The 110,584-nt window shown below is 30.3% G+C and overlaps 6 protein-coding genes across 8 annotated transcripts; 2 read left to right on the top strand and 4 right to left on the bottom strand.

Moving 5' to 3' along the window:
• Positions 1-942: 942 nt before the first annotated feature.
• Positions 943-56,982, bottom strand: LOC125065140. Its single transcript, XM_047672604.1, has 7 exons — positions 56,729-56,982; positions 33,160-33,434; positions 30,169-30,201; positions 19,749-19,900; positions 18,347-18,402; positions 15,843-16,816; positions 943-1,029 (listed from the first exon to the last, which is right to left on the bottom strand). Exons 2-7 carry the CDS (start codon positions 33,253-33,255, stop codon positions 988-990), a joined length of 1,353 nt encoding a protein of 450 aa, XP_047528560.1. The 5' UTR covers positions 33,256-33,434; positions 56,729-56,982; the 3' UTR covers positions 943-987.
• A 2,537-nt stretch (positions 56,983-59,519) lies between these two features.
• LOC125065197 (ras-related protein Rab-27A) lies at positions 59,520-64,380 on the bottom strand. The gene is made up of 5 exons (XM_047672697.1): positions 63,992-64,380; positions 63,697-63,764; positions 63,040-63,154; positions 62,717-62,913; positions 59,520-61,703 (listed from the first exon to the last, which is right to left on the bottom strand). Exons 1-5 carry the CDS (start codon positions 64,145-64,147, stop codon positions 61,598-61,600), a joined length of 642 nt encoding a protein of 213 aa, XP_047528653.1. The 5' UTR covers positions 64,148-64,380; the 3' UTR covers positions 59,520-61,597.
• A 666-nt stretch (positions 64,381-65,046) lies between these two features.
• LOC125065273 (migration and invasion enhancer 1) lies at positions 65,047-66,500 on the top strand. The gene is made up of 3 exons (XM_047672799.1): positions 65,047-65,276; positions 65,352-65,449; positions 65,566-66,500. Exons 1-3 carry the CDS (start codon positions 65,224-65,226, stop codon positions 65,727-65,729), a joined length of 315 nt encoding a protein of 104 aa, XP_047528755.1. The 5' UTR covers positions 65,047-65,223; the 3' UTR covers positions 65,730-66,500.
• Positions 66,501-66,707: 207 nt separating this feature from the next.
• LOC125065318 (molybdenum cofactor sulfurase) lies at positions 66,708-70,740 on the bottom strand. Of its 3 annotated transcripts, none has more exons than XM_047672857.1 (6): positions 70,249-70,740; positions 69,279-70,098; positions 68,832-69,126; positions 68,058-68,697; positions 67,552-67,979; positions 66,708-67,012 (listed from the first exon to the last, which is right to left on the bottom strand). In XM_047672857.1, the coding sequence occupies exons 1-6, from the start codon at positions 70,319-70,321 to the stop codon at positions 66,818-66,820; spliced, it is 2,451 nt and encodes an 816-aa protein (XP_047528813.1). In that variant the 5' UTR covers positions 70,322-70,740; the 3' UTR covers positions 66,708-66,817. The 3 variants fall into 3 exon arrangements, with proteins under 3 accessions (XP_047528813.1, XP_047528812.1, XP_047528811.1); XM_047672856.1 differs by having other exon boundaries at positions 67,552-68,697; positions 70,249-70,467; positions 70,559-70,740; XM_047672855.1 differs by having other exon boundaries at positions 67,552-68,697.
• A 6,072-nt stretch (positions 70,741-76,812) lies between these two features.
• On the top strand, positions 76,813-78,481 carry LOC125065427 (lipase 1-like). Its single transcript, XM_047673008.1, has 2 exons — positions 76,813-76,835; positions 77,032-78,481. Exons 1-2 carry the CDS (start codon positions 76,813-76,815, stop codon positions 78,200-78,202), a joined length of 1,194 nt encoding a protein of 397 aa, XP_047528964.1. The 3' UTR covers positions 78,203-78,481.
• Positions 78,482-101,526: 23,045 nt separating this feature from the next.
• LOC125065426 (odorant receptor 4-like) lies at positions 101,527-108,048 on the bottom strand. Its single transcript, XM_047673006.1, has 8 exons — positions 107,906-108,048; positions 107,573-107,821; positions 104,828-105,093; positions 104,473-104,659; positions 103,716-103,815; positions 103,510-103,614; positions 102,253-102,408; positions 101,527-101,665 (listed from the first exon to the last, which is right to left on the bottom strand). Exons 1-8 carry the CDS (start codon positions 108,046-108,048, stop codon positions 101,612-101,614), a joined length of 1,260 nt encoding a protein of 419 aa, XP_047528962.1. The 3' UTR covers positions 101,527-101,611.
• Between the last annotated feature and the right edge of the window lie 2,536 nt (positions 108,049-110,584).

The raw sequence follows: 110,584 nt of genomic DNA, 5'->3' as shown, positions 1-110,584 counted from the left end.
ATATAATTCGTATTCAGAATCTGTTTGTAATAATGTCTTTTAGGTTACTATTTCATAAGTTTAGAACGATTTTATATTTCGAATAGATTGACAAATAGTATATAACACAGCTATAACTCAAAACAAAAAATATACGACACATTATATAACGTATAACATACTGAATTTTATTATCTTTAGCTTTAAACTGCTTAACGACGCATTAAAAATACATAAACTCTTTAAAAAAACCAAATGTAACTAATTAATAGTTTATTTTGTTTCTCCGCAGACTTGCGTCCGTGCTGTTTTATCTCCCGATGCAAAAAGAGGAGTGTTGTGTGTCTGTGCATCGTAGCGAATAACAAATGTACCGACCGATATTCGTTTGAAAGATCGATCTAGAGTGTTCGCAACTGTACATAGAAGATTTGTTTAGCTGTTTGAAGATAATCAGATATTTCCTATTTGTTGAAGAAATCTGAGCACCCTCTACTGTTTTATTTCTAATGTAGTATTCCCTGCCCATATATTACAAATACATATAATGACAATGCCCTCGATACCTTATTGGAGTTCATTAGACTGTTCTGATTATTTCAGCCGGGAACTTTTTTTTTTTTATTTATGATTTGTTAATTTTTTTTTTGAGCTCTACTGCATTACATTTTAATGCCACATTAATTTGTACATCAACAAAATTATATCACTAAATTCCTATTTATTCATAGTTAATTAACTTAATCACTAATACTCGCTTCCGTCTCTGTGATTGGTTCATATAAATAATTTTCATCCGATTAATAAAAGCAAATATAATTAAAACGGAAATAATTATGATATTTTCGAATAAATCACAAATTTATTATAACAACAATGTTTCGAAACTGAAATAATACGTTTTCAATACACAGACCAGTATAATGTATATGACGGTTTACGAAACATTTAATTTTCACTTACGTTTATTTGTTGGTGTTGTGGCTTGGGAAGGTGTGCTCGGAGACTTCACGGGCGGTCTTGACAGCAACACATCGTCTGATAGGTTATCTGTATGAATTAAAAAGGAAATTGAATAAACTATTGTTTCACTTAAGTAACTCACTTTTTTTATTAACGGAATATATTTTAGTGTGAAGTGAAATGAACAAACATCCAAGCCGATGCACATTAAAGGTTTTTGTTAATTTTACTATTTATACCGACAATTAACGCTTGGACAAAAATGTATATAAAATTTGCTTAGTAATAATAAGATCCGATACGATAAAAGTACTGGCTGCTCTTACCCTTTATATGTTTTTTTATGATTTCCTACACATAAATTAAACTATAGCCATAATTTCCTATTTAATGTAAGAGTAAGTAAAAGGTACCATGGAAAGACATACAATGACGCTGTTTTTGGTAATTCTGGCACTTACCCAAGAGTTTTTCATACAGAGGAATCCATAATACAATTTAATACTGAAGAAAAAAGCAAAAAAATCCTAACTTTATAGCATATCGATTGTTTGAGGAAATGGTGTGACGGACAGGCATACATTTTCCATTTAATAAAATGTTATTAAATGGAAAATGTATGCCTGTCCGTTTGGGCTTAGGAAGGCGGAAGTTTGGGATTATTTGTAGAGTTTACATTTGAAAACTAAGTAATGACTTAGTTTTCAAATGTAAACTCTACAAATAATCCCAAACTTCCGCCTTCCTAAGCCCAAACAAGTCTAGAAAGCGATTTAATTTTAATAATATTTCAGGTTTATTTTCGGCTTAAGCAAAATAAAGACTACTAAGATGCGTTTCGGGTTTTTAGTAGTGTAGTTCCTGTTGTCGATAAAACGTTCACTCTAGCCTTTCAATAATTGAGATCAAATCAAATTTTAGTTTATTCATAATATACAAATGAATATTCCATTAATATTACTATTTATACTAAATTATGCTTAAACTATCACTGAGTTTTCATATCATTCCTATCCAACACTGTTCGACATCAAATATTAAATTTACACATTTATCATTTATTAAAATTAACTATTTATTTATTTAATAATGAAGTCTTGGTGGCTTTGTGTAAGCCCTTCGTGTAAGTCTAGGTAGGCACCAGCCACTCATATATTCTCTCGCCTAGCAGAAATACTTAATACTGTTGTGTTCTGGTTTGAAGGGTGAGTGAGGCACTGTAACCGCCTGTGCCTAAGGTATAATGGAAGTAATATAGTTAGTTCCCAGACTGATTGTGCATTGGCTATGTAAATTATCATACGGCGCTAAAGTCGATGAACAGTGGTGACCACTTACCATCAGGTGGCGTATTTGCCATATATGTATAAAAAAATACGAACATCAAAAAAGTACTTTCACAAAAAAGGATTCAGTGTTTAAATGTATCTCTAATTACTGAAGAACACAGCGCAAATATTATGTATGCTGTGTCATGGTCGATAACATTTATTGTATACCTAAAATGAACGAATATCATAACTAATTTAAACTAATTATTGTGTCACATTGAGGTAATCACATTACTAATAAATTTCATACATTTCAACAAATAAACTACAGTAAATTATAATCTCACTGTATACAGTCTAAGTATGCATAGAAGACAAAAATAATTTATACCAAATTACGAGAGATTTATGGGAGAAATCTATTCACGTAATTGAACCATAAATATATATTGAATGATGGAATATATTTGGCACATTCTGATAAACAACTCAAAACTATGAAAGGAAATACTACCGCTAAATGTAAATGAAAGCTAAAACAATCGGTATCCTAATTTTGCAATGCAGCTGAAAGCTGATCGATACACAGCTGCGCGTTAATTTAGAACATAATTACTGTTCTGATAAATTGAAATATAGCTGATTTCTCTGAAAGTGAGCTTACAGGATGTTGATTACGTCTTTTTTTATGTAGGAATCCAGACTGGCGAAAGGGCCACCTGGTATGTTGCCATCACGCCCTATATACATTGACACTGTTAGAAATATTATTGTCCATTACAATGCGCAACCAAGATTGGTCACAAATATCTTATGTTCCTTGTAGCTGTAGTACACTGATTCACTCGTCCTTTAAACCGGAACACAGCAATACAAAATATTGGTGTTTGGCCATAGAATATATGATGAATAGGTAGTACTACTGGCTGACACAAAACCCTATCATACAGTTAACATATTTGTATCTCTTTTATAAAGTATTGTACAAACTATTAAAAAAGGATACAGGTAATCCATTATCATTCGAAAATTCGTAAACTGTCAAGTGCCACCTGTGTCTGCCAATTGCTGAGCTGTCACATATTCTCGATCACGTATAGTGTGAATGAAATAAAACATTTCCTCAGGCCAAAATTGGAAATGTTTACCGGTAAACATATAAAAGAATTCCAACTTGAAAGTTTTATAAAGTTACGATCGTGCTTAGAATCGATAATAGTTCAGTCGAAAATCAGTAGAAACTGTGATCGACATTATTTTCGATCGGCATAAGAGTTTTTATTGTACAGTCTATTTTATATGAAAATGTTTAATTATCAAATCGAATAACCGAAAATAATCGCATATTTTTCAATATTAATATTATATATAAAATGAATGGAATAAAACGAATATAATTCGAATGTTGCCTGTTCAATATACACAATAATACTGACAAATTAAATGTTATATTTAAAATATAAAATGTTTAAAGGTTATATATACAAAAAACATAAACGTATAAATTGATTAAAACATCAAACATTTTTAAGGGTGGTGCTTCTCATCTTAAGTTTGTTTTATCGGCTCAATTAGTATCTCACCTAAATGATGGAATTTCGATGGAAGTCGATAATTTAAGGGAAAGTGGATAGCTCTCGAATAAGCAATATAATTTCAGCAGATACGATTGATAGTATCGAATTGGCTTGTTGTTCGCACCAGATCATTGGGCGAAATTAATCCGTTACACCTCCATTACCCAATATCGAATATTTTCGAATAAGCCTTCATAACGATCGAGGGGAAATATTCGTTTCAATTTAATGTTTACGGAAATCCTTAAGCGCTTAATGGAAAGTCAATATAGTACAAATTATAATTTACAAACAATACATATTTGTTATATTTATAATATTTGTGATTTGTTATTATATTTAAATGAAAGGGTATCGTATAGATAAATAGATGAAGGATAAAAGTACATGTAAACGAAAAATCTTTTAAACTGATTAATAATTTATATGTTATATTTATGTAGTTACTCAAAATGAGAATAACTTATATTCTCAGTTGACCCTACTTTGCGATTCGGTTGTAGGATTACGTTCAACGTATGATAGTCGTGTACAATTACTTAATTATTATTGTTTACTGCAAATATAGAAGCCAAATCAATAAAATCATTATTTATATGTGAAAGAACGTAACTATTGCTCAAATTTAATTGAAAGGTGGTCCGTTAAATATTGTGTATAAAATTTTTCATTACAGCTATAAATGTTGACGTGAACAAAGTCGCTAACACTGAACCTACTTAATTAGTCACCGTTTGATATACAAGAAAATACATTTATTTTACTTTCATTCATAAATACAAGAAAAAAAACAAAATCTATAACTTAAAAAAATTTAAAACACGACATTACTCACCAAAATAACTCGATTATTCGTCGCTAGCGTAACATAACATATCCGTCAAAATGTCATTTCACGTGTTAGACCGCGCGTCGGATTCCGCGCACACCGGTCCACTGTCACAGGGCAAGCCCACAGTGACACTTTCTGTATGTAAATCACAATAAAATACCCGCTTTGTTCGCTGATTACGACACGCTGTACTAAGCACCGGTCATACCATCCTAAACTCGATCAATGTTGACATAAAAAAGGCGAATGTAAGCTCGAATTCCCTGCCCCATATCAGTTACACACAGCTTCGTACGATATATGCCACAATGTTTATTAGGTACTCATACTTATATCTTATTGGTACTTTAAGGTAGAACGATTGAGCTATTTCGTATTGAAAAATAAATTGTAATAAGATTATTATAGAAATCGTTAAGGTTGAGGTTCAGAAAAAATATTCCATTGAAAGTTTAAGGGTTGAAATTAGGTTTTCAATAACAAAAGTCATAAATAATTTAGTTTAATATGTTGGGTATTACATATATAAAAAATATAAATTTCTTCAAGTCAAAGATCTTTAAAGTTATTTGATGTTCAGATTAATATACATTTTTACAATTATATTACGAATAAGAATTTTCTACGACAAAATCGTTAAAAAAGAGCTAAAAATAATATTAATAAAATAATCAGTTTAACGTGTCGCGTGTAACTTTATTGTTTATTCTTATTATCAACAAACACTATGAGGCTTATAAATCAGTGCGTTATATTTAATGATTCTATTTAAACCATGTTCGAATACAAAACAAACGAAAATTACGGTAATGCACACTTCCGTGCGTGTCGTCAGTGATTGACATACAATATATTGTCCAAAGGCGAGGTGCGGCGATTGTCAGTTTAACTGTACAAGACCAAATAGGTAAATTCTGTTCTGACCACTCTGACCATCCATCACTCGACTACGTGTCATGGTCTGTTCCATTCAACTTCATTTTATTAAGCGATCAGAAATAGGTCACGTAAAGTAAGCCTAGTGTAATTTATCACTGAAGTCAAACTTCCTAATTACAATGAAACGGGTATCGATTTTTTTGTCACTTTGTTTTTGTTTTAATTTTCGATTACAGTTATCGTATTTTTTTTTTTCGATTACCAATTTAATCGAAAAAAAAATACGTTTGTTTTTTTACATATTTTTTTGTTTAATTTTGCGTAAAGGTTGTGAAGGTAAAAAGTTTTTCATTAATGTATAAAAATACTTTAATTTCTGCAATTAAATGACTATATAACAATTAATTATAATGTTTTGTTTTTTCTTTAAATGTAAACACCAATTTGTCTTAATTACTACAAATAAAGCTAAACAAATTGAAAGATCCCTACAGACTAATTTCTTTGATCCCATTAAGTGTAATCTTCAAGAAGAGAAAACCGATACTCTATCTTAACATTAAAGATAATCAAACACTCCACATCACGAATTTAACATTTTTACTACAGTATTTAGTACAATTTAGAATACATTTTCAATAGGAATATGTGGATTTGTAACTAAATTAATATCGAAATACAAATTAAACTTTAACAAATGAATGTAAACAGCTGTTGGCGTGTTCGGCAAAGTCAAGACATCTGTCTCTTTATTCAATGAACTAAATTACATAACAACAATTCGATTCTCGTGGGAAGGCAACACAGATTGCTTTGTCGTCATATTAATAGGAAATAAATTAATTATTACTATTGACCATTGCAATAACAACAGGAATAAATGAAGATTTGTTTTTGAGAAACCATTACATTTGATTAAGTAAGCAACGTTGATAATATTTAATTTTATTATATTATTAGTATAATTATATTCAAAGATATAACATTATAGAATTATAATATCTAGAATTTATGATGATGATGATGTCTCGCCCGACTGATTTTGACCACGACGGTTATTCTTAGTCAGTAACCATCCACTCGGACATAGTACACTTGCGTTTTCTCTATTCCCTCACTCTTAAATTTTGACTGACGACAATTCGCTTAAGATGTTATCAGAGGAATGAGAGTGTGCACATTTCTTAATAGGTCCAGCCCGGGGCTTGAATCGAGAGCCTTGGGGGTATGCGGCCTTATTAGCTAGCCACTACACCAACGAGAAGTATAATGCTTATAGTATTCAAACAATAAATAGTAAAGTAAAGTAACCTGTAAAACTCCCACAGCTAAGGCCTCCTCTCCTTTATGAGGAGAAGGTGTGGAGCTCACTCTACCAAGCTGCAAGCTGCTCCAATACTATTTGTTGGATACACATGTGGCAGAATTTCATAGAAATTAGACACTTGCAGGTTGCTTCACGATGTTTTCCAGTGATACAAGCCTGGGTTTGTTTTTTTTATAACCACTAAGCCATAGCGGCTTGGTCGTCATAAAAATATATTTATGGATCTTTTGCACATTTAGTCTTTCAAAAATACACATTTATTCTGTGTTGTGAACCGAAAAAATTATATTCACCAAGAAGAATATTATTCGAATGAAGCACAGGTTTTGTACATTTAGATTCTGAACATAAGAAATACAATAGGTGTTCTGATATTATATTCTTATCACGTTGACGTCACGCCCTTAAGCTACTGTCTTGTATCACAAAGTTAGGTGTAAGTTCTGGATGATGTTGCAACCATGCGATAGCTCGGTTAAACGTGGAAGGAATCAACAAATTAAAATGATTCGTGATATAAAACGAAGAAATTTTTTACCTTAAAATATTTTTCTTTTATATTTTGCCCTCATATTTTGGGTAAGTACGTACGTATAATAACAATCGGCCAATGCTCACGATAAGTATATTTCTGTAGGAACGTCATATATTTTTTTACGGATTTTATTCTTAATTATGATTATTATTAATATTATCAATACGAAAATATCTTTTTAGTTGTTTTCTCTTTCATGGATTAACAACAACACTTTTTTTTTTTAATTTAGTATGCATCCAAATAGTTTCCACGGGAAAATCGTGAATATTGAATCAGTTGTGCAAGACATCGATTGTCAGAAATGGAACACACGTTGTATAGTATCAGTGGAGCGAGGAAAGCACTGAACCAATCAAAGGGCGGAACTGTGCTTGTCACGTTAACGCGATGCGTAGGCGCACCCTTTGCGTTTTATTGTGCAAATGCCGCGTATTTTATTAGTCATTATATATTTATATGGTATAGATTAATGTCAGAGTTGAAAAGATAAATATCAGTTGAGCAAACATGAATATGGCTAAATTGTATCCTAATATAATGTTAAAGAGACAGCTAGAATAATAATATTAAGAATAAATGGCTAATACCACGGACAACGAGCTAATACCATGCATACATAATTTCTAAAATTTAGATTATGAATCTAAATAGTATTAAAAACGTACAGATACATTAAAAATATACCTATATAAAATAATTAAACATGATTTATAGTATAAAAACTGATATTGTTTATTATGAATGAAATGTATTTTATATAAATTTTTGAAAAGAAATAAATCGTTTTTAATTCCGCTATTACTACTACTTTGTTTTATAGAATCGGATTAAAAACATAGCCCAGACAAACTCAACAAAGTGAGGGTGCATTGACTTAGCAAATAAATAGCTTTATTACGCAAGTAACGTTCATTTGCTAGAGATCATTCAATATAACGCGATTATATTTAACTAATAAAAGAAATTTCCAAATAACAGACTCCTGTATGTATATATTCGTAAACACGGAGAAAAAACAGGTTTTTTTTTTAAATAACTAATGTTATTTACCTATAGATTCATAATATAATGTCTAAACATTTTTAAGTATAATATAATTTGTTAGTTATTCATGAAATAAATATATGTTTTCTTGGTAATATGCAAGTAATAATTACAAAATTTATTCCAATACGTATAATATTCGGGCTGGTACCCTTTGACGTCATTCCAAAAAGCCAAGCTCACATTTTCAATACGTCAAGGACGATGAAGGGTCTCTTTATCATATTTTTTGCACATAAAAGACGGGAAGGAATAGTACGAAAGTTGCACACTCAGCAAGGATATTCAAAGTGCCTAGAGTCCGGAAAGTAATTGTATTCAGAATCGTCAACATGTGTCTGAATAATATATTTTATTTTTAATATATTTTGACTGAATATATTTGTATATATGTATATAAAGAAACGACTTCTAAATATTACTTGACAGCACTATACTTTTTAAGGAGAAGTAAGAAGCTAATTCAAGCTCACTATTCCAGAGTGACTTGTAAGAAATACATGTGACAGAATATGTTTCGAGGCTTGCATCACCTCACAACATATTTCTTTCAAATGTACACGATAAGTAATAATTATAGGAATAAATAAGCCAAAAAAACTCAGCAGCGGTTACCCGAATTTAAATCCAGTAGTTTAGCGCGTTTAATCAAATTTAAACCAGTTCCCGTGATTTTTTATAAAACAAGTGAAAATATATTTGCGATTTATCTTTATTGAGTGATTTTGTTATGAAACTAAACAGAATATAATTATTTTAATTTGATTTCAGAAATGTTAATATTCAATGTCACGACTTATCATCGTGTTGATCCTTATCAAAATCCGTATAATATTTTATACGTAATTGTACAAAAGTAGTGTGACAGAGATATACGGATATCATTTTTAAGTCAACATTCTTACCTTCTAATAACAATGTCGATTCTCACATATTTCTTAAAAGATTTTTAAGTAAATATTAATAATCATTAGAATTTAGTAAATTATATAATAATATAAAGGATTAAGAATTAAAAATTTATAATAGAAATCACTGTTGAATTCACACCCTTATCTACTTTAATTGACACTTCAGAACATATCCTTTTCTAATTGGTTTTCCCTTGTCAGTAATTTGTTTTTACATGGTCAGACATGTGTTCCCCGGAACTTGTATTTAAGTTATAATGCTTCAAGGGTATTATATATACGGACGCGCCCTGAATTAAGTAAATATTAATCATACATATTAAGTAGTACTTATTATTAAAGGCAAGCTAAGTTGATATAGCATTAAACGCCTAGAATGCGTAACCTAAATTCATATGAATTTCTATGGTTTATTAACAATGTGTATGCATATGATGTGGGCTTTAGTAAGATTATTTAAATATTAATACCAAAATATTCTATATCCTTGTCTTATACTACCTTTATGTCAAATTACATGGTCAGTTTATAATATGTGTTTATGGAATGTGTATATTAGCAAATGTTAGTTCGTGAATGATTTAAATAATATTTACAAATTATTGTATACTTTATTTTTATGTGACTTTACAATGAAACATAAATAAACTTTAATAGTACTTTTTTGTTTCTGATATATTGAAACATTCCTCGTTATTGAGATAACGTATTGAACGTTCTTACGTAAGCAACTATTGAAAAATGATAATAAGGTTATTAAAAATGTGCACAGAATAATTGAAAAACAAAGAAAATGTATTTTATAATATATATTATAATTTATCGACCATAGCAACAATTTTTTATCCTTTACTTTCACGAGAAATATATTAGATAAGTTCATTTTGAACAGCTATGATCCGGTTAAGATGAAAAGTATGTTTCTTTATTATTCATTGCAAAGAACCCTTGTACGGTGGTAAATGATAATTGAGTATGTGTATGTACTACATATTTGTACAACTTATTAATCCATAAATATTATATCGATAAAAACCTCAATATATCTTTCAATAATTGCACTGAAATTACTCATATTCGAAAAAATATATGGAAAAACATAATGTATCATTCCAGTAAAATTATTTATTTTGTAGTATACTACTAAAAAACGTAACTCTATACTCTAATATCAAAACATCAAAATAATCTCGTATTCCACCTACAGCTTTTTGTTAATATCAAAAAAATGTATAGCGTTGGACTGTTTGACATATATATATATAATTATTTTACATAAACTTTCAGTAGCTAGGCAATGTCAATTTATTTTGATTTATTCATTTATTAATTTGTAAAAACGTATCAAACGAACAAACAGACACTTTTGCATTTATATTATTTGATTATTAATTTTTCTTTGCAAGCATCAGTGTGTACTTCAATGTTCACTGAATTGAAATAAAGTCATATGAATTTATTTAATTTTAAGTATCAAAATATAATTAATTCAAGTACATAAGCCCGAAAAGAACTAGCTCTTTATTTCACTGTGAATCGCAATTATTTTCACTCAATCGCCAATTCTGAATGTCAATTAAAATAAATATACAGAAAATAGACAAATAAACCGACTCTTAATTTACGACCTTTCAGACTCAATTCGGTACGTACACTTTATTTAGGTAATATAATTGATAGGTCATTTTAATTTTTATATTTTGAAATAATTAAAGTTTTATGTAAACTAAGTATTTTTAATAAAAGTTGCGAATCTACAGTTATTTAATTAAAATAATATATGAATCAAAATAATATCTACCAAGTTGTAAATTTAAAAGTAATTAAAAGATAAGTATAACCTAACGATTATTTATTTAAGTGATATTTTGAAAAAAAAAAAAAACGAAAAGGATGGCAGACTTGTTTAATGTGTAACTGAACTTTGTTATGTTCGAAGTTCAAATTCGACATTCGAGAAGACATAAAAGTATTGAGACAGTTACGACAACAAGAACAGACTTTTGTGACTTCTTATTCGATAAATAATTAATAATGTCAGAATCATTCAACAGAAACTATTCATTTTATTACAATTGGCACGACAAATATATTTTTATCATTTACCAATAAAACCTGTATATTCAAGCACATAAAGCTGCGAAGATTTGACCTTTGGTGGTCGCAATAAATAACATTTCATTCGGTTACTTAAACTCAATGAGGTCTTGATCAAATATGTCTAATTATAGTATGAGGAACTTGATATTATGATATTTCCTTATAAAAATTAATTGTAATAATTATTTTACTTTATTCGGGTATTTATTTTATAATTTATAATAAGGATGTTACGCCGGTTTGTTTAGAAGTAAATTAAAATGTTGCCTTTTTTTTAGGTAAAATAAAGTAACAGACTGTATTTAATATATATATATATAATAAATTAAAGTAATTTCCCACTGCTGGGTTGAGGCTTCCTCTTCCTTTGAGGAGAAAGTTTGGAGCTTATTCCACCACGCTGCTCCAATGCGGATTTGGAGAATATACAGATTGACAGAATTCGTTGTAATTAGACACATGCAGGTGTCCTTACGATGTTTTCCTTCACCGAGATTAATTATAAAAACAATTAAGCGCATAAAATTGGTGCTTGCATGGGTATGAACCGCAATCGTCGATTAAAATGCACGCATTCTAACCACTGGGCCATCTCGGCTCCATATATAAGTGGACAATGTCAATCTGCCGCCAATCACAGGCTTAGAAAAGTTAATACTACACTAGAGTGGTATTTTTATGCCCTGGCCAAACTTTTTAGTACGATTAAGGGATAAACATTTCTAAAAATAGTAAAAATTCTATGTAACCGCTTCCGCATAGACAAACTGTATTTGATTATTTGAAGCGTGTTACATATATTATGTAACACATGTTATGTATTATATATGTTGCAATATTTTTTTATCCATTTATCCTTTATCATCTCCTTACCTAGAAACCTAAGGAGATGATACGCTCTATGATGATCTAACTTTCACATTTAGAAAGTTCATTAATCAAAATTTAAGAAAATATCAAGTTTTAGTGTTTATTTTAATATGTGAAAATACTTTGTACTTTAATATTAAGTTATAAAGTGCATTGCTTTTGATACTAACCTCGACGTTCATTTTTCTTTCCATTTGCTCTCGCGTTCTTTGTCTTTGAGTACCGCTTTATATTACACGTTAGACGCTCAATTACTTTCAGAATTTTTTTACTAACTTTGTTAATTGTTCGACGCTTTGGATCGCTATATTTCGTTCGTATATCGCTCCCGACAGTTTTCTCACACCCCGAGTCGGTACTGTCATCTGTTTCGGTCGCGGAGGAATCAGAGGGTGGATGAAAAACATAAGGTGTGTTCGCAAAACAAGGCGAATTCATCTTTAAAACCCGAATATCACATTTATACAACACTGATTTTTAGCTTATTATTTTTTTAAATGAAGATGAGAATAATAGAAACGACTATTCAGATCGATGTCAGAAAAACGTTGTGCTAAGTCGGCAGTAGTAATACTTAAGTATTTCGGGTGCGTGCCCAGGTCGCCATCAGAGTGTGACACCGCACCCAGGCTGGCCCAAGACCTTGGTTTGTCTTGTTGTATTTAGAGCATAAACGATAGTTATTTGTTATTAGATCATCAGTGATCTATTTACTACGATATGAGATGCATAAGATTGTACTGTTAGTTTATCTACTGGTTTGATAAGATTTGACTTATTCTTCGTTTATAGGGAATATTCAACTGTGACCTAATTATCGCTAATGCCATTATTTAAGATTCTTTGATTTATTAAACATTTCTGCCCTAAATATTTTAATATTAATAATAAGTATAAAGTCCATATTTATTTTATAATTTATAGAGTATTTCGTGTTAAGTTTTATCAATCTCTATTTTCAGATTTACGCTTAATTGGAGGGGAAAATAGGTTGATTAGTTTTACTTGCAAAAATACCTTAGAAGGTTAAGTCAAATAACCATAAAATCAATAGTTTTTGAGACACGCATTAAACTGACTTGGTACCGTAATATCCAATAATTCGAGTAAAATAAAAACGAAAACTGCTTTAATGTTTAAAATTCTCGATTAAAACAAAACCAATGAACGCTATCATTTAATCAAACGTCACAATATTCATAATGCGAAAAAATACCGTAGTCAACAGTGATTTGATAAAAATATTGGAACTAACATTTGAAATTTGATAAGAAATAAATAAGCGTAAAGAAGTGTACTAAACTATTTTAGCCCTTAAACAAAGCGTACGAAATACAACACTGGTAATTCCATTACCTACGAATTTATCGGGAAGTTGACTCGGAGGCTCGGATTTCTATCATCATACTTACGTTCAGTTTGAAAATCTGCCAAAGCTTAGCGGGTGAAAGGGTATCAGTGAAATTAATGAGGCCGTAGAAATTCGATCTCATTTAAATTCTTTGTTAAAAATAACAAGGGTTTCGGTGGGACCCATCACGAGGAAATAGGTACTGGTTAAATTAAAAGCAAAGTTAGAAGTAATATTACTTCAGATATATTATAAATTAAATTTACTCCTCGAACAACTAGTTGGTTACGTTGATTGTAATATTCAAACAAATATATTTTTATTCTTCAGATTTTTAGACTTAGTAGAAGATATGTAATTTAGCTGTGATTATGATTATGATAGCGTGATTATAATATACGTAAGTATTAATGTTAAAATTACAAATATGTCAAAAGTTCTGCTTGAAATTAATAATTAAACTTTTCAAATGATTCCAAAACGTAATTTTGATTTCTTTGTAAAATATAATAGTAATACAAAGCGTGTACATGAAAAAATTAAAACTGCATGTACCTAACATACTTTATGTTTAACTTTCATGTACACATTTTGGAGATTACCCATTTCTCACAATGTTTTCGTTTTATCTATAATAATGTTAGCAGTTTTCTGTTAAAATATTCTGCCTGAATAATATTAGGATTGCCATGCCAAGCGACCTCTCTAAAAATACGGAGAAAAATCTCGGGAACTCTCGGTAATATTTATTTGTCACTCACTAACAATAAGACCAATAGAAAAAGGTAGACGAAGTATGTAAAGAAACGCTTTCCATGAAGTGAAGCATAATTTACAAAGTTATGATCTCGTGTCGCAAAATATTAAGCGAATTAAATAAACTAGTTCTTTTTGCTCAATTCTTTTCAAAGAAACGAAGTTTTTTTCATGCATTTAATTATAAGTCAGCCTTATTAAAACCGCCCGTCAAAAAAAAATTAAAATTGCTTTTATAGTTAATAATAATCTAATAAAAAGAGCATGGCTCAATACTATTTATTGGATTTAAATTTAAAGTACTATTTTTATAAAAAACCTCACCTTAGTTCATATTTAAATTAGGCATTGTGAATTATTAAACGAAACTGAATATTTTTATCACCAAGCATTGAAAGTACTTACTATTATACACAATCCTGGGACGCAAATAATTTACACTTGTAAGAGATCCTTTTAAGAATTATTTATTAAAATTACCATATACTTGGAAGCCAGTTAAATTATCTTTTGTGTATAATCATTGTAGTTGTTGATATCCATTGGTATTTTATTATTATGTAAATTTCTTCACATTATACAACACTTTTTTCCATATTCATTATTGTCATTAAAAAAAATTCACACCTAACTGATACGAAAGATAATTTCGTAAATAAAGCAATATTCCAATTATAGGTACAGTGAATCTCACATGCCATAAGTATTTTTTATTTATACCATAAACTTGTGTCTATACATGAATTTTATTTCTAAAATGCACGTTGGTTTTATATTTTTGAGGTATGTAACTGATTATTTTTACAATATTTTAATGGTTTCAATTGAAAACAATGAACAATTTTGATGTAGTAATGTGTAGTGTCTAGATATTACATATCGTATTAATTTACCTTATCTGTAATCTGAGATCATACGATACTAATTCTATATCAGAATAAATTACAAAGTTACACTTTAAGTATTTCCCGTAAAGGAAAATCATATTTGACTAGAAACTTTTACAGACTTTTTTTGTTAAGAAATTGATTTTGAAAACACAATGAATAAGTACGTTAACATTTATTTGCGAAATATATCGCTTGCGGCGACACTAATAGTGTAATGTTACAATTTGAAACATGCAAAATTTAAGGTGCAATTAATAAATAATAAAAAGCAAGACTGTAAATCTAACTGAAAAAGAAAAATATGCAAAATATAATTATTTGCTAACTCATTGAGAAGCTTTTCTATATATATATATATATATATATATATATATATATATATATATATATATATATATATATTATAATATCATCATACATTTAAAAAGCGAACGTTATAGTTCGAACGGTTCAGGGTTATAAATGTGCAGTGTAAAAAATAATGGGCTACACCAGACAATAGTCGTTTACTTCATAAGCTAGTATATATTTACAAAAATAAAGTACTTACCTACATTATATTCCTCACAAGCCGATTGAAAAGTCGGCGTACGAATACATCCATGACTGTTATCGTCTTGTTCGACTTTACTTCTATATGAATCTTCGTTTTGAATTGTCGTAGGAATTATCCTTTCATTCGTGCTATTATGCAGCGATGATCTCTCTTTTGACACACCATTTATTTGATTATGTTCGCTGCCAACTGAGCCATTAAGCGTTATTTTCTTTATCGTTTTTATTTCTTCAATTTCATTAATTTTTTGCTCGGTAATCGATGACTGTTTTATTACTTCTTCATTTACTCGAAAATCACCATCACTTTTTGAATAATAAAGTTGTTTTGATCCGATACTAGAAGTCCCATTAATTTTATCACTGGATTTGTATTTGTCGCTGAAATTATTTTTGAGTGATTCGAAAGGATTTTTCATATTGTCCTTATCTAAATCACTGTTTTTCCTAAACTCTTTTGACTTCATCTGATCGGAGAGTGAATTATGTTTTTCGTTTGTAAATCCTTTTGGTGAAGTTTGTTCAAAACAATTATCAACTTGTATGTCATGTATAGTCATATTGGGTATACTACTTGGTCCAGAGTCAAATTTCTTAGAAAAAAATGAGGATAACTTTAAGTCATGATCGTTGTTTTTAGTATAGGAATCAGACGATCTATTTATTGGTCTATTGTGTAATGAAGATTGAGCGTTTGTGGTTTTTCCGTTCGGGATTGGAAGTTTAGAAGTACTTGTGTAATTTGGTAACGTGGAGTAGAAAGGATTAGTCGGATGAAACTTGATAGGTTCCTCCGGAGGAACGATGGACTTTACAAGCGGTGTTGAGTTTAGAGTTGACAATGGCGAGTTAAGCGATCGTATCGGAGACGAAAGTTTATTGTGCGGGGACTGTGGCGGCCGGATTGTAGCGTAGACAGGCGCTTGTGGCGTCGCTCTTCCGCTGTTTATCTCCGAAATTAGTTGTGAAGGTCCTGAAACAGAACAGTTTGTTGTAGTATAAATAAATAATTATATTAACTAAAATAGAGAAATGTGATATATCTTGTTTCATATAATAATAATAGTATTATATATTTTTATCTGCAAGAATACTAACGTAATTATATTACGTTTAACAAAGTTGTCTTTCATAAATATAGAGCTTAAAATTCAATTTAAATTTCTTTAAAGTTGGGGCGTATTGCTTCGCTTTAAATTAGATTTCTTCGTGGATATTAAATTTCCTTCCCCGCACGTCACGTGTTTCCGGAACGCATCGCATGCATCTGATTACATTAGGCTATTTGCTGCTAAAAAGCGAGAAAAGACCCGTTTTATATTTAATCTTATTCCATCTATAAATGTTCTTAAGTAAAATATTCGAATACACAAATACCGTAGCGTAAAGGTTTAATAAAATTTTACTTATAAAAATTAATTTACGAAAATGACAATTGCTATATCTATCATGAATAAAAATAATTAGCTTATTTTTATTTAACAAAGTTAATTTAAGACTACTGAGGATATATTTTTTTGTAAGCCACGGTATTTTCACTCCTATAATTAGATTTTTTATTTAATATCCAGCTTATATTCGTTATCAAAATAACGATGACACCGAAAATCGCTACTATTTCGAAAATGAATTAGACTTTATGCATTTATTATATCTTTTCGTCTGATGAGTCTTTTTTGCCCACAATCGATTATTGTTCGATGGTTTGATGATTGCATTTGATAAACGTGCATATACGTGATATTGGCGAAATAATCTGTGCCCTATTTGCACAAATAAAAAAAAAGTGCAATGACATTTAACTGTAATAACCTCAAAATTTATATATATAACAAAATAACTACTAACTTATATACATAAAACATGGGATATTTATTTGGAAAAAATATATGTGCAATTCAATAAATTAATACATATAAATTTAAGTGATAATAAATTGGTCATTTTAAAGAAAAATCTATTTTAGCTGTGTGCTATAGTGATTATTTAATCAATTTATTATTATGTTGCTTATTTATGTCAAAGTCAATTATTTTAAATCTTATTATCTAAAACAAATGAGCGTAATCAAAATAAAAAGATTAGAACTCGTAAAATATATCCCTGTGTATAAAAGGATGTAAGTGTTGTGAATTTATACAGACGTAGTGGGTCATCGCCCTTCAGCGGTTAGGATTTCAATGGGGTGCTACTCATTACGATTAAAAGGGGAATATATGTATAACTAAAGAAAGGTAATATTCTAATTAGTATAAAAAAATATGCAACAGCCAAAACTAATGAAATTAGAAATATTAAATTTGGAACAAGGATTTATTAATTTATTTAAATATAAAAAATACCGTACTTTGGGACGGACACCTATTACACGACAAAAAAAGATTGTGTCCTCTATAAGTTAATTCAATTAAAAGGAAAGGTGACTCTATCTTCCAGCCTGCAAAGTTATTATTAAATACTAATTAAAGTAGTTTTACATTCCAGAAAATTCCTCAAAACTTACTTTTTAACTCGGTAGCTTTTCCAATAGATCTTCTTCGCGGTGACAACTCTCTGTCTCTGGCGAGGAGAAAACTTAGATTAAAACATGGGAGTAAGTTAATTTCATGAGGTTGTATTTTCTCTATGTAATACAATTATTAAACAGAATAATAAATTTATAAAAATATCGGTACAATATGCAACGAATTACATATAGATCTTTTGAATTATAAGTTAGAAGTTAGAATAACGCGTTAATTATGAATAAAAAATAAATGCTCTTGGAACTTTGTTTTCCAAAATTTATATCAATTGATGACATTATAGCTCGTCAATAAATACGAAACTAAAGGAAAAAACGAAAATCAGATTAACAAAAACTAGCGAGCTGTTTGTTTTGCTTACTTTGGTATGTATAGGTAATATATATTATTCTAGTACGTTTGTGCAAATTGTACATTTTAATAATTTATTTCTTGATAATTTTTCATTTTAATTCAATTGAATTTAGGAATGTTTGATTTTTTTTTATGTTTATTCGTTGAAAATGTTCGGTATATTTATCATTATAAGTAAGAGAAACAGATATCGAATCATCTACAAAGCATAGATAATTCGATCCCGACCACACCATTTACCCATTTCCAGTCATACGAGACAGAGCGACATTCATTAAAGCTTTGGGTTCAATCATTTCCCATCTCCAAAACAGTTCGAGTTCAAATATCGCGTGAAACGAACGGGGATTAACTAGATTAAAACGAGCCTCTGATACAGTCGCTCGCAAAATGTCGAGTTCAAAGCTTGGAAATAAGAGTAACTCTCATTTAAAAATGTTGCTGTATTCCACGATACTTTATTGTCTACGTCACTTTGCATCCCTCTGTCTCGGTGTTCACTACTTTTGCACTTGACTGTACTGTTATGCAAATCTAGAGCGCAAATGTTTGCATTTGTATCTCTTGATTTTACGTAAACTTGTCGCTTTTAAAAGAGTTTATATTTTTATAATTTAAATAAAACTTTGTATTTATCTTAAACGTACAATAATAATATTAAACTAAATTATATAATTTCGTAAGTTTCAATTACTCGATTGATTTTGTCACATTAATTGATGATTGAATTTACGGAATATTTACTGCAAATACGCTAGAGATCTGGGCGTCGATGTTCGCTTCTAACTAATATTTGTGCATACGGGTGCTTTTCGTGTTTCGAATATTCGCTCACGTATGTTTCCGAATGCTGAACATACCCTATTACTTTTGTTTTTAGTGTAAGCGAAACTATATCTGTTCATATAGGCAATTATTTTTTAAGGGATAGTTCATGTAAACTAAATCCCGTGCATAAGATCTCATGAAAAATAAATTCGACAGTAACCGTGACAAGTAAAACGTGAGATTGTATTAATCACTCACTCGTTCAAGCCGAGTTTTAGTACGGGTCCAGCGGAGCGCAGCATTGCATGAGCATCAGCGTTACTCATGTCTTTAGTCTGCTTGCCGTTGATCGAGGTGATGACATTACCCTCGCGAATCCCACTCAATGAAGCTTTCCGACCGGGGTTCACCTGAAACATAGACCATATAAAATAAGTCATACTTTTAATGGTGAAATAAATGTTACAAGATACATGCGGAATCTAGCTCCTATTCTTCACTCATATGAAGCTTCACTTGACTCGTCGTAAAATGTTTTATTTCGCAACGGTTAAATTAAAACTACTTCCACTTATGCATATTTTCATACTTTAGTACTAATGTACTCGGATCTTTGAAACTCTTTAAACTTTATTTTTTGCGTTCAAAATCCTAGCACATTTATCATGTCGGGTCTGATAAACATGTTTTATGTCATAATTAACCATAAAGGAATTATTTTATTTTATTTTTGTATATTCTTTGACCTGTGTATGTGTTTCGACCTACCCTACCTCGTGCCCATGTTTCAACTTATAACCATTTTACTTTATGTGGAATTTGAACTAAAAATTCAATATAAAATCGTGTTATTCATTGTTTTGTATGTGATAGGTTGTCAGAATAATTAAATCAGCGTGTGTAAAAGAGTAAAAATCCTTTGTAATATTTACTGTTGTTTTTATTTCGTTAGTATAGTTATTTAATGTTGGTTAAACTTTGTCTCCTTTCGTAGTATGTCTTATCAATGATGTCAGGATGGGAAGTCAGCGTTTAACTGATTACCCGCAAAACAAAGTTTATAAGTACGGCCGTAAATTCTAAGCATTGTTCTACAGTTGTTAGTACTGGCTTTAAGGTTTTTGACCTCTTTGTAGTTTCCGTAAACCTAGTAGGTAGACCTTCAAGTTATAATAGGTGATAATTTTTAAAGATTTGTAATAAGTTGCAAAACGGATTAGGGCTGCAATGATTCGTTTTTTATTATAGTATCAGGGACTATGTGCAAAAATGAGTTCCTTACCGTCTAATCGCTATTAGATGGTAAGAAACTCATTTTTCGCTAATTTTCTAATATTTTGTAAAATAAGTAGATGGATATGCAAATGAGCCACTTGACGGTAAGTTGTCATCACCACCAGCCTTACATCACCAGTGCGCCACAAACACAGATTTACTCAACAATCAAACCGGATTATAACAATACTTAGTATTGCTGTTTGGCGGTAGAATACATGGTTGGTACCTACCCAGACGTACTTGCACATAATCCTACCGCAAAGATACCGTCTTCTTCGATGAAATATCAATATAAAAAATTAAGAATAGGTCTGAGTATAATTAACTTTATCTACACTGTTCCTTTAACGACTCAGAATCATACAACCCTTTTTTATTATAAAAAGAAACAGATACAAAGAATTCAATACATATTTTTGATATACATTTTTAAAGTCCTATAATTTTGCTTTAAAAGATTTGTGACATTCTATTGTTTGTAAATCATACTTGGTTAACTTTTAATGTTCTTAGAAAAAACGTGTTTTTGACGTTATACCAACAAAGCATTTTTACTGATACAGAGAGTAACTACTGAGTTTCATGCCGATTCTTCTCGATCTACATTCCGAACCGGTGATAGCTTTACTTTAAATCGTTTGTTAAATGACGATTCAAAAGTACTTGTAAAAGCCTACTTGAATAAAGTATATTTTGATTTTGATTTTTTGAAGTTGGTTTTAATCCAATAATTTAGTTTTGAAAGCTACTAAAATAGAATGTATACATTTTACCATAACTAATATAAATAACAACGTCTCAAGTTAACGTTGAATAATAGATGTCTTAGTGTAACGGATAACACCGTTTTTTAGCAATCACTTTAGATTCAAAGCTCTAGCGCAATTCTAATTTGGCACAATTTGGAGATTCCGTTCTCAGTTCCGCTGCATAAGCAGTTCGCATAAATAAACAGCAAACGAATATCGATACCAATTGATTAGAATATCTTTAAGTATATAAAGCAGTAAAATTTGTTTGTTTATATTTAGAGTGTAATCTAATAATCTGTAATATTTAGAGTGTAATGATTTAATTCTAAAAATGTTTTTCACTGGTAGAAAACTTAATTATTCCAGAATGCTATAGGGTATAACTTGTATTTATATCATATAATTTTCGTGGAATGATTTTGTGGAAATAACTAGTCTAGTGTTCAGCGTTATCCCAAAATTGTTTAATATTTTGGGATAACGCTGAACATAGAAACTACATTGAATCAACAAAGATCGATTATTTACAATCTCTGAACTCGAGCGTTTAGAATCGAAGGCATCTCGACTCCCTTCGAAATGTCTTCAACAAAACTGGAACACCTATAGTGTTATATAAAAATGTTAAGTATATCCACATTAATATTGGTTAAGTTGATAGAAAAACTGACAAATATAGAATAAATACGAGAAGTAAAGAAAACCTTGTAAGCCCAAGTTTTCAGCTCCGCAAAGTCGATTCATCCTTCTTTTTGCAAAAGTTCGCTTCTATACTAAAATTCCGCATAGACTTTTAGCTCAACGCATTAATAAGTTTAAGTCGCATGCTAAAAAACATTAATAAATATGACTTACACGCTACACACTTAAAGATTTTTCAGATGATAAAAAAGTTGCATTTACTGTTTTTTTTACATTAACAGCCTTCAGCTGGGCTAAGGCCTCCTCTCCCTTTGAGGAGAAGGCTTGGAGCATATTCCACCACGCTACTCCAATGCGGGTTGGTGGATACACATGTGGTAGAATTTCGTTGAAATTAGACACATGCAGGTTTCCTCACGATGTTTCCTTCACCGCCGACACGATAGAATTATAAACACAAATTAAGCACATTAAAATTCAGTGGTGCTTGAATACGCGATCATCGGTTAAGATGCACGCGTTCTAACCACTGGGCTATGTCGGCTCGTGCATTTACTTAATGTGTTAATAAACTTATTTTAATAGGTGGAATTCTTAGTAGAATTATTTATATTACGAACCATTCGTTACTTTATTTGATCTTCTCAGGTCAGGAAAATCATTAAAAGGAAGAGAAAAGTTTGCCTTTTTTACTAAGTTCTCTTTGACATATTTTTTAAATATGTTTTTTTTCGTACGAATAATCAATTGTTATATAAATAATATTAATGCTACTTTATGCAATAGAGGATTTTCATTTGATTTGTTTCAATTTATTCTTCAGTAAAATATAACTGATAGTGTATTTTTTTCTTAGCACTACTAATTTAGTTTTGCATAACAAAAAGCACATGTCCGAATAGGACATAGTACACGAAGAAACCTTACTACATATATGTGTATATGAAACCTGTAAGAGACTTGGTGGCATACAACCCAAAACGTTTTCTTTAAGAATAGTCCTTTACCCTATATAGAGTCGTGCGAGCTATTATTACTTTTCCTCTTTAAAGGAGTGAGAGCGTTTATTAGTATTATGAAACACGTAACGCATTACACGTATTACACGTTTGAGCAGTTCGCGAAATTTTGATAAGGAAGATCATTTCAATACAAGTTATATTATTTAATCGATAAGACTTTAATTCCTTTAATATCTTTACTTTTTTGGAATAATATTTTAAAAAAAAAGACATGGAAAACAAATGATGCCATTATCGACTGCAATAACTTCTACCGATAATGCAATCCAATGTGAATGTTACCCATAAAAATAATATCATTATACGGATGCAAGCGGACCATAATTATGTAGAGCTCGCTTCCCCGCAGCGTTTCATATTTTACATGAAAACAAACAAAACGCTGACGTAGTAATTTAAAACACAACAAATAATTCTCGAAAATAATTTGTTGTACAAAAATTAACCTGACTTTAGATAAATTGACCTACAAACTCGGACGCTAAATGAACGACAAATTCATTCACTAATTATTTCAAGTTAATCACTAAACTATATTCAATAAACATTTGATCCAGAAATCCTTTTAATGTTTGTGTTTCAACATCAATAAATTTATTGAACGTTAAACTCTATCAAATTAACACTGAGTGTATATACCTATATGCAATAATGAGCGATGTTTTGACGAATCAATCAAATGTTTGATCAGATTATGTTTATCACAAAATCCTCCATTTTTTAAATATTTAAAACTATATTGTGTAAAGTACTACCATTTAATATGGTAAGAATGAGAAAAACTCATTAAGTCATACTGCGTATAATAGGGCACTTAAACTATTGCGGCACGTTGAAAATTCAGTAGTTACAAACCGCGCTAGGTTCACGCCGCCTCGCCGCCGGTGAACAAAACTTTAACATGTTTCCTTCCGGAGTGCACTCAGAGAATCCTTGCTCTTTCCACACCAGCCTTAATAATCACGCACACAGAGACACAGTCATTACAAAACACTTACACCGACGACGACCGACGACGATTATATAATATGATACGTTACATGATAAAACACACAGTTGTTAGACAATGTATTTATTTATAATAATAATTAAAAAAAAGAATCGTAACAAAAATCAAGACAAAGATTTTAATATGACTATCGTCCGGTCGCCCCGAGAAAGTCAAAGTAGACACTAAGCTTAGGAGGCACGCGACGATAGAGCCAATTTCATCGAAACATTATATGGGCATTATTCGAATATGCATGCGCCGTGAGGACGTAGCTATTGTTGTATCGGGGATCGTCACTCGTTTCGAATATTAATCCTGTAGAAGGCAAACTCACGAGCTGATTCCATGACTACGTGCAGAACCTCTGTGTATTTTTAATAGGCCAACGAACTCACATTGTATGTAAATAATTTGAGATATTATAAGTAACATTTAAATATAATTTTCATGAGAGAGCGTTAAGTTATTATCTCGACGTGTTGGGGTTAACGTGTTACTTGAATGTTCATTGCTGTGACAGTCCTAGTGAATGCCACAAGCGCTGCCGCTGAGCTTTTTAACTCGCTATGGAATTACTCTTATCTAACATATGCATTTTATATTTGTATTAATAAAACATGAAGAGAAATGCAATTAAAATAAAACTTTAATGAATCTTTGTAAACTACAAATAAGTATTTAAAGACTACCTGTTTGTAGGTAGTTATATCAAGGACTTAAGAAAGAACTTCGAGTAAGTAGAACTTGAATTACATTAAGTAAATCTTCTATCCTTAATATATTAAAATCTTGAGGAGTTGTGTATTTAAGAGCTTGGTAGAAACCAGTCTCTAACCATCTTATATACCGTGAATAACCAACAGAGTTTTTTTAATACAAATAAAGAAACATCTCCTCACCGTGTAATTAGTTAAAAATTGTTTAAATAATAAAAACAAAAATTTGAACCAGTTATAAAGGAAATTTAAAAATATAATAGCATACTATTTATTGGATCCCATGGGTTTGAGCATTAATGATTTCTATAATTTTTCGTTATAAATCTTTAAATTTGTAACTTTAAGTTTATTGGTTAACTAGCTGTTACGAGTCTGCTTTGCTAGGCATTAAATTAAAAAGGTGTGAAGGGCCAAGCAAATTCATAACAAAAAACCTATCTATGGACTGGATCATTGTCATTGTCTCATAATGACTCATCTCATACTTTCAACACTTTTCACGCGATGGACGTATAAAGAAAAGTAATGGATATATAGTTATGATGAAAACTGCATTCAAATCCGTTGCGTAGTTTTAAAAAAATCCAAGCGTACAGACCGTGGGAAGTGACTTCGTTTTATATTATGGAGAGATAACAAGCCAAATCGAAATAGCATTTTCGGTATGATTGTCTCTTTTAAAATAATTAATAAATAAAAAAAAACAGTGATTGTTTATCAAATTAATAATATTAGGCTAATTTATACGACGTGCCTAATGGTGTAAAACTCGTAGTTCCTGACCGTTGAGCTTCGGTCGTCCTAGCCGGAGTTGTACGCTAACTGGAGGAGGGGGGAATAGAAATATTACTAATTCTTCAGAAACTGGTAGTGTGAAGATCCTTTAAATATATATTATCAATATATAATTCCTTAAATACTTCAAAATCATTGTAAGTGATGATTTACGTGGTTGTCATCTCACTTAATATTATATGGGAAAGATTGGACGTTTGTTACTCAATCACGCAGAACGACTGAACGGATCAATGAGTTTGGCTGAAAAAGATAGATTATAGTCTTAAATAACAAATGGGTTACTTTTTATCCAGGAAAATGTACCTTATAGCTCCACACATACGGCCACAAAATTAGTAACATTTAAGTTAATAATTTAGAATTTAAATATAGAGCATAAAAAATCAACTCTTGCAATACGACCGAAATCGAATCGTCTTTTTTTACTAGAATTAAATCAAGTTATGTTACATGTGTCTGTATGTGTTTAAATTGTACTCACACAAATGTCTAAAAAGCTGCGTTCCATTATTATTATTATTTTATAAATATGTTACAATTTATTACCATTCCAAGTCCATAGACTTGTATTAATTAAAAACTAGAAAATGTATTCATAATTATTGCTTTTACTCTCTATCCTTTAAGATAAATAATACAAATTTGCAAAACAAACGGATATCATGTTTACGAAAGTTCATTCCGACAAAACCTCTTCGTACATAAAGTTTTGAAGTTTTATCGTTGAAATTCTAAGAAAGTATGTAGTCTGGCAGTTAGTTTAATTAAAAGTATAAGTTTCACAATCTGTAATCAACCTCCCGGTTGATGCCGCAATACGCAGAAATATTACACTTTAGAATTTATAGACGCACTTATAATAATAAGATTGTCTTTTTCATATCATATGTGTAGGTGGACTGACAAATGGGCCATTTGATGGTAAGTGGTCACCATCGTCCATAGACAATGGCGTAAGAATGAACCATTATTGAAATCGCTATTGTGCCACCAACTTTGGGGATATGTCCCTTGTACCTGTAGTTACACTGGCTCACTCATCGTAAAAACCGGAACACAACAATAATAGATTTAACTGATTGGCGGTAGAATATCTGATGAGTGGGAGGTACTTGCTTAGACGGGTTTGCACTAAGTCCTACTACCAAGTCCAATATGTTTTGCCCAACTAATCAGCTGTTTTATAAGTTGGTGTTGTGGTACTCCATTTCTTAACATTGTTTTTGTTTTTTTTTTTTTTTAAATCTTAATACTTAATTAGTATTATTACTGGGGATTGAAACGCTTCTATACAACACGGCCCAATTAACTTTAACAGATCAGTTATTTAAATAAAGAATCCGATACTATTTTAAGTGACAAACATTTAAAATTCAAATTTAATTTGATTTTATTAAAATATATATTTTCAAGTATATAATTACTTATATGTGGCTTAGTACGTCTATACAGTTGGTACTTTTTAAATTGAACGAGTAGAATTTTTTATTTTTCAAATAATACAAAAAAATGGTAAAAAACCTTGCGAATTTAATAGAATATGTTGTCACATATCCCGACGAAAATAGTCCAGTTTAGAAAGAACTGTACTTTCATTACCGACTTATATAATAAGAGTAGTGAGATTCTGGATAACCGCAGTTCTTTTACCATTGGTCAGACGGAAGTACGATATTGGTATTTGACGCACGTACGCATGACTTTACGTGCACGTGTTTTGCTTACGCGATCCCGTCTATCGGCCTCCTTGAACACCATACCTAATTTACCCTATTTATAACTAGCAGTACTCTTATTAATATTCGGTACCAAAAAGAAATGGAGGCACATTATTATCAGAATTAAAATTATCATTTTATAATTTCCTGAAGATTTCACTATAATGAAATACCAAATGTGTTACTAAATTAAAAATAAATCTACGATGTCTAATGTAAAGCAAAGCACAAAAGATATTATAATTATAAATTTCATTTTTCATAAAAAAAAACAGGAGAAGAATAAACGGCCACAAAAACTATCTTGAAACTTTATTACATACATCACTGTTTAAATTTACCATCGGAATTGAAAACGTCAATAGTTAAATGTATATTTAAATATTCGTTAACGCATGAAAGCGTACCAATGTCGCTACATTACAGAATTTGCTATGTGATGGACGCAGCCTTTTCCCGTGCTAAAAGCGTATGGATTTCTACGCTTTGTGCCGTTTCCAATAACTAGGCCGTCGGCATAAAACCACTATCAGAGCCACATCAGTATATATTGTAGATACAAAACGGTTTTTTTTTATTTACATATGTTTTATTTGTGTTATGTCGATATTCATAAAAGAGAATTACTTTAATTTTAAACTTCCAGATAAATATGAAATTATAGAATAAATATATTCGAAGCATAATATTCTGTAATTTGTTGAAGTATCGCTCAAAAATCTCTGATTGAATTCTAAAGCATTTCAATGTAGTTTGTGTGTATTTAGAGCTATGAAATGTAGATGTATGAAATGGCTGAACTTAGACATAATTTTATACAATAAACTATTTTCGTATGCTTGTCTAACGATCGCTAAACCTTACGAGGTACATGATAACAATGTACTAAAAGTTTTAAAATTTTGTTCAAAGGTAGTGTACCTTATTAACTATTTTTATCTATTTCAAATTAGTAAAAAAACTATAAATTATTAACAGACATTGTCTACAATTCATTAATTATCTCGGTTCAGATAAAAATATCAGCTATCTTGAGTATTTAATATAAATTAAAAAATTCTTCTACACCTTACAATTCCAATGAATATTTAAGAAGATTCCAAATTACGTACAATCAAAAAAAACGTTCGCTTGGAGACGGTCGGTCGTATCAACTGGATGAAACAATACTATTTGACCTTGGCAACTAAAATTACATAAAACTGAATCTATGAGAAGTGGTCAAAACTTAATCAATGTTAGACTTAATGTTTCACAATGAAATTACTACTCAAAACAGATTTAAAATCATTCAAATATCTCACACATGACTTGCTTAGATATATTAATGAATAATAATAATGAATGAATAAAAATAAATATAAGAACTAACTTATTCTTACTTAGCGCACTTCTCATTTTCTTTAATAATAAATTGCATTCGTGCGAAGCTGGGACGGGTCGCTAATCCTTGAATAAAAGTAAATGCATTGTATCCGCACAATCTATATATTGCTACATAAAAAATACTATCCTGAAACTCTGGTGTAAAACAATATGCACATACATTTTAAAATATATTTTTTGTGTCTACATATATACGTTAGGTACCTAAATTTACGAGTAATATCAAATATTCATGAATATTTTTTCCGTCTCGTTTCTCTTGAGCATTCGTAATCAATTAAAAAATATTTGTTATTTTCATATTATATGTCGTGACAGCAGAATTTTACAATAAGCCATATAAAAATAAAAAAATATATTTTAAATGTGCGCAGAAGAAATCACTATTATTTATTTAAGAATCATGATGGTTTAGTGTAAGACGTCAATAATTTGTAATCTGCTTACTTTTTTGGCTTTTAATATCGTTGTTATTATAAATTAAGTGATTAAAATCATTAGTTATAACATCCTTTATTATGTAATATGTTTTTTGGATAAATATACGATAGTGGAAAATCATCATTGTAAAAACCAACATCCAATTAAGTATTTAAGTATTTTAGATTTAAACCTCATAAAAACAATACAAAGAATTAATTCGTTTTTAGGCAATTTTAAATAGTTATAATTTTATTAAAATTAGTGTGTTACAAATATAAAGCGTGAAAAAAATTGAAGGTATTTCATAAGAAATAAAACGCGGCAACAAATTTCACGAACAAAAAAATTGTTAGGTAATAGCGTTCTGATTCTAGGAAAAAGGGGAAATGCTGAAAGCCTCCGATAAGACCTACGTATGGAACGAGGATGTGGAAATAACGCAGACTTTTACGCCTTCCTTCAAGTGCTCTAGAAATAAAGACTTACTTGAGAATTCTGTCTCTCAGTAAAAGGTAAGAAGCAAACTGAACAACGCCTTTGACCGCCCAAACTCTTTTAATTACTGGCAACTGGCGTTATTTAATATCACCATGAAATAGTAATTTTCATTGAAATAAAAAAAAAGGCGAAGAACTTTTTGTTCGGGATTTCAAGAGGCCTTGTTATTTTTTAGTACTAATAATAATACACACAACTTTAATTCGAAATAAACTCACGTGTTATTTTTGCATTATAACAATAAATCGTTGAGATAACTGTTAATCAATTAATAGTTTCCATAAATGAAATCGTAGTAGCAAAAACATATATAACATAAAATCAATTAGTTGTAACAGAACACAAGTACGAAATGTTTTACTGAAATATTTAGTAAATAAAGATGAGCGAACACTCGTTACTAAGATTGATTGTTGTTTGTTAAGGAAACAATTCGGCAAACTTTACTCACATCCAATGTTCGTTCGAGCGTATCGCTGAAGCACTGTTGAAATAAAATGAAGATATTATTGTAAGGATATACGTAGCCTAGTTGCTTTATAAATATTTTACTACATATGACCGCTATATTAATTTAATATACTTGCAAATTTCAGTGCATATATCGCTTTAGATAAAAAAACGCCTGTCTTGTCTTCTTTTTATTTGTTAACTTTACATATATTAAGATATTTAGGTAATCAATTCTTTACCACAAGTTCCGTATACTTTGTGTTTTTTTTTCTCTTATCTAATAGTATATAATCTAACAAATATAAGCATTGATTGGAAAGTCACTCGTCTCTAAGATACGGGGTCTCCTAGTTTAGGGGTTACAGGGCCTCGTTGATATATTATGTAACGTAGGTATTGTGAATCAATAAAAACACTTATATATAAAGTGTGATAACTTATTTATTTTGCTAACGGATTCTTTTTATGTGCGTTCTACACAGTCCCGCGCAAAACCGAGATTAAATGGTAGTTGTCACTATAAAAATATACATAACATTTTCCAGCGACGATTTTTATGCCAACAACTTGGAAATAAAAATTCAAGAAAGTTTTTACTTGTGATTTTAAAAGTCTCAATAAAATAATTTTTAATGGTTGTATTTCGACTGACTTTATAAAAGAGAAATTTATTAAATTTTAAACGTTTAATCGATATTTTTACTTAAATAAAATCTTCGCTAAACGAAATGAAATTCGTTTTTTTTTATATTTATCAGCTTCTCGAGTTTAGGCAATGCTTTACCAACAATAAAAGTACCGTTCTACGGACGGATATGATGACGTATACAATTATATATAAAATAACCACATGATTTAGAATAAAATTATTGCTAAATTCAAATGGTAAGAAAAGATTAGCTGCCTTTGCGCCAGATAGATAATTTATGTCCTATTAAGTTTTTAAGGGCAGTAAAGTTTGAATGATGCACGGACGATAATAGAACGAGGCAACAAAAATATTCACTACAAACCTAAAATAGAATGCAGATATTGCCTGATCTGCCATATGATACTCGTAAAATATATTCTAAAACCAATATCGTTTACGTCTGTTTGTATTGTATCTTAAAAATATTAAAAACTAACCATTTTGTTTACAGCATAAAAATCTAGTTGAAATTATAACATCCAATAAAATAAACTTAACACTCTTGTTTTTATAGTCTAAAACCTATTAATCGAAGCGTTTTGTAATCGAGATGAGCATAGTAACATTGTCTTTGTTATAATTATATTTAGCAAAACACGTAAAAATAAATATGCTTTTGCTTAGATATGCAAGGAGTGTTATTGTGACGCGCCTAGAATTTTTAATATACGAGTAATGATCCATCCAGCAGGAAAAAAAGAATAACATTTCAGCAATGATCATTCAGAATAAAAGATTTTTCGCAATATTCTCTCAAAACATTAAAGAAATATTTTTAATAGCGTAATTTGAGACTAAGCGTTTATTCAAAAGTACCTAATTTAGGACGCCCGAGTTGAATGTTTTTATCGAGTTTCCGAAAATTAATAACTAGGGTTCACGAGTAAAACTCTTGAAACATAAATATGAATATCGAAGCGGTCTTTATCAAAAATAATGTAACAATATATTTTTTTATACAAAAGGAACTTTGAAAGATAATTATATAAGTGATGTCAGGTGAATGTCCCTTGGTAAAAGACGACGATCCACTGTCAAATTGCAGAAAAAATAATGTAAATATTTTTCAAAATGACTAACGATGTATTTTTTTTTACTATATACTTATTTAGAGCCTATGTGAGCTTATGTGAGCCTATAAAAACACTAAACTAAGAGTTTATTTAATAGGAAAAAAAATCGAGTTCATTAAAAAAATTTCGTGTTCTCTCAAATTCAAAAGGATAATTTGGCAAAAAACCTACATCATAATCCAAAATTTGCTAAATCTGATATATTTTTATAACTCTCGTCTATTACTTTATTTTTATTACGAATACTTAAACATTTTATTCTTATTATTGAAGTTACTGCAAGTAACCCGTTTCATATTATTTCCAACCCCTAAATGATTTTTGTGTCGGTTAGGAAATATTTACTGAAATGTAGTTTTGTTACGAAAATGTATACCATTGCCAACACATTGGCACTTCAACTTGCAAATTCAGTAAGCAATTTCAATACATTCACTCGTCACTACGGGATTCGCAGAGAAACGCTGAAAATCATTTCCTCTAAAGCTCTCGAGTCTTAGAGCTAACGTAGAATACTGACTTTTGATCGGCCGTTAGTTTAATCGATTGTTTAATTACCACACAGGGAATGAGTGCGCATGCTCAGCGATTTAAATTATTATGACAAAAAATACTCGGTCCAGTTTAGTAGCATCTGCACGAGGCGTAGTTGCCCAATCCAACTTCACTAGCGGCTGATTGTTTAGTCGGTAACCTATTAAATAAGGGTTTAAGCTACAATCAATTACGGCTTTAATTATAATTGTTGTTGAGGGGGTGATTAGTTAAACCTTAACCTCCTTTCGAATATCAAATCAATGTTAACAGAAAGATATTTTTTAAATTAACTGCAACGTCAACATTAATAATATTGATTCCATGCTAAGACAAGGAATATTATCTGCGTATAAATTGAGCTAATGAATTAAGCAATACGTATCATTTTCCTTTGTGAGTAAAAACTGTTGGAAAAATAAAACAACTTAATATGAGTTTTTTATAACAATTTGTATTAAATTTTGTTAAATATTTGTTTTTTTTTTTTTGTTGATATTATATATTAAAAATAAAAAATATATTGAGTCAACAAATATTTTGTAGATAAAAAATATAAAAGACGATGATTTTTTGTAGAAACGAAACAAAAATAGCGTCTTCAGACTAAATACCAACAACATTCCTTTATGAAGATCGAGTGAAATATTCATACGCATTTGTTCGTGTGAAATATTACTTCTGTACTTACTCTCGATATTCGTAGTGGTTGATTTTGATCAGCGCCGCCGTGCATTCGGAAGCCCCACGGCGCGCCGCCAGTCAATTCTACTTCCCGAGCAGACATTTCCAGCTTCTCACTTCATTGCAGCAAAACTTCGCGTCTCAAAATGACACTTCAACTAAATTCCAACCGCCTTCTTCAAAGAGCCCTTCATTATCTAAATTTCTGAGGTAGTTGGTGGAAGACGATTTTTTTTATTCACATTATTTACTGGAGGTAGGTCGGTTTGATGCAGTGTATATCTGAAACAAGAACATTTACAGTTTATTAATATCGGTACAAAAATAGCAGCATCTAAATGTCGTTGGATCTTTTTCCTTCATGAGGATAAAGTATGAAATACTATTTAAATTGATGTGAAACTAGTTGTCGCTCGCGGTTTCGCTCTCGTTTTGGGAATGCCGTCAGGTGATAGGTATAAAAAGCAGCATATATCCTTTTTTGGGGTTCAAGCTTGCTTCATAATAAATTTCATAACATTTGAGTAATAGACAGACAGACAAACAGAGTTACTTTCGCATTTATAATATTACCAAAGATTATATGAGTAAAGTAAATTATTAACATAATTCGATATAGAAAGTAACAAAATAAAGTAAATCCAAACTCATTAAGTACCTACATCAGGTTTCTGACTCCGCGAAGTCAATGCATATTTCCTGGCTAGGCGTTCGATTCTATATTAAACTTTTCCAGACATTTTGACTTACTTCAAAGTAATAGGTTATTTAAATTTCTGGTCACATATAAAGCCAATAATAACCAACGTGTATAAGCAACTACTAATTACATTCGGTAATATTCACACGAAAAGTGTTAAAATTAAATGAGATTTTCGCAAAAAGTTTCGAAATTAAATCGGTACAGTGTGAACTGTACAGATTTTATTGCACTAAATAATAAAAAAAAATCGGGTCTTATTTAAAATTGTGTTAGTAATAAAGAATGATCGGATATATTTAAATGTCTGAACATCGGACAGTAAGTTCCTAAAATATAAATAAAACATACTTTTGTATGGTTTCAACTAGAGTCAGATCAACTCTATTTACTGAAAATAACTCAAACCTTTAGTTAATGTAAATTTTTCACATATGCAAAAAACCGATGTACCGGTTAATCAAAGTAGTCAAACATCACTTTTTTCAAGTCTACCATCAACAATTATACACATCACTAGTCGGAATTTCTCTTTCATCCAATAAAATATAAACCGACAAATCATAAATACAAACACAGAGTCCAGAAATACTGTTATTAATACTGAAATATTGTTTGGGAGCATTTAGAACTTTATAAACATTTTTTTTTTCTCTGACGAAGTAAATAAATGCTTCATTAACAGTAATACTACCTATATAGTTTTACTTTTTTTTTTATATAGTTAATTAGGATTAACTATGTGTTGTATGTAACATTGGTTACTCGGGTAATGTTTACAAATAAATAGGTAATACAAAAGTTCTAAAAACGTACTTTTATTTTAATATTCATCTGTCTCCTATTGAATATTTCGAGCCGCCATCAAGGGTTTTCCAACTAGTAACGAGTTGTGCAGCCGACAATTAGGCGGCGACACTATAGCCACCGACTCGTTTTGTCGGGTCAGTGGTTTTGGCGAGTAGAACCTTAAGGTATTCATTAAACAGAGATGATTCTTAACATCTAATGAATTGAAAATAGTTATGATATTTCAAAATTTACAGTTTTAAATTTTAAGCTATTTTTTTAATGCTAATTCCACATTAATAACATGTAGGAGAGATGAATAACTAAGTTATTTGAAGCTGTCGAACTTGGAATATTATTTTATAGAATCAAATAAAATACGACCTCATTTATGTAATAGGTAGAGATGTTTCTCACAAGATTACAAATGAACATTTGAAACGTAACACATGTTCGATTCTGGTATTCGGTCAAAAATAAAATATACCTAATACTCAGATTGATAGCTCACTGACGCAAACTCCTACAACATATTTCGTCGATATTTCTGTTACTTTAGCACTTTGTTGTTTTCAATGTAAAAACCTTTAAGACTGTATAAATACGCATATAAAAACCAAGATTATATTAGACTATGGAATTCATATAATTTTTATAGTTATAATAGTATGTCAATTGAAATCGAAAACGAACATTAACATGCATTTCGCTCAATATACGTGATATTTCAATCTTTAAGAAACTTGCTGATTTCCTCTGGAAATAAGTTATAATTACAACCAGATTAATTTAGCTGCGCTCTTTAGATAAATTTATATTTATTCAATGAGAAAATCATGACCTCATTATTTCAGTGTGTAGAATTTTATGAAAAAATTTAAAAAAATATTTCAATGTTAAAAATGTTTCTATATAAATTAAATACTTTTTTTAAAGGTGTTTGTTTATTATATGAGCCGTTTGGTAGGTATTATTCTCTCATCATATTCTAGCGACAAACATCAATGTTGCTGTTCTAGTTCGGAGGATGAGTAAGCCAATGTAATTACTGATACGAGAGACATCTTTCATCCTGTGGTTGGCAGCGTATTGACTGGGTAATGAATGGTGAATACTTTGTACAGTGCAAACATCTATGAGTATAGGTAACCATTTATCATCAGGTGACCCATTAGCTTAGTCTAGCCTTTGTTTGTTGGAATAAAACTAATACTAATAGTTACGACTTATAAACTTGGTGGTACGGCCATGTACAAGCCCGTCTGAGTAAAGACCACCTGCTCCTTGTTATGATCTCCATTGAAGGGTGAGTTAACCACTGATACTATAGGCACAAGGGATATGACAACTTTGTTTCCAGAGTTGGTGGCGCTTTGAAGATACTTGGAATGGTCAAATTTTCTTTCGGCGCAAAATAAAATGGGTAGCCGCCTAACTACTATATATATATATATATATATATACTCCTTTGTAAGGTATTCTACAAGTTTTTTCTTGAAATTAATTGAAATTAAATTTTCTATAACTCGATACAGAAGCCATTATACAATTGATTAATAGAGAGCCGTTTCCAAGTTACATAAGGTATTATCTGTGCTTTGTGTGAGAGAGCTCTTATGATTATATCCTCTTGTATTGACCGAACTGATTTGTCTAAGGCTTGTGTCATACAATTTTTATTTTATCATTAAATTTTCGTTTTCCTTTATAATATTGTCCTAGTTTCATTTAAATATTCGTTAAATTATAAAATATTATATATCATTGAATTTTTTATTACTCTCGGAATTGAAATAAAACAGAGCTCTCACTACTTCAGAATAAAATAATGTTACATATGTACGTACATATATTTAGTCGTAATTATACAATTTCGTCGGTTTATTTAAGTTCAAATTACTGTATTGTAATGATTTCAATATAAAAGCATTATGATGATTTATAAATAGAATTTAAATAATAATTTCCATCAATTCAGACAACAAAATACACGGACTGTGATGAAACGCCGAAAGAAACTTAGGATTTTTGTGAAATTTTGTAATTGTGTAAAAATGTTTTTCGTTTAATTTCCAAGGTTTGATATAATCTATGAACTCGCTTAATTTTAATAACCTTTTGCACTTACAAAGTTACCTATCACTTTTATCTATCAACAGAGACATTTTGGACGCTTTCTTGAATGTTTTTGTAAAGTGTACAACAGAGTTGCTGAATACGCAGTCTTTATATATATATTAAATATCTTTCTGTATATAGTATTTAGTAACAATAATACATCAAACAATTGGAGAAACAAGGCTGATTTAAGTTCATTAGTCTTAGTCGTAATCACCTATATAGATCATAGTCCAGTCTTAACAAGCATCTGCACCTAATACTAGTAATAACAAGTGGAAATGAGGTCATTCCCGTCAAATTATTTCAGTCTATGATGTGAACTAACTGCCAAAGCGAAGGCTAAAGTGATTGTAAAATATTTCGAATAACATTCATACAAGCACACTAAGTGGAACTATAATAATCGAATTCAATTCAAAATACATAATTGCAAAATACTTCAATCGAGTATACTTTTATTGCATGATAATATTTTACTTACAATGTCACTGTAAAATATTGCAACTATATTTTAAAACAATTAATTTTCCACAAACTTTGAGTGCCGGTGACAATAGTTATAACCTGTAAATATTCCATTCCTGGGTCGCCTATCTACTTGAGATGAAGGTTTTTGAAACCGATTAGCCCACGATCTCCTTTCTTTGAGTTATATTTTTATTAATTTACTAATCTGACGTATAACATTCAAATGAATTATACTGTCTATCAAACTCATATGATTAGCTAACAACATATTTTAATAGTCTTTAATTATCTGGCTAGTTTGATTTAATAATATTGTCAAATCAAAATAGACACATCTAGTATATTGCACTTATTTTAATAAAATATTACTCAAATACCAAAATGTATTTTGTAGGTACTAATTCAATTCAAGAAGGACTAGCAAAATCTGTGATATTATAAACCAACCTTAATGTACTCGTAGTAATTTTCAGCGTGATTTACGTATGTAATGTTATATATATTGTTGTGAGAATAGTATAAAATTAAAATTAATAAAGTAGTGTATAATTTTTGAATGACTAATTATTTAAATATACTTTAGCACTTTATAAACACGTCACGAAAATTACATTAAAATATAAAATTAAAGCAATGAAATACTGCTTTAAAAAACACATAGCTTATGTGTAAAGATTTGCGTCGCCCGCAGGTAAATAGCCATTCATCCCTATCTGCATTATAAAGCATTGTCCACAGTTTAATTACAGAACATTTTATTGGTGTATTGTATTTATTATTTGTACCTCCATACGCAGGATATATGCTTCGTATAGATCGCTGAATTATTTGTTAATTTTAAATTATTTTTAAAGTAAATTCAATAATCTATATCTTTGTCTGTATTTTTATTTGTATTTCAAAGCTAAATAATAAACAAATTAACGATAAATTTCAACTTATCTCTACAGACATTTATACATACGATATTGTAACATAATTTCAACTGTTTCTATTTATTATTTTTTGTAAAATATCCGAGTTAAGGGACCACCTAATAATCAGTGCTAGCTTACGAATATTGAACTGAATTTTTTCACCTCAAAATATTATACGTGTAATTTAAATTGTCATTATTTGTTTAGGTTTGTAGGGTGGGGCAATAAAAAGTATTTGGTTCTTTTCTTTGATTCTATTATATAAATATAAGTCGATCGAAGACCTTCACTCATAACGAAACATACCCAATACAATCCAAGGAGCGAATTTCGTTTTGCAGCATTCTAGTTTTGAAATCGACGCTGTATTTTCTAAGGTATCGAGAAAAACGTATAAAATTTATAGACCCGGATGTGGCGTCGAAGATAAAATATATGCGAAAATACTTATATATTTCATTGTAGAAATAGAAAAGTTATTTCCTTTCCTTTATCATAAACTTTTATTATCTACTGCAATAACAATTTGTATTTAATATATTGATATGTATAAACATTTTTACCAGTATGGAAGTAACAAAATATAATTAATTAACTTGTTCATAGTTTAAAACGCAAAGATATATTAAAACACTTAAAATAATGTTTATTTATGTATGAATAATGAAACAAAGTATCAAGGTACGATTATTTTAAATATATGTTTATTAAAAATGATAATGATATATTTATTAATAATAAAAAATAACATTAGGTATATATTGTATTTAATTAAATTAATTAAGGTTCTTCAATATGCGAATATTTATTTTTGTGGTAGATTGGCGGTAAACGAGCAAACTTCAATGTAGCGGAAACATGAGATTGACGTTTGAATTGGACCCTCGCTGTCTTTCAGAAACAGATGTGTCATACACAGTGACCCTCGCCAACCTTATCAAACGCATATTTTTGGCTTTAGAGATTAAAAAATAATAAATGTGTGAAAGAATTCAACTCTTAACATTAATCATTTTATATTCTATATACATTTTATAAATTATTCATCTCAAATTATGAAGTAATATCTGTTTTCCTTTCACAGAACTGACAAGAAAATTTTCATAAATATTTTGTTTGGAATTAGAAAAACATTTACTAGACACATCGATCGAGTATATCACTCTTTACGTATCACTGTAATATTCCAAACAAATGAATATATACTTGACCTAGATGTATGTTTACTCACGTAAATAATAAAACGAAAATAGTTCTATATCTATCACGATCGAGTGGTGCACGTCTAATAATAAAGTACTAATCACACTGAAATTTCAATTACATAAAACAGCTCACTGGAAATGTACGTGGAACACCTCGAATACCAGATTTAAGACTTGTTATTGGTTACATAAATATTTGATCGGAAACATATTACCTGAAAGCCGTCCAATGATTGACAGGCGAACAATTTAAGTCGACCTGCGTCAAGACGTGACGGTCGTACAGACGCTCTTTCTACTTCTGGCTTTTAATAGAGTACATGGGCTGACTCACATTTCGTTAATCGAAGGTTAAATATAACTACATTACATTACGTAGCTTTACGAGTCCGGGCGTTTGGTATGACTTAATGACGTACGTTCGGTTATATTTTCCGTCCGAGAAGAATCGTTTTAATGTTTGCTATTAACCCTGAATGGCATTTCACAAATAGTAAAACTTAACAAACTAAACGTTGTTTATTTATTGTAACTTTTTTCTTTGTTTTGTAATATATTAATAATTTTTTTAAATTGAGCCCGATTTTTTTATTATGTTATTGAAATTTATAAAGGTTTCGTACAAAAAAGTGCCGTCGGACACTTATAATCTCATTACCTGGACCATTAAGAAGCAACTCTAAATGTTTTAATTAAAAAAAAGAAGTAACTAGTAAATTAAGCAAGTATTTTGTAATCCATCTAAATTGACAAATGACGTTGCACGTTTGCGTAATAACTCTTTAAGTTGTTTAGAAAAATTATACATACGAGTAGATACGGAGATTTTACAATTAGAGATTTGCAACAAAACAAAATGGAATACATTTCCGTGAACACTCGAGATGGCCCAGTGGTTAGAATGCTTCCATCTTAAACGAAAATTGTAGGTTCAAGCCCAGGCAAGCATCACTGAATTTTCAATTTTAATTTACGATTATAATTATTTATAACATTCTGAAATTTCACACTCGTGATTTGCGGTGAGGTTTGCGTTTCTTATTAAGTACGGCTTTCTAATAGGCCGGATGGTAAAATCTTTGATTGAATTGGCTATAGATATATAGCAAAAAGAGAGATATAGAGTGTTAGATTTAAATAAAGTTAAATGGATTTTTTTTATATAAAAATATATATACCGTACCGTAATTCAGTCATCCATAAAATAGTAAAAACAAGTTTGCGGCAGGTGCCGTTGATATAGTTATTTAATCAGCTGTTTACTTGAAGTCAACCGGTCTTCAAAGAGTTTGTGAGTAAATAAAATTAAGTGAATATATTTTAATAAAAATGTTTCATTTACAATCATTCAAAATCGAGCCGAGATGGCCCAGTGGTTGGAACGCGTTCATCTTAACCGATGATTTCGGGTTCAAACCCAGGCAAGCACCACTGAATTTCATGTGCTTAATTTGTGTTTATAATTCATCTCGTGCTCAGCGGTGAAGAAAAACATCGTGGAAACCTGCATGTGTTTAATTTTAACGAATCTCTGCCATATGTGTATTCCACCAACCCGCACCCGCAACCGAACAGCGTGGTGGAATATGCTCCAAATCTTCTTCTCAAAGGGAGAGAAGGCCTTAGCCCAGCAGTGGGAAATTTACAGGCTGCTAATCATTAGTTTTACCGCTGTAAGACAATCAATCACACAATTATAGGTTCATGAAAACACTATGATGTTATCATACTAATAATAGAAGTAGTAAATTTTGTTTGCTCGTGTTTTTGCTATAGTTTGTTTAAATTATATATGTTCTATATATGGATATCTTATTGTAATGTAGACATATATAATATAGTAGGTAGTTTTTAATTGATACTCCAAAACTCTTAATAAGAGATTCGGAGAGAGAAAGAGATTTAAAATAATCTCCAAAATTTCTTATTATAAGTTCTCCAAAGTAGATAGTCGGCTAAAGTCAAAGTCAAGTCTAATATCTTTATTCAATATAGAAGTGTTGCACTTGCTCACGAAACTTCGTTTATTCGGAAATAAACATCTCGGACCTGAGAAGAACCGGCTAAAGTAACTCAGCGGACTTCTTTGTTATTTTTATTTCATATTTTACAATTATTGTTTCCATACCATGAATACAATAAATATATTTTTGTTGTGAAATAAATGTTTCAATAATACGTGTCTCTTTTTAACAGAACTATCTCATCAGTATTATGAGCTTCATAATTAATCAATAGATTTTTCATTTGGAACGCATAGCATTTTTTAAACATATTTGTGAATGTAATTTAAAACTGATCCCAATTTTAATTCGAACTAACCCGAAATGGATCAATTGAAATGGCATTACAAACAAATAAAAAATTGTAATTTTGTTTAAATTTTTTAGCTATTAATATATTTGAAACACCTTTTCTAAGGATTGCAAGCTTTTAAACGGAACCCTGATAATATTGTATAAGTCAATTATAAAATACACAGCTTCCAATAAATACTTCAAAGTAAAATACAACATGTATGAAAATGTTACACTTTTTAATTGAGTACAAGGTTCGGGTAATATCGTGGTTTTTATATAGGTAAAGTTCGGAAACACCGACACAAATTGTCCGCCTAATGAGCACAGGGTAATTACCAAAGGGATGTATCGTATTTTGTGGGAAGTTAATACGTTGAAGAAATCGGGTCACACTGAACCGGAATTAGCATTTAAGTATAAATTTACCCGAATAACACTAGGACTTAGTCTTATTTACGTTATTTGAAAGACAAACATCTCTAAATATTTTCTTTGTATGTGGATGATTAAAAAAGTATGCAGTATTCAAATATTCGATTCAAATAAATCATTACGAATGTGTGAATATATTGAATATTTTTATTTATTTACATAATACTTGCAATTGTATAAAATAGAAAAAAGTATGTTTTAAAATAATTGCAATACTATTAAAAATATACTTACATTATTAAAAGCTAAAGCTAAAATGAATAAAAAGAGATAACAAATATATATATCACGAAAATAATTTTAATATATAGGTATTTTTAATAGTGGCGTAGCGATTGGGGAGGTAAACCACCACAAACACCCCCCCACTATGAAGATAGCAGTTGCACGTCAGCCCTTTGATTCATCGACGCTGTTATATCAACTGTGCATCACCAATTTTACAATAACAATTTTAGTTTTAGTTAGTCGCTTTTGAACGTATATAGGTATCATCCTTATATTTTATACATATATTACTTTTAATTGTATATTTTGCCCTAACATCTTATTGCCACTCATCTCTTGTCTTTGTTATACCAAATATATATAACAAAAAAACCGTCAAAAAATACTTTTCGTCAATAGTATTATCGGACAATATATTTAGTATTAAGATACTTTCTAAGGAAAGCATGTGCGTGAAATGTTTTCCTTATATTTTTGTATTGCTTATATTCAAGCAGTCATGAATTCAATTTTATTATTTCCCCGGTATTTGTAAATACTAATAACAAATTTATGTACTTAAATATAAATATTAAACTTTTAAACATTTTAATTTATATCAATAATAAATATGAGAAATTTAAAATAACTTTTGTATCATTTATCCGCCAAATTCGTTTTAAATATTATAGATGAAACGAAAATCAATATATTTTTGTATCTAGACTTTAGTAAATAAAGTAATTCTAATTTAATAAATATCTTCTTCAACTGTTTAATGTTATCATAACTTTGAATATTTATCGTACTGACCACTTTGATCTGAAATATGGTCTGAAATATGATTATAAATTTGAATCCAAATTCAAATTTATAAATTCATTTAGCTGGTAAATTTGTGTTTTGAAAACAGTCATTCATTTGTTTTTTCTGCCAACTGCCAATTTATATGTTTCTATGTAAGCAACAAATAAATACAACTAAAAATACATAAGTACTAATAAATATCCTAAGTTCAATCAGCTTTGGTTTTTCGTACATTAAAATTATAATAATGGTATTTTTAGTGCTAGTTAAATGTATTAAACATGACAAAGTTTTTGTCAAAAGTTGAAAACATATAATTTTTCGTGTTTACTATCCGAAATATGCGCGAACTTCAATATACGTGCACAAATTAATTGTTATTTAACAAAATACTTAGCAATTATATATTTAGCATACATACTCATAGAAACTAAATAAACTCTTGATCTTTTTCGACTTTGCGAAAGTAGAGGAATACTTGTACTAATACGCTTTTAATGAAATAAACAGGGAATAATCATGAACTTATTTCCCGGACGCGCACTTCGTTAAATAACATGTTTTATTTTCTAAAACCGCCAGCGACTTCAAATTACATGTCTTTGTCACCAAAATAATAATATAATGAAATAAGATAATAAGGGTTGAGTTTCCATTTAGACGTGTTTGTTCTGGTCTTAAGCAAAAATATCTATTAATATATTTTTAATTCCAATTATTAGAACGGAATTGTATTAAATGTTTCGTATCTAAGACCACAATTTCATAAAATCTATTTTAGCTAGTAACTATATCTAAGCAAAACAACTCTATAGTACTACACGTTCAATTATTTTATACACTGTACATGAAATAATACTAACATAATATCCTTATCATATTTTGCCTCAAAAACAGGTATAATATTAATTAATCTTATAAAAAGAGATATTCCTCAGTCGACAAGGTATGTTGTTTAATGAACGTCTGATATAGATTTGGTATTAATTATACGTTATAACAACGTTTACGATGATGTTATCTTGGTCGATTTCAGCTACAGTAGCTAATCAAGGGAAACATAACAGGATATTGTATTACATAGGTATAGACAATAACATAGTTGCATTCTTTTTTTTTCACAGTGACGAGAAATCTGATATCACTGGAAAGAGTTTAGAACAACGACAATTGTACTTGTTTTCCTAGGCGCGGCGTATTGTTAGCTCTCAATACGATTAAGACGTTTCGTTACTACTCAATGTTTTATTGCTGATGCTATAGAAATATTGAACTGGTTTCCCATGTACTTTGCATTCGCAGTCCATGCTATCATGCTGGGTGGACTGTAAGGTGACGACGAGTATAACTTCAAAAGACTTTTCCTCCGCGACTCGAGTGTGATCATAGGCATACGTTGTCATCTCGGTGAAATTACGTTAGTAAAAACTTGTTTAACTTTTTTAAGATAATTTAATCTAGGCGGACGGGCATATGGACCATCTGATAGCGCTGCCGGAAATATTAAAACCAACCTTGGGAATTGAGATGGTATGTCCCTTGTGCCTGTAGTTATACTGGTTCACACATCCTTCAAACCGTAACACAATAGTACTGAGTACTGCTGCTTGGCGGTAGAATATTTGATGAAAGGTCCACGAAGCCCTACCACCAAGTACTAATAACTCCCAATGCAACAGTTGCAACAGTTACCCAAAGGCGTCAGTGGTTATAGGTTAATTAGAAAGTTATTGGATTACATTGATCTAATTGCTCTTAATACCAAATCTGATACAACCGCAATCCTGTTTAGTGCATTACAATCACATAGAACCTACATATATAAGTAGGTAATACATTATGATCATCTATGCTACAGTATCTCTACTTATATACTATATCAATAAAAATACTTTAATGGGATACATAAGACCGATAGATATTATCCGGATGACTGTCTATCTGTCGGTACACGCATCGTAGATCAACAACTGCGTGAATTTTATTAGAACTGGGTTTCTCAGAATAATCGAGAACTATTTCTTGGGAGCATTGTTTAATATATGTGTGCGTCTGTAAATTAAATTAGTATCCTCTGCTTTTTTTTATTTAAAAATGTGTGTGCATAAACTACTATAATATCTTTTATATAAATATTCACCTGATCGAAATCTATCCACAATTATAAATCGTTAAAAAATAATGTTTTTTTCATATACCCACATGTTGTTGACTAAAAAATTATATTTTGTTTTTTTCCGAAATTCCTATAATCGAGATACTTCGATATGAAATCTATAAAATTCAATGACAAAATGATAGTTCAACGGGCGGCCATGTCTGGTCTCACGTTTACGCGTGATGTTAGAGTTGTTTCATAATGACTATGTTTATGAAAAAGTAATTTATTTTATCCGAGTAAACCCGGGATTTCATTTAGTTTACTATTTTATAGTGTTACAGCGAATGATACATTTCTGTCTGGATAGGTGAATACTTGGTATTTTTGTATTATGCTTTGAAGGGCATAGAGTCAGGATAACTATTCATACGGTAAGTAAAGTTAAGCACAAGAGAAAAAACATCGTTGTCAAAGTTGGAGCCGCGTGTACGATGTAAATAAAGGTTAATGTTTCCTATAGTGTCAATGACAGTGATAACCATTTACCATCAGATAACTCATTTGGCAATCTGCCTACCTATTTTAAATAATAGAAAAATTAATAAAATGTAAATAATACATGTTTTTTTGAAAATAGAAATTAAAATACGATTGCATCAAACGATCTATGGTTCGATATAGTCTCGAATGCGAATATTCGATTAATGTGTAATGTGTAATTAATTATTCATATCTATCGATCTCATATAATTCCGAGCAGACCGGTAGCCATTCCACGCATTCAAAGTATTTCAGTAACGGAACGCATGAAACTATAAATTAGGTCAGTTTGGTTGGATTAGACAACCGTAACGTGTAAACATCAAATGCGTCCGATTTATCCAACAGACTGATTTAAAACCGAAACTTTTCTTGCAGACGTACGTAAATAAGTGTCGAGCAACAAAGGAGCAATCAATAAGCCAACAAAAGTTTGTATAACGAACTTAACATTGTTTGTTAAGGTTCATTATGGTTTGTGGAAGAGTCTTTATTGAAACTTACCTTCGAAGAGAAAATTTATTTGCATTAATGTAAACAGAATTCGCTGAGAATAAAATATTGTTTTTCAAACTAATCTAAGATTTTAAAATAACAATAGTTATAAAAATCTATTCCATTAAAAACATTTGAAAAAAAGATATCAGTGATTTATTAGCTTGGCCATATTGAGGAGGCTCAATGCCTATCAGATTTCGATAGCATTTTAAAAAGTCAAATCATAAGTACTGAGAAATATAAACTGAGAAATCATAAACTGTTCATTGTACATTCAGCAGCTGTCCCATCAAGTTGCATCGACATCGATCAGATACACGCTCACAAAACGTTACGCCGGCTAGGTGCTTTGTCAGTGCTTTCTCAATTTACATTTGACAACCTTTAAAGCTAATAATATAAGTATATGTTAAATCAAGAAGTTTTTCAGTTAAGTAGCATTGCTTAAATATTCCACCGCTGGGCTTCCTCTCCGCGACAAGGAGGAGACAGTAAGAAGCATGAAATGAAATGAAGCATTTTTAATATAAATATTAAAAATATAGATTATAATTTAGAGGTGCTAGGATAGAGTTGAACCAGGAGCGGATTTGATACATATACCTGCTCTTCACTTATGGCAGATTGACGACAACCCCCTCCCCAACTCCCTGTAAATTACGAAGAGTTGAAAGATGTGAATATTTCAATTAGATAATATTTTTTTAGATGGGCTTGGAAGAAGTTTTTGAATTTTTAGACATTAACGTTTGGGTTCACTGTTGGACCGACTACTAGTTTCGCCGACCCCTAAATTTTCCGCCCTACTGTAGGGAAATCCGCCCCACGGCTTAAAAGCACAATCTTTGGTTACGACACTCGTATTCCAACCACCCAGTGGTTACTCATCTTAGCTTACGGATATTTGAAATCAATATTGGGTGCATTTTTACGGAATTGAATATTCAAAGGAATGACTTTTATGCGAGGAACAATTAAACTAGTTGTAAAATTGTATAAAATAATATTCGTTATTATAAAACACAGTTTTTGATTATAGCAACCCTACATATTTATCGGTCCAGTACATTCTACGAATCGAAAGAACCAACAAACGAATACGTCATATTAATTATACATATGACCACTTTCCAACTTACTTATAAATATTTTATACCGCTAAGTAATGTATAGTTAAATACGGATGTCGGTATTTAGTAATTTTACATTCGAAAAAAGACAGCGATGTTTTCCTAACACCAGCTAAACAAAATTTATAATGAAGGCCGTACGTGTTTAATACCGATAATTTACAAAATTAAGTTTCAAATTATTGCCTTTACCAGATCACTTTTAGTAAAAGACTTAGACAACACTTAAAATTCACCGTCTAGAAAACGCCCAAGACCCTCAAATACTCTTTTGTTTAGTCTTCTTCGGGCAAATTACATTAAAGAATAGTCCGCTTAAGTCTATCTTAGACTGACCTACTTTTTTCAAAATATTTTCTAAATAATATATTTCAAATTTTAATTATTGTTGTATTAGTGAACATATGTTTCACTTTTTAATCTTAGCTCGTTCTCTCCTTTTTCATCCAGTGCAAAATAATACATGAGGAAACTTTACCAGGGGTTTGAGAATTTAACACGTGTATCCACCAACCTACATTTAAGCAGCGCGCTGGAGTAAGCTGTATACAAGCTGCTCCTCAAAGGGGGACCTTGCCCAGCAGTGGGACGTAAACAGGTTGATACTATACTTATACGGCTTTTAATTTAAAGTTTATCATTTGTTTCTCGATATCATTCAGAATCATTTTGTCGATCCACATATTTATTTTTTCTACCAATATACATATAACAGCAAACTCAGTGATCATTAATTAACTTTAGTTGCCCTTCGGTGCATCTCACGAATATCTTAAACGTATTTTGGTGGAAAAAATAATTTCAAATTATAATATAAGTATTTATTAGTAGTAGTACCAGATGATCCGATGAAAAGAAAATACTAACAAGTTTCACTTTAAAAAAAATCGTCATATTATTATAATTATGTTTTAATTAAATGCATTTATTGCTTCTTTAGTATTACTAGCCGTGTACAAGGTTTCTTGGTAATCTCCATCGCCCTAATTTTACCTCGGCACGCTGTCTGTGTAACTTTGCCAATGTATTTAATGAAATAAATATAATATGATGCGATTCCTCATTCTGTGTTTACTGATATATCCTATATTTGTAATATCAAAAATAACGAATTTAAGCCCCTTAGGAGACGAACTTTGAAAAACTCCTTCTTAGCAATCACCAACTGTCTTAGGCTGCAGGAAACATTAAACGCTCAGTAATTTAAAAAAAAATTAAGCAGTTTAAAATATACAACTCCGCATTTGATAAAATTAATTTGTAAAAGGAGCAATGATTTATTTAATATATTTTTTATGGTATAGGTAGGCGGACGAGCAAATGGGCAACTTGATGGTAAGTGGTCTCCACAGCCTATGGGCTGTGGACTATGGCGCTATGTGTCTATGGACAATGGCGCTGTAAGAAATATTAACCATTCCTTATATCTCCAATGCGCCACTAACCTTGGGAACTAAAATGTTATGTCCCTTGTGCCTGTAGTTGCGCTGGCTCCCTGATTTTGGTCTTCAATCTATAAATTTCCTTTTATAATAAAGTAATGAATCGGAACTCTTTATAATTTAAAATGTACTAAGATTTAGTTATGCATAAAAAGTCGGTCATAATTCGCCCAAAACAAAGAACTCGAACAGCCACGAAACTGGTTATTTTAAATTCATTTAAATTTTACGTCAATGCATATTCTTACATAAGAATTTTGACTGCTACAGACGCAAAGTATAAACGCAAGCATTGTGTTAACGTCGTAATGATTTCGTTGTTCTCGACCAACAAAGAGTTGCATATAAGTTTGTTCACCATAAAATATTATCGTTGGATTTAACAAAAGGCTCCTTTGAAGCATGCAACTAAGAGTTGAGAGGAGACCTCAAAACGAAATTGTGGCATCTGTTAGCAATTATGATTGTAATTGCTGGCAATATAGCCCATGCTCGCACGTAGTTTAATTACTGCGGTCTATGCGATAGCATTGTATATGTCGGAATATAAAGGGGGCGTACATTAAACCCATATCAGTATAAGCTTCGTTAATATATACGTCATGCCCTATATTGCCTAGTTCAATACTTACTCTACAAGTTGCATTCTATATAGGTACGTAATCACTACATAGCATAAAACAAAGTCGCTTCCTGCTATCTGTCTGTGTATACTTAGATCTTTAAAAGTAAGCATCGGATATTGTTGCGGTTTTTTTAATAGATAGATTCAAAAGGAGGCTTTATAGGTTATGGTAAATAAAAACATTTTTTTGCGCTTACATTGCAATTGCTGGCTGCAACCTACGAGATAGATCAAAATAATCTACTAAAGTATTGTACACCTTAAAAAGGTCTACAAAAAAGTCCAGGATCGTTCGTATATATGCCTATCTCTTTGGGATAATCCACAATAACCATTTTTATTCCTTTACTTTTTTGAGAAATAATGGTTTATTTAGGAAGCGATTTTAAGCAATACAGCATTAATCCTTATCCAATTGAGTATCTTAAATACATTGTGCATTTAATATAGAGTAATATAGTCACTTACATCTTATAATTTAAATGAATATTTTAGAAGATATTACAGATTTAAAATGCAGGGGACATAGCGGTTTGTATTGTCTAATGACAAAAAATTGTGAAAGTTGTATATAAAGACATTCTGTAGTATATTTAGTATCAGCATTGCACCCCTGCGAAGCCGGGGCGGGTTGATAGTAAGTACATATACGGAAAAAGAAATTTCTAGAACATTTGTGTAGCATCGAAATCCGAAGCGAAATATATGTACAATAGTTGTTTGTTTTCCATTTAGTTGGCTACAAATAGTATGTTACAGTGTATAGTATATTAATATATATTAAGCAAATTAATCTTAAATAAAAGATAAATATAACAAAAACATTATGAGTTATTGTTACAAGCGACTGACATACTGTCATACATTTAAAAATAGTTTATGCCAAAAGCGTAAATTTTCGTAACGTAACAGCAATGTAGTTGTCCTTTTTTACATCGAAACCAAAACATAAAGTTTGATAACAAAATATATCGATTAAAGGGCGTGGAGTGCAAGCGTCATGGGAGCTGAGAGGGTGCCATGTGCGGCCGAGGGTGTTAAACTGGACAGCTGATAAAACTTTTTGGGGATATTGCTCGTGAATACCGTAATATTTTTCAAGTAAATCCATATGGACATACTCTTAAGTAGTTTTTTTTGTAAAAAAATACAAAACTAAGCGAGTTTTAATTTGACAGATACATTTTTTTTAATTCTTATCATCTAAGCTTATGTTGTAAACGTAAAATTTTAAATTTCATTGCTAAACATTTTCTACATTATGTGTTATATGTATGATGTTTTTTTGACATCATACACATATATTGAAAACTCAGTTTGCACAGATAAAGAGTTTAACATTTCGTTTGCGGTATTTTTTATTTTCATTTTTTTATAATAAATTAATCAGATAATTTCCTAATCGTAATATTTGCAGAGCACACATCGTTCAGTTGAAATAGAACAGAGAAAAGGGTTAGGTCAGCCGTAGATAACGTCGGACAGTTACCGACATCTTTGCCGGATCGTAAAACTATTCTACCGGACCTTACTTATCAGAGTATCTTCGTAAATTTCAATTTGAAATGACTCTGTTTAAATCCCTAGCGAGATTATATCATTCATTAAATGATAGAAGCTAGCAATAAAGATCCACCAACCCACATACCCACTACATAATCATGTTGAAATAAGTTTCATAATTCTGCCTAACATTAAATCTTTTGTCCACCAGTGGGAAATTTGTGGGCTGTTACTTTCTAACAATAATTATTATCACTATCAAAAGAAATATAAAATGATCAAATTGCAAACTAAAATATTCTAAAATTAAATAATTATCTCATACAATTCTATGAAAGAAATTAATTTCCGTTAAATTTTAAATATTTATATAATTTTTGGGTTACTTATGGATACTACTTTTTAACGGCTGTGATTTATTTTAACAATATCCTTATCAGTATTGAATAAAAATAAGAATTAACGCTTGAATTGTCTAATACAGCGATTGTTTTCAGATTCAGAGATGCCAACGAACAACAAAACTTTACATTAGAAAACTAAATAACTATTTTCCAATATCATTATATTTGAATAGGTATTAATGAAAATTAAATGTTCATATTAAGTAGTTATTAAGTATTCATATGAATCAAAAATGTATGTAATGAAGTGCTACACCTGAATATTACTTAGAAATAGCTTCCTTATGTTACTCGTTCAACAAATTATAATTAATACAAGCATAAGATGATCTAATATGCAAGTTCTGCTTGGAATCAAATTGAGCAACTTAGAGGGAAGCGAACGATGAAACTGATATTGAAACGCAGAATCTTCATTATCATAGCAAGGTTGAATGTTTAAAATATAACATAATTAATGTAATGATCAATAAATATTTAAATAGAAAAAAAAATCGTATATTAAAAATAAGGTGTAATATCTATATGATATTTACAATTAAAAGAATATTAAAATCTATAACATGTGGTCCTTATTTCATGCTATTAATGACCGTAAAATATCAAACAACAAATTGTGAATACCGAGTAAATACTGGATTTGTGCCTCTTCTCCATTTGAGTAGAAGTTTTGAAGTTTATTCCATCGCGCAGCTTATATTGAGATTGGCTGATATATATAGCAGATTTTTATCCGACAGATGCAGGTTTCCTCAACATGTATTCCGTTAGCGCCGAGTCTGAGTTGAATTACAAACATTATATAAATTAAAATGCAGCGGTTCTGGCCTGGATTTGCACCCGCAATTTTCAGTAAAAAATCACGCATTCTAACCAATGGGCCATCTCGAAATATATTGAAACATATAAGAAAAAAATTTATAAATATCCTAACTATGTGTCCAGTTTCTATGTACTTGGGTCTATTGACGTTTCAACATTCGACATGAATAAAAAAAACACATTAAAACAACGTTTTAAGTTTTAAATTAAGGTACTAAGTCGAAAATATAAAAAAATACAGTGACGAAAAATGTTTACAAAGTCCGATTATAATTTTTATAGTCAATCCCAAAATTGAGATTATGATGCTTCCTAGAAATAATAACACTAAAGGCATGGCCAACGCGATTGCTGAGACGATTATTTAAAAAAAAAAATACAGGTAACAGATAACAGTTCACAAATCTTCATCCTTGCCCTATTTTTTAAAGTAAACTGTTTATATTATATCGCGAAACGGGAATATATTATAAACGTTGGTCGTATTTTTGCATCCATCGTGTGGGTGCCGATCTGTGTAAACTATTGAAAAAATACTTTTTTACTAACAAAACCAACTTGTTTGTTTCTTCAATGATGCTAAGAATATATATTTTTAGTACTTAACTGGTTATTATCTAATAGTTACCTAGAGTTGAAAAGAACTTTTTTTATATAATCTTCATCATATTGAACTATATTAAAGGTTAAATAAAAATAAATTATTTAAATGAAAAGATAGAATTAAAGAATATTACTTAAAACTTAATACAATCTATTTTAATATTATAAAGAGGGAACTAATGATCGCATTCATTGTTTTTACAATATAACTGAGCTCTATAGGGTATAAATTATATTAATATCACATAATTTTCTCTAATTTATAAACCCGTGCGAAACCTGGGCGGGATTGAAACATGAGTTTTATTATGAACCGAAGATAACGAATCAAATATAAAATGCCGATGTTACAGACGACTTCTACAATCTTAATCTGCATGAAATTAATAAACTTCTACGTGCTACTTCATAAAAAAGTACAAAGTAACACTGGAAAATTCTAAGAGGAAAAACTAAATAAAAGCTTTTAGTCAGAGCTTCGAAGTTTTAATGACATAATTGTAAACAAATGAAAGTGGGAAATAGTCTCAACTGTCTTTTCAAATTAAATATACGTTGTGTCTAATCGATAAACTCAATGAACGAACGCTGGTGCAGTCTTGTAAATAGATCTTAGAATTATTTAATTGTTACAGCTACAAAGCGACTAGAAACTCCAAAGCACTCTCGTGGAAACAAGAAATTAACAAGAGCACGTACTTAAGATTAATTAAAAATAATTGAGTGTAATGGAACTTGAACATTTCTAGAATAAGGACAACAAATGTAAACTTATTTGGCGCTTAAAGCATGTTTAACGAGAAGAAAAAAACACTGACCTGATTTTACATGGAACGGCGACAACGTGGCTTCTCTGCGTATTAATGATTTTTGTATGGAAATTATTTTAAATTATTTTAATTAAATATAACAGTCAAGTTATTAGACATCGACTTATTTTTTTAATCTATTTCCAATTGCAGTATTTTCGTTATTTAAATATAAGAATAATATTGATCCCGTTGGTCATGTTTAATGGTTGAGGGTTTTATTAAGTAAATTCAAGGAAAGCCGGAGCGTGTCTCTCGTCGTACAAAAAGCACGTACATTTAGTGGCAAAAAGCATTTAGTTACGACGTTTATTGCCAATCGCAATTATTAAAGTATTTTATGATGAAAAATAATAATACAAATGATTATGGTATATTAAAAATATTAATATAAGTTAAATAATACCTACAAACTGTAACTTTAATATATAATTTATTACAAATTTAAGCATGTCATAAACTAAGAATTCGATATAATTTTTTTATCCAGGATGTTTAAATTTTATTACTAAAGACAAAAATTATAGTTTAGACTCATCAGTATCAGTACAGTATATACCAGTGGGAGCTTGAACTGACATAATAAAACGAATTAGACGAAAATCAATAATATTTGTCTAGCCTCAAAATGAAATTATTGAATTTACCTTTCAATCTATATCTTTATCTTACTAACATTGTGGTGAAATAATGGCGGGTGTGAAATATAAGTCAGTTTTTTTTTTTTCAATCAATCATTTTATGAATCTCTAAAACAAATATTCTTTAATTATTCGTTGATAATTATGCTTGTTTATTTAAAAAAGCTCGTTTGGTTATTCTGCAAATGTAATTATTCTGATAATGCAAATCCTAATTGCCTTATGCCTTATATATAATATACCCTATATTTTCAATGTCCAAGAGATTATATAATACCCAAGGATTACTAAATCTAAGTTACGGAAGTTTAAAAGTTAGAAGTTTTTTAGTTGGGGTTAAATTAAAAAAGAATTTAGCATTTTTAATTCAAGAACAGATCACGAATTTTTGTGACTTTAAATTCTCAAGAAATTGATTCGAATTTTGGTGGGGTGAAATAAAACCAATTAAAATAATTATGGTTATTCTACTCTAATTACATTGCGGATTCAAAACATAAATTTCAAGCTTAATTTTTTTTTTTGTTAAATTTGGTTTAAAATGGTAGATGAAATCATATTTAAAACCACTCTCAACGGAAAATATCCAACTATACATAAGATATCAAAGTGCTCGAGTATCCGCAAACACAGGTGCTCTCTCTCTCTATTCAACTGCTGTAATAATTCGATGACATGGAAATTCGACATAAAATCGACCGAAGAGAGTTCAGGCACAAAACCAACAGCTTCTTGCATTTTCCGAGGCACGATAGTGTAAACAGTGCCAGCTTCCAAGCTTCCAGCTGCTTGGATTTGCTTCGGATTTCTTGGCAGAAAAACTCAACTTTATTGGCCCGACCCGGCTATAAAACCTAAGATCACAAGATCTGCAGCCTTATGAGCTAATCACTAGACCAACTATAATCTGTATACATATTTGGTATAGCAATTTTCACTTTGAAAGTGCTAGTACTAGATTTACTTCACTTAACTCTTACAATTTACTTTTTCGTAATTCGTCTACGAATATATCTATGACATATTCAGACATAATTTGTTTTGGAGAGCTAATATCCTAAATAATTAAGCACATTTTTGTATCAGTAAGTTTAAGTGGCTCCATAGATTTAAATAACATGTAACATGCAATAGTAATTAGTATTGAACCAGCAGAAAAGATTTTAGAGCTATAATTATTTTAATTGGGTTCAGAATGCAGTTGCGTTAATCACTCTAATAGTAGGGACAATGATGATGATTGTAGAGACATCGACCTCATGACCAATTATGATTAAAACAAATGAGATCACATCAGCATGATTTTTTTACTTTCACTTTAATTCTCTTAAAGTTATGGTCATACAATTTTTTTTTTTTTTTGTAAAATAACTTCAATTACGAAATAAGTTATTTTGCAGATTGAATGTTTTTGTTTCCTTTATATATTTACAAGGTTAAAAAGATTATAATCACGGATTTTTTAAATTCTTTTGATCATACATCGAAAGATTTAAAAATATAAGAAACATTCGTCTATCTTTTGGATATCACTTGTTTGATTTCATTCGTACTTTCAATAATTTCAATTTCAATTTAGGAACTTAATTTTAAAACACGTCGTTGTTTCTTATTATTGTCTAATAAAACTTTTTAGTAACGTTTAATGCAGAACGATCGCATCGCCATACCCGCAACGTAATTGACCAATGCGCTTATCCGTCATACAGATTCTACACCATTTTTCGGCTTTCTTTATAATGGGTTTCTATTATAGTACTGCATTACTATAAAATACATGATATGAATATTTTAATAATTACTATACCATTTATAACAACCGGCTCTAATCGAAATTTTATCAAAATCAATGTGTACGTATACAATTGTACCAAAGCAAAGTTGATATTATTTACATAGAAAGCACAGAATTATATCTTTTTAACACGAAAAATAAAACTCAACCTCTTAAAGAGATAGAATAGAAGAAACTATATGTTCATTAAAAAATTAAATATTATAACAACTTGCATAGTATGTGAAGTTCAATTATATACTGTCTATATTCTTATTTAAATAATTTAAGCACTTATCCCTGACATTAAAAAAGATTACGAATAATTTGTCTTAACACAATATCGTTGTATTGTAATAATTGATAAAAAGATTTTATAAAAAGTAATGACAACCATTTTTTGTCATAATATACTCGTTACCTCATTTATAGACTCTAATAGAAACCATAAAATCAAAATAATTAATTTTCCAATAAGACTTAATTAACACAATTCTAAGACATTTGATCCCCACTTAATTAATTCCAACTATAATGATTACCCCATGCCAACAATAGACTCCAAAAAGATTTCATACATCAATTTATTTATAACTAAAGGATTTAGTATAGGTAATATTTTTTAATAAATATATATGAATATTTATCTTTAATAATACAATTTTCACTAAGTATAGAATAGAATTTTGGTTCAGTTTTGTGTAAAGTTGAATGTATACATTTTTTTTTGGTACGTACCTCGAAATGCGGATGTTATCCTTTTCTTTTAATTACGCCGCCTGTTACGTCTATATACGTCTATCAAGGAAGATAAAAAACCTTGTTAGAGTTAAAGACAGCACAACACAGCACAAAACGAGTTTTTATATCGTGTAATTTCAGCGAGTATATCGAGATAAAAACCGCGACTACATACGCTACTGCTCAATTCATGCCGCCGCGTCTTACAAAACACGAGTTAGCTATATGAAGCTCACGAAGCCGGCTGCACAATCTGTTGTCTTTCAATACATAAACAAACTGACTAGCACCCTGAAGCTAGCTTCGTGTGAAGTAGGGTTCGGAACGGCACCAACATCACAGTGCTGGTTTGAATTTCAGGGCGCACTTATTTTGGAACAGAAAAAGTTGATGGATTTTTAATATTAACATATTTTGTATACAGTTTTATATATATAAATAAAGGTTTTTCGTAATAAATAAAGATTAGAAACCAATACGATAGTTAAATGAAGATTGAGTGGATTTCAGAATATAAGCGCTAGTGTGACGTACGCGTAAACTCTGGCGGCTGCGCGTTGAGAGCGATGGGGGAACGATCCTTCGATTCTGGACCAATTTGTGCACTGCGGCCTTGCAACAAGGTCTATTTAAAATTGCATTGTATTGCCTAACAAGTTTATCACACTGCGCCATACTAATTTGAACTTTAACCGCGTAGTAAAAAGAGTTACAATAAAGTGTATGAATAAAATTAAATGCTGCAAGCGGATACATCACGTGTGCTTAGGGATTTAGAGATAGAGGTGATTGCAGTAAGGTGAACAACCAACCCCTGACTTTAAGCTAAATTCATGGGTAATCTAATCACGTTATGCAATACACGCGCCACATCACAACGTAACGTAGATAGTGTAAATATAACGCCTGACAATAAATTAATATCGAGCTTCACGGATTTCGGGTTATAACGATGAATGATTATTCTTAGTTGATATCTTGGTGATATGCAGATATATTAAATACATACGAGTTTAATGTGTATACTCTACGACTAAGTTAATAATTAAATGTAATTTTTAATAAAAGGTCTTTTTTTGTATTTTTATTATAAAAACAAATATGTAGTAATTATTGCGTTTATAATTCAGTTAATATAAGATCGTTTCGGACATATTCATACGCTAAGCTATATGAAATGCTTTTTATTAATGCTGTATTATTTAAGATACTTATTTTTATATATAGCGGGTACATTTACAAATGGGCTTCATCGTTTTATAGGTAAAAATTATGTAATAGTTCGAATAAAAGAAAATACATAATCTGGAAAAAATTAAGGAATACGCTAGTTTATTAAAATAACATGAAGTACAACAAAAAATATACACTTAGTTTATATTTTAAAAATGAAAAATATTGTCTATACTTACTAATATTATGAATGCGAAAGTAACTGTCTGTCCACTGAACCTAAATGAAATTTGAACTTGAGCTTGAACTTCAAGGAAGGACTACCTGACGACCAACCTTAAGGGTTATACGAGAGAAGCTACGGGCAACAGGTACCTAGATGTTATATTACATTTTTTTATGTCAGTGACCATTTAATGTTAAAAATTGGGATTACATCTAGGTATACTCGTATTTAGTTTGCCTCACAGTGTTATTATCGAAATGAATGACATAGGTACTCATTCTAATCGTTTATTGTACAACAAACTCATACATACAATTGAATACATACAAATTGTATATACTTACACAATTTGTAATTTCGGTATATGGTTTTAAAGATTACCTACTATATATTCGAATAAACGCGTAAAGGTAAGAGGTGGGGCAGAATAATACGGGCGATTAAATTTCCAGATTCGAATTATATTCGACACTAACAGTAGACCTTCTACCTATATTGTTTGTCTTAACTTTTTTTTTTATATATTATAAGGGTCAAGTTAAAATCGGAGGCAGAAAAAGTGTCAATAAATTTTGAATTCTTAAAAAAAAATGTGTTTAATTGACATCATATATAAGATCTACTAATGTGTGCAAATTTGTTCATGATATTAATTTTACTAATAAAATAGCTGTTCCTAGCGCCTCCGTCTACGGTAAATTTATTTTCCTAGCAAATCCTGTACCTATTTTATCGGGTTCCAGACTACCCGTCTTGTTTTATTCGTGATGACATATTAACGTTGGTTGTTTTATTGGCTGTCGAGGAATTGGGAATAGGTTTCAATTACATTTATTTATTTAAAAAATATGTTATATTACAAAAAAGGTCGGAGTTCATTATTAATGTCGACAATTGAAATACGTACTGGGGTACCATTATAATCCCTAACATTACCGAATACATTTATTTATTTATATGGCTGAGTGATAAACAGCAGCATCTAAGCAATTATTATTATTATAAGTTTAAACAACTTTACGGCGTCAATACGTCGCAACCCATCGCTCGTATATTGTAACTATAACATGTAATATGAAAACTTGTATGGTTTGTTAATTTAAGATAAAAATAAGCAGTTATATTATTTAATATGGTATTCTTTTCATAAATAAAATATATTTTTTTATGCCCAGAAAACCGCGCGAATAGATTGTACATATAAAATAATTTTACACGTACATCTTATTCACGCGGTTTTCTGTTAATCTCGATTAAAATAAAACAACAAATTATTTTTTTTACATTATAATTGAAATACATTTAAAACATTATTCGTATAGCTGATTGTACACAAAATTGACACACACTTAACTAGTGACTTGGTCAAATAGTAAAGTTAAGACAACACGAAAATCAAAGCATAATTTTAATTCTCTTTCAATTTTTGTAGAATTTATTAAAATTATTGTATTTTAAATTCTTAACATACATAAAATCTCAATTATTTTTAGTTAATCGGAGTTCATTTATTAATTTAGAAACAGATTTATGTTATACTTATATAAATCTTGGTTTTAAAACTTTAAATAAACATTCACATAAATATTAAGATACGTATACAGTTAAGTTTGGTTGATCTATACACCAGACCGTTATTTATGCAACGCTGCTTGGACTGCTTGGGGAAGAAGGGAAACAGGTGTAGCTCTAAGGGACCACATTACTAATAAAACAAAGAGGAATATTTTGTAGACATTTTAAGATCAACAAGTACAGCCAGGTACTGCCATAGCGTGGGTCATATCAATTTATTTATTGGTAAGACTCTAAGTGGCTTTAAAATGGTATTGAAACGAAATACGTCGAGAACCTGGCATGAATCTACTTAAGGGCTAGTAAGGGGATGATTAAAGTATATAAAAACAAACATTTATGTAGAATTCTTGTCGGAAATCCTAATAGATTTTTTTTTATTCTAATCATGGTGTGGTTGGTGTAAAAAATTAAAAATATTTTATTTTAACATTTATGTATTTACCTAATTTACTCCTTAAAATATATAAGTTTTGAAATTTATGTACTATTTAATTTAGTTTAATTTGTCAAATATAATTCTCCCATAAAATCAGTACATGTGAAACCACTTAAAAAAAACACCTATCTGTGTTTGCATCAACCAGTAATCACTGGATGGATGGCATAATTTATAATACTGTGTGGGAATAGCAGAATGAAGAAAGCCAACCTTGTCACATGTTATGGATGTCGTAAGAGTCAACTTAAATCCATCTCCATGCTTATGTTGAGGGGCTAATTCATCATTTAAAGCAAGGAGAGTTGGCGATAGGCAGATTACCTGACGTAATTCTGCCAATTCCTTATCATATAGTCACACGCTAAGGTACACACCTTAGCGTGTGACTATAAAAATATATAAAAAAGTATATATAAAAGGGGTTTAAAAGGTTATACATATATAACCTTAATAAATGAGATGAGGGAAAAAGCATGACGATAATTATACGACGATCTTAACTCTGTATATTGAATAAAAAATTGTCATTAAATGTAGTTCAGGAGGTAGACGAATGGCCAAGTCCAATCACAGTAGACATTCATCAAACTGTCAATATCCTGTGTCATGTAAAAATAGATACTAAGTTACAATTCTTCAAAAATTGAAATTTCATAAAATTCTAAATGTTTATTTGAACATTTGTATAATATAATATTAAGACAAATATTATACGATAGATAAATCTTGATAAAAGCTGTACGCTTTGTATATAATTTTATAAATTTCATACAACTATAAATATTACATAATAAATATTCACGTGTATAACTAACAATTTAATTATTAATAATATTAATTTAAATAATTATGGTAACATGTATAAGACTCATGATATGGTTTTTGTATTATTCGAATGAAAATTTACAAATATCAAGAATTCTTTATAATCTGTTGTAAACGGAAATTATATTTTCATAAAATTCAACTTCTTAAATATTATATAAATGCAAGTACTATTCTAATATAATAAATTTGTGCATATTAAAAACTCAAGTGCATGGCAAGAAATTATATTACACATTACATTATACAAGGTGAAACAAACAATAGTTATATCTTTTTAAGTAACTAGAACAATTTACCCTGCACTTTCAAAGAACACACTTACAAAAGTAGGCATTTAGTTCCAAATTAACACAACAATAAAATATAAAAAATTTAATGAAATAGGAAATCTGAAATCAATATTATTTGGCAATTAATCTCAATTTATTCATTAATGTGACGAAATGGAATGTTTCAATGACTTATATAAATAAAAATCAGTCTCAAAGCAGTTCAGCTCTTGTGGCATTAGTTCTCTTAATAGATAAATACAAGATATTCATAGAGACAATTTCAGATCAAAAATTTTTGAAGTTAATTCAAATGTAAAAAGGGATGTATCAAAATCACAGTTGACACTGTTCTAGCAGGAACATAGTTTTCTGTCCTGCTTCGCTTGGAGTCTTTGAAGCGACTGACGGCGTCGCCCTGAAGCGCAAAGCATTGCGTATTCCACTGATGTTTCCATTCTAAGAACAACACATTACATTGATGATTATACTAAAAATTAATCATACTTTTAAATCTATACTTATAAATTTGTAGCGTTTTAAATTACGACTTTTGATGTAACAAGTGTTAATTAAATAAATCCAATCCAAATCCAATTTCTCCAACATGATTTCTATTAATCTGCTTCATGATGATGGCAAATGTAGATTTCTTGAAATTTATGCAGGTATTCTAATCAGAACTTCTAATATCGAGTTCAGAAATATACAATTCTGTTGTTACGAACTAGTTAAACCGAATTTGCCAGTAAAATATTTTCACAATTATCTTAAAAATATAGCCTTAATATTTAATTTTCACCGATAAAAATAATGACAACTTTAGGCATTAAATTGACCTTACTTAATTGATTGAGATCTTGACTAACCTATGGTATACAAAATACAACACATTGGTTAATTTATGGAGTTGTAAAAAGATTGTGTTTTGGCAGTGAGGTTGTTATTTAAATTAAAGGTAGGTAACACATTACTTAGTAACTTAGCATCTGTAAATCCGATTTGAAAAAAAGCTTTTAATTATATAGAAAGATTATCGATACTAATATTACAGATGCAAAATTAACTTTTGTCTGTTTGTGGCTTTTTCACAGCAAAACCTATAAAGCGAATTTGATCAAATTTGGTATGAAGCAAGCGTGAACTCCAAGGACATAGTGTAATTTTTTATACCTAATGACTGACGACCTAAACTAGTAGACTTCATCACTCGACCCATGCAGACAAAATAGCAAAAATGTCTAAAAAGTTTAAAAAAAAAGCAAAAGCATGTTAAGATTATTTGGGGATGGCTTGGTCCATAATCCACCACACCACCCTAGTGTACTTGGTTGGTGAATAATTTTCTAAAGCATTTTATTGTAATTTAATTGTGCTCTTTAACCAAAATAATAATCATACAAATAAAACAATATCTATAAGGCATGAAGTTCTTAACTAACAATTTAAATTATATAGTGTAGTAAGCTCACCTGTACATAATTTTGTCAAGAAGAATCTCAATAGCACGGTCAATATTCTGACCAGTTTTGGCACTAGTTTCCAAGTATGGCAAATTGTAATTTTTGGCAAATTCTCTGGCACGATTTTGATTTACTAAGCGTTTCTCTTGCAGGTCACATTTATGACCACATAGTACAATGTCTGGATCATCACTGAGACTATGTGTCTAAAAAAAAGTTGAATAGCAATTATTAAAAAAAAAATACCAAAGGTAAATTATATTACACCAATATAATTAGGTTATTTACTGAATTGTTATTAAATTTAAAAAAAAAACAAATATTTATTATACCTTTAACTGTTCTATCCAATTCCGTACTTCCAAGAATGAGGCTTCATTCGTCAAATCAAAGAGCAGCAAAAATCCCATTGCATCACGATAAAAAGCTGTTGTCAAGCTTCGGAATCTGAAATATGTAAAATACTTCGTTTACTCTAGATATTTCAAAAACAAATTAAAATATTTGACAAATTTAAGCAAGACAAACATTATTGATTTTTTATTTAGGCTATTAGATGCCAGCCTGATTTTGTGTGGACAAAATTAGAATTTTATTTACTTATCAATCACAGCATATTACCGTTTCATATTATAATGTATGTACTGAGTACATTTTAAGATATCCTAACTACAAAAACACACAAAACAAAAACATCAAATTGGACTGTTAACAGTTCAATTACAAGGAATTTTCTTTTAAGCTTATATTTGTACATTTGCTTGATGAAGTATTAAAATGGTGCTATTACTTAGATAAATAATAATCTATGTACACAATTCCTAACAATTTTCTACTATATAAGCTTTATATACATTATACATATATTATGAACAAAGAATATAATTACTTAAAGTATATTCTACATAAGTAAAACTTTTGTATCAATATATTATATACAAATAAAAATAATTTTATCTATATTAGTAAACTTTAATAAATAATTATACCTTTCTTGTCCTGCAGTGTCCCATAGTTGTAAATGTACACGGTGTTGTCTTGTATTCTGCTGATATATCTGTAATTAAATAATACTTATGCTAAAATAAATAATTTCATGAGCTTTGTTTTATAAATGTATAAAACAAATATAAATGATAGGTACATGTATTATAAAAATATATAATACTAACACACAAAAATAACTTTACTAGTTTCATAAACGGGAATAACGGACTTCGTTAATATCAAAAATGTATCGGACTTTATAAGATTTAGTCGAATAATAGAATTGAAATTGCTTACCACAGTTTTTTCTCTGAAATCAATCCCAACTGTTGAAATAAACTGTGTGTGAAAAACTCCGTCAGTGTATTTATATAAAAAACTCGTCTTTCCAACTCCGGAATCTCCGACGCACAGAAGTTTTATTAGATAATCGTAGTCCATATTGGTGACCATTTAGATACCGAAAACTTTTTGTAGCATATTTTCGTATAGCCGGTTCAATATGTAGTTAACTACTTCATGGAAACATACAACACAATAGATATCTATATAAAAGTAATCATTTTAAACATCTACCTTATAATACATTTTGTTTTATTGATTACACATTACTATATTGTAATGTTTACAATTTGAAATACCAGAGATTCAGAGAAGTTTAAAACTTATTTTTAATGAACTCTTAAAATCGATAATTCTGAAGTTGACAATTAACATTAATGTCAATTTGTAGTGCTACAACATCTAAATAAATAAATTCCATAAAAGCCAACTGAAAATTGTTTATTATTATCCTAAGCATATGTAAAGTATTATTAAGATTCTTATTTACAAAAATGTTAAGTAATATAACTTCGTGCATCATGTACCTATATCCCAATTCCCAGGTTATAAAACAATGAGGATGCGTTTTTATTATTATTTTTGTATATTTTCATTGTGTAAGTTCAAATTCTATAAAAACGTTTTTTTTTTATTTTATTTTTTTATTCTTTCTAAAGAAAAATAAAAAAGACTATGTCCACTTTTTATGGCTCGACAAGAAAATATATTCATGTGAATATTATGGGAATTTAACAAAATTTAAATTACTTATATAATATTTAACAATTACGACTTCGAGCAACTCATAAAATATTATTTTTAAATTGACTTTCCTGTTTAGTTATTTTGCCTGGCATTATATAATTATATTCAGTTTTTTTTAAGATGTTGGAATAATTTTTGTGTTCGTTTAATTGTTGTACTTTTTTTTTACTTCCATTGCTAGAGTAAATATGATAAATTTTTGAGCTTGCAAGTTCCACTTTAGACTTGTTTACATGAGTCACTTGTCATAATCAGCTGTTAAATGTTAATAGCTAGAAATGACATTATTTATATAAATTATTAGGTCTTAGGAATCGTTATTCAATCACGTAACGTTGTGATTGCTATATTCTATGTATTTTAAATCCAGCTAAAATAATATATACTAATTATATTACATAGCATGTTTCAGTATTCTTTCATTCTTTTTATTTTATAGTATGATGTCAAATCCAAATAAAGTACAAAACACTAAAGTTGAAATTGAATTTTGGTGGGTTAATTTATTTTACATTACCTTGACGCAATTTTATGTTTAATATAAACATACTTAATTATACCATTTCAGTAAAGTTTGTGATTATGGGGGACATTGCTTAGCTTTGGCTAAACAAATTAAAAAAAGTAGTCCAGAAGCAGAAGTAGATTGCAAAAAAGGTCGACAAGGTAGAAATATTTTGTATTAATTATTTATATTACTACTAAATTTTTAATTTGCATTGGAAAAAAATTGTAATAAGTTACATACACTTTTAAATTGTCAAATTTTTAAATTGTTCAAGGTTCATTTGAAGTGCTAGTTAATAACAAGCTAGTTTATTCAAAATTGCAAACCATGGCATTACCAGATTATGAAGAGGTAGCTGAAGTTGTACATGAGGTGTGTAGAGGTGCAGAGCCAAGAGAAATAAAAGGACAACAAGAAGTAAACTGTGTAATATCATAACATTTAATATATATATCACAGCACCAAATTTCATAAAAAACAAAGGCAAGTTTCTAAGACCTTAACAACAATAGATAAAAAATACAGATTATAAAATATTTCATTAATAAAATATATGTGCAAACAAAGTCTGTTTAGATCTGTTTTGTAAAATTTTAGACTCCCTTAATATTTATATGGTACTTTATATAAATTGCCATCACATCAGTCTTATGTTATGTGATGTTACATAAATAAATAAAGTTTAACTAAATAAAAATAAAGGCATTACAAGCAAACCATAACAAGCATTATCACAAATTCAGTTATATTACAGTTAAATTTCAAGGCACAAAACAGTGGTTCAAATCACTAAGTTTTGCTTTGTGGTATGAACATACACCTAGCACAAACTCGATCTCTGCATAAATAATATCTTTAAAATGCACAATATTATATTTGTTTATAAAAAAGGAAAAGCTTTTGGATGTGATAATAATGATTATACATTTAAATAAACATTTCACATTTACATAATAAATCAAATCTTAGTACTAAATAGTGTTTATTACTAAGATTTGATTTATTATGTGTGTATTTTAGATTCTAATTATTAAGTAAGCTAATTCAATTTACATTTTATATTCAGCAATACTTGATTGGTCAACCAGTCTTCCCAATATTTATGAAAAATTCCCCAATACAAAAGATAGTCAAACCAGATTTGTTAATAAAGAAATTAATCTTTTTCAGTAGATACATTTAAAAGTCTGAGTAGCAGTAAAAACATTGAACCTCTAATCATAAATATTAGAGATAATATATTATTTTCAAATAAGAAAATAAAAAAACTTTTATATTAAAAATGCAGTTCTTAAATTAAGTGAACTTTTGATAAACAAACCTAATTCTTTTTTTTATAATTTAATTTCATCCTTTGCTTGGATTTATTGCATGTAAATATTTAGATACATTGTTTTCTAAAAGCCATTTTTTTATAAAAGTGTGCTCTTAGTAAGTAATATAAGTAATACTGCCTTTATTTAATTCATTGACAGGCAAAAACATTAACTTTTAAAATACTACAGTAATTACATAATTCCCAAAACTTAAGTATTAACTTCTGAATATGTTTTTAGCATGCGATCGTTACATTTATATATCGGTCCCATATAGCTTAAATATATACCAAAACGTAGCTTTCCACCAAATTCTTGCGATATTGTTCTCAACGGCTCAACAGTTTTCTCGCCTGTTCTTTGATCAATGCAGACCATTTGACAACGAGAACATTGCCCTTCTACCTAAACACCAAAAAAAAAAAATTGTTAGCAAAAAGAATAGTGTGCTGACCTTCAAATTTATCGGAATACAAGTGAAAAGGCATACACGCGTGTATTGGATCCTTTATTTAAATTCCTGAAGGATGGAATAAGAGTTGAATTAAATAGAATATTAGTATTTTTTTAGAAATCGGAAGTAATAAGAAAAAAATTATATTTAAAATTTTCAAATATTTTTTTAATTCGACTTTCATGATCTATTCTTAACCAAGTCCTTATTTCACTTCATCTTTTTTTTTTGATTTAGTCGATTAATTTGGTTACAATTACGAAATTGTTATTTTATTATTTATAAATTTTTCTACCTAATATTTTTTTAGTCAAGAACTACATGTGTTTTACCATCGGATGTTAGGAAGTATGTCCCACTGGCACAGGACCAATTTTATATTTTAAACTAATATCATGTTAACGCCTAATTAATTTCTCATTAATTTCAATTATAAAATAAGTTTCCTAATTCCGAACTATTTTGTTGTGTGAATATAAAAGTAAATTACCTTAAACTCATGTTTTCCAATTATTACTTTTTGCCAATCTCTTTCTATAAGTTCTTTTTTTGAATCAATTATCAGATTCCCTCGAAATCGATCAACTAATGAATTTATGTCATCTGAAAATGATTCGTCTGTTATTTTATCTCTCAACCATCTAACGGTTGCTTTATTAATTAGAAGAAATTGAGCTTGATTGCTCAGGGAGAGTAATTTTTGTTCTTCACTAGCTTTCTTTTTCAGCAATCTATCAGATGACTGCCTTATTAATCTTAAGAACGAAATGCCTAAAGCATTTGATATCCAATCAGCTACTTCATCTCCACAATCATACCCTTTTATGATGTCAGTACAAACTTTACTTTGACAAACTTGTGTTTCTGTATAAGTACTAGATACTGCAGGGTCTAAAGATATCGAAATGGGCTTTTGACCTGTAAATGAAATAAAAAAAAAAAACATTATTTTTAATATACCTAAAATAAGTGTATTTATTATAAATATATAAATACCATCAAAGTTCAATGTGAGACATCTATTCTTAAGGTCTATAATTGGTTGAATTTTACACATGAATGTGTTTTGTTTTTGTGTAAGACAAATGCCATTATCCCTTACAATCATCCATTCTCTATCAAATTCTAACCCTTTTGTACCAATTTTCCAGCCTGATTTTATTTTAAAAGCACCACATGATTTAATTGGAAATATGTCAATTTCAATTAAAGTCATTTTGTAATCATTGTTATAATGGTCTATTTCATTGCCATTGCTGAAATTTCTTTGTTTTAAAACCAAGGATTTCAGGATCTGTTCATTTGATGATATTCCATTAGTTATTTGTGTTACATTTTTGTTAAAATTCATCATTATGCGTTTTGGTTTTTGGATTTGTTTTCTAAGAAAACATTTGCTTATCATTAAGATTAACTTATCTACATCATCATATGTATTATAGTAACCAAATGAAACTCTTATTGCACCGGTTGGTTTTCCATCTATTAAATCTATTTCATCTCCACATTTGTGACCAGCTTTATGCATGGCCTTCATTTCTTTATTAGATATTATCAAATGTCTTTGACAAGATCCTGAATTGCAAAAGCATCCTGTTCTGATGCTAATGTTAAATAAATCTGCCATATGTTGAAACTGAAATATAAAACAATTGTCGAAGATTAACTTTTCATTACAATTTGTTATATTATTTAAAAAAGAAAATATAAAGTTGAATATTTATCTTAAAATGCTCTCTAATAGAAATCAGGATATATATATACATTTACCTCAACATATCCAATGTAGGATCCATTTTTCCTTAATAAATTAAATGTTACAATCCCTCCTTGTGTCTTTATGTCCGTAAAATCTGAATCCATATATAAAACAGCTGCATTAGTACCATTGTCATGTTTTAGATTCTTTAATTGTTCGTATAAATCTTTGGCTAAATAATATGTGTGGTAAGATATTGTGTCCATGATATTGTTATTAACAATTTTAGGTATCAGAAGAGAAATTACATCAAAGCAATGCTTTAAGGCAATTATGGACAAAAATGCCTGAGTTCCATCTTCAAATCTGTAACAAAATGTTTGATTAAATTGCTTAATATTATGTTTAACTTATTTGAATAATATAGTTTCAATTTAGTTTTTTATGGAAATGTTTCAAACCTGTTTAGACTTATTTGATAAATATGTAAAGTGCATTTTTGGCGCAACATAATTTACCTTTCATGAAGAGCATTTCTTTTCACATGGTAATCCTCACCACTCAAAACAATGTCCACTGTTCCTCCACCAAAATACTTTTTTTGATTAAGCACATCTGCACTATTATTTTTCACTAATAAAGCACCCAATCCAGTAGGAAAGCCAAATATTTTATAAAAAGATAAACATACAAAATCTGGTTGTGTGACGGACAAGTCTAGTTTATTTGTAGATGTCAAAGATGCAGCATCTAATAATATGTACCAATTACAATTAACATCACATAATTGTTTCTTCAGATAACCTCTTAGACATCCATTTTTTATGTTGGCCATACAATCTATAGGATACTTAAACCCATTAAAATTACTTTGTGCTGGATACACTAGCAAAGTATTGCTTTTATTCTTGTTTCTTTCTTGCAAATCATTTGAGGGTTGAGGTATTTTTAAAGATGATAGAAATTCTTCATGAGATATATGAACAACATCAACATTTTTATTTTCAGCTAATTCTCTTAGGCCAATAACAGAAGTATGGTTATCTCTAAGATAAATAAAAGACCCTATTGAGTTATCATCATTATTATTATGAAATTGAAAAGTTTCTAAAACAAGTTTTAGCGATTGTGTTGTACCAGATGTAAATACCACAGTGTAGTTTGAATTGTCTGTATTAAAATGTTGTAAAACCATACATCTTATTTGTTCTATACAGTCTCTGGTATATTTGTCAGAGTGAGGGTTCATATACACATTTTTAAGTAGATCATCATTTATTTTGTTTAATAGTTTTTGTGGGTATAGAGCTGTCCCTGCATTTTCTAAATAACATTTATCTAAAAAAAAGAAAATAATATTTGCAAATTTTATAGAATAATTAGATTTTTTTTCCACATCAGCACATTTTTTTTTAATAATTTAAAATATTATCTTAGCATTAGTAAACCATATTATTAAAGAGTATAATTTTATTTTATGTTACTTACCTTCAAGTCTAACAAATTCGTTTTTTATTATTTCCATCTGATGATCATCAATAACATTGCTTAAAACAGACATTGCTTCTGATTATGTTCCTATTTAAAATGTAAATATTGTTTTCACTTCCACCATTCATAATGTTTCTGACGAAATGGTAACGATTGTTACTTAAATTCAGCCTTGAACACAGTTGTTTATGAGAGATAACAACGGAAAGTCGATCGCTACGATGTAATCGTACATTTAACATAATTAAAAAAATATATATTAAAAATATGTACGCTGAAATGCCAAAAACAAATATCTACTACCAACCCAGATAGTTTTAATTTTATCAGTTTCTGAATTTCATATAAAAAAAAAATCATTCTTTGATGCTACATGACTCGAAAGTCGGAACTATTATTATTCAATTTATCATGTTTAATATTATTTGCTCAGTGGCTTATTTTTGTGCCAAGTGGGCATTTATTTTATTATATCAATAAGTATTACTGTCAAAATATGTCAGTGGAAACTGGACATATTACAATTCAGAACGTTAAATGCCAAGATGTCAATGTCAACTTATACCAGTGCTGCCATATGTGGTTTGCGTACGATGAGTAAATCGTATCCCTAAGTAGATTCATTTTTTCATTAGACAATTCAAATCACAATACCGAGTACCACACTGACCTCCTCCTACCTCACCGGAGAAAACTGAACTTAACATCTTCTACGTATTAGTTTTGCCATTAATTTACCAGTAGTACCAGCACCAGATTATATTTTATATGTATTCGAAATCCCTATATGATTGATGGTAGCCTTAATAAAGTGGTGTAGGATTGTTTTGATATTATCAGGTATCAAAGATTTTTTGCATACGTAAAAAGTCGTACGATTTTTGTATTTTTGAAAACGACCTAAGTCATACATCTTGCAACACTGACTTATACCGTGGCAAACCACCGAATGCAGTTGATATACATATCAACTTGATAGCTCTTAATTGAATTGAGGATTACCTGTCTGTGAATACGTGGTATATTATAAATAATAGTAGCTAACTTATGTTAGTAATAGAAATTTTCAGAATAATTGCATTTATCCGTAAGAAAAAGATATGTTTATCGTATTTGTAATATTTTATCCTTTTTTCATTTTATTTCTTGTACCTCAATTTTTTCGGCTTAAATACACAAATTTTCAAGCTTGTTTTTCTTTACTTATTGCCTCAAAATTCGAGGAGATTTTGTATCCAATGAACGCAGACGATCAGTCCGCTTACATTTAATTCCGTTCCGCTCACATTTAGATCCGCTTACATTAAATGTTTCTATATAACTGTAAAATTTATAATAATTATATTATACTCTTGGAAGTAAAACATATCATATTATATGTTCCGGCCACATTTCTAATAAGTTGAAAAAGCGTAAATATTATAAATGTCAGATCCATAATATATGTATTAAATATATTTAATGTGCGAGTAGTTCTTTAAACAGTCACTCAAGAAGTTTCTAAATGATTATCACCTCAAATCAATTCCTTGATGGTTGTCTGTTTACTTTTATTAGAACATACAAATAATTATATTTTTAGAATTGTGGACGTAATAGATATTTAAAAAAATGGATTTTTATAATGAAATGAGCTACATATAAATCTCCCAGAAATATTGACACATATTATGATGTAAAATAATACGTTTTACTCACTAAGTGATGCTGCACAGACATAGGTTCGCCATAGCACCTTCCACGGCTTCGCCTTACTAAATTGCTTTACGCCAATTTAATTATTGCTTTTATGGAGGGCTTTTAGTAGCTTTTAGTAGCAAGCGAGCGTGATCGACTCCTTTAAGTGAATTGACGTTCACGATAGAGGACATTCAATTTACTATTTCACTCTAGATAAATGTTTGTTCTAATAGGTTTATTTCAATTAAAGTTCATAAGTAAACTATTCCTTATTTTTTAAAATACTTGAACTGGTTAGCGATTACAATGTTAGATTGTAAGTTAAATTTGGAATACTAGCCTATGTCGTAGTCAATTTGGCCTCCATTAATCCGAATTAAGTGGCTCGTGTACCTATGTTTGGCTCGCTCCTCAAAAATTTAACTTAATCAGTTCTTTAAGGCACCACCGATTGTTGAAATAGAAGGTGTTCTACATGAATGCAACTATTTTTGGGATGTCTCATGCTTTGATAAGATATGATATAGATAAGATAAGAACCTAGTTATAATCGTAACAAATATATTTTTTTTCACAAATTATTAGAGGTTTGGGTACATGTATATTGAGAAGCTGGCAAGTTTTAAAAATCTAAAATTGTCTCTATCTTTCTATATATATAAAATAACTTGTCCTGACTGAATGATTTATCTCGCTGAGCGTAAACTATTAAAATTAGGGCTATAAAATTTGGTAAGTAAGATCGTTTCATTGAGTAGTCACCAACTAAGGAAGGAATTTTGGAAATTCTATCTCTAAGGGGGTGAATTAGGGGTTGAAAGTTTGTATGGAAGTTCGTTATTTTTTAAGTTAGAAACATGAAACTTTACATTTAGGATACTGATTAAAAATGAGTAGATACGTATTTAAGCTTTACTGGATATTGTAACCCTAAGGGGTACAATAGGGGTGGAAATTTCGTATATAGGTTTGTCTTGAAATCCGTATCTTTTTAAGGCGCGCCAATAATGTTACTGAGGAATTTAAGACCTCCAAAATTATGCAATGGCACTAGACTAATAGTAACTGCACTCCATCGTCATTTCATAAAGGCTACATTTATCACTTGATGTGCAAAAAGAGAAACAGTTTATTAAACAAAAATATCTTTGATACCATCAGAATACTCCTTTATGTTCAAGAGAGTACAGTTCCCACTTAAAGTCTGCTTCGCCATGACAATTAATAAAGCACAAGGTCAATTTTTTTAACTGGCCGTAGTAGACCTATGAGAAGACTTTTTTCGCATGGACAGTGATAAATAGCCTGTCTGTTTGTAGAGTGAGTTCTACGAGCAGTCTGGAGGATCTAGCCCACGAAAGTCGAACCACAAATGTGGTATATACCTAAAGAGATCTTAAATTAAAATAATACTTTATTCTGTAATATAATCAATTTCCACGCGAACAAATCCGCGGGTGACAGCTAGTGCAGAAGAAAAATAATGGAATATAATCATTAAGAACTTTCAAGATACTCAATATATGTAATAGCAACGGTTCGTTTAAAATTTTCAAAAATACACCTACCTGCAGCATTTTGTGCGTGAACTTCAGTGTAAAAACTGTAAACGTTGAATGGACGTTACTCACGTGTACAATCGTTTTAATAAAGACGGTATTCAATACCTCATTGATAATTGTTTGAATTTGTTTACAATAACGGTTCAAACAATGCCGTAAACTTGACAATAACATTACGCTAACCCTCGCTAGGTAACGAATGTAGGTTATCGTTCATCGAAATTTAATTTGCTTACAAACAAATGAAAATAATTGATTCATTGTTCATTACTTTATTCATTCATTACTAATTGCCTTGTTAAATCAAAATATTTAAATACCACAAATCCTCAATTTAAGAATATAGTTAGCTTTCTCTGTAGGTAACATTTTAGGCATATATAAAGACGCGCCTCCGACCAAAGACAGTCAGTTAGTAATAAAAAAATAAATAACTGCTTATTCATCATTATTAATTATTAATAATTCATTTTATTTTTACAAGGTTTTATTTAACTATATTTTTGTTTGTTAGGTAAAATCTTGAAGGTCAAATTAGTAATATTTCTTATTCTATGACATTTTACCTCTTGGTTCAGTTCCGATGATAATGCATTTTTATGGTAACCGGGGTATTTTTTTCACCGAGGTATGGTGGATAAAATTTTATATAAAATAGATTTTAAGTAATGAAGGCGTTTTTAATTAATTTATCGAAACTAATCATCTATAATTTTTAAGACTGTAATATGATTGACAGCCCATAAAAACAACAATGTAAAGATACTTCTGCGACGACCATTTTTACTATAACGATACATTTAATATCAAGTTTTATAACACCAGATGTCCATTGTCATCATGGACAAGGTAAAGAAAATGACATCGTAAATTATGAATTTAATATTAATAAATACCTAATGCTCATGTTTTAATGGCATATGTAACCTTTTTCCCTTTCTTTCATATTCCGAAACAGCCTTTACTTACATATAGTTTTGTTTAAATATTTTTTATTCTGTTAATTAAATTAAATAAATAATGATATAATATAAATCAACCAATTTATGTAACTTCATATTATTTTTATTAAAAGTAAGAGTTATTCACATTGGCCCTTTTAGAAACAGACCCCAGAATTAATTATCCTTGACAAAATAACTTTTATTAATATACGAACTTAGGATCTCATGCAATCTGCAACTTAACCACTAGATCATCGCGATAATTTTAAAGAAGACATACGTTAATACACGCGACAAGATAACAGTTATATTTCTAAAACTGCCTGGACTGATTAACCATGTCGCAATAAGCAATGTCCTTATCAGAGTCACTTTACACTTTTCCAACTTTCTAAAATATATATTTTCTACCACAACTCAAATTTATTCATAATTAAGATGTTTACTTTATTACTAATGTATGTCATCCACCTATTGAAATAGTAGAAATTTGTGGTTTGAACAAATTCCAAATTTTTTACCTGCAATTGAGCCTCTAGTCAATGCCTCTAGACAAGTCAAAAATGACCTAATGGATAATCCGGCATTGATATATTATATATGTATGTATACAAATTTGTTATGTCATTTAGACGTGATCGCGAAACTAAACGGCCAATAACTTCCTGATTTAGTAAATTTTCAAGATAAGGTCATTGAGCTACTATTTTTTATTCAGTTATTATCATTGTGCACTTGATTATGGAATTTGAGAATGTTTGCTTTTTTAATAAACTGTTAAATGGTTTCTGATCATATTTGCGTGATATCGAAGTCATTGTCAGATCATCATAATACATTGTTTTATAAGCAAGGTAATAATCAGATTAAAATCGTTTTTAGAGCCAGAGTATGCATGATGAATTTCCTAGTTTTGAGGTCAAATTTGCGTTTTTATAGGTAATTAACTGTTATATTAGGTGTTATTAATATTATATTTCCGTGGTCATCATTTCTGTCTTTGTATACTCGTATCTAATAATAGTCTAGAACAAAATAATATTATCCGATGCGAATAAACGCATATTTTAACTAGGTAATTAAATCAGTTAGTAACTAATTAAATTTTGTACTGCAACATAAATATATTCCGGCTCTGACCGTATCCCGAATATTCGGCGGAACTATTCAGCCTGATTATATTTATGCACGTTCTTCACAAATCGCAATCGTCTAATACTGTTAAAGCTAAAGTAAAGTTTGTCTGTCTATTACTCTTTCAAGGTCAAGTCATTGAAACAAATTTCGTATGAAGTATCTCTGGACCCCCAGATAGGACATAAATAATTTTTTTTCTAACACACGACGAGCAACTAGTAAAACGTGAGCGAAACCGTCAACTAGATAATATTAAAATAAAAATAGTAGTTCTATTTTCAAATATATATTTCTATAATTTAAATAAATAAAAAATAAAAAAAAATTGCTTCTTATAATACCCAAGTTTTAATTTGATTTTGTGAGTCGTTTATTTTGTCATAACTTAACAATATAGTAAATAAATATCTAGCTTAAATTTTATTAGTTAATAAAGATTAATAAAGAGAAAAATTAGCCTTTCTAGAAATTGTACGTTCAGTATTATTAAAAGCATCATAATTAATTTACTGTGATTTCGCTGTTTTTACTTGTGTGTTTCAGTATTCGATATTCGGCCGAATATAAATAATAATGGATATAAGTTGCAAATCTTCATTTTATTTATTTATACGCTTTCAAATATATTTTTGCAGTTTACTTATATTATTATTATTATAATAATAAAATGATAGCGTCGTTTTAATTAAAATAATCTTTGATCCTGGGTGGTGAAATTGTTTATTCTAATTTACTCGAGTTAATTTACTAAAATCAATTTGCAATTTTATATTGTCAAATATGTTAAAAAGTAAAATAAAGTTACTGCCTAGAAATATCCCACTGCTGGGCTATGGGCTCTCTTTCATTTTTGATGAGAAGGATTAGAACTAATACTAACACGCTGTTCCAATGCGGGTTGGTGGTTAGACGTAACAGATTTTCGTTCAACGCATGCTAGATTCCCCACATTGTTTTTCTTTATCGTTGAGCACGAGATGAATTATAAAAACAAATACAAGCGTTTGACCGGGTTTGAACTCAAAATTTTAGGTAAGAATAGAACCATTTAAAATAAAAAAAAATCCGGTTACGGTACAGTCTCCGTAGCTATATAGAACATTACACATAATAAGGTCGTACTTATAAATAACCATCTTCTTTAAAATCGGTTATTAATAGAAATGTTTATGAGAATAACTCCACCGTTTTAACGTAATGCAATATTTTCATTGACAAACTTCGAATATTATTAACAGATGATCATCGACTCCATTGCCAAGTTCGATATCAAGATCAACCAGTTTTTTTTTTCATGCATTTAATTATTATCAACATACTAACATTGACTTTGGCCATTCGGTGTCATTACCTTAAGATTCGTGATTCCGGTTACTTGTATTATTACGGCTCGTTATTAAAATGAATATTCTTTACGAAAAAAAATTGTGGTATGTGTTGTTTTTTTTAAACATTAGTGGTGGTACTTGTTTCTTCAGTTACAATAATACAAGAAAAGCGAATAAAGGAAGTAATCAAAGTTCCGACGCGTTTCTTAATTCGTTGCAACTGTTACAAAAATATAATTATCCTACAGAGGAGCATGTCATAGTCACCAAAGATGGATATAAATTAAGAAGTTTCCGTATACCAAGGAATGGACCACCGGTGTTGCTGGTTCATGGAATTGGTGACAGTTCGGATTGTTGGTTGGTGCTTGGACCAAAACACTCTCTAGCATTTTTATTAGCAGATGCCGGATTTGATGTTTGGTTATTTAATGCAAGGGGTAATAGATACAGTAAAGAAAACCCCAGAAGAATTAATCAAAAGCAGTACTGGGACTTTAGTTACGAGGAAATAGGAATACTAGATCTACCTGCTACAATAGATCACATACTTAATATTACTCGTCGCTCAAAACTGACGTATATTGGATTTTCTCAAGGAACGACCGTATTTTTTGTAATGTGCAGTATGTTAGCCGAATATAATTCATTGATTGATCATGCTATATTATTGGCACCTGTGGCTTGGATAAAATATACAAAGTTTCCTTTAATTGATTTTTTCTCACGGAACTTAAAAAATTTGACATTGTATGCTAAAAATAATAAGGTGTACGAAGTTTTTCCTTTTAATCATCAATTGAATAAATTCCACGCTACCGTGTGTCAAGTTAATTCGCCCTTTAGATTGTTATGTGAATTAGAATATTATATAGACTTTGGGTTAAAAAAAATAACAAATTTACTGGCAGATCGTTTGCCCGTTATAGCCAGTCATATACCGGCGGGTTCGTCGGCAAAGACATTTTTTCATTTCATTCAGGGACATGCAAATAAAAGGTTTCAAAGATATGATTATGGAATTGAAAAGAATAAGAAAAGATACACATCATTATCGCCACCTGAATACAGTGTTTCGTTGATAAGTGTACCGATGACTCTGGTTGTTAGTGAAGTTGACTGGTTTAGTGACATAGATGATGTAGGCATATTGATAAGAAAACTAAAGACCGTAGACAAATTCATTAATATAAATGAATCCGTTCAATTCACACACCTTGAATTTGTTTATGGTTCTCGTGTGAACACTGTCATTAACAAACCTGTGATAAATATTTTAGAAAACTTAAGAAATAAATAACATTGCATTTGGTAATATGGCATTGATTAAGTTGCCCAATACTTAGGTATCCTTAAAATTAACTGTTATTTTCTAAAGTTATCCATTAAGTTATGACTGATTTTGTTTTAAATGATTGTATATTTATAGTTGTGTTTATTAGTCGTGTTGTTATTGTTGTTTGCGTTTGTTGTCGTTTGTTAGTTTTCAGACATTAAGTCGTGTTTTATATTTGTACCTAACGCTGAACAACTAAGATTAATAAGCGACTAAGATGTTATTGGTTGTGAATAAGTAGGTTTCATTACATATAATATTAATTGAAAAATAGTTACTATGTACCTACGTAACTACCTACCTACTAGGTTATAAGTTTTAATTATGAAAGTTGTAAAGATAATATTTAAATTAAATAAATACAATGTCAACGAGCATTTGGGTCTTAAATCATGTTAAACATTATTATTAAAGTGTAATAAATTATTAATATACACGTGTGGTTACTTTTTAAATAACTTGTATACCTTGATCGATCAATGTAACAAAAATTTTAACATATTCTGATCAAGGTAAGGTAACTGCATAGGCAGTTGATAATAATATCTCAAAATTTCAAATGTTTTTTAAAATAATATTTTTTAGGTCTTAGGATAAAAGAGAGTTAACGAATACATTAAGGTTGTGCAATAAATTAATAAATTATTCTTGAGTTTCATTCAACACGTGACTTCTCAGTGATAATTAATCTTCGATTCTTCATCGGATTAAGGGCTTACTGCAATATTATTTAAGTTTTAGCGATTGACCACTATATTGATAAATTCTAAATAGGCTTTTTCTTCAGACCAAAGAATAATCATCAAATAATATACTTAGCTTAGGTCAAATAAAGTTGTTAGTGTGTGTTAGTATGCGTAGTTGTGACACATTACAAGGCTGTTGTTGTTTACATAGATTTATCAGTGTATTATAAAGACTTAACATATGTTTTAAAAACGTCTCGCTTACCATTGCTTCAATATATATTTTTGGTAATACATACTACGTTCTGCTTCTGCGCTTAAAAATGTGATTTCTATTTACCAAATGTGATGATATCCTATCTAAGTACTAATACTTTCAATAACATATCTTAAGATACGAATCTTATGGTAATTAACACAACACTCAAATTCAATTCTTTTGATACAGAGTATGAGATAAAAGTTGTCATATATTTTTCTCATTTTTTAACCACAGCAATTGATTATTTTATAAAAGACAGATATACATTGTCATTATCTTTTTTATAGACATTCTAGAGATTTATAAATTTTTCATTCATCATTTTCCTTTATAGGTTATATCAGAGATCTCTCCAAATTGCCCTGACCGACAATTTTCTGTCTGACTACGTTGATATAATAAGATTTATCTGAAAAAATCTATAACTTTGGTAAAATATAAGATATAGCGAATTACCGCCCCAAAAATTTTGTACACAGTTTTTGCTTGTAACCGACAAAAGATAATTTATTTTTTATTAATAGATATTGATAAATAAAACAGCACTCATTTACTTAACGACAATTAACTTAAAAAACAAGTTAAAATTTTATCGAGGCGACATTTAAAAAACTCTCAATCCTCAAGGCAAATGAGAACTCACTATGGCTATTGGCAACTACGTGAACATACATAAAAATATATATTCAGCCTTGTTAAAAAAATATAGCGGAAAAAGGAAGGCAATATTGTAGATTGCCAGTTATGTAAGTTATTTCAAGGTATTAAATTGTATCACTTGCAATGTGTGCATATATAGCATTTTTTTTGTTATATATATATCAAGAGACGGTCAGCATGCTATGATCTTAGCAAGCTTAGAGTACCTTAGGAGGATAAAATCTGAAATGAGATTATCCAAACAAGAATCAGAGTTTCCAACAGACATAGCTTGCCTAATTAGAAGACTTAACTGGCAGTGATTGGTCACGTAAGTTTTAGGACCAATGTTCTTTGGAATATAAGAGACCGAAAGTGGATCGATCGGCTAATAAAAAAAGGTTAACTACTCAAAGCGTCAACAACGCCCTTCGGCCAGTAGATTTGTGAAGTGAAAATGGTGGCGGAACCCTGGATGGAGAATCGGATGCGTCTTGTCGTTCGGTTCGTCATCTTGGGAGACGCCTTTGTCCTGCAGTTGATTATGTTCAGCGAAATGACGATGTGTAAAAATGATTATATCATAGTTTGTTGCGTATGAGTTCCTATAAAATTTATCCCATTCAGATAAACCTTGTATTGTAAGCGACACTTGCGTGAAAATCTGTCTAGTATTTTCAACGTAAAATAAATAGGTAAAAATATAATTTTAAAGAGCTTTAATCATTTAAGTACTTATGCCACATTTTTTATACGAAACTAGCTAATAGTTTCATAATAAAATCATGACTTTTATTTAAAATATACATACAATATTTCAATACAATTGACAAATAGTTCTATTTAGCTAAATTATGTGTGAAATAAGGATTATAACTTTTTAATGTTTTGGTATAAATGAAATTTTCGATAAAATATTTCTGTATAAAGTTAACGTCGCCGGAGTAGACTGGGCCGATCAAACTTTGGAGGTGTAAATATTTCATGAGCCGTGCCCTGGCTTGAGGGAGTGCGCTCTCAATGGAACGGACTAATTTAGTTCCGATCAACGTCTATTTAAAACTATTAACATTGTTTTTAAATGCTAATTATAATTTTGGCTGAATTTGTAAATTTTATTTCAACAAATACACTTATTCATAAACTCCGTAGTACCATTGTTATGAATTTTCAATGAAAAAAAAAATATCATTATGTAACGTAAATATAAGTAGATGAACCTTTAATGTGGACCGAATGTAACGGTTCACTGAATGTAGGTTTTAAATTTGATATATTTATTTGAAATAAAACGAATTTTATTTTTTAAATTATAAATACTCCTATTACTATTTGCAAACGGGATGAAGCTAACAGCAAACCTTATATTACGTTACATCGAACGTATCTAATTGAAAAGCGGAGTTGGCAACGAACACAATGTGAAAAACGGAGAGCAAAACAACAGTGGATAGACTCCACATACCTGTGTGTGTGAACGCAGGACCAAAAATTAAAAAACTCGATCTGTCTGCCGGTGTCGGAAACAGACGTCCAGTTCGGATTGCCTCTCTACACTCAATTTAACGTGGAAAACACTCTGCTTTGTCCAGATAATGAACACGACGGGCCATGTTGGTCCGGTTAACAGACTCTTCTTCATTGTCACCTCGGCTATTGACGAGGCTTTATAATTGTAGGCGTAAGCACATGAGTGCAATGTATGATTAAATATGACATCGGTTTTCGCTTTTCGAGTTTAATTCGTTTTAACGGAGAGAGTCATGATTTAGTCAAATAAATAATGGAATTTTGCCTATATGAATTTGTATATTGTAATATTATGATATTATGATTACAATACAAAATTTTTAGTTGTTTTTTTTTTTCGAATACATCTTGCAAAGGCACGGCCATTAATTTTGGACATAATAATAACTCATTTTTCTGCAATTACATTTTAATAAATATAATATAAACACTTAGTAGGTATTGTTCTTTTGTTTGTAAAATTTACACGTCTATTTTTGTTTTTTTTAAAGTGATTTTAATTTGTATATATTTGCAAAATTATTTCCTATTCTAGATAATATTAAGAGAAATATCAATGGGATCAAGTAATACTATTAATATTAGAGATGAAATTACTTAATGTGAATTATTTATAAGTGAATAATTTTAAGGTATAGATATAGCACGGTACTTATAATAAATTCCAGACTTAGATGTCTAAAAATAATAGATACAGCATTGTTGAAAATCGATATCTCAATAATATTAGATAAAAGTTAAATCTGTCAACTAGAGCGAATAACCAGTAACCATCAACTCCGGGATCTACAAGTTCAACGGAGCATTATGTAATACCAATATTGAAATTAGCTTATGTCTTTAATTCTATATACAGATCAATAAGTAGGTATATACATTATAACACTTAATACTATAATGAGTGTTTTATTTTTATTAAAAATAGTTGGGAAACTAATTCGACTTAAATTATTTATCAAATAATTTAAATCGAATTAATATAATGAATTATAAAGCTCTAAGTACATTTCATTAATTTTATATTAATTATAAATGAATTATTAAAATCAAATCTATTTAGTAAAATTAATTAGGTCTTCAAACGTTTCTACATCTATTAACAATCTTCAGAAATAAAATAATGGTTCTAATTTTAGGTTTATAAAAGGCGCCATATTACTTTTTATAGCAATAATTATTAAACGTGAGTTACAGACAATTAATTTCCCTGATATCAGTGATACTATAAATATTTTCAGGATATCAATGAACAAACTAAATATATTTTTTGGAGAGAAAAATCTAAAATGTTTGTCGAAAGGATAGAATAAATAATAAACAACTGTACGTGAAACCTTGTGAGTTTTTAATATTTTTGTATTCAGATTATTTTATTTATGGTTTCCTATTATTTCTTTATTTGAAAATAATCAAAATAAAACATCATAGTTATTATCTAAAAAAATCCAGGTGATAACAGAGATGACATCTAACCAAAACATTATAAGTAAAAAAAATTGCTACATTAAATAATATATATTTTTTTGAATACGTACCTAACATATTTTACATGATTACAAACAAATAATAATAAAACCGTATTTAATTTCCTCCTTAGAAACAAGAATAAAGACCAAAAAAGTATTAATAGAAAAGCGAAATGCCAAATTTTGCCGCTTTCCTGTAGGTAGGTATTTCCTAACAATACTTTCTAGGATCGAATTGACTTTCCATAATTGAAAGGGCATATAATATGCCATTCTTCGTAATATAGGTTATATTTATTATAGTTACATTTATTATCCTGATCTACACGATACAAAAGACGCCTACGCTTAATTATATCTACGATTTAGCCGAGTTGATTCTATTCCGTGTAATATATCGTAGAAACGTCTTTTCATTCAAATACGTTGTGGCTTCAGATGCAAATGTGTAATTATTGTCTTTCAAACACTCACATCAAAGTACCCTTTCAACTTCACGTTTCGAGAAAAATGTGTCGTTTTAGACGACTTGTATTTTAAAAATAGAAGCATTGTATAAAGGGTAAAATTGATTCCGAATATAACTTATAAATATAAACTTATAGAAATACGAAATATTCATTACGAGCATTCCCCAGAGGTTTAGTTTTGTGTGATTTATTTTATTCTTCTCAATTATTATTTAAATTATTAACTATTATTAATAATAACTGAATATATAATTTTATTTTAGAATCTAAAACACCATCGATTGTATTGTATTAGTATTTTCAATGTATCAAACCAGTCCTACGTGTTAGGCCTATTTTAGTTAGAAGTAAGTTGTACCAAACCATGTTGTACTAAAAACATTTTAAAACTTCAAACAAAAATAAAGTGTTTAATTTTAAACTAACGTTGTGATAAAATATTAATTGGACACTTTTGTAGACTAAGTAAGTATAAAGTCATATATTGAATCTATTGAATACATTGTTAGTATATTTTTTTATCAGTAAACCTCGAAACGAAATAGCATGGCGCGTTTTTCGATCAAATATACGCTAGTTTAACATGGTAGCAAAATCAGTCCCGAAAAATCAGTTTCAGCGCTTTAAAAACCTCAGGTCTACAATACAAATTCTCGTTTCGCAAACCAGAGATCCGTGTTTCTATTTCGATTACGGGAATATTGAAAATAAAATATAACCACTATCATATTTCCACGCGACAGACGGAAATAAAGCCTGCCGACAAATCGACACGGCTCCATCGCTTCACGCTCTCGGCGACAAAGAATTCATGCGAATAGTACCTACCTACCTATATCTCCAGTCCTCTTCAAGTTTAACAGACTTCTAGCTTTTATTATGTAAGTATTAAATTGGCAGTGTACAATATATTTACTTCTATGTTGAAAGTTTAGTATTATTGAGTTGGTAAACGCATAGTTTTTGTTTTTAATATATGTTTATTTGGCTACTTGGCTATATAAAGATAAGGCGAATTGCTTAAAAAATACATCTCATAAGCTTTTTATTTTAGAGTTGTTCCAAACTATTTAAACATTTCATAAAGTAACAACATGTAAATGCTTCCCACTGCTAGGCTAAAGGCTCTTCTCTGTTTGAGGAGAAGGTTGGAGCTTACTCCAACACACTGTTTCAAAGCGAACTGGTAAATACACATGTGACAAAAATTCGATTTATTTACGCACATGCAGATTCCTCATGATGTTTTCGAATAAGCACATGAAAATTCAGTTATGCTTGCCTGGGCTTGAACCCTTTTGAACTCATCGGTTAAGATGAACGTGCTCGAAACATTGGGCCATCTTGGCTCTGAAATATTTCATATGAGTACATTAATAAACTTCTGGTTGATTATTCAAATGGTTCGTTATTAAAAATATAAAAAAAATATCGCTTGTTTTGAGGCAGTGGGCTAACATTCCTGCGGTGTTAATTAAATTTTAAGCATATTAACTGGTTTCGCAGAATTTTAGTAATATGAATGTAACACTTTTTATTTTAAATGTAGTTTTGTTACATCTATACTTAATATTAAAGAGCTGAAGAGCTAGTACGATTGATCACGCTCAACTAATCTATCCAATATAAAAAGAAAATATTCCGCTAGATATTCCGTTAGATAGTTTCTTTATTAAGGAACTTTAAAGGTTATACAGATAATCTGATCATTGTTACTGGTATGAAGTGAGTTAACTCATCGTTTTTATGAAACAGACAGGCGTAAGGCGTGGGCGACCTGGGACACGGCCTACGTCCTGGTTGATAAAGTGTTCATATCAAGCGAGTAGAACTTAAAAATTTAATATCTTATAAAGTACAAAAAAAAAACAATATGTATTTTCATAAATTGAAAAACGGGTTTATAATCTCGCTCGGAGATGAAGAAAAACTTCGAGAGAATCTCACACGTGTATCCACCAACCCGCAACGGGGCAGCGTGAGGGAATAAACTTCACACCCTTCTCCTTTAATGGCGAGGAGGTCTTAGCTCAGCAGGCATATTTTTAAAGATAGAAATAAACATGAAATGTTTTATTATAAAAACCTATGATGAAAGGACCATAAATTTCTGGCCTCGTCCCGCCACAGGAAGTCGATTCGAAATTTGACTTTTGTGCGACGCGAGAAAGGTAGAATAGATAGACTTTAGGTAGAATAAATAGACTTTATTTTTTTTTATTTTAATCTTTAAATAAAATAACTAAGGAAATATAATAGATGGTCCAGGAATGTGGTTTCATCATTTTATTAGAATATTGAACGGAGCCTTCATTGGATGAGGGCCAACTGTAATAATAGCTTCGTAAGCCAAAACTTGCAAGCTTATAGGACATTTGGTATTAAGTTCAGGTAAAGAAAATAAACTAACTGTAATACGAGTTCAAATAAAATAAGTAAAAAATTATAAAAAAAACACTTATAATTAATATTTACACATAAAATAATTATGAACATTTTATAAATAAAAAAGTGGTCGCTATGGGACGCCTGCCGGATGTGAAATAGTGATGTGTGATTTGTTTGTTATGGAACAATTTATAATGAAAGAAAACCAATAAATAAATATGGAGTAAGACAAATAAAAATAATAGCTTTTTTATTATTATAATATAATTATATTGTATGAACGAAGTTTATAGTATTCGCACCACGTACACACAAGGGAATCCAGAGTTGCGACAGAGGGTGCATGACGTCGTAAAAGATCATCATAGCGTTCACTATCACGATTCAGTCTTTTCCCTAAAATATCACTTAAATAGTACTCAGAAATTAATCGTAATACGAACGCATAACGTTTAAAGACTGTACACGATCAGTCGTTAATCAATAGCAAGAATATTCCGATCTATGTTTTTGTAATAGATTAAGCAAAATATTATACAAATTTGATATTAATCTACTTAAAATTACGGCTCAAATTCGTAAAACCAACTATTCTTTAACTGTAAAGCTATATTTGTCACGTTATAAATGGGTTCTTTGCTCAATAATATGTTCTAATTTGTTTAACGCGATCACTCGGTTCACCGGTCGTGTGAATCTTTCGCCTAATTAACCCTTTCAGAGGAGTGCGCCACTTCAAAGTGTCGTAAATAAAACATAATGTTATATATAACCTGTGACCGATTGAACCGATGTGCTTAGTGAAGTGTTTTATTTGCCTAACTTAACAAGTGGAATAGTGTGCTTTGAAATATAGCCATTAGACTGACGACAGGGAACGGTATAGGTATTTATATATATTTAAAATTGAAAAATACATTTATAAAAGTGTAAATATGTGAGTTATGGTAGTAGTTTAACAGTTTTTAGGAGATAAGTTGAAACAGATTTAAGAATGTTCCGTCTAAAGATGAACTGAGTTCCCTATTCACATGGGCAGCTTAGTTCAGAAAAATCAGAAATTTAATTAAATAAATTAGGAATACAAAAGTTATATAAATGCTGTACTAACATTGCATACAATGTAACAAACTGATGTATTATATGTACCTATTCATTTAAATAAAAGTCAGTCTTCGATTGCTACTGTCCATACGTCCATATATAATATAGTATTACTACGATACGATATGATAATATGTTAGACTATTTAAAAAACCTGCTTTGTACACAAGTTTATTGTGGATACAAGACAAAATCCTTGATTGATACTTAAAGAATGCATTTAGTAACTATTTAAAAAAATACAAGAGAAGCGAAAAATATATGTAGAGTTTATTATAAAAGATGCGTAATTCCGATTTCTGATTTCGCAGAAATAATACATTTATTCAACTTAAGCGTCACTTTAATTTGTATAAGCGTATAACAATTTTATTTAATTGAATTTCAGCAGCGTAACAGAGCAATTGTTTTGAAAGCTTCATATCAAATAACCACTCTATAGGCTTTTCTGATGAAAGGCTATACGCATTATACAATTAGCGAAAAAAGGTTTCAGGGGCACAGATTAATAAATTGCATAGGGTTTTGGCGTTAAAAGCTTTTAAAAAATATTCTTGCAATATCGTGACAAAAAAAAAAAGATTTATTTGAAAGATTTAGAAAAGCGGTTGCCTGTTTTTAAATAATACATCTTATCCATCACATTATTAATTTGATTTAGAGTCGGATGTTTAGTTGTTATTATAGAGAAAATCAAATAACCTGAGGCATGTTTGAGCAACAAAGCGTTATAAACCAACCATTCGAAGATACGTTAACTATGCACACATAGCGAGAGGCAAAATATAAGCAATTATGCCCATATCCACTGATTAGCTTATGAAATATCGAAAGGCATTCAAGTGATAACAATTTAAAATCTCATAAGAAAGGCAAACAAATGTAACAAACAAACCAACTATTTCTATTATTATTACCATAATCACGATTGCGACACGTTAAAATGGTACAGTTCTAACAACTGTACCATTTAAACCGAATCCAAGAAAGGGGGATGTTCTCAATTGGATGTTTAACATTTGTTTGTGTATTCGGGCATAACTCCGTAATATAAAGAATAGCAGGGTTTGCAAAAATATTTTTTTATTCGAAAGAGGGTAATTATTAAATGGTCTCAAATAAATTTCGTGATGATATGACGATTAGTTTCGGACACACAACGGAACTCTTCTATTACAACCGCTTATATGCTAGTGAAGTCGTTTTTTTTTAAATTATATTATGACCTCAGTTAATTGTTTTGTTAAAATATGTAATATTTGTTTTTTATTCTCATTTTAAGAGCTGAGTCACTTGGGTGATGTTGCTCTGGTAGGTTGCGCAAATATTCTTATAGTTAAATTATTTACGTTATCAATTTTCGCTTATTTAAATGATGTTTACCAATATTATCCATAATTTTGGCTAGTTCTGAAGTAGGATTAGCAAGATAAATATTACAAAAATATGTAATAAATTATATTTAAAAATGAAATAAATTCAAAAAATCATAATTTTATAAAATCACTTTACAATTTCGCTGCTTAGACTTAGTCTGTCGTCTAGAAGTTGATCTTTCTGACAAAGGAAGCCGCTAGCTTTAGCTTGCTGTAATGCGATGACAGCTTGAAGCTATCTACTTAAGCGCGGAAATGTATTGCTTGACGTATTATTTATGAGTTTCTATATAAACATTATTCGTATATATTTATAAGTATATTTACTGACAGCATATTTTCGTCTTAAAATATTATAAAGTGACATATAACATAGAAAGCGCTGAATTGTAAGTTTTATATATCACTAGCGACTCGTCTCGGCTTCGCATTAAATATTAAGAAGAATGATATGCAATAAAAATCTAATTTATATCAGTGAAACATTTTACAGAATTGGATGAATATTTTCGGAAATCATTCCGTACATTCATATAAACAAATTTTACCTCTTTATGATATTATTATACGAATTCAGTAAACCTACGCTTTTTTTAATAGCCAGCCAGATAGCTAGAGATCACTAATTGGAACTAGTTGCGACAAATATATAACAGACATATTTATACACCACGAAAATTTAAAGTGTGTTAAAGAAAGCTCGATATGTCTAGATATATATATATATATATATATATATGAACGACTAAGTATCCCATAGTCAAGAAGTAGACATGAAAAATCACATCGTGCTGGACAGACAGACAGAACATCGAAAATACCCCACCAACCTTCGGAACTAAGATATTATGTCCTTTGCGCCTGTTGACTGGCTCATTCACCCTTCAAACGGGAACACAGCATTACTAAGTATTGCTATTTGGCGGTAGAATATATATTATACGATGAGTGAGTCGTAAGGCACCTATTAAAACAGGCTTACAGAATGGCAACCTATCACTAAAATGTATATGTACTTAGTGATACTTAGTGATAGGTCTTTGTGCAAGCCTGCCAGGGTAGGCACCACCCACTCATCAGATATTCGAGTCTGTATAACTACAGGCACAAGGGACATAGCATCTTGGCTGCCAAGGCTGGTGGCTCATTGGTGTAATGTAAGGAAAAGTTATTATTTCTTACAGGACAATGTCTATGGGCGGTAGTGACCAGTAACCATCAGGTGGCCATCAGGTAATATTTACAAATTTCGTTATCTTTGTCTTGTACTAGATTTCACCCGCGGCTTAGGGGTTGGCTGTCAGATAATACTTACATAATATCTTTATAAATTATATCCTATGTGTTATTCTGACGTATAAGTTTCATTAAAATCAATTCAGTAGTTTTTGCGTGAAAGATTAACAAACATCCATACATACAAATTTTCGCCTTTATAATATTAATAAGGATTTTCTGTTTTAAAATGAACATTCGAAGCTCCACAATAACGCGAAATGTATATTTAATAATATGTTATAAGGTTATAGAGTTAAATTGTCAAGTATCTCAATCGGAAACACCTTAGTCCCCGGTTTAGAGATAAAGAGCATGTAACGCGGTATTAAGCGGGTTGATGAGGGCCACGAGTTCGCCTGTTCATGAATTATTAACAGGCCGCGACTACAGATGAGGCTGCTGTGGCTTCGAGTTTTTAGATCGCTTTGAGAGCAAAGTGTGGTTCCTTCTATTTTATGCAGTGGAACAGTATATTAAAGAAAACCATGCAAATCTTTTGACGCGTACAATTTTTTACGTTTCACAAATTATTATTTAAGTAGTCAAGTAGATGTAAATGATACAAGTTTATAAATAAAACACCGTCTACGCTATAGTATGTCATTAATAACAAATCTGTTTTACGTCATACTGTTTCCAATAAACTTGTTAGAGTTAAGGTATTTTATAAACTATCGATGTGCTATGCTTGTCTAAGCATTGGCAATATTAGTCTGTTTCTACTATACTGTAACATATCAGGTCGTACATTTTCTATAACCGATAAAAATTGTAAAGAGCTTAAAGATATATAACACAATCATTCTGTATTTTTTTTAATTTTAATTTATAATAAAAAAAATAAAAGGAAAAGTTACCACACACTCATCAGATATTCTACCGCCAAATCACAGTACTCTGTATTGTTGTGTTCCGGTAAGAAGGGTGAGTGAGCCAGTTTAATCACAAGCACAAGCACAAGGCACAAGGGACATAACATCTTAGTTCCCAAGGTTGGTGGCGCATAGGTGATGTAAGGAATGGTTAATATTTCTTACAGCACCTTTGTCTATGGGCGGTTGGTTGGTCACCTTTGTCCACTTACCATCAGGTGGCCCATATGCTCGTCCGCCAACCAATGCCATAAAATAAGAAAGAAAAATATGTTTAAAACATTTAAGTTATTTTGTTAAGGTTTGTTGTAATGTCATATATTTTGGATTCCTTTTAGTTTTATTTAATTTGTTGCCTGCTCTTCGAATATAGTAAATAATATTATTATATTTTTATTAAAATCGAGCTACTTAAATATTAAAATAAATATTTAAGTAGCTCGAAACCAACACATTTTAAACGAGATTTAAGTCTGACAGTTCTTGGATTCTTAATCTTTATGAATAGGTACTCGAAACAGCTTACTCAACAGACCGTAAAGACATTCTCCACAAACATTAGCTACCTAAGAATGGGGGTAACTAATCGTGTTTAATTTTGATCAGGTTAAAGGTAACCGGTTGCTATATCGTGTATTGTGTTTATATGTTAAAATTATTCTTAGACATCGAATAGAGACGGATGAATTTTCTTAATTTTGACGGATTAAAAAAATAAAGTTTTTAATAATATTTCCTTTTAAAAATGACAAATTAATATTTTAATTAGTCAGAGTGTTCGAACACTATGCGTCTGCATATTTTTTCGTATATTGTCTTATTTGCATATTTTAATATTTATGAATTAGGTACGAACATGTGTCACTTTAAAAAGTTTAATGTTGAAGTTTGAAGGCTGTCTAATTGTGCAATATATCGGAGTTCAAGTGTTGTTTAGTATGTAAACATTTTAAAATGTACATATTTAAAGTAGGTATTATCGTTTTTAAATTCCTCGGACGATATTATCAGAAGGGCAGTTGCATATATCGTCGATATTAAAAGTAGGTTTCAATTTTATTGAAAATGGCATGTCCCCAGGTTTCCGCTGCCTTACAACGGAATAATGCACGTCCCCGTGACAGCGGCATCACATAGCTCCACTTTGAGGAAATAAGATGTCACTCATCGTTTGGCGGCGATGCCTAGCGGATGCGCTTCGTGTCCTGTCATGCTAAAGAACTATTTTTACTGAAAGTGAACTCTATTTTGAAATGTATGCATTTTATTTTTATTTTATTATTAGCTATTAGTCACGTTAAATATGGATTTTGCACGTTTCATTGCTCATTAGTTAACGTTTATGGTTACTACTCCGCTACTTAGAGCAAGCCCGAGAGTTATGTAGACTAAAAGATTTTTATTTTATTAAAAGAATTATGAATCCGTCTAACTATATCAATTCTGGAGTTCTATACGACAAGTCAAATTGTTATGCAATAAAAGTATTATAATATTTTGGGAAATAGAGTTATAGACTTTACAGATAAAATATTACTGTCTAACTCTTCAATTTAGTAAAAGGTGAGAAATTGGCACATTGGAACAAATTCATTTTTAGATCCTATAATTTATCGTCGTTACTTCCGTTTACTGTTTCAATAAAAAGGTGCATGAAGAATGTTAAAAAATATGTCGTACTTAGTGGAACTATTTTTTAATATTTTTATGTATTTTAATGTACGATGAAAATACTAATAAGTTTGGTACCTCGCATCTCCATTATCAAATCAACGAAGACATAATAATTTTATTTGATTCGTTTAAATATAAATTTTCTCAAAGAAGAATATAAACATGATTGTTTTTTTAAAAATTGTATAAACGAATGCTTGACAACAAGACAGCATGGGCTATGGTTGTGGCTGAGCATAGTTAAGCAATCGACCATCGTACTTTTTTTTTAAATTCCTAACATACCTGTTAGTGTGCAAAGGTCTGAAAGTTACATCACTACTTATATCTAACGTATGTAACTAAATTCAAATATATTCGTTATTAATGATAAACATGTATTATAAATCGTTAGTGAAATATTTGTGATTAAATTAACGTTTAATTAATTAATGTTTTGCTATTTAGTCATCGTTCATATGAAGCTAGCAAAGTAAAATCAGATAATTCCACGATTTAGTCCGTATTTAGGAATACATGAAACAACATCTAGAAAGTCGATTCAGTATATGTTTTAGATACAGTTATTTAGTAATATCGATGTGATCTGATGATGGAGTCAGATCTTCAAAGGTTTTTAGTAAGCACCTCTAGTTTTGATATATCTGGTTTTATCGAGTCTCATACATTTCACTTGGTAATGAATTCTTCTAATCCTAGCTATCAATCGGGTACCTGTCGAGTAAGCCTACCGTGCTTAGGATCATATGACTTAAAAATAGAAAGAAGAAGGAAATAAGGATTTCGCACAAAATAATAATAATAATAATATTATTTACATTCTTGTATAAAAATCACTGTCACACAACTTTCGCCATAAAAAGTTTCGAGATCCTGGGAAGAGACTAGTTAGACGTCCAATTCAATCAATATTTGAATCTCGAAACTACAGCTTGGTATTCGACAATAATTTATAAACAATATTTCTCAATATTGACCCCAATAAACTTGAACATTTTGGATTTACAAAATAATATATATATATTTTTAAACTACTCCATGGAGACTGATAATAATGGAAATCGATAAAAGTGTTGATTATAACGTGGAAATATCCATGTGATACGTTTTTTATTCATTGAAGTGAAATTTGATTTAGTTTGGTGGAAAATAAGTTTTGGTTATACGATTCATATGAATATGTGTTGGACATCATCTGCTAGCGAGAAGTGAAATCCGAATTATTGTCTATGGATGTTGAGAAATGAATGCAGCTTATATTGTTATTGAAACTATATCGTTTGCAGTGTCATTAATTATTCCAACTGTAGTTCAAATTTAGGTAAAAATAAAACGAAGTTACCAAACACGGGCAACACGTGGTAAATAAATCATAATACTTTTATAGAAAATATCTCAACAAAAAACCCGCAATATTTTTATCTGTACTAATATTTCCAGTCTCGAGTTCTAAGGATCACGCGTACATATTATATTTAAGCAGATTTTACAGGATAACGTAATTGACATGTCATGACCAGTTACGGTCACAAAAGGACACGAGATTGTAGAAAATTTGCCGTACCGATAATGTCAGTCCGGCAAATAGGTTTTAGCGTGACCACAAGCCGGGTGCGGTCGACAACGAGCGAATGCAGATGTTACAGAAAATCTCATGTTCACAAACGAGATTTATCACAAAGACTTGGCGGTGGAAGTTATGAAGCGGTTGTAACGTCTCTGAAACTCGTGACATAAGGCGATCCACTTTTATGTAGATGAAGTTATTATATCATAATTTCTATATTTATTGAGTCATACTCGCTTAAGAGATTTCGGAAGGTTTTATAGTTACCTAATGTTTGCTGTTTTATTTTATATGTCTTTAGATTATGTAGATAATTTTAACCAATTAACAAGAAATGTTTAATTATTAGAAACGTAATTTGACTATTATAGTTTATAAATATTTCTTAGTTTAATAGTTTCAAATGTAATTGTATGACTAAAGTGAATAATTATATATCTAAGTAGGATTCTTTATAATATCATTGCTACCTATTTTATATGTGTATTTAATTAAAAAATAATTCAGGAATTAAAAGATTGTGATATTTTGTTTGCAGGATATTCAGCGAAGACAACTCATTATAGGATTTTTTTATTTTTCGTTTGCCCTAGCTGACCCGTTATGTATGTATGTAGTATATGATTACATTATATTCTTAAAAAATGCGATAGTAACTGAATAATATCCTGATATGATATGTGTCATACCAGACGCACAATGATGATTATTTAATTCAATTATATTCAATTATAATTATTGTTATTTTATAGAAGTATATTTTGGAAGTCACATGGAGGCGTATTTAATGCTTATTCGAATAACTAAGAATTCACCTGAATGTTCTAAGCTTACAGGTTCAACCTTCAGACATAATATAAGAGCAGACAGAATATAAGGTCGTGAATGAAATGAATGTTTAATCAAAATTTATAAGAAACAGATTGCGTTCATGAATTGCTATTACGCCAGACCAGGTGTAGAGTTAAGATGAACTATTAAAAGTCTTCTTGTGCAGAATAATCGAGTCATGCATAGCTACTACGTTGCGTCCTTGTCTATCGCACTGAACATAATACTCAATGTATCTCTCTCGCACATCTATGCTTGTTCCGATTTTGAAAAAACCTGACGATAGTAATTCATGGACGTTTTTTGGCAGTAAAATTATAATATCGCCGCGGCTATAGCAATAAGCAAAATGCCTGTTTCTTTTTTCGCTAGATTATTTTCTTGTACCATTTATATAGAACGATTTAAACTGTATCTTTGTTTAGAGAATAATAAAATCGTTTTAAGTATAGTTGAATTGACTTGTTGCTAATGATTATATTCAAGAAAACAGGTTGGTCCTTTGGATCATAGACTATTACTAAAAGATGTACTGACGTCGCATTATATTGAATGTATCTTTAATGTACACAATTGGTAAAATAAAATTTTATTAAAACCTTTATTTCGGGGTTGAGTTTAATACAAGTTCATCTCGGCTTTTGGCCAGTCTTGCGACAATTATTATAAACATTTATGAAAAAATATTTTAATTTATTTATATTTAGAGCATGCTAATTTTACTTATAATGGGCGACATCTATTAAACATATAAACCATAACACCTGTACAACAAAAACTAGATTTTATGCAAATTCTAGTTTGAAGTATAATTGAATTTATGTTAAATTAGCATATACAATACGTGCTTTTATTAAGTTATATCGTGCTTGGTATAAAGCTAATATTGTGAATAGTGAATGATCGCATAAGTTTATAACAGTGCCCATAGAACCACCGTTTAATATTGTAAATTTAAAACTAAATTCCTTAAAAGATTTATAATATCTGTAATATAATATTATATATCAATGAAGAGCCGAGATGGCCCAGTGGTTAGAACTTGTGCATCTTAACCGATGATTTCGGGTTCAAGCCCAGGCAGGCACCCCTGAATCGTGCTCGGCGGTGAAAGAAAACATCGTGTGGAAACCTGTATGTGTCTAATTTGAACGAAATTCTGCTACATGTGTATTCCCCTAAAGCGCATTGGAGCAGTGTGGTGGAATATCCTCCAAGCCTTCTCCTCAAAAGGAGAGAAGGCTTTAGCCCAGCAGTGGGAAATTTACAGGCTGCTAATGTAATTTAATGTAAAATATAACATTATATATCAATGATAAATTAAACTATCGAAAGAAGAAACTGGCTTTTTGCTCAACTTTGCTGAAACAAATTATGAATACAATTATGCTAGATTAATTATTTATAAAAGAATAAAGTAAAGAAGGGCTCTTGATGTTTAACAGGAGAATCACAATAGTATCATTTCTCGTACGTAATGTAGGCGAATAAAGCAATAGTCATATCTGTAGGGATGAGTAAGCCAGTGTTATTATAGTTATAAAGGATTTGACATATTACAACCAATATAGTCTACACATGATGTAAGAACGGTGTATACTGTATAGTCTTCTAGCGGCATAACTACTCTAATAAGGCCACGCTGCATTGCTTGCCGAATAAAATGAAGAGATGGCCTTGAATTTTACTTTGTTTCTTTTTATTTACAAAATAATACTGATCTGCTCTATATGAATCTTTCATATTGATTTTTTTTCATGGTTGCAGGAACGAAATGTAATCGTCTTTTTGGGGTAAATTTCTAATTTTCTTAATTCGGAAGTTATAGACGTTGTAAGACGTGATCTCTTTGCTCTTTATTTTTTTACGAGTAAATTGTTTCTTGTCATGAACCGAGAACAAAATAATTTACCTAATCTCTGATATTTGAAAGAAAACAAACGCTCGGCGTTTCCTTTGTTGTTGGTGATACAAAAAAATGTTTCGGTTTTTCAATAAGTACACAACAATGATAATGATAATTAAAGTTGAAAATAAATAAATTTGATACGCTTCGGAAAAAAGTATATTATGTGTCTTTTTCTAAAGGAGTTGTAAAGTTTTTTCCTTTTCACATGATATTTTTTCTTTGTAAATATTTATGGATCCAACTACACGACTAAATCATTGGTTATAATGTATGAATATTAAGAACATATTTTGCAATAAATTTAATAAAATTACATTACAAAGTGGTAATCTTAACCCTTTGTACATGTATTTCTACAGCTCTAGTCATAACGCGACACTACTCTATCAGAGTAGAATTGTAAAAAAAAGTAATTTGGAAAACATTTCGAAACTATTTATTCGACAAGGGCACCCGAGAGCTGGCTGCTAATTCGATCAAGTTTAGCCATAGCTGACAGTAGTTTGGTCACTTTACCTCGATCTAGTAGCATACATTAATGTTCCATGTAATGTAACTATATTGCAAAGATATTAGTTTTCCTTTATATTTAATAAGTCGATGGTACAAAAAATAAATAAATCAATTATAAGTAATACAGGTTTCATTATAAATTAAAATAACCAAGCGACTATTACGTTTGGCTTGAACAATGTAAATTAGAATATTGAAATGTCAATAAAGCACCGTTTGTGTTTGTCAAATAGGTCTGTGATATTCTCTAGCAAACAATGGGTAGGTTTATAGGTATACCCTTAAAAGCTGATGTTAATTGAATTGGCTGCAGATTGCTAGCCTTCGGGGGCTATAATTGTGTTAGTTGGAAACATGTCAGCGCTCGACTCCTAACTGTGCCCAGTCAGTGAGTCGATTTTTTACACATCACCTGCCCGTCGTTATGAACTCTGTACCTAAGCCTCTTTGTTCAGTCTTTCGTAACAATACCTTTGTGTTTGAATCCAGGCTAAATGATGAATTCATTTGTTTTCAAATTTGATATTACTTAACACTTTAACAGAGAAACAAAAGTTTCGTTCGTTCAATTTAGTAAAAATTATTTGTGAATTTATTGAGTTTTTTACGTCAATATTTTAATTTTTTCTAGTGGTATAATATAAAACTAAAAACCTTTGTAACATTAATACGAATAACAATATGTAACATTTGAATTTTCAGTAAAAAATAACGAGCGGCAATATATACATAATTTAATTCTCATGTTCACGTGTGAAAAACATGTTATACGATAAACTGAAAAAAATATGTAAAGCTGAAAATATTATTTGCTGGTGAAAATGCTCGTATGATATTGAATTAGTTCGTAACAAGATAACTCGTTCAAAGGAATGTAATTACGCTCTTTAATTGCACGTGCCCAGTAAAACTCCATTTGTACTTTAATTCACAATGCAATTTCTTGATATAAAGTTTTATGTTTGTTCTCTTTCAGTTACAAAATGATGACCTCTGTTAGCGAGCTCACAAGTTTAAACTATCGCCCATTTTGGTGAAATCTAATTTTTAATATTTCATATTTGCGAGCCTTTGTAAGATTCGCAAAGTTGAATTCTAAAAAACATGAATATCTGTATATATGTATATGTAAACACTCAACACAGACACATCTATAATATATGTGCGTGTGTAGAGTGAATATGTACGTTTATTAAACTGTGTATGGGCTCGCCTATAAAAATATTTTAAAACGGGGTAGGGCTTTGTACAAACTCGCCTTGGTAGGTACTACCGGTTCATTTCATATTATACCAAGAAGCAGCAATACCTGGTGGTTGTGACCACTTCGCTATCAAGTGGTCCATTTGCCAGTCCGCATATTAATTATAAATAAAAAAAATTGCTTTGACTAATCTAAAAAATGTATTCATAGGTTTATTTATTTATCACCGTTTGCTGAAAATGAATCAGTTCAAACGGGTCTGTTGGACAAAGCTGAAGATTTACGTGTATTCATTATTTATATGATTAGGTCGCGTCGAATACCGTATTAAAAAAAATTACATGACCATTTTGATTTACCTTTTTGTACTTATACGAATGACACGTCCAACGGTATAATTGAGTGTACCTATTCAAAGAATGACGGGTTTCACGTGTTCTCCCCTTGAAATCAAAATTTCAATACGTCCTAAAATTATGCGCTCCATTTGTAACTTGGGCGTGCAAATTGCATTTAAAAGGCATTATTTGATACGATTTACCGCTTTTTATGCTCTGATGGTATTATGAAAACTTTCATATAAGTACCAACAACGACTATACAAAGTTGAAACTCAATTGGATAAATGATGCATGAACGCAAAAAGAGGAACGCTTAGGTCGTCTTAATCCAGGCGGAAGAGGGTGTTGCGCTTTGGGCGTGCCTCACCGATGATGGTCATATCTTGGGACATCGGTGAAGGCACCAGATGGTCTCCTTAAAGTCTTTTTGGGGGGTGGGTAGATGACCAGAGCACTGCTTGAAGCCTGCTGCATAGGTTATCATCCAGGCGGACGGGCAAATAGGAAGGCTTGATGGGATGTAGTCACCATAGACATCAGCACCAGAAATATTAAACATTTTTTTCATCGCCAATGCGCCACCAGCTATGGAGAGATGTCCCTCTTGCCCGTATTAGTAGCTTACTCACCTTTCAAACTGGAACACGATGCTAATTTTTGCTGTTTAGTGGAAGAATATTTGATGAGCGGTGACCCGCATGCTCCAAGCCCAACCACTAAGTAAAACAAATATTTTTACTGGAAGGGGTAAAAATATTTTCTAATGTATGTATAGTAAATAATGTCTAATTTGTTCATAAATCAAAAAGCAATATAAAAATCGTACAATTAAAACGGATATTGGAATTATCTTTTCTTCAAAATATAAAGAAACAATTATAAGTTGTAAGTAATCCTCTTATCTGACTGTCTGCGAGTCGACGCTGGCCGCCACTCCGAGTATAATTCACTTTATCCATATTCAATATCAGATGATGCGACGGAGAGCAAATAGAGCGACTCAAGTGAGAATTATTATTGGATAAAGCTCGCTTCATTTCTCCTTGTCTTTTTTCAATGTTCATCGAGGCATCATAATTTACATGTTTTGTTCGATATTGCGCTCAGGAGATTTATTTTATTATATGTTTAGAGTTTTTATGAGATGTTAATAGAGTTAAAAAAAAAAAAAACTTATATTAAAGTTTATGTGAATGTTGGTTTATTTGACATAGGTCTAGTGCCTTACAAGAAATGTCACACAAGGTTAATTTAACCAATCGGATCAGAAATATACTTATAAGCAATTTATTATACAATAGTTTTCGTCCGCGAATTTACCCTTAGGGTCAGTTATAAGTTTTAGGTATAAAACGTAGCCTATGAGCTTAAGCTCGCTTCATACCAAATTTCATAAAGTTCGGTATAGTGGCTCAGTGAAAGCGTAACAGCCAGAGTTACTTTTCGCACATTTGCATTTATAATATTGGTATATATGTGTACGTTTATTTGTTCTACACAGTCGAAAAACAAGCCTGGTCCGGGAGCATTCGTGACAAATGCCGGCAAAAATACAATACCCACTGTAACTTTTTATCGGGAAACAGTTGATCCAAAATTTCTATAGAGAAGTTTGCAGTTGCATATATATCTTTTATGCATAAGTAAAATAAAAATGTATTCGTTATTAGTAATCAGTTATATAATTGACTATTAGATATAGCTCGTCTTATAAATAAAGATAAATTAATAAACGTCATATTAAAGAATTCTTGGTCGATAAATAATATCATTGATATCATCTCTGAATTTTGCTTTTTTTTTAAATCCTTGTAAATATATTTATAGTTACTAATAATAATGGTCTATCTAGTTTAGGGTGCTATGCATGTAATACAGATATACTTTTTGGTTATTTTTTTTAATATTATATAGCGTTCATTTTTGACAAGTTAATCTAAAAGACTATCCTCCTATTACAGAGTATTAAATTTTATTAATTTTAGTATATTGATGAAAATTTGTTTTTAATTTTTATTATACTTCAAATGATCGAATATTATAGTATTAAATTTGTTACTAACACTGGATTAGCCAACGTATATTAATTATTTTTTTTTAATGTCTACCCTACCTATTTCGAGGTAAAGTGCAAACAAATTTTGCGTACACATACCAACATAATAAAAATATCAACATTCCACCGTTTGAATTTAAAATTTATCTGTATCCTAAATCCAAAACAAATATACTGGAATAGTGGAATAAACGGGGACGTATATCAATTGAATAGAAGTGTACTCATTCTGGTCACGTAGACGCGGCGGCGTCGGGAGGTGAGACAAATACATAGTCGGTACCGGCACTTATTTGCTCTCTAATTTTGTTACGTTCTCCAATCCTAACGGATTTATCCGTTACTGTAAACACTTTTGGAGATAATTATAAAAACTCATAAAACTCAAAATGGACAGTAAGTTAATGCAGTCAGTATTAAATACAAAAAGCGTTTTTTAGTGTATTTTTTGATTATTGTGTGTTTTTTTAATTTGGTATATGAAATTATGAAATATTAAAAGTTGAAGCCCATTTCAAATTTGCTTAAAGGGATTAATGATATTAGCAGTTAGTATTACCTTAAGTCTTTCTTGATATACCTCAGTGAACAGCTTAAACGAGCGCAGTTATACTGATATTAGGCCAAAATATAGAACCTATAAGCCGGTTATGTAAAACATTCTATAATAAGATTTTAAATTAACATGGTTATTTTTATTACTAACAGTATTTAAAACGGGATATTTATCAAGTTCACGAGAACAAGACATTCGTAGATAATGTCGAAATATCGAGCTCCACCAAATAATACTAAAAAGCATGGTAAATATCCCGTTTTAAATACTGTTAGTAATTCTATAATAAGTTTATAATTATTTTCTAAATATTAATATCCGGCTAATATAATAAGTTTTTTAATATTCTCTTAATATTATATTTGTCATGTGTGGGAATTTTATTAAATTATTTAATATATAAAATGCTCTTGTGTGTACCTATATATGTATTTTTTACATTGTTAAACTTGATAAGAAAATTGCATATTTTTTTCAGCACATCAATAATAGTGTTAAGTTAATAAGCTTAAACAAATAGATTCCAAAAAAACTTTATTTTGATATAATTAAATTCAAATAATGTTTAAATAAGTATTAGTGATATTATAATAAGCTATAATGTGCAATATAGTATTCATTATTAAATTTGTAGTGCTTTAGTGGAGACACTTATATATTTAATTGTCGCAGCATATTGAAATAAGAATACGCAGACGCCATTTTCTGTAAAAAAAATAGTTTTGTTAACTAATTCGTTTCTTTGAAATAAATCTGCCTTAAATACTTTTTAGTCGTATCGGATAAAATACACGTGGTATAAACGCAATTTCTTCCTAGGTCCGGGCAAGTAGTAATAAGTCTATACATAAAATAACTATACTGTAACTTTTAAGACCTGAACTGTGCGACTGTGTGACCTGAACCTTGATTAAAATTTCATACATTAGTAACGAAGAAACCAAAATTTTTATGAGCTTTCTAAAACATTTATAATTTTACTAGACGAACCTGCAGATTTACCCGCGCGTAATTTATATGACTTTACCTACAGCACAAAATCCATTTTCATCAGCACCATTTTACCCCCTCAAGGAGTGAATTAAAAAAGTAACCTATGTATTTTCCCGGGAATCATACTATCATCATACCAAATTTAATCTAAATCGGTTCATCGGCTTAATCGTGAAGAGATAACAGATAGAGTTACTTTCGAATTTATAATATTAGATATGATTTACTTCGCTCACTTGAGTAAAAATAATTTAAAATAAAAACATGACAAAGTTTTATAATGTAATGAGAAAACTTACACCAGCAAATGTTTGCACGGACACTTCTTCGAAACCCGATGCTTTGAGTGGGAGAGGTCTTAGAGACATTTGCGTCATAAGTACAAGATACGGCCGTATGACAAGACCGCCATTCCAGAAGGGGATGTCCCAAAATGCATAGCAAATTGAAGTTACCTGAACCCAGATAAAAAAATACGTGATATTAACTTAATAAAGTTGTTAATCATTGAGACCAATACGGTCTCAAAGATTAACAACAATTAACAACGAAATAAATCAAATAGTCGTTTTTCTAGAATTATGCCTAGGATATACATACAAATATATTATAATATAGAATATTAAGTAATTTGTAATGTATGAAGGTTTCGATTTATATCAACTTTTTGAGAATCTTGATAAATGAGTATCTACTCCGGGCAGTATACTTTTGTACAAATTAAAATATCAGTGCTTTTATTTTTCATTCCATAGTATATTGTAATCGGATTTGAACCGCAGTGCGATGAGTTTTATTCGTCTACCTACATTTCACTTTGTTAACAAATTTAATCAAATGTCGAGAGTAGAATTGTATGTGTTACTAGCGACCTGCCTCGCTTCGTACGAGACAGAAAGAAAAATATAATATTCGTATATGTTATATGAACAGTAAATCATTTTTTTTTATGAATTTACATTTATTTTACATTTATAGCGCTTCCTGGGTGCTATTGGATAAATTTTATTCTAACTTTAAACCATTGACTTTTTTAAATTGGATCATTATTTCCGGAGATACCCCATATATACAAAGAAACAAACTTTAAATCTTCATAATTCTAGTATAGATTAATTTCATTCATTTAAACTTTGGTTAACGAAATGTTTCGTTTAGTGTATTTTTACACCACACTAGTACCTAATACACAGCACCCTAAAACTCTAAGACGGCAATTAAATTTCAGTTATTAGTAGAATTGTTACGTAATATGTACATAGAGAAGACTAATGACGTAACTATACTTTTTTAACAAGAAATGCTATGGGCTTAATTTGTCTATATTACACTAAAAATATACCTATTTTTATATTTATGACCATAAGAGTCAAATGGAGGTTAAAATAGAATATAAAAACTTAAAAAATTACAATAAAATAGGTCTTAAAATGAAGAAGAAAGCCTTCTTGTAACGCAGAAGTTCCACTTGGTCACAAAACTTGAGGGTGGATTGTATTAAAATGTCGTTCATATTAATCAAATGTATTAGTAAAGTTCTGATAGTTACGACTTACCTTAATAGACAAGTAAGTGCATAAACAACACGGTATAAAAACTAATACTATTGCTCCGATACAAAGAACCATCAGAATAGCATTAAATCCGCCCCCATCCGTTGCCTAAAAGAGAACATTAAAAATGTTAGTAGGTATAAGATAATTAGAATAAGACATATTACCAAGGTATGTTTAAAAAGTAAAAAAAAAATTTAGTACGTAACCTCGGTCGAAGCGTAAGCGCTCAGACAAACAACGGGAGCGCTAACTTTTTGTTCGAATAACAGCAGTTTCTTATAAACTTTGGCATAATGTTCTATCAAGCTACAAAAAAGTAAAGTATACTCTAGTTACACTATTGAAACAAGCAGCACATTTTCTCCTTTTAAAAACTAAAACCAAGTTTTTTACATGCTACTTTTAAGCGGCGTACAATATTTATGAAAAGGAAGTTAAAGTAAAAAGTAGCTTAAAGACTTGTAAAATAAAATATTTTTCTATACCCGTCAGTTGTTATTGTTATATTAGGGTAAATTTGCATTCATTATGTACTACGGTTTTCTGAACTTTAATGTCAATACAAAAATCCTTAGCATTTTTATTAGTTATTTTGGTGGTAGGCCTATTTGCCATATTGCCATATTTTTGCTATATGTTAAGTAAAAAAAAAACCAGAACAATAAATCGATCGATGATCGATGCCTTTGATCGACGTCGATAAATTGATTTGATGGCTTTGGCTGATTGACAGATACTGTTCTATAAAACATCGATCGACAATTATTCAACTCCAAGAGTATTGCAGTTCCATTCTATCATCGTTCAGTGTCGATCGAAGATCTAGTGAGTCAGTGAGCTAATAAAATTGTTATATACAGGAGTGACGTAACATCTTAAGAGTTCGTGGATCTCGTCAATTTCTTACACCAGTACATGTATATGTCACTTTATACACAATATATACAATTCATAGATCCTTACATAATCATTGAATGATGTTGATTGACAACTTCCCTCATTCGATATTTTATAAGCATACCGAAATATTTTTTCTCGTCGCTATCATTAGTTGTGTGTATTCCGTCCATTAGGTCCTGGATGCACAATATGACGATATCGGCTTTGACTGCTATTTCTCTGATCCATATTATTTGGGTTATACTCATGACTAAAGGAGAACCAAACATAAAATGATATCTATACAACATATAAAAAAATAATGCTTTGTACACAAATTCTTAGAAAATATTCATGGAAATATTTCCTAAAAATAAGAAATCGTTTAAGATATACATATATTGTAAATAAAAATATTAAGTAATATATACATACTTACAAATATAATTAAATGCGTATGCACTGACACATGTATTTGCAAATACAAACGCTATTTCGTAAGTCGGCGTCGCTCCAAAATCGGTATCGAAGGCCCAAAATGGGAAAAGAAGTGGTCTGCTTCCTTCACCCTTTTCGTGAGTTGCCAGATAGTATACAAGTGAAAGTATAGATATGGCTACTATGGCCACGGCTATACCAACCATGAAAATATTCGCCACCTTGCATATTTTACGTGTTTGGATCTGATTGTAAAAAAAAACCTTCCTAGAAAATAAATTATAATATTCAATAATATTAATATTAATAGTATTAGGAGAAATGCATAAACTTCTGTAGGTGATAAAAACATCTCGTATACTAATTTTTATTCTGCTTAGTAAATGGACAAATAATAAACATATATATATATATAGTCTTGAATACTTGTGAGAAATACTTTACTATAATTAGCTTTTGAGATAAGCTTTAGTTTCCTATCAAATATAGTATTTATTTAATACTTACACTTATTTTTTAAAACAAATAACAAGTTTAATATATGTAGTTTCACAACATACATTTTTACATTAGCAGCCTGTAAATTTCACACTGCTGGGCTAATGCCACCTCTCCCTTTGAGGAGATGGTTTAATAATATATAATAATAATAATATGCTTTATTCATAAAAAATGATTTACAGATAAAAATGAGTTCTCTGTTTCTTGTGATAAGCAAAGGCCTGTGCCACAACGAACCAGTGTGGTCTTCCATTATTTACATCTTAAAGCTAAATTAAGCTTAAGCTTAAAGCCGATGTGGTACTTCAGGGTATGGAACTGTTCATTCCGTATTCTGCGGTGCCCATCGGTGGCAAGTCCCAGCCCTGGTTTGGTCGTTTCTGCAAAACGGCCTCACGCCAAAAATGGGAACGTTACCATGACTGGGCTAACGCATTAGCGTCTCGTAAGGTAAAGACCAGCGCATTCAGAAAGGAATATAACTCTGCCTCTAGTTCCTTCAAAAATGTGATTGCTAAGGCGAAGACGGAGTACATTGGCAGAATTGGCGAGAGACTGGTGCGTCTCCCTTCAGGAACACGTGCGTTCTGGTCTCTCGCTAAGGCTGTTCTTGGGAATTTCTGTCAGCCTTCCTTTCCATCTCTGCACAAGGACGGTTAGTCATTGGCCCATACCGCGAAGGAGAAAGCTGATCTTTTAGGCTATCTCTTCGCGGCGAACTCGACTCTGGATGACCGAGGAAAGTCACCACTAAAAATCCCGCGGTGTGATACCACAATGCCAGAGGTTAAATTCCGGCAAAGTGCAGTTCGTAAAGCATTTCTTTCCGTGGATATTCATAAGTCGAGTGGACACGATAGCATCCCTCCAATCATGCTACGGACTTGTGCTCCCGAGTTGGCGCCGGTCTTAACGCGTCTTTTCCGGCAATCCTATGCATTCGGCGTCGTCCCGAACTACTGGAAGACTGCTTTGGTTCATCCGATCCCTAAAAAGGGCAACCGCTCAGACCCGTCTAATTATAGGCCTATAGCCATCACCTCCTTGTTCTCCAAGGTAATGGAGTCCATTATAAACTGCCAGCTCCTGTGGTACCTAGAGGAGTACCAGGTGATTAGCGACCGCCAGTAAGGTTTCCGTCGGGTTCGCTCAGCCGGTGATCTTCTAGTTTACCTTACTCATAGATGGGCGGAAGCAGTTGAGAGCATGGGGGAGGCATTAGCAGCCAGTCTGGACATAGCGAAGGCCTTCGATCGCCTGTTGCTCAAAGCGCTTCTTTCGAAGCTTATAAATACACTCACACTCGAAACGTCATTTCTATTACGCTTTCTCATATTTACGTTGTCCTGATCTATAATACTTAAGTTCGGCGTGGACCCAGCAAGTCCTGGAGCGGAATCCAAATTGTGACTCAAGCTGGTTACGTTCAGGCCTGTAGGGGTTGCAGGCAGTGTGTGTTTGAGTTGTATGGTGGAGAATAAATAGCAGTGAAATAATTCTACTTTTTGTCTAGTTAAAAATTACAGGCGTTGTGAATAAGTGTAGTTCAGTAAAGATCGTAGATAGTCTTAGAAAAATTAATTCGTGGAAGTCAGTGGATTAGCAGTTACAATGCCCGCCTCAAGCCCAGCGATCCCTGGTTCAAACTCCGACTGTGTCGATATAAACAATTTAATTTTTTCTTACAATTTGGGGCGCTAGCAAACAGCCAAAAACGTCTCCAACTTCTGGAGGGGCAAAGTCCGGGGCCTCAACACAAAATTAATTTAAATTTATTAATTAATTATTTAAAGAAAATAAATTTAACAAGCACCAGCGACACGTCTTCTCGGTTTCGATTACCAGCCGGAAGAGGAGAGGTTTGAAGCATATTCCACCTTGCTGCTCCAATACGGGTTGGTGGAATACACATGTGGGAGAATTTCGTTGAAATTAGACACATGCAGGTTTCCTTACGATATTTACCTTCACCGCCGAACACGAGATGAATTATAAAAACAAATTAAGCACATGAAAATTCCGTGGTTGGCCTGGGTTTGAACCCGAAATCATCGGTTAAGATGCACGCGTTATAGCCACTGGGCGATCTCGGCTAGCCATATTATAAAAAATAGCTACTACCCGCCTAATTGATTTTATTCTTTCGTTTTCATTCTTACCAAACTAATTATTTTAATTGTAGCAGTAAATAAATCACTGATTTAAATAAAAAATCGAAAATTATCGATAACTTAACATTATTTACCTGTGTTTTCCACCCTTATTACAGGCATATGTAAAATCTTCTTTTATGATACGTTGTAAAGAATGATAACTGGCAAGATTAAACTTCGTGCAGACGAGTATCAGCAGCTTGTACGACACGACAATGAAGTAAGTACCCGCTTCTGTCATGAATGATAAATCAAAGTTGTCAATACCATGATAGATACTCAATGATAGGAGACTCTGAGCAGTAATTGCACTAAGCGCCATCAAAAATTTAGCCAAATATCTAGAAAAAAAAAATTAATTACAGATTGCTATAAACGATAATATTAAGGAAATTTATCAAGAAACGAACTGAACATCGACTTACGTCCATTTTGGAATTGGAGCGTCCAGTACTTGAAAAAATTTCAAAAGCACGTAAAAATTCTTATAAAATATTTGAGGATCAATAACCCCTGTCGAAAATTCTTCATATTCTTCTTCAGATACTTTAAAATTTAAAGTTAACATTTTGTATATAAGTATACCAGCATCAAGTACCTTATTTAAAAAAAAAGTAAAAATTATAATTTATAAACTGTAAATTATAACTATTTTTTTTTGTAATTGTTTTTTTTTTACCTCAATATGAAATACGAATGTAAGAATCAAACAAAAGAGTGCACAATAAAATTTGGATTTGCTATTGAATAAATAATATCGGATAATTTAAAGCAATGGCAATTTATGAAACGATTTGTAACAAGGGAACTTAACATAGTAGTTGTCGCTACTACTAAGACTAGTGACAATTTGCTGAGAAGTCTTGTCTTTTATTACCAGCCCTCGACATTTTCTGGGTCATAATTTTTAGTTCCAAATAGCGTTTGCCGCATCGCCTTGAGCTCTGACGTGTACGCTAAGCGACTGAGGAAATACACCTGTGGTTCTTACTACTTTGGCCATAAGGAATAATTTTCAATAAACTATTGGTATTCCGTACAAAGTGCTTATGAAATCGAGCGTCTTTTTCTGTAATTATTTCGTTTGATGAAAGGGGGAAGGTTCAGCTGATTATAGTAAAAGACTTTCTTTATATCTTTTACCATATTATTCACTTTTGCTTTACTGGCGTAGTAAATTGTATTATATTCGTATTTCGTTTCCTTTGAACGTCTATGATTTAATTTGTTTTAGCCTATTTGATAAAAAAGGGGTAATGCCACAACATATTTAATTTCTAAGTAGCATTGAACATATGACAATTCAAAATGTTAATTTATGCATGAAATATTGTTACTTTTTCCTATGAAAATTTAGGTAAAAATTATAACAAATTCAGCTTCTAGGAACACTAGAATTATTAATCGAAGCTTACAACTCCCGAGGCGCAGCTGGTTGCAGTTAAACCTTAGCTTTATGTTCCGGCGCTTCCATCAGAGACTTAATTATTATGTTACCTGCGAATTTGCTGCATTTGTAGTTACATTGTACCTAAGCAGACAATATTATTAAGCTGTACAAGATATTTTATTAAAAATTACTGTTATATTTCACCTTTTCTCCATTACGCCTTACTTACGTGCACACATTCTTATATTTTTTTTAGATATTATTGATCAATTGGTTTGTTTCTATTAGATAATTGACTTTATAACCTAAATTTATCTCAAACTATCGTTCAAAGTAATATAAATTAATAATGTTTATATTACTGCTATGTATTTTTAATTAGGAGTTTAAATTTCTTTTTTTTTCGGTTAATGTAAGTATAGATTAAATGTTGCCACTAAACTAATCAAACCAATTGAGTTGAAAAACAATAATAATAATAATTATTATAAAAGGTTTTTACATCATTAATAAGTAAATAAAAAAAATATTTTAAGAGTAAAAACTTTTGGTTAACCCGTTGGCTAATTATAAGCATACCACAAAGCGCGCGTATCAATTATTTTCTCTCGCCTTATATACCATTTACACGTGAAAATATTATAAAGTCTAAGATAATCTAGGAATTTTGAACTATTAAATATTAATATTTGAATTTTTCTTTATTAATTATAAAAATATATTTATGGTAAGATAAAAAGAGAAAATTTAATAAAAATACTTATTGAATAATTAGAAAAGGTTTTAAGAATTTTTATAATATATTTTTTCTATAATTTAAGCGGGGAATATATTTGGGTTGAATAGTTTGTTGACGTCTTCCTCTGGTAGATGTGCTACGTTTTTGGCAACTCGAGGAGGACTCTCTTGAGCCCGCTGAATCAGCCGACGATATTTGTCTGGTGGACTACAAATTATAATAATTAACGCCAACGTTTAACAGTGTCTGTAAATAACGATGTCAAATATTAATTAAATAAAATAATCCATCAGCTTGTTTCTTCTATATAAGCATTTTAAAGCCTTAATCTAATAATTTAAACATATTTTACATTTAAGAATTGTCTACTTAGATAAGTTGGAATTAAGAAAGAAAAAGAGTTCAAGAATAATATACATAGAAACTCTTGTTGTGATGCATTATTTCGGCTTAAAGCGTGTCCTAATTAACAGCGACTTATTAAGTAACTGTATGGTAACATACAGTTTAGTTTCGAGTTCTGGTATTTCCAATTTGTTGGTATAATTCTCAAATTAATATATTATTGCCTTAAGTACGGATTTCTGTGCAGGAAGAAATATTCGGTGCTTATTCAGCCACGCTGCTGTATTGCGGGTATGTTTTCCTTCACCAAAAGGTACGTGATGAATAGCAAACATAAATTATGCACTTTACTCTGAACCCAAAGATATTGAACCTGCACTCCTTTGTTAAGACCGATTCGTTTCATCAATTGAGTTATCTTAGTGCAACAATTTTAAGCTAAGCTTCCGTATTTTATCAGAATCAAGTCAAATAATTTACGTTACAATTAGAATACGAATTTGAAAAAGAGCGTAACTCAATATTTGAAGTAGGTATTGATTATAAATTATAGAAAAGTAATTAACATTCCGTTATTAACCCACTAAAGTTAAGGAGAATGATAAGGACTTTTTCTACAACCCTACTCCA

The sequence above is a fragment of the Vanessa atalanta genome, chromosome 7 (genome assembly GCF_905147765.1).
Source record: "Vanessa atalanta chromosome 7, ilVanAtal1.2, whole genome shotgun sequence".
Taxonomy (NCBI): Eukaryota; Metazoa; Arthropoda; class Insecta; order Lepidoptera; family Nymphalidae; genus Vanessa; species Vanessa atalanta.
Note: the sequence above shows the minus strand (reverse complement) of the source record. Positions and strands in the feature narration are given on the sequence as shown.

Bases quoted from the DNA above. Each gene is read 5' to 3' on its own strand.
- LOC125065426 (XM_047673006.1), bottom strand. From the start codon at position 108,048: ATGTTAACTTTAAATTTTAAAGTATCTGAAGAAGAATATGAAGAATTT. The intron at 104,660-104,827 runs GTAAGTATGTAT...GTTCTCCTTTAG, and splicing joins ATACGCATTTAATTATATTT to TCATGAGTATAACCCAAATA. The intron at 103,615-103,715 runs GTTACGTACTAA...GTTCTCTTTTAG, and splicing joins GCGCTTACGCTTCGACCGAG to GCAACGGATGGGGGCGGATT.
- LOC125065427 (XM_047673008.1), top strand. From the start codon at position 76,813: ATGATCATCGACTCCATTGCCAA. The intron at 76,836-77,031 runs GTTCGATATCAA...TTTAAACATTAG, and splicing joins ATCATCGACTCCATTGCCAA to TGGTGGTACTTGTTTCTTCA.
- LOC125065318 (XM_047672855.1), bottom strand. From the start codon at position 70,321: ATGTCTGTTTTAAGCAATGTTATTGATGATCATCAGATGGAAATAATA. The intron at 69,127-69,278 runs GTAAATTATGTT...ATTTTGTTACAG, and splicing joins AGAAATGCTCTTCATGAAAG to ATTTGAAGATGGAACTCAGG. The intron at 68,698-68,831 runs GTAAATGTATAT...TTTATATTTCAG, and splicing joins CCTACATTGGATATGTTGAG to TTTCAACATATGGCAGATTT.
- LOC125065197 (XM_047672697.1), bottom strand. From the start codon at position 64,147: ATGGTCACCAATATGGACTACGATTATCTAATAAAACTTCTGTGCGTC. The intron at 63,155-63,696 runs GTATAATTATTT...TACATATTTCAG, and splicing joins GACACTGCAGGACAAGAAAG to ATTCCGAAGCTTGACAACAG. The intron at 61,704-62,716 runs GTGAGCTTACTA...TGTTGTTCTTAG, and splicing joins CTTGACAAAATTATGTACAG to AATGGAAACATCAGTGGAAT.
- LOC125065273 (XM_047672799.1), top strand. From the start codon at position 65,224: ATGATGTCAAATCCAAATAAAGTACAAAACACTAAAGTTGAAATTGAA. The intron at 65,277-65,351 runs GTGGGTTAATTT...ATACCATTTCAG, and splicing joins AAAGTTGAAATTGAATTTTG to TAAAGTTTGTGATTATGGGG. The intron at 65,450-65,565 runs GTAGAAATATTT...AAATTGTTCAAG, and splicing joins TTGCAAAAAAGGTCGACAAG to GTTCATTTGAAGTGCTAGTT.
- LOC125065140 (XM_047672604.1), bottom strand. From the start codon at position 33,255: ATGTCTGCTCGGGAAGTAGAATTGACTGGCGGCGCGCCGTGGGGCTTC. The intron at 30,202-33,159 runs GTAAGTACAGAA...TTATTTCAACAG, and splicing joins AACCACTACGAATATCGAGA to TGCTTCAGCGATACGCTCGA. The intron at 1,030-15,842 runs GTAGGTAAGTAC...TAATTCATACAG, and splicing joins CGGCTTGTGAGGAATATAAT to ATAACCTATCAGACGATGTG.